Here is a 144179-nt window from a genome sequence, read left to right as displayed (position 1 = left end):
CTTCATACCGTCTTTTACTATTATCCACTTTACTACTAGTAATCTGACTTGTCTATACTACTACCTACTATGCTACTATGCATTGAAAACTTTATTAACAGATTGCAGAATGGGTACAATACAGTACAGCTCAATACTAACAATTGCTAAGAGAGACCAGAAAAATACTTTTGTCTTGTTTACATCAGGGTCCTGAGGAGGGATAACTGTCATGACAGCACTTAATTATGTTAATGCTATTCAGGTGAGGGTGTTGCCGGAGGGTTTTTGTTGATGCCCAGCTCAAACTCTCTGAAGTGTGAAAATCTGGAAAATGAAAATGCAGACATCTGGCACAAACCGCTGTGCGGGGACACATATGTGAATAGAATAGAAGTACTTAACCCAGCAATGAACTAGAACAGGCATGGTTTAGACGTTGTAGGTCGGACAGAAGACGGCATGAGCTGATCCATGACCTCAATGGTGCACATAACCAATGTGGCGGTAGAACAGTCACTGCAATCTTGGCCATCACCCCGAGACATCCACCACCTTGACCAACACTACGAGACAACCACTCAGAGAGATGGGGACAGGGGTTAGAGAGTTCCTGTGTTTGTAGTGGGTGGAATTGGAGCAATAAATACATTTAACAAGCATAGATATATATACATGATGACAATAGAATAAATGTATAAGAAAATAGTGAGATTAAGTAGTAAATAGAACTAAGAACTACTGCAAAAGTTGGTATACAGGATGAAATACAAGACGATGGCTCAGGGCCATTTGCCCCAGGGGGCAGGAGAACCACTCAGAATAGGTCGAGGCAGAGCAGGTATGGTTCAGACTTATTGGATCATGGACGTACATCAGAATGGTGAGTAACTTGTGAACAGGGAACAGCGATGCTGGCAGTGATCCAGTGCCCGACGATGGCGGGCCTCAAGTGAGACATACTTCAAAGGCAGCCTTGAGGCTAGGGGGGATGTTTAAAGAGATAATGGGAATTCTGAACAACAACGCAATCTCAGACCAGGATGGAATACGAGTCTGAACTGCATTTTGAGGCCAAAGACGCTTTTAAAAACTGGGTTTTTATCACGAAAAGCTAGGCATGGCCCAGAGTGTGAACACAAGAAACACGCAAATGCTTGATTTTTTCAAACATGCTGTATGCTTTATTAAAAGGGATGAGCAGGTCATGAGGCCAACACGCTTCAGCAGAATAATGATGCCTATGAATTCTGGAAAGAAGCTATGGTTATAAATAACAGTAAGATTCCCTTGCCATCCAGTACTGATGGGATTACCGGGTCTGAAGATATTGCTGAACTGTGTAGAAAACATCATAGGGATATTTCTAACTGTATTAAGAGTGCTTAATCTAATGATGGTGATGTTTCTAACGGCAATGGTGTGGTTATTAGACCTGATGAAGTGTGCTATGCCATTGAGAAATTTACAGTGAACAAAGTATGTGGCCATGACCAGATAACAGCAGAATATCTGAAATATGCTAGCCATAGGATCTGTGGTGTTTTTCTGGATTGTTAATGCATGGCAGACTACCTGACTCTATGTTGTCTGTTTTATTAGTGCCAGTTATATTATACAAAACTAGTCAAATATCTAGCATAGACAAGTATAGACCAATTGCCCTGGCTAGCATACTTTTAGTATGACTTCAAGAATTCATGTAGTGTAGAACGGGGGACGTTGCCACACGGGTAGGTTGTCACATTCATTATATTTCACGACCAGAGGGTCCTGTCTCCCATACTTTGGTATTTAAATGTCCAGAATTGGGGTCAGAGTTCACCTACATTGTCATCTTTGGAGTGAAACAGCTGAATTTGAGGTGAGAGGACTTTTTGTGTTTTTCATGTCCATTTGTAAATATCTTTCTTCTAGGCTTTTACACAATTGGTTTATAATGAAACAATTATTACCCTTAAAAAGTGTGAATGGATAGCTATAGTTTAGATTGTTGTTAGCTAGCTAACTAGTTGTTAGATGGCTGTTAGCCTTGATGCTATCAAGACATTCCAGTTGGGGTTGGTCGTCACATATTCTTTGGGGTTGGTTGTCACATGTTGTGTAGGCTATTATTGTTAGGCCGATTTATTGTGTTCTTATTTTGTTATATAGGATGGCCTAAATATGTGTTTCCTGTTTATGTTCATGTTAAGATGCATTAAGTTATGTATTTGTCAACTTGTCAATGCAATTAAACTTTCAAATTTAGTTCTGCCTTCTTGTCTTCTTTTTAAGATGTTCCCATTAAAACACATGGTGACAACCAACCAACCCCATAGTGTGTGACAACCATCCCCATGATAGGGTTGGTTGTCACAATGTGTCAGAGTGTCTTTGATAGGGGATTAACTATTTGTTACAATACGTTGGAAAATGAAAGGGATACACATTTCAAGCCAACATCTTAAGCTTTAATTTAATGTAGGAATGACTATTGAAAGATGTTTTAATGATGAGCAATTCATACTAGAGTAAAAAGTGTGACAACTATCCCCGTTCTCCCCTAATAACCACTGTGACGTACATGGGTTGGTCATTATCATTATTATCGTATTTGTAACCATCAGGTTAGTATAGGTAAGTAATTCTGGTAATTGTTATTTGTATTGTATATGGTGTGTGACACCTTTATATTTATGCAATTTCTTTCTCCCTTTGCCAGGTGCCGCCCGTCTCTCTGATTGTGCTGATTGCCTGAGGAGTGGCACCTGCGGGCTATAGGCTTCGGTAGACGGGTGGTTAAAGCCTGGCATGCGACACACATCTGGGCGCCTCACTGAGTCATTGCCACTGACCAGAGTGGAGTGTGGAGGTTGCCCGTTGTTTGCCACTGTGTGTGGATGCGATACTGTACTGTGCCTTTGTTGTATTTTCCACTGTGTGTGGAGTTATATATATTGTATTGGTCTTTGATGCCAATTGCCACTGTGTGTGGAACGATATCCTGTGTTGGCCTTATTGCCACTATTTGTGTGCACTACCTACTATATGTTATTGCTGGGTGGTTCCCAGACAAACACTGATATTTGTGTTTGTATTATTATTACCCTGTTTGTTCTCCCCTACCTTTTTCCCTGATTGTGTTGTTGTGGGTTTCATTCCCCATTGTAATAAATATAATTTTACTTTTGAAAAACGCCTTGTCTATTTCCTGCCGGGACCTGTGCTTAGAAGCACTCACTGGACGGGCTGGCTTCACAACAGCCCGGTCGAGGTATAATTTGTTTGGTCATCAGACCTTTGGTTGTGACCAGTGATGCCACAGATTACTTGTAAAAGTAATCCGATTACTGATTACTGATTACTCCTTTAAAAAGTAATCCAAGTTACTTTACTGATTACTTGATTATCAGAGTAACTTAGTTACTTTGAAAGTAACTAGGTTACGAAGTCGTCGTCGTTCCCCCAACAGTTTTTTTTAAACGCTTTATTGAAAGTGCATAAATTGTTTTTAACTTGTTTCTCTGCACATAACGTAAATTGTTAAACTAGTGCTTCAGCTTCTGTACCATCAAGTATGGTAAAGCAACAGTCTATGATGCTCACAGCATTAGAGCAGCCAGCCAGTGGTTTTACAAAACCAGTGTATCCATTCACATCTAACAAATGCAGGCTGAACTATTCAATTATATCAACTGTAACTATTAAATTGTTTTTATAAATGTCTCTCTATAAACATACAATCAGTCTCTCTTTAACATGTAAATTAACTGTAAATCTGGCAAATAAGAGCTTTTGCTCTGCCACCATCAAATATACATTAATCAATAGGGAAAGAAACAATCTCTCTCTTTTGCTGTTTGGCTGGCCTCCGAGTCCTCCTGTACCTAGTCGAAGCGTCGGCTAGTGTTGTGATTCCAGATGCTTTCAATGCAATTGGATGTGCTGTTTTTAGCGGTAGACAGTAACTGAGGCTACGTTTAGACGAGCGTTTTGGGGTGGAAGTCTGAACAGAAACCGCAAAAGTCTTCTTGCGGTTTCACTTCGTTTAGACAAGCGTTTTGGGGTGGAATTCTCAGACGAATGCAGACGAGGCTGTAACAACGGAGCCCTGCTGTCACACGATTGGCGCATATGTCACATGACGTGCTGTGAAGACCCGCCCTACTCTGCCTCTGATTCGCAGACTGTGGATGGGGAATGTGATTGGGCCAAAGCAGAGTCACTCACAGACAGAGAGTCCAGTCACGCCGCGGGACACATTCTTGTGTAACCCTTTCACTGCCACACCACGTCACTCCCAAATAAGAAAAACAGCTCAAAATGTATTTTTGACTGTCGAAAACGAAATAAAATACTGCATTCCGCCTGCATTATGAATTTATGATGAGATAGTAACGAAATAGTAACGCACAGCCACTTGGACAAGTAACTGCAATCAGATTACTGGCTTTTAAAGATTAACGCGTTAGATTACTATTTTCGGGGAAAAGTACTCAGATTACCATAACGCGTTACTTAGTAACGCGTTACCGGCATCACTGGTTGTGACACCACTCAATTTGGTTTAAAAAATAAACACGGCACATATTTGTGTATATATACACTGAAGGAAGTTGTTAGTAAGTATGGAAGACATAACACTACCATATGTATGTGTTTTCTTGATGCATCCAAAGCATTTGACCATATTAATTATTGTTTAATTAATTGTGAACTGCCATGGCTCTATTATTCTCATTTCTCTTTTTATTTACTGAGGACCTGGTGTCTGAAATAAAAGTTACGTATATCAACAATAGTGATACTACCTCACGTCACACAGTAATACAACAAACATATTTGTCACTTCTGGTTTACAATGCATTTTTCCAAATAGTCATTGGATATGGGATAATATGGTTTGTGTTACGGACGGTGTCCTTATGTATATGTATAGAGGGTGTAACTGAGGGGTACAATTCCCTGACTGTATTGATAAGTATGGTATCATTAAACCACTACCGCTTGATGTACTTTAACTTCTGGCCATCCAGTACACGATATCTAAGTATGATGAACACTTTCCCACATATGAAACCAGGTCCACACAAATATAACAGTCGAAGGTTTAATATAGCAAAAGGTATATACAACATTCACTTAATTACATTTATGATTTGAATGCACTTGTAAGGCAAATGAGTATTCGTAGGCAAATCAACACTGAATGTCCAATCTCTGGTTATGCAGGAAGCAAGTATACAACCTGGTTCTTTAGGGAAACTATAGCGATGGTACTTAAGGATTATAGCGGGATACTAAAGGGGTCCTGCTGGTTGTAAGTCAGTAAGGGGGGGGGGGGGGGGGGTTGGAGAGCCGTCAGCTGCATCCCATCTGGCCAACGATTCCTGGGGAGAATTCAGGTACAGAAAACAGTGCCCGCAGGATCTTGATCCACAGATGAATACACTTGGGCCCTCTTGTAGACGGTAGCTGTAGGTCCACAACGAAGGAGAAGCGAGGCGGCCTCGGTCTGGGTTGAGCGCCGTCTCACCTGGGCTCCTCTCGGGGGTAATTCCAACACTCACTGGCGTTGGCTGTTATCCGCTCCACAAATCAAAGCACCCAAAGCAAATAGATATTCCATGCCGTATAGGCTCAGCAGTCGTCCGGGTAGGTAATCCAATGTGCAGGTCCACTCGTCCTCGCCCAGAACTCCTCGGATGAAAGCACCACGCGTGGTCTGCCCAGCCTGGTTAAGACTCTAGATAACGCGAGGAAACGATGGGGGTGCTGCTCACTTTAGAACTTTAACCGAACGATGCACCATACATAATAGACTATTATTAACTTAATAGAAATACGTCCCACTCGACGGTACAGTGCCAAACTATGACAATTCAGCTATGAATTTACACGAGGTCTCAATGCCTATTCTGGGGCCAAAAATAGGCCATACTGCACCACACGTGGGTCGTGGGTGAGGCTTCACGTCTGTTACTAGGTTGGAGGGTAAAGGACTAATGGACTAAAAGAAAGTTCTACTTTACTTGCGCCCTATTTATATTCACGGTGAACCGGGGCTAGTTGGGACATGTTCGTCGGCACTATTGAACTTGACTCAAGGGGCCTGTCTGCTGGTGCCAGGTTCTTGTCCAATGAGAGAATGAACTATTATGGGCTGTAGTAGACTAAAGGGATATTCAGTGTATATGTACAAAGAATATACAAGGGATATCAAACGATATACAAATACTATTAAATATATATCCATAAATAAATATATATATTCGGTTTAATCTGATCCTTCACAACAGCCGCCCCCTAATTAGTCCCACCTAATTAGCTAAGCAGAGACAGATTAACCGCACTGTCTACCACTCAAGGTCCGCTGTAAGGGTCAGTCAACTCACAAAGTCATGGGGTCATGGTCGTCATCGATAGTGTCTGGGAGTCTTGGCAGTTCTATTAGCCTCGCCACGGGTCGTGTGTAAGTTCGCCCTTGGACGAGCACTTCAGCTGCTCGGACCTTGCCATCGGCACCGGTGATCACTTTGCTTACGCGGCCAGCCGGCCACATAGCTCTGGGTAGTGACTGGTCGATAATCATGACGACTGTTCCTTCTGTCAAATTGTCTCTCTCTTTTACCCACTTCTGGCGGGTCTGTAGAGACGGTAGATAGTGGAGTAGGAAGCTATTCCAAAACTTGTCAGCCAGTACTTGACTGTACCTCCACATTCTTCGGCCGTTCGCTTCTTCAGGCCTGTACATTGTCTGGGGTAGCGCGGGGTCCAGCCGTCCCATCAAGAGTGTGTTGGGGGTGACTGGGTCGACATCTGCTACATCACTTGAGACGTAACCGAGGGGCTTGGAGTTCAATACTCCCTCGATCTCCGTGAGGACTGTCATTAGGACTTCTTCCGCCACAGTCTGGGCCCCAAGCACGGCGTACAGGGCTGTCTTTATAGAACGTACTTCTCGTTCCCAGGTTCCACCGAAGTGGGGTGCATCCGGGGGATTAAACTGGAAGTCAATCTGGGATGGAGCGAGGTGGGTCTTAAGTTCTGGGCCCATAGCTTGGAAGCTCTCTCTCAGCTCTCTTTCTCCGCCTTTGAAGTTTGTCCCGTGATCAGACAACAATGTAGACGGTTTTCCTTTCCGCGATGTGAATCTTCGGAAGGCCATAAGGAATGAGTCTGTGCTCATGGTTGGAAAGAGTTCGATATGTATCGCTCTGGTGGTCATGCATTTGAATACAATACCCCACCGCTTCTCGGTTCCTCTTCCTTTCTTTATATACAACGGGCCAAAACAGTCCATGCCTGTGGAGTGAAAGGGCTTGTCGCCGAGTCGGAGGCGACAGGGAGGTAGGTCAGCCATCCGGGGTATGCTGGGCTGCGCGCGCCACTTTCGGCAGTCTAGACAGGTTCGCTGGAAGCGTCGCACTGCTTCTCTCCCTTGAAGTATCCAATAGCGACGTCTGATCTCCGCGAAGACTCTCTCTGCTCCTGCGTGGTGCACATCCTCGTCGTATTTCTTTATGATCAGTTCTGTGACCTTGTGTCGGCTGTTCAAGACTATCGGGTACTTAACGTCATCCGGTAGGTCGGGGGCTCTCCGCAGACGACCACCCACTCTGATGAGATTATGGGCGTCACTCTCGGGTGCCAGGTGGAGCAGTCTGCTGTCTGATGGGACGGGCTTTCCTCCCTGTAGACAGTCTAGCTCATCTGGGAACGAGTCTCTCTGGGCTCGTTGTAGTAGAAGAAGTCCTGCTTCTTCGTAGTCAGCTGCTGAAATGTCAGTGGTGGGCTGAATCTCTGGGTGGTGCCACAGGAATGTCTTTATCTGCGCACTCTGTGGGGTGAGGCAATCATCTATGTTGGGAGCTGTGGAGGCGACTGTGCTCAATCCACAGAACATAGGTTTCTTGTTTTCAGCCTCCTCTTTACTCGTTTCCCGTGGGGTGGGCGTAGGCCACTCTTCTTCCGGGAGCTTGAGGAACTCTGGTCCGTCACTGTAGATGTTGTGACGGGTGAGGTCATCTAGGGACATTCCCCGGGTGATGACGTCAGCTGGGTTGTGTTTGGTGTCCACATACCGCCAGCTCGCTACTTCTGTTAACTCTTGCATCTCTGTGACTCTGACTCCCACGAAGACCTTGTATCTGCATGAATCAGACTTGATCCATGTGAGTACTGTCGTAGAGTCTGACCACAAGATTGTTCTTTGCACCGGGATGGTGAGTTCACGTTGGATTAACGTGGCTAGATGCGCTCCTGCTAGGGCTGCGCAGAGCTCTAGACGCGGGATAGATTGTTGCTTTCGTGGGGCTATTCTTGAGCGAGCCAGGATGAAAGCGGTGTGTATCTCTCCTCCCTTCTCTTGGGCACGCAAGTAGGCCACAGATCCATAGGCTACTTCGGAGGCGTCGCTGAAGACGTGTAGATCCATCTTGCATGTCTCTGGCCTCACTGTGGGTGGGAAGTAGCTGCGGCGTATGTTGACGCCTGGGAGTGAGCGGAGTTCCGTCTCCCACTCTCTCCATGTGGAGGCAAGGTGTGCGGGTATTGGGTCGTCCCAGCCCTGGTCCTTGTCCCATAGTGCTCGTACAATCATCTTTGCCCTGGTGGTGTAAGGTAGAATACATCCCAACGGGTCATATTGTCTGGCGAGTGTTCTGTACACACTCCGTCTGGTGGTCGGTATCGCCGTCGACCTTCCCTGCTCCGTGGTCAGGGGTTTGTGTCTATAGTGGAGCGAATCTGTTTTGAAGCGCCAGACTAGTCCTAGTGTCATTTCTTGGGCTTCTCCTTGGATGGTCGCCATCCAGGTCTCGCTACTGGCTGCCTTGTCCGCGGGGGAGAGGCTGCGCAATACTTGCGGGTCGCTGCTGGCCCACTGCCTGAGATCAAAGCCGCCTTTGATCAGGGAGGCGCGTAGCTTGAGTAGGAGAGCCTCGGCTTCTTCTTGGGTCGAAACGCTTTGTAAACAGTTGTCCACGTAGAAACTGTTCTTCACACTGTGTCGGACCTCTTCATCTGCTGCTGGGTCCTCTGCGACGTGTTTCTGCAGTGCAAATGTAGCACAGCACGGGCTGCATGTGGTTCCGAAGGGGAGGACTTCCCATTGGTAGATGGCTGGGTGCTCATCTCCGATCCTCTCTCTCCATAGGAACCGCAGTAGGGGCTTATCCTCCTCCACTAGTCTCACCTGCAGGAACATCCCTTTGATATCCCCGCTGATAGCCACCTTGTCCTGGCGGAAGCGTAGTAGCACGCCTAGTAGAGAGGGGCCGAGTGTGGGGCCGGGCAAGAGCTCTTTATTCAGATTCTGGGATCCGATCTGGTAGCTGCAGTTAAACACAATGCGATCCTTGCCGTTGTGGTGGACCTTGTGGTGCGGCACGTACCATGATTCGGTCGTCTGATCGGCCTCTTTAATGTCAATCTTCATTACGTGTCTCGCTGTGATTAGCTTCTCAATCTCAGCGCGGTACACACTCTCTTGAGCGGGGTCTTTGGCTAGGCGCCGCTCTGTGTTCAATAGATACCGCTCCGTAGCTTCTTTCGTGGCGTGAAAGGTGGGCATTCCCTCTCGCCTCAGGAGTGGAGTTGCGTATCTCATCACTCCGCCGACTGTGACTCTCTTTGTCCCTTGCTCGAGGAGGTTTATGGCGTAAATGTCTTCTTTAGAACGAATGTCTTTCTTTTCGTTCTTAAAGGGCATTGTCTCTAGTGTCCATAGCCTCTCGACATGCTGCAGGAGAGTGGTGTCTTCTTCTGTCACTCTGGAGTGGAGGCAGCTAGTGGCTGCTGTTCGGTTGAGAGATTTAGCGAGGGGGCCTTGTAGTGTCCATCCTAGGCGGGTCTCGACTGCTGCAGGACAGCCTCTGGGTCCTGTATGGACCCGGTCTATCGGGACTATGAGGTCTGCATGGTCGGAGCCTATCAGCAGGGTCGGGGTGGCGCCGTCTATCACATTTACATTACATTTAGATTTAGTCATTTAGCTGACGCTTTTATCCAAAGCGACTTACAAGTTCTGTACGACAAGCCATCAGGAAGGGCACAACTCTATCAGCTGAGCAACAATGTTCATCAAAGTGTTGAGTGCTACAGTGTAGGTTAGTTTATTAGGACAAGTGCATGACAGTACGGTTAGTTAGGGTTAGAATTTTTTTTTTTTTTTGTAGTTTTTTTTTTTTAATTCAGATAATGGTTGAAGAAGTGCGTCTTTAGTCGACGGCGAAAGATTGGACGTGATTCGGCTGTCCTAACTGGGGTGGGTAGTTCATTCCACCATTGTGGGGCAAGGACTGAGAATAGGCGACTTCTCTTTGATGACCCTCCCGGAGCTTGGATAGGAGTAGGTCTGAGGCGGCCAGAAGATGCAGAGCGTAGGGGTCTTGAGGGTGTGTAGTTAGAGACCATTGACCGGAGGTAGGCGGGAGCGGTTCCCTTTGCCGCCCGGTATGCTAGGTCGAGGGCCTTGAAGCGGATTCGTGCAGCAATGGGGAGCCAGTGCAGGTCCCTAAGAAGTGGGGTGACATGGGCCGACTTCGGTAGGTTTGAGATCAGGCGGGCCGCTGCGTTCTGAATGAGTTGAAGAGGCTTAGTGGCAGTGGCCGGGAGGCCAGCGAGCAGTGCATCGCAGTAGTCGAGGCGGGAGATGACTGTTGATTGGACGAGGAGTTGGGTGGCTTCTTTTGTCAGGAAGGGGCGGATCCTTCTGACGTTGCTCAGGAGGAATCGGCAGGTTCTGGTCGTCGCTGCGATGTGAGCAGAGAAGTTCAACTGGTCGTCGAGGACAACACCAAGGTTCTTGGCGGTCGGGGACGCAGTCACAGCTGCATTCTCGACTGTGATTGAAAGGTCGGTTAGGGGGGAGGATTTGGCCGGCAGGTGGAGCAATTCTGTTTTGCTTAGGTTCAGTTTGAGGTGGTTGGACGTCATCCAGGCGGAGATGTCGGACAGACAGGCCGAGATCCGCTCAGAGACGTGGATATCTGAGGGAGGGAAGGAGAGGAAGAGTTGAGTATCGTCGGCATAACAATGGTAGGAGAAGCCATGAGACGTGATAATGTTACCCAGTGATTTAGTGTAGAGGGAGAAGAGAAGGGGTCCTAAAACCGAGCCCTGGGGGACACCCGTCCGCAGGGGGCGGGTGGCCGACAGGGTCCCTCTCCATGACACTTGGTAGGAGCGGTCATTGAGGTATGATGACAGCCATGTCAGCGCAGAGCCAGCCACTCCCATTCCTGCGAGGGCCGCAAGGAGGATCTGGTGGTTGACTGTGTCGAAGGCTGCAGATAGATCGAGCGGGATAGGTAGTTGACGCAGGTGCACATATTTATCAATCAGCTTGGCGATGGGGTAGGTGTACTGTGATAGTCCTATTTCTTGGCTGGTGAAAGCATTTGTAATCCTATACCGTCTCTCTGGCTGCCCGCTTGCTGCGATAGTGAAGGAGACATTCTCGCCTTTTATCGTCTTTAAATCTCTTCTTATTGTCCGAATCGTCATCTGGTTCTCGCTCCCCCGCAGTCCCAGCTGGGCCGCAGCGGATGCGAGGAGAAGGGTCTTCTCTGACCCGTCATCAAGGACGGCGTAAGTGTCCATGACTTTATCTTGGTGGCTCAATGTTACACGGACTACCTTTAAGAGCACCTGGGCGCCGCTGCTGCTGGCGGGGTCAATGTACATGACACTTGCCTTTGTGCTGCTCGATGGTACAGGTGCAGGCTTTCTTCTGTTACTGTCGTGTAGGACATCTAGGTGGGCTCCGTCACACCGACTGCACCTCTTCTTTAGGCGGCACTCGGCTGCCATGTGACTGCGCGCACATCGGTAACAGCGCCTGTTGGACTTTATCCATTGACTCACTTCTTCTGCATTCATCTTCTTGAACAGGTCACATTGTGACAGCCAGTGTTCCTTCTCGCAGTACGGGCACACCATCTTCCACTTCTCTTTTCTCGAGGGGGTACTGTGGTTCTTACTGCTCGGTACTGATTCTGATTGGTGCATGACAGTCACTGATCTTCTTCCATCGTTTACTCTCCTAGGTCCCTCTCTGGAGCTTGGTGTGCTCCGCACGAATGTATCCAAGCGTAGGCTGCTGACTTCTCTCGCCAGGAAGTCGGCTAGGTCTAGGAGGGATGGCTCGGGACCGTTAGGATCACGGTGGTCTCTTTGCCGCCTGAAGCGCTCCTGTCGGGCGGGCGGCAGCTTCTCTAAAATCCTCTCGACGTTAGAGTTGGCGTATAGCTCGTGCATACCCTTTTCTCGTTGCGCTCCCAGCATCCCTACCAGGGACTGCACTTTTATAGACAGGTCGTCTAGTGAGCGATTGTCTGTTGCTGGGGGTAGGCGGTCAATATGCCTTATCTCTTGGATTACGTAATCCCATATACGTCCATATCTCTGGTCCAGCGCTGCTAGAGCCGCGGTGTATGGGGTCGTAGAGGTGGCATAGGCTAGCGCTATATTGTGCGCTCGGGGTACTTTCAGGTGCTTCAGTAATATTGCATACTTGTGGCGTTCGTCAACGACATCCACCATCATTGTCTCTAAGCACATCCGGAGCTCCGTGTACTGTGCTCGATTCTCATGGGTGAAGTCTGGAAACGTCGGTGTGCCAATGTATGACGCCGTGGATGGCTGGCACATCGGTGAGCGTTGGGAGAGAGGCCTCCTAGGCGAGTCTCCTCTTGCGCCTCTCTGTGGGCTGGTACCGGCAGGGTACCATGGCCCGCTGGTCCAGGTGCTGTTCCTCGGGGCTGGTCGTGCGTCATGCTCACCCGTGAAAAGAGTCGGGGGTCTGTAGCGCAGCGCCGCGGGGGTATAGCCTGGGCTGTACTGGACCTCCTGGTCCGGTGGAGTACTGTGCTGTCGTCGGGCTTGGTTCTCCTCCTCTCCCTCTTCTTCTTCTGTCAGGTCCTCTAGATCCTGTAGTCGTTTATTTAGCCTCTCCGCAGTGTATGCTGCTCCTTCCTTGTAGCTGGGTCTCGCTTGGACCGGTCGGGGAAGGGGGTCTGCGGGGGGTATAGGCTCTCTCTGGTGGTCAAGTTCAGGGTCGCTTGGTCGGTTAGGGGATGCTGCCCTTGACTGTTGTCTCGACGAGGCCCTTGAACCCCTGGCGGAGGGAGAGGGTGTTGCCCTGGTGATCAGCTGCTCCATTAGCTGCGCTTGTAGTCTGTCGCGCTCGGCTTCGCGCTGAATGAGAGCGATGTCGCGCTCTGCTTCTCTTTGGGCACCGTCAGCGGCGCGCTGGGTGTCGGACCGGTCTCTTGCCATATTCTCTTCCGTCTGAAGGCGTCTCATCTCCAGGCGTATGTGCTCTTCTTCGCTCCGCTGCTGTGTTTGGAGTCGATCGCGTTCACCCTGAAGTCGATCGCGTTCACCCTGGAGTCGATCGCTTTCGGTAGAGGCTGTCAGGCTGACGGGGAACGCCTGTGACAGCATCCTCTCCGCCTCGCTGGGGGAAGACGCTTGTAGAGGTGAGCCGCTCCTGGCTGTCCTCGTTGGGGAGTCCTGGAGCTCTATCTCCTCGGCGCTCTCCTCATCTTGTTCCGTGCAGGGTTCCACCTCTGGAGGGTTGTCTTCCTCCCGGAGCTGGTCGGGGACTACTTCTTCGGTATTGGCGGGGGGTAAAGGCATGTCTGTTCCCTCCTGGTCCCCACCGTGAGCTTGGTCAGTTACATTAGAACCCACTAGGGCCTCTGTGGTCGGGGTAACCTGGTCGTTAAGGTCAGACATAATTTTACTTTCTACTTTTACCGCGTTTACCGTCTGTAGAAGGCTAGGTAGTTGACTGACAGCGTAATCCTCTAAGTACTGAGGTGTCTGTCGTCTGCGCCGCGGGCGTTCTACGTTAGGAGGACCGTTTCGTGGAGTGTTCATCATAGGCCATTTCAATATTAATAACACTATATTAATATTACACTAGTTACCCTCCGGCTCGAAGGACCAATTGTAACTGAGGGGTACAATTCCCTGACTGTATTGATAAGTATGGTATCATTAAACCACTACCGCTTGATGTACTTTAACTTCTGGCCATCCAGTACACGATATCTAAGTATGATGAACACTTTCCCACATATGAAACCAGGTCCACACAAATATAACAGTCGAAGGTTTAATATAGCAAAAGGTATATACAACATTCACTTAATTACATTTATGATTTGAATGCACTTGTAAGGCAAATGAGTATTCGTAGGCAAATCAACACTGAATGTCCAATCTCTGGTTACGCAGGAAGCAAGTATACAACCTGGTTCTTTAGGGAAACTATAGCGATGGTACTTAAGGATTATAGCGGGATACTAAAGGGGTCCTGCTGGTTGTAAGTCAGTAAGGGGGGGGGGGGTTTGGAGAGCCGTCAGCTGCATCCCATCTGGCCAACGATTCCTGGGGAGAATTCAGGTACAGAAAACTGCCCGCAGGATCTTGATCCACAGATGAATACACTTGGGCCCTCTTGTAGACGGTAGCTGTAGGTCCACAACGAAGGAGAAGCGAGGCGGCCTCGGTCTGGGTTGAGCGCCGTCTCACCTGGGCTCCTCTCGGGGGTAATTCCAACACTCACTGGCGTTGGCTGTTATCCGCTCCACAAATCAAAGCACCCAAAGCAAATAGATATTCCATGCCGTATAGGCTCAGCAGTCGTCCGAGTAGGTAATCCAATGTGCAGGTCCACTCGTCCTCGCCCAGAACTCCTCGGATGAAAGCACCACGCGTGGTCTGCCCAGCCTGGTTAAGACTCTAGATAACGCGAGGAAACGATGGGGGTGCTGCTCACTTTAGAACTTTAACCGAACGATGCACCATACATAATAGACTATTATTAACTTAATAGAAATACGTCCCACTCGACGGTACAGTGCCAAACTATGACAATTCAGCTATGAATTTACACGAGGTCTCAATGCCTATTCTGGGGCCAAAAATAGGCCATACTGCACCACACGTGGGTCGTGGGTGAGGCTTCACGTCTGTTACTAGGTTGGAGGGTAAAGGACTAATGGACTAAAAGAAAGTTCTACTTTACTTGCGCCCTATTTATATTCACGGTGAACAAATAGTACCATTCGTATTTCGGTAGCCGTATTCCTACGCGGAACCGGGGCTAGTTGGGACATGTTCGTCGGCACTATTGAACTTGACTCAAGGGGCCTGTCTGCTGGCGCCAGGTTCTTGTCCAATGAGAGAATGAACTATTATGGGCTGTAGTAGACTAAAGGGATATTCAGTGTATATGTACAAAGAATATACAAGGGATATCAAACGATATACAAATACTATTAAATATATATCCATAAATAAATATATATATTCGGTTTAATCTGATCCTTCACAACAGAGGGAGTAATGTATAATATCTGTTGTGTGTATATATAGGCATGTTTTGTTTGTTGTTGTCTTGTCTCCCTCTTGTGTCTACATATCCCCATTCTCAGGTGTCTCAGGCCATGTCCACACGTATCTGGACATTTTACAAAACTGATATTTTTAGGCTCTGTTTAAAAAATATCCTCGTCCACATGACAGGGTTAAAAAAAATTAAAAATCCATCCAGGCGCAAATACATAAACACATATAAATTGCTCCAACAAGCAAGCCGGGCCAGTAGGTGGCGATAAGCGATATCTCAAATACCATAGCGGTACAGAGAGTACAGGACGATTGAGAAACATGTGTTTCTCTATAGGTCATTCAAACTGTATCCTTTTATATATGACTGTGACGGCACCACACATGTGAACAGTAACAATGCAATTGTTGTAATTATTATACCTAATGTAGTGAGTCTTCTTGAAGCGGATTCAGCTTTTTTTGCTCCGATATGACATCAGTTTAAAACCCATTGTGCGCTGTAGAATTGGCAAAGAGTAAGTGCTTTTGCCCCTTTTCATTTGTAACTTCATACTTCATCTTTCAATATCTTATTTAACATTACTGTATGATACAAGTGTGTAAAGACGGAGCTCTTAATGCGTATGAATGTCTGTCTAACTCACATATTCAAATTATCCTGTAATTCCTGTACAGTAACTATTCAACTAATAATGTTAGTTATTAGGTCATCCTGGGACCACGCGTGAGGCCGACATCCTCAACTATCCGCAACATCAGAGCGCATCAGGTGCAGATCTCTTTCTGTCTATTAACTAAATTTAGAATGCAATTTGGCTTTTAACTGAAGCCGGGCGCAACACTAGACATGTTTAGCAAAACATTAAATATCTTTGGAACAGTTTGTGATAAGGACTCGCCTTATTTTGGAATCGGGATATTGTGATCTCAACATTGACATTGTACTCTCCACGAGAAATAAGCGGGACAACGAAAAAAACGTCACTCGCCACTTAAATTAATCAAAAGCGTGTATTTAACAACCTCAAAAACTTTAGAAACACGGTTTATATTAACTTAATAAATAAACAAAAACGAAAAATCTACTTATGTCAACGAAAATGTCCAGTAGGCCTAACTAAATAACAGATACATCTCCGTTACACACAAGCAGTGTCTGATGGCCGAATCTGTCAGACAGCACTGGAGTAGATATATACAGTACTGTTACATCCAGACATTTATGATACAATATATACAAATATACAGTACTGAGTAAGAGGCAGATATCAATAAAAGAAAATATATACATTCGAGGGGGAAGAAACTGTACATGCTATTTCTGTCTGCCATTTCAGCACCAGGCGCTGTCCATCATTATAACCTGCATGCGCTTCAAGGCTACGGGCGCCTATTGCCATAAAACAGTCTGAGCATGCGTAGTGAGCTGTGATATCATCGTTTATCTAGACTATGCGTTTACAGTGGCTACACGGATCCACTAAACCGATATTTTGGAAAATCTTCACTTTAAAATGTGGTTTAGAAAATCTCGGTTTATGTTTCTGAAAACACCGTTTATGTGTGGATGAAAGGCCCAAACGTGGAAGAAAATTTGCGTTTTGCAAAAGATATGGATTTGTGTGGACATGGCCTCAGTTCCAGCAGCAGCTGGTTAGTCACCATCTCACTCCAGCAACAGCAACAGCAGCAGCAGCAGCAGCAGCTGAGGCTTGTCAGCAATCAAGCTCCACACCCCTCATATGTCCCAGTCTTTGTGTCAGTTCCTTCGCTCTGTCGTTTGCTATAGAGCCGTGGCTCTTTGGGGTATGTTTTTAGAGCTGGTGAAGGCTCTGGTCTTTTGTAGAGCTGGTGAAGGCTCTGGCACTTTGTGCTGTTAGTTTGTAGGAAATAGCTTTAGTGTTGTTCTTTATTGTAAAGCTGTTTCTTTAGCTGTGGCCTTTTAGGCATTCGGTTGGTGTAGAGCTGGTATCTAAAGCTCTGGTTATTTGTGCTGTTGTTTAGTGGAATCCTTTGGTGTTTGTAGTACATTTCTGTTTAAGTCAAGTCAAGTCAAGAGTTTTAATTGTCACGGCATACAGGTATACAATGAAATGCGGGTGGTCTTGCCCGCAACGATGTGCAATACAGTGGTACATATAATAGAATCAAAAGAAGAAACAACATTGTGCAGTAACAGATAGCAGGTAACATGGAGTGACATCTCGGTATCTGTACATAGTTATTTACAGCGCATGTGTGACATGCTAGTTAGCTTTGGTAGTGCAATACACTGTTCCTGTTATTCTAATTTAAAGTGACCTTTCCTTTGGCCATAAGTGTGCGTGTGTGCGACATGAGTGTGTGCCCGCTCATGTTAAAGTGTTAAGTGGCTGCTCGTGTGTGAGCGTGCACAGTGTGCGTGTCGTGTGTGTGTTCATGTGTGCTTGTGTGTGGACAGTTCAATGTTCTGAGCACTCAATGTACATTGTTCATGGCTCTGATGGCCTGGGGGAAGAAGCTGAGCCTAAACCGCTCTGTCCTAGTAGCTGAGATTTGCAGGCGTCTGCCTGACCTCAGCAGCTGAAACAGGCTGTTATTGGGGTGGTGAGGGTCTTTCATTATCCTGCAGGCTCTGGATTTGCACCTCTTGTTGTATAGAACCTGCAGGGGGGGTAGTGCAATACCCGTGGTACGCTCGGCTGAGCGCACCACTTTCTGTAGGGCCTTCTTGTTTAACCCTAACCCTGTGTATATTTATTCCCTGGTCACCCAGCCTATGGTGATTCCTTTTTTCTTGTGTATTAATCTTTTGTTTCGCACACAGGGACATTGAGGACAGGAAGATACCCTGGGTCTACATTTTGCATCACGTAGGTGACCTGATGTTAAAGACACCAGCTTTAGAGTGAGCACCACCACCTGTACTTTTGGGCGCCAGCGCCTATAAGGGGGGGTGGGTTTTCATTTCCTTTTGTTAGGGATGTCCGATATTATCGGCCTACCGATATTATCGGCCGATATTGGCAAATGTGATATCGGAAAATATCGGTATCGGTTTTCATACATACCTTTATTTAACCAGGCAAGTAAGAACAAATTCTGATTTCATTTATTGTCAAAAGTATGCGTAATGTTGTGTTAATTCCACAACAAGAGATATGTAATGTTAATTACCTGAAATTATTTAGTTTTTGGGGGGGGGGGAAACCCTGCATATATCGGTATCGGTTGATATCGGTATCGGAAATTAAGAGTTGGACAATATCGGTATATCTGTATCGGTAAAAAAGCCAATATCGAGCATCCCTACTTTTGGTATTTCATTTGGTGCCACTAGGTAGTCCTCCTTGCTTTAAGTACCTGGGGGTCCACATCTCAGAGGATCTGACATGGTCAACACACATAGACACAGTCGTAAAAAAGGCGAAGCAGCGCCTCTACAACCTGAGACAGTTAAGGAAGTTCAGAGTATCTGGGAAGATACTCCAGTCCTTCTACTCCGGAGCTGTAGAGAGCATCTTGATTGGAAACATCACTGCCTGGTATGGAAACAGCACGGCACAGGACAAGAAGCCGAGCGTACCACGGGTATTGCACTACCTCCCCTGCAGGTTCTATACAACAAGAGGTGCAAATCCAGAGCCTGCAGAATAATGAAAGACCCTCACCACCCCAATAACAGCCTGTTCCAGCTGCTGAGGTCAGGCAGACGCCTGCGAACCCCAGCTACTAGGACAGAGAGGCTTCGGCTCAGCTTCTTCCCCCAGGCCATCAGAGCCTTGAACACTGAACACTGAGTGCCACAGAACACTGAACTCTCCACACACAAGCACACATGAGCACACACACGACACGCACGCTGTACACACTCGCATACTAGCAGCCACTTTAACATGAGCAAGCACACACTCATGCTGCACACGCCCACACGTATGGCCACAAAGGAAAGGGCACTTTAAAAATAGTATAGCAACAGTAACAGTGTATTGCACTACCAAAGGACCTAGCATGTCCTCCATGCTCTGTAAATAACTTATGTACAAATACCGAGATGCCCCACTATGTTACCTGTTTATTGCACAATGTTGTTTTATTGGATTCTATTATATGTTGTACTACTGTATTGCACATCGTTGCGGGCAAGACCACCCGCATTTCATTGTATACTTGTATGCCGTGACAAATAAAACTCTTGACTCTTGACTTTACTTGACTCTTGCTCTCTGTGTTGCTGAGTTTCTTTTGTGTTTGTAAAAATAATTACTATTATTTTGCTAATTGTTTCCTTGGTTTTGTGTCACTGCACCCTCACCTACCCTGTCTGTGACCTTGTGTTGCATCTCCTTACTGGGGTATGTAACAGTTTGGCTTATCAACTACTGTATTTAAATAATACATATTGATACTAGCAGTAAGATAAGGAACAACACATTTCAAATGTCACCGTAATCAGACACGCTGTTGAGTTCATGTTTTATGGTTTTGTTAGAATAGCATCACCATGCGGCCAAATGACTCAAACCTCATAGGCCTCCTTGCTACTGTATAGTAGGACAATCTTATCAAGTTTGATGCAAATTGGACGTGTTTACGAGTAACACCGCTGCCTGTGTACCATGCATTTATCTTACATTTGATTGGATGGTTTGGCCTATCAACTATGTAACAAATACATTTTAAAAGGTTGTTCCCTAGATGCAAGTCTGCTAGATGCACACAGCAAGTTTCATGAGTATCAGGTGAATGTTCCAGGAGGAAATCCAATATAGTGGACTTGATTCGATCCTTACAGTAAGTTGTCCACGAGGACCCTTTTTGTGACTGTATGACTAATAGGTTAGATGAAAATTCAAGTTTGGCCTGATGGTGGCGATATATAAAAATGTATAGGTTTCTTCCTTGGGGTCATGAATGTGCACAGCAAATTGTATAGCATTCCAGCCATTACTTTTTGAGATATCATGTTCACAAACAAACGGGCGGACAGACCGACAGACAGACAGGGGTAAAAACTATTTTGCACTCATAATTGGTTACACTTTCTCTTTGGTGGGCAGAGCTGAGAGCTGAGCAGCATGTCGGCCATTCATGGATCATATATTGTGATGACAGTACTGCTAAAAAAAACATTACAGTCCCTACTGCCTATAAACAGTGTTGCAGTAATCACCTCTCTAATGGTTTTAAGCCAGTGAAGTAGGTGTTCTGTTGTGTGGAGCAGCTAATGGCTGCTTTTCCAAGCCTCTGACTTTTCAACTCACTGCCAACAACATGCCACACAGTTCTCTTCTAAATCTGCTGAGTGCGCCAAACTTTGTAATGAGTATTTTCGTAGAGAGCTACAGTAGGCACTACAAGTGTGATATGTACCAGTATGTTGGGCTGCTCCACCGAGAAGCCTCTGTCCAGACTAGAGTGGAATTGGCTTGTGGCCATGTCATCTGTTCTGCCTTAGTGCTGGTGTCGAGACAATTACACAGAACTGTCAGTCTCAAAATCAGAACACTAAGGTTTGCACAGAGGTTTAGTGGGTTAGTCCTTGTACTTTCAAACCAATAAACAACAAAACATCCTTCTGGACAATTTTTTCTAACAATGTGTGAAGACTGCAGAACAATGTAGAAAAGAAAAACAACAATTAGAGTTTGAGCCATCAACACCAAGCTCAAAATTAAAAATGTAAATGTGATTGTTTACTGTAACACCTGTAGGCTAAAATTGAATATGAGACTCTTATCATCGCGCTCCTCCTCTGCCAGGTGTTAATGTGCGGTACAGCTGGCTCTGCAGCTGCGCCTCTGTGCTCGTAATGAGGGGAGACAACACCCTCTATGCATCCTCTGGTGTTCAATACACTACAATGTCAACCGAACACCATTTGCAACTGCAAATATGTTCACGGTGAGGGGAGATGAGTTTCCAGGGGGTAAATTTTTTTTCTTTTTTTTTTAAACATCCATAGAATGTGGCTGATCGTGTAATGAAAGTGTTTCACATAATGTAGTTACTACCGGTACACAAGATATGATGTAATTCTCCCTTGTTCCATAGAGTGGGTATACACACGCGGGAAGCCTGAGCACTTAAGGTAACTAACTTGCTGAAGCGTTTCTCTGATTGGCCAGGTAATTTCTGGTCATGTGACATGTATGCCCAATCGTGGGACGTGACACGCCCCGCGGCGACGCGGCAGCGGCAGAGCGGCAGAGCGGCAGCGGCGCATAGGTTGCCGCGGCATTATGCATACGCAATCCCCCCTGTTTTAACATCGATGGATAGCTCAACTTGTTCCTCAGCTTGCTGTTGAGCCTGCGGTCAGTTGGTGACAAGTTTGAATCACTTCCATTTTTTTTTTTTTTTTTTTTTTACATTTAATTCATTAGCGTCTGTCTTTCTTTTGCCGGTTAAGTTTAGGCATTCTTTCGGAGTTGGTTATGGTTAGGGTTAAGTTTAGGCATTCTTTCGGAGTTGGTTAAGGTTAGAGTTTGTCTTAGAGCATGGCAATATAATGCCTGTCTTTCTTTCGCCGGTTAAATTTAGGCATTCTTTCGGAGTTGGTTAAGGTTAGGGTTAAGTTTAGGCATTCTTTCGTAGTTGGTTAAGGTTAGGGTTAAGTTTAGGCATTCTTTCGGAGTTGGTTAAGGTTAGAGTTTGTCGCAGAGCATGGCAATAGAATGCCTGTCGTTAGGCGTGTTCGAGATGGGATAGGCGGACGCAGATCTGCGCAGGTTTTACTACGGCCTTGCCAAGCGCGTTCCATGGCGGTTAGAATGTTGTCCGACTTGCTCTGAAAATCTGACGAGACGAGGCGCGGAACTCTCGCGGGAGCGAGCCACGCACAGCCTTCAGAGCGAGGCGCCACAGTACCTCTCACCCGGCTGCTCCCGGCTGGGAAGCGACTTGCTACGGTCGCGCAAAGCGCCTATTGGCTCAGAAAAGTTGTCAGTCACCAGCCACGTGACAGCCAGGGAGTTATGAGACGTTTGATTGATTGATTGATTGAAAACTTTATTATGTTATGCGTTATCATCATATCATCATGATAAACTTCAAGCTGTCAGACACACACACACACACACACACATACACACATGCGTCGTCTGTTTTGCCTCAATACTGTATATATAATTCTGTTTTGCCTCAATATACACAGTATACATATATATATTGATGCAAAACAGAATTATTCAGCAGTGTGTTGTGTGTGCGTGCGGCCAGGAGCATGCAACAAGATGGTATATGAATAGTATATTCCACTATAGCAGTATATGGTGTGCTGTACATTTGAATCTGATCTAATTTTGCACACGGCCATCGCATTATAATGAGCTGGACAGGTGTGTAATGTGTGCGTGGTGACGTGAAAGCATATCTGCCATGCGAGACTAGGCGAGAGGCTCTCGTGAAATCGCAAGTGTCCGCCTTTTTAACTCCTCCCCCGGCTTCACTCGGCTACTCTCGTCTACTTTCGAGGCGAACCGAAATCCATCTCGAACACGCCTTTTCTTTTGCCGGAGCAGCAGCCTATTTCCGCTCTGCCACTCTGCCGCGGTCACATGGGCGTCGTGGCCAATCAGAGAAAAGCTTAACGCAAGTAAGTTACCTTAAGTGTTCACGCTCCCGGGAATTCAATAAATGTATAGATGTAGCAGTACTGTCTATCTGTATGTCATGTATGTCATATATGTTATGATGAATTGAAAATGGGGGACCCTGATGTAAACAAGACGAAAGTCTTTCTCTGGTCTGCATCCCCTTAACAATTGTATGTATTGAGATGTACTGTACTGTACCCATTCTGCAATCTGTTAATAAACTTTTCAATCAATCAATCAATCAAAACCTAAGAGCACAACATATTTTTCTATTTACTATTATAATACAGTTAACCACTCTCTCCTGTAAGGGCCTTTCTTTTTCTTTGTTTTATCCCTCTCTCCTCCACCCTCTCTTTCTTCCACTGTCCATCTTGACATCAACGTTAATTGACTTTCGCTCTACTGTATCTCTCCCGAGTCCCTCACTACCTTGCTCATTGCCTGGCTGTTATTCTGCATCTGAGTGCCGTCTGCCATTCCATTCGCCGCCTCCGCTGTCAATCAGTTGTATCGCCTGGTCCCGCCTCCACCAATCACAAGCGGCAGCACGGCTCCATTGTGTGTGTCTGATCCGCGTGAGAGAGAGAGAGTCAGATAGTTCTCCAACTCTGTCGCAGACAGTGAAATCCTGGTTGTTCCCCACCCATCTAGGTTATCTAACTATCGCGCTGCGACGCCGCCACAACTAGAAACAATGGCATGACAAAAATAAATAAAAAATTTATAATATTTTATTTTTATTTTTTTATATAATTTTTTTTTTTTTATCTGTGCAGGCCAGGCCACGGGAAAACTCCCGGTGCTCCCGATGGCCAGTCCGGGCCTGGTCACGGCGGCCTACAACCACTCTACCAACAACACTGCTGTAACACCCAGGGGTGTAGCTCCAGATTCTGGGCCCCATGAAAGAATGTATTTGTAGGCCCCCATTGATTTTTTTTGTTGCCATTTTTTTATTGATGAAAACGCATAATATGGTTTTCACCTATACATTCGGATCAGCAGTTCAGCACCTGCACTGTTGGTGGGTGAGCCTAGTAAAGGATGTCGCATTGCGTTCATCTTCAATGAATGGACCAATGAAATAGTCTACCAAAGCCCCCCCCCTCTCTCTATATATCTCACACACACACACACACACACACTTCAGAAAGAAACATAGTATCAATGAGAGCATCAATAATACACCTGAGTGATGTCTTGTAAAAAAAAAAAAAAAAAAAAAAAAAAAAAAAATGTGCCCCCCCCCCCCCCCCCCCCCCCCCAGTGCTGGGCCCTTGGAATCATCCTAAGCTACCCCCCCCCCCCCCAGCTACGCCCCTGGCAACACCTACAGTACATGCCAAAAAGTACAGGCAGTGTTGGGAAAGTTCACTTTCTACATTAACTAGTTCAGCTCATATAGTTCATAATAAAACATGTTGAACTAAAATGAAATGTTTAAAAAATGAACTAGTTTATAGTTCTTTTTTTCAATACGTTGCTGCAAGCTATTATTTGTCAAAATGATTGCCACACAACCCATATAGAACCACAGACCGCAATCAGAATACTGGCATTTCCATCACACTGATTATTTATCAGTGTTTCCCCTACCATTGCCTTGAAGGGGCGGCCCGCGTCGCGTCTAATGGAGTCTCTCTCTCCGCACGCAACACGCACACACCGAAACCTTTTGGTGTGTGTGTGTGCGCCTGCACCCATGCCAAATCGGGCACACTTTTGAACAAAGTTATACTGTGATAGTGCGCAGAGAATGAACACGTTCACAATTATGTTCATCTAGCGGAAATACAGTACGTTCAGTTCACGTTCGCCCAAAATATGAACGAGTTCATGTAGATCACTGAGTACAGGTACAATATTCCGTCCTATATTTCCAGCATTGCCAACATCAGCAGAGCCATAGAGTATGTCTATTACAGTTGTGAGGTTAATCGATTGAATGAAATTAAGCTGGACTTTGAAGACGTTTTTATTTGTAGCACATTGCTACATCATCATGGAGCGTACACACACATGTGAGATAGGCGACACGTGCATTTTTTTGGTCGTCGTTGAAATGTCCTCTCTGTGCTTGATCCATCCAAGCTTCCATGCATTAGTTTCAACACCGACGTGTTCGGTATGACCCGCAATTCATTATAGTTAATTGTAAAATAGCGACATTAGTGTAATTATTGTCAAACCCTATAAATAGCATTTGGAATAGGTCTTTTCGAATGAATGCAGCATGGTTTATCGTTGCATTTGGCTGATAAGTCGTGGCCGGGAGGAACGCACGACTCAGGCCTAATAGGGAGGTGTAGTCTGACGTCACTTTGCCCGTTTCGAGATTCATCATTGGGAAAATGGATTATCAGCTATTGTAACAATTCTGCCTCATGAACATTGGCAAGCTTTCCATTTTCTGCAAAGAATTAGTTACCTTTGTCACTCTTTAGACTCGGATACGTGAAAGTTGTAATAAGATATTTAAAGATAAAAGAGATGAAACACTTTTGACGGTATTTATTATAAAAAGTGAATAAGCAAGGTATAAAAAGTGAATAAGCAAGGTACAATTGAAATCTAGTTGGTACAACCGGCCAGTCGTGTAGAAAAGAAAAAGCAGTCAAGTCCGTGTCCCGTCAGTCCAGTCAGTCCGTCCAGTCAGTGAAGCAGTGTCCAGTCCAAGTCAAAGCAGAGAAGAAGGCAGACCCCCCCCCTTCCCTGTGAGGGTGCTCTTTATTAGTCCCATAGTCCAGTGTGTGTATGTGGTCTCTGTCCTGCGTGCATGTTGTGTGTCTTGTGTATTGGTCAGCCAGTATGTCTGCCGTGCATGAGTGCGTGGTATGCACATTTACGTGCACATATGTATGTGTGTGTGTCTGTCTGTCTTTATCGATAACGATCTGTGATTGATAGAGAGTGTGATATGTTAACCAGTACCTGACCGGGATTTTTATAATCCTTTGGGCGGTCGTATATTAGTGACTTGTGGCATTTTGTGACAATGAGTTGAATTATTTGATCTGGGCTAATCTGGTGAGATCCCTCACCAAAGGTTCTAATGGACTTAAGTGGATACACTGATTGTGATCTGGTCTGGAGGTTTGCCTAGGGTGACCAAACGTCCCTATTTGTGCGGGACAGTCCCGCATTTCAGCCCTCTGTCCCGCATGCCGCAAGAGAAGAACAATGTCCCGCATTAGCGGTTAGGTGGCCGAGCGGAGATTGCGTTCGTCACCAGCCCCGGAGCTGTGAGCTGGATTCGCCTGTTCGAATCCAGCTCACAGCTCCGGGGTTGTCACCAGCTTGGCTGGCCGTCTGCACTAATACAATTGGCTGTATTAGAGGGTGGGAGAAGCTGGCGGGGTGGGTCCGGGTCGTTGTAAACAGCGACTCCTACAGTTCGGTCGGGGCGCCTGCTAAGCGCGGATAGGCCTCGAGGGTGATAGTGTGGTCCTCCCACACGCTACGCCCTCTCGATGAGAATCCGCGCTGCCAGGTGAAAAGAAGCGGTGATTGGCTGGACGTGTGTCGGAGGAAGCACGTGGTAGCCTCCACTCTCCCAGATGATCTGACTGTGGGGGGTAAGTGCGCAGCGACCAGGAAGGGACTGGGAATTGGCATACGACTAACATTGGGATGGGAGAAAATCGGAGGAAAATGGAGGGGGAAAAAGACCAAAAAAAAATAAAAAACAATGTCCCGCATTTCAATAAGTGTCCTGCAATTCAATAAACAATTATTATTATTATTATTATTATTATTATTATTATTATTATTATTATTATTATTATTATTATTATTATTATTATTATTATTATTATTATTATTATTATTATTATTTTTTTTTTTTTTATTGGTCTTTTCCCCCCTCCATTTTCCTCCGATTTTCTCCCATCCCAATGTTAGTCGTATGCCAATTCCCAGTCCCTTCCTGGTCGCTGCGCACTTACCCCCCACAGTCAGATCATCTGGGAGAGTGGAGGCTACCACGTGCTTCCTCCGACACACATCCAGCCAATCACCGCTTCTTTTCACCTGGCAGCGCGGATTCTCATTGAGAGGGCGTAGCGTGTGGGAGGACCACACTATCCCCCTCACGTCCAATCCGCGCTTAGCAGGCGCCCCGACCGAACTGTAGGAGTCGCTGTTTACAACGACCCGGACCCACCCCGCCAGCTTCTCCCACCCTCTGATACAGCCAATTGTATCAGTGCAGACGGCCAGCCAAGCTGGTGACAACCCCGGAGCTGTGAGCTGGATTCGAACAGGCGAATCGAGCTCACAGCTCCGGGGCTGGTGACGAACGCAATATCCGCTCGGCCACCTAACCGCCTGTATTATTATTATTATTATTATTATTATTATTATTATTATTATTATTATTATTATTATTATTATTATTATTATTATTATTATTATTATTATTATTAATAATAATTTTTGTTTTTGTCCTCTCATTAATCCCCAAAACATGCACTAATGCACGCACTGCAAGTACTACATACGTAACGTTATGTAACATAGCCTATAGTCTAACCAACACAAGCGCATTATATATACCTGGCGTGAGCTGTTTATTTCCGGTCGCTCAAGTTGCGCGGCAATAAACAGCTCGCGCCAGGTAGGATTCCTTCTTTGGAACAGAGGCCAGTGTCCTTCTCCGCCACTTCCCAGATGCGAGAGCGACAAAGACAAGAGCAGACTTCACATCGTTCTACAGGTCTGCCATCGTCTACCTCGAGAAGTGGTTCGATTTCTCCAATGAGAATTATCTGAAGGCTCTTTCTGTCATGTCTCTAAAGAGAAACGTCAGCTTCACTGACCTGTGCGCTACAGCTAAAGCCCTTAAGATCAACGGCATGTTAGACATGGATGCGCTCTATGAGTGGTGGAGATGGGATGGAGGCGACTGTTGGAGTGAAGTGGGGGCTGCTGTTGAAGGACATCCAGACCCCCAACCTGATCCAGCTGGCTTCATTCTTCCTGAGCATCCCGGTCACGAATGCGTTCGTAGAGAGGTTGTTCTCCCTCATGACCAGCGCGTGGACGGACCAGAGAAATAGATGCAGTGTGGAGCTCGTGAAGAGAGAAATACAAGTCAAAACTAATTTCTCTCTCACATGTTCAGCTTTTTATAAATATGCTCTTGGTCAGAAGGCTCTACTGGAAGCTGCACGGTCCAGTAATAAATATAAATTCCTCAAGCACTAACGGCACTATGGTGCTCTCCATGGTGCTGAAACTTTCAGAGGCACATTTCTATGTTCGAGACGCAAATCGCACAATGTGAAGGGCATAGTTAGAGCCATTTGCTTAGCCTAACCTATTGTTCCCCATAGGATATATTTTGTATATATAGTTGTTTCCTGTTGTTCACTGCTGTTTTCATTTGTATATATATGTATTTCACTTAGAGGATAACACTCTAAGCCATAACACAGGCCTACTAATGCTCATGTTATTATATTCATCCTGTATATACCCATTTACATTTAACCTGTTCATTAAAGTTAAAAAATCTTTAATGTATATGATAAAAAAAGGTATTAAAAGTATTATCATTTTAATAATAGTACAATTTTGTCAGATTATCATTGAATGAAAAATGAAATGTTTGTAGTGTTCTGCACAGGTTTAGAATCAAGGAAGCCACTACCAGTGTATACAATGTAATACATGTATGCACTTCAGTATCACATTACAAGAGAGATCACAGGGTTCATGTATCTTAACTCTATAGCCATATAACCTGGCAGCAATAAGCCTTTGTAGCAAGCAGATTAGCTGGGCTAGCTAGCTAACATGAGCTGAACTGACATTAGCTTGATAGCTAACTAGCGAATAGCATCAGCTAGCTAACATTAGCTAACGTTCTTTGACACTATTATTACACCAACACCATGGAACTAATGACCAATTTGACAACATTCTCTCTCAGAATAGTCAGTAATTTTATATAGTGCTAGCTAACGTTTCAACATACTTGTCTTGTTGCCCATCAGCACTGGCAAATTCACTATTACTAAACTAGTTACTTTAATAATGCAGGACCTCTTTAGAGTGTCTTTATTCGGCATGCAACAACATGGGACATGCAATGGGCGGCACACACACAGGAATACACACACATGCATTGTCTTTTTCTCAGGGTCGCCGATGCGATTGAGCTCTGCGCTTAACCCATCCCGTCGTCCTTCCCCCCAAGGGCAGCCGGGAGCAGACAGGGCGTCAGCGAGGTACCGCGCCCGGGGACCAATCCAAGTGCTCCTGCCCATCTTCGTCAAGGACGCGACAGCGTCAGCAATCTGTTGTGTATGTTTTTCCATTGGGTTTTATCTTATCGGGGGGGGGGGAACCCTTGCGAGCACGGGGAGAACATGCAAACTCCACACAGAAAGGCCTGGGAGATACCCCACCTGTGTTACAAACGGGTAAGTGACTTCCAAGTTGTCGAGAAGAAGAACGAGACGGAGAATGTTTACTCTTCCAAAACAGCTGTACAGTTTATTATCAGGGGAAAGCGTATTATATAATTACAGGGAGAAAGACAATATGTCTGTGCTTGTTCCAGCTGTAGGTTTGTCCGTAGGTTTAGGTGAAGCTCTAGCAAAGGACAAAGGATAGAGCAAACGTTAAATAGGTCACATACTAACATTCCACGCTGTCAATGAGTGACAGCAGTCTGTCAACCAATGACAGCACCCAGGTGTGACAGACAATTAGTGATGACAGCAATCAGTGGTGACATACAAGGTGAACCCATAACAACAGGTGACCCAGGTAGACAGTGGGATACAATCCTAAGGAGGATAGTCTCCCGAACGTTACAGTATCCCCCCCGACGAACAGCACCTGACGTTCACCTAGGGGCCTCGGGATGCAGCCGCCGGAAATCATCGATCAGGCGGGGGTCTAACAAGTCCCGTTGAAGCACCCAAGAACGCTCTTCTACCCCGTACCCCTCCCAATCCACCAAGAACTGAAACCCCCTACCCCTCCGCCTACAACTCAGGATTCTCCGCACCATATAGACAGGCTGACCGTCAATAATGCGGGGCGGAGGAACCGCAGGGTGTGGCAGGGACAAGGGTGATGAGAGGAACGGCTTCAACAAGGACACATGAAACGTCGGATGGACCCTCATAGAGGCCGGAAGGCGTCGCCTGTAAGTCATAGGATTCACCCGACGCACCACTTTAAAGGGGCCTACAAAGCGAGGAGCCAGCTTCCGGGACTCCACCCGGAGAGGGAGATCACGAGTGGAAAGCCAAACCCGCTGTCCCGGACGGAAAACCGGAGCCGGACGACGCTTGCGGTTAGCTTGCCGCTGAGCCTTAACGAGGCCTTCTGCAGCGCCGTCCGCACTCTGTTCCACGTCCTGCGACAACGAGCCACATGTGCCTGGGCCGACGGCACCCCCACCTCCTGCTCCTGTTCGGGAAACAGAGGAGGTTGAAAACCATATTGACACTGAAAGGGAGACATACCAGTAGAGGAGGAGAGGAGGGTATTATGCGCATACTCAGCCCAGGCCAACCTCCTACTCCACGTCGCCGGACACCCAGCAACGTAGCACCTCAGAACACCCTCCAGATCCTGGTTGACACGCTCCGTCTGCCCGTTCGTCTGCGGATGGAACCCAGACGACAGGCTGACTGATGCGCCTAGACCGGCGGCGAACGCCTTCCAGAACCTGGAGGTGAACTGAGGACCCCGGTCGGACACAATATCCACTGGAAGCCCATGAACCCGAAAGACGTGCTGCACCACAAGGTCAGCCGTCTCCCGAGCCGAGGGGAGCTTGGGGAGGGGAATGAATTGGGCCGCCTTGGAGAACCGGTCCACCACCACCATGATGGCAGTGAACCCATCCGATAGGGGAAGGCCGGAAATAAAATCCAGGGATATGTGCGACCAGGGACGCTTGGGAATAGGAAGCGGTCGGAGGAGACCCGCCGGCGCACGGCGAGAGGTCTTACTGCGCGCGCACACCGGACAGGCCGCCACAAAGGAGCGTGAATCCCCCCCCTCTGTTGGCCACCAAAACCTCCTATGGATAAACTCCAGGGTTCTGGTGGCCCCAGGGTGGCCGGTGAGAGAGGATGTATGCGCCCACTGTAGCAGGCGCGAGCGTGCCGCCTTGGGCACATACATCCGACCCGGAGGACCCCCACCGGGATCGGGCTCCCGTGCCTGAGCCGACCTCACCACCCTATCTATGCCCCATGACACGGGTGCCAAAATCAAGGCCTGTGGAATAATAGGGTGGGGCTTCTCCTCTCGACCCGGAAGATCAAACTGACGTGACAGGGCGTCAGGCTTGACGTTCTTGGAACCGGGTCGATAGGAGATGGAAAATCGAAATCGAGTGAAGAATAACGCCCACCTGGCCTGGCGAGCGTTAAGGCGTTTAGCCCCTTGGATGTAAGCCAAGTTCTTATGGTCAGTCCAAACAATGAAAGGATGTGCCGCCCCCTCCAACCAATGTCTCCATTCCTCTAATGCCAATTTGATTGCCAACAACTCCCGATTACCCACGTCGTAGTTACGCTCGGCCGGAGACAGCCGGCGCGAAAAGAAGGCACAAGGATGCACCTTACCATCCTTTAAACATCTCTGCGAGATTACCCCTCCCACCGCGGTGTCAGAGGCATCCACCTCCACAATGAACGGAGCCTCTGTGTCGTGACGGATCAGTACAGGGGCGGAGGTAAATCGACGTTTGAGGTCGCAGAAGGCCGACTCTGCCCTAGGCGACCATTCAAAGCCAGGGAGAGAGGACTTAGTGAGAGCTGTTAATGGATTGACTAAGGCGCTAAAATTGCGAAATAAAGCGCCTGTAAAAATGTGCAAAGCCCAAAAACCGGTGTAACCCCTTGAGCGACGAAGGCCGTGGCCAATCCAAGACTACACTCACCTTGGCTGGATCCATGCGAAGATCGCCCTTCGTCAACACAAAGCCCAGGAAGGAAATGGTGTCAGTGTGAAACACACACTTCTCTGCCTTAACAAACAGTTGATGCTTAAAGGGGAACTCCACTTTTTTTGGAAATTAGCTTATTTAACATCTTCCCTGGAGTTAGACAAGAAGATGCATACCTTTTTTGTCTCTGTGCGTGCATTTTAGCTTTGGGAATAGACGCTCCGTTAGCATAGCTTAGCTTCATCACTGGAAATGAGGCAGGACAGTAGCCTTACAGTGCCTTACAGTGTATTGCAAGGTCTGACATTGACCAAACTTGATATGCATGACCTTGGTGGGCTCTAGGTCAACTCCTGAAAAGGGGGTCAATGTCAGACTTTGCAATCAAAAGTTAGGGGGCTAATAACCCTTGCCATAATTTCAGTGCGCCCCCTAACTTTTTATTGCAAGGTCTGACATTGACCCCCTTTTCAGGAGTTGACCTAGAGCCCACCAAGGTCATGCATATCAAGTTTGGTCAATGTCAGACCTTGCAATACACTGTAAGGCACTGTAAGGCTACTGTCCTGCCTCACTTCCAGTGATGAAGCTAAGCTATGCTAACGGAGCGTCTATTCCCAAAGCTAAAATGCACGCACAGAGACAAAAAAGGTATGCATCTTCTTGTCTAACTCCAGGGAAGATGTTAAATAAGCTAATTTCCAAAAAAAGTGGAGTTCCCCTTTAAGGAGACGTTGAAGCACCTCACGAACGTGCAGTTGGTGTTGCACCATATCGCGAGAAAAGATAAGGATGTCATCCAAATAAACAAACACTGACACCCCAATTAGATCCCACAGCACGTCGTTGACCAGGGCTTGGAAAACTGCTGGAGCATTAGCTAAACCAAAAGGCATGACTAAATACTCATAATGCCCATTAGGAGTATTAAATGCAGTTTTCCACTCGTCCCCTTCTCTAATCCTGACCAGATTGTATGCATTACGTAAGTCATGTTTAGAAAAGACCTGTGCCCCCTGTAAGCACTCAAAGGCAGTGTCCATGAGAGGTAAATGATATCGGTTCTTGATGGAAACGTCATTCAATCCCCTATAATCAATGCACGGACGCTGACCCCCATCTTTCTTACCAACAAAAAAGAAGCCAGCGCCGGCAGGGGATGTGGAAGGACGTATGTGCCCCGCAAGCAATGCCTCCTCAATGTAGGTGTTCATGGCCAAGGTCTCGGGGCGTGAGAGAGAGAACATTCGCCCGTGAGGCGGGGAGGTACCGGGTAGGAGATTAATGGGACAGTCGTATGATCTATGAGGCGGTAGTGCTTTAGCACGCGTCTTGCTAAAAACGTCCGCTAGGTCCCAATAGATCTCAGGAACCCCTATCAAATCGGGATTAGAGGGTAGAACAGAATCTGCGACGCTCCCCACCATCCTGGAGAGAGAAGAAGGAGACAAAAGAGAAGAGGGGGGGAGGAAAAGGGAATGGACAAGCTCTTGCAGACGACCGACTTCACGTCGACCTCCGTTGAAAGCTTGCCCGTGCTCCAATTAATATGACGTATACACGAAGACAACCAGGGATGACCCAACACCACAATAGAATAGGGGGAGACAATAACAAATAATTGAACCCACTCCCACCCCCCACCCGCCACCCGGATGTGTACAGGAACAGTGCGCTGAGTGACGCTCCCACTGCCCAGGGGCTGACCGTCCAGGGCGTAGATGGGAATAGGAACCCCCAACTCCTCAACCGGGATTCCCCATTCCCTCACCAACCCCAAGTGAATAAAATTGCCCGCCGCCCCTGAGTCAATGAGAGCCTTAGTTCCCCTAATGTCACCCCCACAGTTAACCGCCACCTCCAAAAATGTGTGTCTGATGGTAGTGCTGGGGTGAGCCCACCTGCTGGCGCCCTCTCGAGGCCCGGCGGAGCACCTCCCCTTCCCGACTGGCGCCGAGTTTAGCCGGCCTGGTCCTGACAGCTGCCGAATCGATGACCGGTGCGACCGCACCGGAAACAGCGTCGCTCCTCGATGAAGCGCCGCCGCTCGTCGTCTGAGAGCGACAGCGCCCCAAGCTGCATGGATTCATCACCCAGTGGCCCACTCGTGTAATGCAGAAGAGTATCAACACCGGGAGGAGAAGGGACACGTACCTGGGTAGTAGTTTCACGCTCCCTCTCTCTCTCCCGATGTCGGTTGTCCATCCGTATGGCGGTGTTGATGAGCTGCTCCGGGATCTCACGCACGGCGAGCTCGTCCCTTATCCGTGCGGAGAGCCCCTTGACGAACAAGACCACACAGGGAATTTCCGGCCAAGCTGCCTCCCGAGCCACGATCCGAAATTCGATGGCGTAATCTGAGACTGTGCGGAGGCCCTGCCGGCAGGCGAGGAGCCGCCCACCGGCCTCGAAGATCGAGAGTACTCGGGAAGTATCGAAGACTCTTCTCAACTCCCCGGTAAAGGCGTCCACACTGTCGCAGATTGACGCCCCGCTCTCCAATTCGACCGTAGCCCAGGAGAGTGCTCGACCGGTGAGGAGAGTGATGATATATGCGACCTGGGATCTGGGAGAGGGGAATGAACGTGGCTGCAGCTGGAACACGAGTGAGCACTGGGTGATGAACTCTCTGCATCCCTCCGGTGCTCCTGCGTAGCAGCCTGGTGGGGGTAGCCGTAGCTCCTGGGTCCGCTCCTGGTGCCCAAAAGCTCCCCGACTCTCCTCAGTGTTGAACGCCACCTCTCCTGACGCCGTCTCTCCCACCGTCGTCCTTACCCCGGCCACCTCGACTTGTGCCTGCTGGGCTGAGTAGCGCCAAATGCGCCGTCTCCTGCGACGAGCTGACGAGCCCGCCCAGCCGAACCAACTTGGCGATGACAAGCTGCTGGTGTCCCTCCATTCGCTCCTGCGCACTCCCCTGTACCCGGAGCATCTCCATGATTGCCTCCATGGAACTCTGATGGTCAGGTCTTCTGTCAGGATGGAGGTAGGTGAGTTCCAATTGTGGTAGGCAATCACAGAGACGGAGATGGTATACTCTTGAACAGGTTTGACTTTAATAGTAAAGAACACAAGAGTAATACTAGGATACTATGCCGAGGGGCAAGAGGAAGAGGGAATAAGTTAAAGGAGCTTAGTGGTGGTCCAGAACTGGAACCGCCCGCGTTATCTCCGAACGCCTATAGTGAAGACCTGATGAATAACAAGCAGAAGGAAGGAAGGTTAAATAGACACCAAATACCAACATTCCACACACACCCCTGTGACAGCCAATCAGGAACCAAACCCCTAAGTGACAGCACTAAATGACAGGAAAGACAAGTGACAGTAGCCAGGTGACAGATGACAGAATGGTGGGTGGTTCCCGACCGTAGTCAGTAACCAGAACGTAACATATTGACTGAAAGAACCACGATGCCACCGAAGAAATCAAACGATCCAAAGAGAGATGACGTTTCAACTGATATGGAGTACCTTGCTAAGCTAATAGAAGGGCTAACGCAATCCCAGCTTAAGATGGAGAAGACCATAACGGAAGATTTATGCTCCCTATCCAACAAGGTTGACGCTACCAAAGAATCTATCAAATCCAAAATCGGGAAGCTATGGGAAACGGTTGGTGCACAGACCGAACGTATAGAAGTAGTGGAAGCCTGCTTGAATAATTGCACTGATAGATTTGCGGATATAGAAGGAACCAACGATAAGCTAAAGTCTAAGATGATCGACCTCGAATACCGACTCCGCAGAACTAACATTTGCATAGTAGGTCTGGATGAATACGTGAGCTGCGAACAACCCAATATCTCGTTTGCAGAAGTGTTAGTTGCAATTCTGGGATCGGAGACCCTCTCTACGACACCTGAAGTGGATCAATGTTACAGAATTGGTGCTCCAAACAACAACAAACCTAGAGTAGTGATTGCTAGCTTACGTCAAATTGGAATAAAAGACAGAATTATTCGAGAGCCACGGAATAAGAATGGTAATCTGACATACAGAGGGCAAACAGTCTATTTCTATGAGGATTACTGCCCCGAAGTTGTGGAACAATGGTCCCGTTACAAGACCGTGATGTCCCTACTCTACAGGCAAGGTTTCAGACCTACCCTACGATACCCTGCAAGGCTGTCCATCGTCAAAAAAGACAGAGTGAGGAAGTATTTTTCCTCGCCTGATGAAGCTGAAACCTTCGTGAAGAACCAGGAGGACACCTCGTCTAAATAGGCTATAGTATACTGTTTTTTTCTGAACACTTCGTTATGGCTTAAACACCAAACGGCATCATATACATTTTGATAACCTTGGTTCATAAATAGGTTAACTATGTGACGCTGGATATCGTCTAGATACTTTATTTTAATGGTTCGCTACATCTGATATAAGGGGGGTTTGGTCCGTTGTAATTGTTTTGATAAACTATTGAATGTCCACCAAGGATGGGGAGATTAACATTAGCTCTGTTTAATGGTCTATGATTTTTATGCAAGTCATTGTGTTGGGCCATGACTGGGCAACCTCCGGAGGTTCTTTTTTATTATTATTTTGATGTTTTCCCTGTGTGTGTACATTTGTATTGGACTTCGAGATCTATTGACATTTCGAGCACGTTCCTGTTGTTGACATATTGGAGGCTTCGGTCAGACATAATGGAACATTACAGAAGATGCTAGAATATCAGACGAGCTGCTGCACAGCTCCCGCTCCTGATACGATGGACTAATGGCACTTTTATTAAAATGAAATAGAATATTCTAGAACTTTAACATGTGTTCTGTGACTACACACACTGCCTAGGTCACCTTCGGAGGAAACAACAGTCTTCACAGCGGAACATCGCCCACCCCTGGCCTGGTGCATGTACTGCATATACGTATTTAAACCTCCTTCTTTTTTTTTGCAATAGCTCCAATGCCTTTCTTTTCTATTTCTATGGTGTGTTTAAACTTAGCCAAGTTCGTATAAGGTTTACTCTACTCTTTGAGACATCTTTTATTTTTTTTATCTCCTTTTTTATTTAATGGGAGAGTGGCCAAGCCACTGAGAATAATCTACTAATGGTAGAATTGATAGTTTTAGACCCTATGGCAAATTGCATAGGGGTGTTATGGTTGAATTGCTCGATATGGGGATACTGGTTGTGTATTTTAAAGGGTGGGAGGGGGATGGGAATAGGGGATTATATGTATGTTTATTTTATATGTTTGTTTTTATGCTCAAGCTCGGCTCTCAACAGGACCTTAACAGTTGGATATATATCTATTATGAATTGCTACTCCAGACGAATTACACACAGGAATACTGCAACCTGTTTAGACTATGGCTAATTTAAATATCTTGATTTTGAATACAGGGGGTCTTAACACTTTAATCGCCGGAGACGCCGAAACTCGTCTTACCCCGTCATGCTCATTCTGCCGAAGACGCGTAACACGTCTTTGATATCAATATTTCAAAAATCTGTGATCGAAATCATATTTCTCCCCCGGGGACCTGAGATATACTGCTGAGCTCCACTCAACTCTCTAACGGTTCAAGAGCGCCATCTGGTGGCCGATCGGGGGATCGCCCAGGGGAGAAACAGGATGTAGAAGCTGGTGCTCATTTCAATTCGGTCCGATCACTCGCTATAGGTCCCGGGACTCGAGCTCGACACAATACATAGCGATCCGTTGCCAATAACTCGATAAACAACATGATTTGGACGTATATACTATTATACAACCTGGAAATGGATCGGGTATTTCTCCATCCCATAATAGAAAAAATTCTGTTCCACACTCATCTCCCAACGGCGCGAGGAAGCTACGGTGAGTTTCAGCGTTATTTTCTAATGTCCTCTATACTAACTGCTCTAATGATCATATCACCCACACTAGATGAATGATATAACGTTGCCCACGGAATTATAAACGACCCCCCGCCCATCCGGTCAACATCAGATCATACGTAGTAACTTCTAGAACTACGTGCAGTTGACATTTTTTATCTGGCACCGATCGCTATCAAACTGTATTTGATCATCAATATAATGCATTTAGGGCTATAAATCAAGTTCTGGAGAAAGCTGCAGAAAACGATAAAAACATACTTATACTTTAGACCGTATTTTAGTATGAATATGTGAATGAAAAAGTATAACGTTGCTACACCCTGAACAATAGATATAGGACATTGAATGGGCCATAATAATGTCAATTTAGCAATACAATTTAAAAAGTTATAGCCCTGCAAAGAAGGGGAACTTCTCCATAGACAAATAGAGCTGGCTAGGGATGGTAAATTATGAATTTAAGTCAAGTCAAGAGTTTTAATTGTCACGGCATACAAGTATACAATGAAATGCGGGTGGTCTTGCCCGCGACGATGTGCAATACAGTGGTACAACATATAATAGAATCCAATAAAAAAACAGTGGTACAACATATAATAGAATCCAATAAAAAAACAACATTGTGCAATAAACAGGTAACAGGTAACATGGTGTGACATCTCGGTATCTGTACATAGTATTTACAGAGCATATAGGACATGCTAGGTAGCTTTAGTAGTGCAATACACTGTTCCTGTTGTTATACTAATTTAAAGTGGCCTTTCCTCTTGGCCATAAGTGTGCGTGTGTGCGGCGTGAGTGTGTGCCCGCTCGTGTTAAAGTGGCTGCTAGTGTGTGAGCGTGCACAGCGTGCGTGTCGTGTGTGTGCTCGTGTGTGCTTGTGTGTGGATAGTTCAGTGTTCTGTGGCACTCAATGTTCATTGTTCAAGGCTCTGATGGCCTGGGGGAAGAAGCTGAGCCTAAGCCTCTCTGTCCTAGTAGCTGGGGTTCGCAGGCGTCTGCCTGACCTCAGCAGCTGGAACAGGCTGTTATTGGGGTGGTGGGGGTCTTTCATTATTCTGCAGGCTCTGGATTTGCACCTCTTGTTGTATAGAACCTGCAGGGGAGGTAGCGCAATACCCGCGGTACGCTCGACTGAGCGCACCACTCTCTGTAGGGCCTTCTTGTCCTGTGCCGTGCTGTTTCCATACCAGGCAGTGATGTTTCCGCTCAAGATGCTCTCTACAGCTCCTGAGTAGAAGGACTGGAGTATCTTCCCCGATACTCTGAACTTCCTTAACTGTCTCAGGTGGTAGAGGCGCTGCTTCGCTTTCTTTACTACTGTGTCTATGTGTGTTGACCATGTCAGATCCTCTGAGATGTGGACCCCCAGGTACTTAAAGCTGCTCACCCTGTCCACGGTAGCCCCGTTAATCATCAGTGGTGTGTGTGTCTCCTGCTGTCCTCTCATATAATCCACGATCAGCTCCTTGGTTTTACCAATGTTCAGGAGCAGGCTGTTGTCCTGGCACCAGCGTTCCAGTACCTCAACCTCCTCCCGGTAGGCCTTCTCGTCGTTGTCCGAGATCAGCCCCACCACCACCGTGTCGTCTGCGAACTTCACTATGGAGTTGGAGCTGAACTTGGCCACACAGTCGTGTGTGTAGAGTGAGTATAGCAGGGGGCTTAGAACACAGCCCTGGGGGGACCCGATGCTCAGGGTGATGGTGTTGGAGGTCTGACCCCCCACCCTGACCGCCTGGGGTCTTTCACTCAGAAAGTCCAGTACCCAGGCGCTCAGGGCGGAGCTCAGACCCAGCTCGATCAGCTTGTCCACCAGTCTGGTGGGGACTATGGTGTTGAACGCTGAGCTGTAGTCAATGAACAATAGTCTCACATAGCCCCCCTTCTGACGGTCAAGGTGGGAGAGAGTGCTGTGCAGTACCTGGGAGACCGCGTCGTCAGTGGACCTGTTTGTCCTGTATGCAAATTGCATAGGGTCCATATCACTGGGGAGGGAGGCACAAATGTGGTCCTTGACCAGCCTCTCGAAACATTTCATGACCACAGAGGTGAGTGCCACCGGTCTGTAGTCATTTGGACATGTTGGGGAGGGTTTCTTCGGTACAGGGATGATGGTAGACATCTTGAAGCAGGCAGGGACCACTGACTCCGCCAGGGATTGATTAAATATGGCGGTGAACACCGGGGCAAGCTGGTTGGCACAGGACTTAAGTATGCGTCCTGTTATACCATCTGGGCCAGCAGCCTTCCTGGTGTTCACCTGCATAAATGCTCTTCTCACACTGTGTTCCGACAACGAGAGAGCACCCCCGCCCCCCCGCGGTTGCCCCCCCCCCCCTCCACAACAGCCGGCGCGCCAGTGACGTCACTAGCCAGAGGGCTAGCGGCGACACTGACTACACCGAACCGAGCGTAGAAGGAGTTGAGTTTGTCCGCGAGAGAGGCGTCGTCGCTCCCCATTGAGGGGGCGCTGACTTTGTAGTCAGTTATTGTCTTCAGTCCCCGCCACAAGCCTCTTGTGTCGTTTTGTGCCATTCGTGTCTCCAGTTTATCAGCATATGTCCTCTTAGCAAGTGTAGACTGAAGCCTTGTACTCTTCCATATTTCCTGACTCTCTGCCCAGGTTATAAGCCGTGGTGCGAGAGTTCAGAGCTGCTCTGATAGTACTGTCCACCCAAGGTTTCTGGTTTGGGAACACCCGCACCATTTTCGTGAGGACAATACTGTCAGCTACTGTTGTTATGTAGCTCACAGCGGTATCAGCGTACTCGCTGACGTCACTGGCGCTTCCTTGAAACATGTCCCAGTCTGTGTCTGTGAGCGCCTCCTGGAGCGTGGCCTCTGAGACTTTTTTGTCTCACGTGACACGACGGCGTCACGTGATCTTTGTTTGTATGCAGGGATTAAAAAAATGGAGTCGTGATCGCTCGCGCTTACAGCACCCATCAATGGCGATCAAAATGTTAATATACAACATAAACGCAAAAGCGTGCTTACATGGATGAAAAGACAACAGGTTGATGTGGCTCTTTTAAGTGAAACGCACCTATTATTGGCTGATAATGTAAAGCTGGCGGATAAAATATATCAAAACATAAGCTACTCATCTTTTGGCACTAAATCCTGTGGTGTAGCTATAGTAGTGAAACGGAAGTTGAATATTAAATTGTTGGACGTATGGTCTGATGCAGATGGCCGAGATAGATAGATAGATTACTGTAACAGGAAAATCGCTTTGGTAGCGGCTTACGCCCCTAATCTTTACGACGCTAACTTCTACGCTTCACTCACTAGAGCGATGTTAGATCTCCCTGGGTATTCATTTATAATTGGTGCGGATTTTAATGCCATCTGGGATCCCACGATTGATAAATCTAGTCTCACCACATCCTATGACTAGAAACAGGCCTCTACGGCACTACAGGCCTGGGCCAAGGATACAGGAGTAAATGATTTGTGGCGATCGCTCAACCCAACGGCGCGAGAGTACTCCTTTTTCTCAGCAAGACACAGGACATTTTCTAGAATAGATTATGTTTTTGCATTCCCTAGACTATTTGATAGCTTTGATGTAGAATTGGGGCCCATTGCACTGTCAGATCACAACTATTTACTCCTAAAGGGCTCATTCAGTAGAATGACATCCCGAGCCCCAAGATGGCGCTTTAACTCGACACTGTTGAAAAACAATGAATTCAATCTACAATTCAAAAATAAACTCAGTGAATTCCTGCAGATTAATGCGTGTTCGGCACAAGACCCCAGAACGTTATGGAGATCGGTAAAGGGTTTTATCAAGGAAAACACTACTGTCTTTGCCTCAAACCTCCGCAAGAAACGTCAATCCAAATTGGTAGAGCTGGAAGTGCTTCACTCTTCGTTGTTCTCCTCTTTACAACGCAACTACTCGTGTCAACTGGAGTCTCAAATTAAAGTGTTGAAAAAGGAGATTAACTCCATCTTAAGACAACAATCTGAATTTCAAATACGCAGAACAAGACAACATTATTACTTTCATGGTTCTAAACCTAGTCACCTACTATCTATGAAGATACGATCCAGTGAACAATTTGCTGATATCCCTGCCATTAAGGACCAACAGGGACCTGTTATTACAGACCCCAAAAAAATCAACGAGACTTTCCGTACGTTTTACTCCAACCTGTACAAGTCAGAAGTGATCTTCGATCATAATAAACTGGATACATTTCTTGATCAAATTAACTTACCTAAACTTTCAAAGGAAGACGCTAAACGGTTAGATGCACCTATTACACTAGAGGAACTTAGGGAGGCTATATCTGAATTGCAAAGTGGTAAAGCCCCTGGCTTGGATGGCATTCCACCCGAACTGTACCTCTCATGTTGGGATGTAATTGGACCACTATTACTTGATATGATTTTATACTCAGTCAAAGAGGGGAACTTCTCCAGGGATGTCAATATGGCACTCATATCTATCCTACTTAAAAAAGATAAAGACCCCACCGAATGCGGTAGTTATAGACCGTTAAGCCTCCTCGGAACCAATCTCAAGCTGTACGCTAAGGTACTAGCCATCCAACTTCAAAACATATGACATCTTTAGTTCACCCTAATCAGACAGGCTTCATAAGAGGCCGCCTGATCACGGATAATATTAGACGGTTACTGCATGTGATAGATTCCAACAAGGATGCCGCGCCTCCTACAGCTGTACTATCCTTGGATGCGATAAAGGCCTTTGACAGGTTGGAATGGTCTTATTTATGGGCAGTACTTGGAAGGATGGGGTTAGGAGAGGGGTTAATTAATATGATCAAAGTACTATATAAAGATCCATCGGCCATGATTTTAACAGGTAAATTCTGCTCCCGTCACTTTCCTGTGTCGCGCTCATCTAGACAGGGTTGTCCTCTTACTCCCAGACTATTTGCTCTATCCCTAGAGCCTTTGGCACAGTACATAAGACAATCCCAGTCCATAGCGCCGATCTCAATTAAGGGAACTCAGCATCACATTAGCTTATATGTGGACGATGTATTAATGTTCATGCAAAACCCTACCACCTCCCTACCTCATCTTCTCAAAGTAATAGATGATTTTGGCAGTCTATTGGGATTTAGGATAAACTGGCCAAAATCGGCCTTCCTTCCACTCAATGTGACTGCGAAGGCTACCATCCTCCCAGCAAATATACCCATGGTAGAACACTTTAGATGTCTTGGAATTGAAATATTCCCCACTATATGCCAAACGGTGAAGTATAATATTCCGGATTCCTAGATAGGATCACAAATGACTTCGGCAGGTGGTCAAAATTAAAAAACTCATTACAGGCCACAATGGCGTCGGGTAGTAGGACTTTGGGTCCAGCCGGCATTGTAAACATGGTTCATGTTTGTGGTGTTATGGAGATCTTGACTCAGTCGCAAGCTATAACTGCGGGGAGGATTAGGATGCTATTGTCGTATATATATCTAAATAAAACCTGTAAATTAAACAATAGAAATTATGCACATATATGAAATAGCAAAGAACTAGGTTATTTTCTCTTAGAAAAATAGAGACTCACAGCCATGCCAAATCGCCTATTAGGTTAACCATACATTTGAGTCAACAAGAAGGCTGTTAACTGGCCTCAGTCTAAATGGTGACAGATGGCCAAAAGCTACCTTGAGATGTACGGAGGGGAAACACTGAATACAGGTCAGGGAAGGACAAATGTGGATAGCCTTCAAATAAGCTGAGACCAGCAGAAAAACGTGTTTGTGTAAGGTTTAGAAGAGATTTTATGACTACACAGTCCCACAGTTCAAAGGAAGGGTGATCGTTTCATACAGATGTACTGAGACCACAGGATGAAACCTCTTTCCCCACACAACAAAGTGGGATGGAGGGCCCAATACTTAACTTTAAGTCAGGCCTGAAGGCCAGCACCCGAGTTCTGTTTACTTTAGCTAAGCAGACCAAACAGGCCATTCTGGGATACCCACTGTTAGGTTGAGTGGGTACTATATTTCCATCTGTATGAGGGTCGCATTCAGGGACACTTGGGTAAATCATTCTAAAAGGAAACTAGTTCATATCCCCTCTGTAAAGTCACCTTGTAACGCTGTTTCGCAAGACCCATATGACTGTCACTTAGAGGGGAGACCTTCTAGCCAATAGAAAAGCAGGCTCTCTGGGGTGACGGCACTGGATGGCGAAAGGGGGGGGGGGGATTCTCTCTTCTCTATAAAACCTGCAGGTTGAATGATGGAGGGGAGACAGAGACACGGAGACACCGAGACGCAGAGAGACAAGCAGAGAGAACGGAGAAGCAGAGACGGAGAATCCACCCCACCAGTTCGAGAATAAGAGACGCCACTAAGAAGCCCTCCGGGAAAAGCTGATTAGAGATAGAAAATAATTGATGCTGTGAACCAGATAATTTAAGCTGTTGGATATTCCAATAAAGCAACGGTCAGACCGTTTTCACCCGCAGCGCTGTCTCCGCCTCCACGTGATTTCCAAAGGACCACATTTGAATGAACTGTTACTTTAACGGGTAATACAACGAGCAGAGTAAGCAGCTATCCCACTATACAACTGAAAACGATTAGATAGCTATACATAGAATCATTGAGAATATACATTAAGCTGGCGCCGTGGCTGCCGGTCTGTACATCCGAACGGAACCCAGGACAAGGACACAACAGAACTTCAAAAACTCTCAGAGCAGAGCAACGACGCCTGACTACACCATCCTCGAGCAACAACAACCAGCAGAGGTCAAACGGTGAGTTGAAGATGTGTCTGTATTGTCGGGGTTTGTTTGGGCAGATTTCGAACAGGGGTAGGGAATGGTTGCATTGGCGCGATCGAGTTAAACGATTGAGCGCACAGCCGTATCGGCACTAATGAAATGAAGGGAATTGGCGAGATCGGGTTGGACAATAATATAGTTCAGGTCGCGCACTGCTGAGGGGCTGGAGGATTGCGCCAGGTTAGGCGACAGAGACTCTTGTTTAGAATCGTAGGTTCAAATGCAATGACAATAACTAGAGACGTCTGGTTTGTACGTTGCTAAAGACAAATCGACGTCGTACGAATCCATTTAATTCTTACGGAACAAGAGATCTGGAGCGCGTAAGGTAGTCCTCTTAAACCTCGGAAAAATTAGCACTTGTGCACTGGGGGGTTGGAAAGAACTGCGCTTATGTTCGAACTAAAAAACTGCACTTAGAAGCGATGGGGCATTATATAAGGACTTGGTATGGTATGTAACAATGTTGTTGTTTAGATGAAATAGGATGGCACATGCATGGTATCATAGCTATGATCATACGTACGTCATCATAACGCTAAACGTTGCGGATTACTATATTGCTGCAGTATACGGAATGAAGCCGTTTTATACCCGGGAAGCTACTGCTATACAAAGCAGGGCTAATACATGCTAAGCTACGTTGCAAGCTAACGGGGAATGCTTGGGGCTAATAATGTTTGGTACGACTGATGTGTTGAGATGACGGAACTTATAGCTTCATCCATGGTGGCTGAAAGGCTACCAAATGGTGCTACATGATGTATAAGGTTAACCAGTGCTAAGAATGATTATGTTGCTGAATGGAAGTATGAGTGTAACTGTGCGGATGAGAGAGAATGTGTGTGAATGAGTCTGCTAGAGGTTATGACTTATGAAGTGGATGCCAGTATTTTTTGTATCATTATGATAACTCTAGGGACGGAAAACGGCCGCGGGGACACCATAACACTGTCCGCGAGAACGTCGTACATACCGTATGGACGCTGCGTTGCGATATCGAATGAATTGAGTGAATGGCGAGTGAGATGGAACCAAAAGGATGTGTCACGTTCTTTGAAATTTTTTGAATCAGTGGTAATGAGGTCGTGGTTTAATGTGGTAAAGATCAATGAAAGCAGGGTTCTTCTTCTGCTTCGATGGATAAATGGCAGATCGCGGCCACCACTGATGACGTCACTAGGAGCGTCTGCTTGGTGGGGGCCTAGAGGGGGTGCGTTAGATTTGAAATACGGGGCTGGATCGGGAGCGTTAGATTTAAAATACGGACGGGCGGGCAAACTAGAGAATGTTACTGTAGGATTTATAAACGAATGCTTAATAAAGTTAAAATTATGTTATAGAGTATGACTGGGTTGTGCAAAACGTCGCGATGTGTTGTGCCGCTCAAATCAACAGGATAGTGGGCCGTGTAGGAAACGCTATTGTAAGGGGCTAGGCTAAGCTAACTAGCCGTGCTAGGCTAATCGAGCGATAGCAACATTGAGCTAAGCTAATTGGGCTAACAGTATTAAGCTAATGGTGTTAGCAGTGGACAGCTAACTATGCTAAAAATGCTAAGCTAACTATGCTAACATGCTAAAGCTATCTGTGCTAACAATGTTGCATGCTGGGAGTCTCTGGGAATATCGCGTGATGCTATTTTTGCTGACAGCGGGACCTTGTGTGTGTAAACGTGACGTAAGCCTGTGGCGACGTCTCGCGGGAAGCCATTCTTAATGGCGGACTACGATTCGGTACAGGGAATTCTGGGAATTGGGGTTCATGTTGTGTGAGCACGTCCGCTGACGTCATGGGAGGTGTGGCTGCGTGATGACGCACTTGTTATTAGGAGGGTGGGGGCGCCTTCTGCAGGACGTTGGGAGTACTGTGGGGCAATGGGGTTGATGTGCGAATAGAGACAGCAGGGGGCGGTGTTGTCTTTGAAATGGATACACCTCTGCTGTTGCTTGGCCCTCTCTCCCTAGGTCTCTCTCTCTCTCTCCCTCCCTCCTTCTCCTCTCCTCTCTCTCTCTCCCTCCCTCACCTCCTTTTCTTCCTCCATCCCTCCCTCCCATTTACACTCCCCCCCTCCTTTTTTCCCCTAAAATGGTACAGTATATGAGAGGATACTAGAAGTTTCATCAGGGCCCCCCTCCCCACTGTAGCCTTCCCTATGGGATGTGCCTCCTCCTGCACTATTATAATGGGTGCCATCCTGCACTATTATAATGGGTGCCGTCCTGCATTATCATAGTGTGTGCCCCCTTCCCCTCCCCCCTTCCATCCATCCTGCACTATCATAGTGGGTACCACATTCCGTTCCATCCTTCCATTTATTATATGGTGTGAGCTCCCTATGGTACAGCTCCTTCCCTGGAATACTTCCTTTCTTTCATAGTCTCTCCCTTCATAGCTTCTATGGTGTGTGTGCCCCCCCCCCCCCCCCCCGCCCCACTGTGGAGATGAGATATCATCTCCCTCTATACCATAGTGTGTGCCCCCCCATGCAGATATAGTACTCATTCCCTCCCTCCCTCCCTCTCTCCCTCCCTCCCTCCCTCTCCCTCCCTCCCTCCCTCCCTCCCTCTCCTCTCTTTCCCTCCCTCCGTCCCTCTCTCCCTCCCTCCCTGCCACCCTCTCTCCCTCCCTTTCTCCCTCCCTCCCTCTCTCCCGTTCCTGTGTGCGTATGAGTCACGTGTCCGTTCTGATGTTTGCAAGCAGTGCACCTTTAGGTGTAGTTGTGATGCGCTCTGCTCACGAGGACAAGTTTGTAACATGAGACGCACATGAGGTCTTGTTTCGCATTTAATTTAACCAGATGTGTGGAGGCTTATTTCCTGATATGGGTTCGAAGATAACTTCACAGTTATTGGCAATTTGTTTCCTTATATCGCTTCCTCCAGGGTTCCAACTTGTGTTGACAGACGGCAACCCTGCTCAAATACGGAGCGTCAGCGCTCTCGCTGGACTAGAAGGGTGCACTCAGTAGAGCACAGATGTCCGCCAGGACGGCAGCCACACATGATAGTGATAATAATGGATTGGATTTGTGATGCGCTTTTTGTTCGATGGGATCCCAGAGTGCTACGCTACAGGTTTAAAACAGTTATAGGGGAGGAATAGAACTTGGTTAATTAGAAACATAGAATAAACGAAGGATTTAAAAAACGAGGGGGATAAAGTTAAAATAGGAGGCTGACAGTCGAAGGCCTTTTTGGACAGGTGGGGTTTCGGCCTGCCTTCTCCCTCCCCCGTCCCCCCCTCCTCCCTTCGTCTCGCCATCTCTCTTTTTCTTTCCCTCTCTCCCCCTCTCCCTCCCTCCCTCCTTCTCTCCCCCTCTCCCTCCCTCCCTCCCTCTCTCCCTGCATCCCTCCCTCCCCCATTCCCTTCTCCCTCCCTCCGTCCCTTGGGGTATAGTGGTGGCTTTTAGGAACTCCATGCAAAGGCCATAGGTTGAATAAGAACGAGGCAGGAATGCACAAGCGAAGCTCATAGTGCTCGGGAAAATAGAGGTATTAATAAGTTAAAATGGGAAAAAGGACTGATTGGAATAAAAATAGAATAAAAAAAAAATATATATATAGAAGCGTTGGTACATTAGGTTATGAGTGGAAGCGACTAAGATGGATGTGCAACTAACAGGGAGAGATGAAATGACTGACAGATGCATGAGCCAATCGTACTAACAGTTAATTAATAGACCAATCATGGGTTTTCCTTTTTGCTACAGTGTGTCTGATCAACTCTTGCTGTGGCAGTGAGGAAAACGTAAGGGAGAATGGTATGGTGGACGATTTTTGGTATCTCCCACCTGTGCAGCCTGGCCCGGCTGCACAGATTGGAGAGAGAGAGAAAAATGGTCACCGCAATGGCTCTTGTGGTCATGTGAACTCTGAACCAGACGGTGTCAGAGAAGGGTTAAACAGTTGATATTAGACATAATATTAAACAGAGTTAATAACAAAGGACTATTTTAGTAGTGATTATACATACTTGATCCAAGGGGGGTCAAGGAGACGTAAAAAAAATTAAAATTAAAATTAAAATTAAAAATTAAAATTTAATTTCTTTACTTAATTTCTTTTTAATTTTTATTTCTTAGTGATTATGCAGGGGTATTTATGCCTCTAGCTGATAGTTTAATTCTGTTGATGGGTGTGTTGCATGAAGGCACTCACGAATTTTTGTTTATGTTTGTTTGCAATTTTCTTTGTTTTTGTTTGACACTCTATTTTTTTTTAGGAACTGACTGGCTGGGAGGGATCTCTCGCCGGTCAGGGATAGCAGGTGGTGGTGACACAGCGGGACTGGTAGGAATGTCTAATATAATGGGCTGGAAACTAAGGGTGGACGAGAGCTGGTTCATGGTTTTGTTTTCCGCTCATTGAGAGTCCAGGAGTAGATTCTGGGGAGTTGTGTCACGTTTTTGGGTTTGGTAAGTGTTGGGCGAACGTGTTTCTCTGTTTATAGGTAAGCTCTGTAGGTTTTGGTCGCCATTGGCCAAATAGTTTTCAAGTAGGGTGCAGACATGTGAAATTGATAATTGGCTTATGGGAGACTCTGCACCGGCTTGTTGAAGGCTGGCGGAGTGTGTGGGATGTGTGTTTAAAGGGACTGTGGTTTGTTACCATGCACATAGGTTCTGTTGGTGGTTGGCCTCGTCTAGAGCTGGCTGTCCGGACCGAGGAGGCTGTCTGGAAACAAGGTATTGATAGTGTAATAAATGGTTATTCCACTTTCAAGGGTGGAAGTGGTGATTGTGTTGAACTTGAGATATTTGATCTAGTAAAATAGTACAGCACAAAAATGAATGAGACAAAGGTGATTTGATTGAATATTAACAATTGAAGCTGTGGAATATATAGATAACAAATTTGGAAAAAGAGTGTTGTCAAATACAGAACAGTAAAGATGTATCTGTGCGAAAAAGAGAACTTCCAATCCATTGTGTGTTTGTAAATAACAATCCAAAATGCAAAAAAGGACGGAGGGAAAATCGTTTCCGTCTGTGGAAAATCGGAGCAGTACCAAAAACTGCATACAACAAAGAAGAGGCTGTGGTTAGCACAAAATACAACAAGAAGAAAACAGTCAAAACGAGGTAGCCGTAAAGACCTCAGGAGGTTTAAACAGGGATAACTGACAGGGATGAAAGCGAAGAATAATTGAGGCCTCAGTGGTCTTTTCAAGGAGAAGAGATGATTTATGTTTGCTTGTTTGAATCTCCCTCGATGTTTAGAGTGTTAATCTTTTGGGTAGGATGTATTAATCTTTTCTTGCAGAGTCAATTACACAAAACAGACACATTGAAGCTAAGTAAACATGGATAAAATAGTCTAAACAAAAAAGCTGTTATTGAAAGAGTGTTTCCTTGTAAAAACAGGAACAGCTTTCTTAGTCTAAAGTCATAGTAATAACTGATATTGTGTGTGATTGGGGAAGAAGCCAACGGAAAGAGTGAATGATGATTTTGTAACGGTACAGACGGAAATGGGTTTGGTAGTTCGATTTGTGTAAATTTTGGATTTTTTGAATTTTTTGAAAAATATTAGCAAAAATGATAATTATGGTTTAACATGTTTAATTTAGAACATATTGGTGCTATATAGTGGGTTATGAAACCCACTAAGGGTGGATTGTCGTATATTTATCTAAATAAAACCTGTAAATTAAACAATAGAAATTATGCACATATATGAAATAGCAAAGAACTAGGTTATTTTCTCTTAGAAAAATAGAGACTCACAGCCATGCCAAATCGCCTGTTAGGTTAACCATACATTTGAGTCAACAAGAAGGCTGTTAACTGGCCTCAGTCTAAATGGTGACAGATGGCCAAAAGCTACCTTGAGATGTACGGAGGGGAAACACTGAATACAGGTCAGGGAAGGACAAATGTGGATAGCCTTCAAATAAGCTGAGACCAGCAGAAAAACGTGTTTGTGTAAGGTTTAGAAGAGATTTTATGACTACACAGTCCCACAGTTCAAAGGAAGGGTGATCGTTTCATACAGATGTACTGAGACCACAGGATGAAACCTCTTTCCCCACACAACAAAGTGGGATGGAGGGCCCAATACTTAACTTTAAGTCAGGCCTGAAGGCCAGCACCCGAGTTCTGTTTACTTTAGCTAAGCAGACCAAACAGGCCAGAGAGAACGGAGAAGCAGAGACGGAGAATCCACCCCACCAGTTCGAGAATAAGAGACGCCACTAAGAAGCCCTCCGGGAAAAGCTGATTAGAGATAGAAAATAATTGATGCTGTGAACCAGATAATTTAAGCTGTTGGATATTCCAATAAAGCAACGGTCAGACCGTTTTCACCCGCAGCGCTGTCTCCGCCTCCACGTGATTTCCAAAGGACCACATTTGAATGAACTGTTACTTTAACGGGTAATACAACGAGCAGAGTAAGCAGCTATCCCACTATACAACTGAAAACGATTAGATAGCTATACATAGAATCATTGAGAATATACATTAATCTGGCGCCGTGGCTGCCGGTCTGTACATCCGAACGGAACCCAGGACAAGGACACAACAGAACTTCAAAAACTCTCAGAGCAGAGCAACGACGCCTGACTACACCATCCTCGAGCAACAACAACCAGCAGAGGTCAAACGGTGAGTTGAAGATGTGTCTGTATTGTCGGGGTTTGTTTGGGCAGATTTCGAACAGGGGTAGGGAATGGTTGCATTGGCGCGATCGAGTTAAACGATTGAGCGCACAGCCGTATCGGCACTAATGAAATGAAGGGAATTGGCGAGATCGGGTTGGACAATAATATAGTTCAGGTCGCACACTGCTGAGGGGCTGGAGGATTGCGCCAGGTTAGGCGACAGAGACTCTTGTTTAGAATCGTAGGTTCAAATGCAATGACAATAACTAGAGACGTCTGGTTTGTACGTTGCTAAAGACAAATCGACGTCGTACGAATCCATTTAATTCTTACGGAACAAGAGATCTGGAGCGCGTAAGGTAGTCCTCTTAAACCTCGGAAAAATTAGCACTTGTGCACTGGGGGGTTGGAAAGAACTGCGCTTATGTTCGAACTAAAAAACTGCACTTAGAAGCGATGGTGCATTATATAAGGACTTGGTATGGTATGTAACAATGTTGTTGTTTAGATGAAATAGGATGGCACATGCATGGTATCATAGCTATGATCATACGTACGTCATCATAACGCTAAACGTTGCGGATTACTATATTGCTGCAGTATACGGAATGAAGCCGTTTTATACCCGGGAAGCTACTGCTATACAAAGCAGGGCTAATACATGCTAAGCTACGTTGCAAGCTAACGGGGAATGCTTGGGGCTAATAATGTTTGGTACGACTGATGTGTTGAGATGACAGAACTTATAGCTTCATCCATGGTGGCTGAAAGGCTACCAAATGGTGCTACATGATGTATAAGGTTAACCAGTGCTAAGAATGATTATGTTGCTGAATGGAAGTATGAGTGTAACTGTGCGGATGAGAGAGAATGTGTGTGAATGAGTCTGCTAGAGGTTATGACTTATGAAGTGGATGCCAGTATTTTTTGTATCATTATGATAACTCTAGGGACAGAAAACGGCCGCGGGGACACCATAACACTGTCCGCGAGAACGTCGTACATACCGTATGGACGCTGCGTTGCGATATCGAATGAATTGAGTGAATGGCGAGTGAGATGGAACCAAAAGGATGTGTCACGTTCTTTGAAATTTTTTGAATCAGTGGTAATGAGGTCGTGGTTTAATGTGGTAAAGATCAATGAAAGCAGGGTTCTTCTTCTGCTTCGATGGATAAATGGCAGATCGCGGCCACCACTGATGACGTCACTAGGAGCGTCTGCTTGGTGGGGGCCTAGAGGGGGTGCGTTAGATTTGAAATACGGGGCTGGATCGGGAGCGTTAGATTTAAAATACGGACGGGCGGGCAAACTAGAGAATGTTACTGTAGGATTTATAAACGAATGCTTAATAAAGTTAAAATTATGTTATAGAGTATGACTGGGTTGTGCAAAACGTTGCGATGTGTTGTGCCGCTCAAATCAACAGGATAGTGGGCCGTGTAGGAAACGCTATTGTAAGGGGCTAGGCTAAGCTAACTAGCCGTGCTAGGCTAATCGAGCGATAGCAACATTGAGCTAAGCTAATTGGGCTAACAGTATTAAGCTAATGGTGTTAGCAGTGGACAGCTAACTATGCTAAAAATGCTAAGCTAACTATGCTAACATGCTAAAGCTACCTGTGCTAACAATGTTGCATGCTGGGAGTCTCGGGGAATATCGCGTGATGCTATTTTTGCTGACAGCGGGACCTTGTGTGTGTAAACGTGACGTAAGCCTGTGGCGACGTCTCGCGGGAAGCCATTCTTAATGGCGGACTACGATTCGGTACAGGGAATTCTGGGAATTGGGGTTCATGTTGTGTGAGCACGTCGGCTGACGTCATGGGAGGTGTGGCTGCGTGATGACGCACTTGTTATTAGGAGGGTGGCGGCGCCTTCTGCAGGACGTTGGGAGTACTGTGGGGCAATGGGGTTGATGTGCGAATAGAGACAGCAGGGGGCGGTGTTGTCTTTGAAATGGATACACCTCTGCTGTTGCTTGGCCCTCTCTCCCTAGGTCTCTCTCTCTCTCTCTCCCTCCCTCCTTCTCCTCTCCTCTCTCTCTCTCCCTCCCTCACCTCCTTTTCTTCCTCCATCCCTCCCTCCCATTTACACTCCCCCCCTCCTTTTTTCCCCTAAAATGGTACAGTATATGAGAGGATACTAGAAGTTTCATCAGGGCCCCCCTCCCCACTGTAGCCTTCCCTATGGGATGTGCCTCCTCCTGCACTATTATAATGGGTGCCATCCTGCACTATTATAATGGGTGCCGTCCTGCATTATCATAGTGTGTGCCCCCTTCCCCTCCCCCCTTCCATCCATCCTGCACTATCATAGTGGGTACCACATTCCGTTCCATCCTTCCATTTATTATATGGTGTGAGCTCCCTATGGTACAGCTCCTTCCCTGGAATACTTCCTTTCTTTCATAGTCTCTCCCTTCATAGCTTCTATGGTGTGTGTGCCCCCCCCCCCGCCCCACTGTGGAGATGAGATATCATCTCTCTCTATACCATAGTGTGTGCCCCCCCATGCAGATATAGTACTCATTCCCTCCCTCCCTCTCTCCCTCCCTCCCTCCCTCCCTCTCCCTCCCTCCCTCCCTCCCTCCCTCCCTCTCCTCTCTTTCCCTCCCTCCGTCCCTCTCTCCCTCCCTCCCTGCCACCCTCTCTCCCTCCCTTTCTCCCTCCCTCCCTCTCTCCCGTTCCTGTGTGCGTATGAGTCACGTGTCCGTTCTGATGTTTGCAAGCAGTGCACCTTTAGGTGTAGTTGTGATGCGCTCTGCTCACGAGGACAAGTTTGTAACATGAGACGCACATGAGGTCTTGTTTCGCATTTAATTTAACCAGATGTGTGGAGGCTTATTTCCTGATACGGGTTCGAAGATAACTTCACAGTTATTGGCAATTTGTTTCCTTATATCGCTTCCTCCAGGGTTCCAACTTGTGTTGACAGACGGCAACCCTGCTCAAATACGGAGCGTCAGCGCTCTCGCTGGACTAGAAGGGTGCACTCAGTAGAGCACAGATGTCCGCCAGGACGGCAGCCACACATGATAGTGATAATAATGGATTGGATTTGTGATGCGCTTTTTGTTCGATGGGATCCCAGAGTGCTACGCTACAGGTTTAAAACAGTTATAGGGGAGGAATAGAACTTGGTTAATTAGAAACATAGAATAAACGAAGGATTTAAAAAACGAGGGCGATAAAGTTAAAATAGGAGGCTGACAGTCGAAGGCCTTTTTGGACAGGTGGGGTTTCGGCCTGCCTTCTCCCTCCCCCGTCCCCCCCTCCTCCCTTCGTCTCGCCGTCTCTCTTTTTCTTTCCCTCTCTCCCCCTCTCCCTCCCTCCCTCCTTCTCTCCCCCTCTCCCTCCCTCCCTCCCTCTCTCCCTGCATCCCTCCCTCCCCCATTCCCTTCTCCCTCCCTCCGTCCCTTGGGGTATAGTGGTGGCTTTTAGGAACTCCATGCAAAGGCCATAGGTTGAATAAGAACGAGGCAGGAATGCACAAGCGAAGCTCATAGTGCTCGGGAAAATAGAGGTATTAATAAGTTAAAATGGGAAAAAGGACTGATTGGAATAAAAATAGAATAAAAAAAAAATATATATATAGAAGCGTTGGTACATTAGGTTATGAGTGGAAGCGACTAAGATGGATGTGCAACTAACAGGGAGAGATGAAATGACTGACAGATGCATGAGCCAATCGTACTAACAGTTAATTAATAGACCAATCATGGGTTTTCCTTTTTGCTACAGTGTGTCTGATCAACTCTTGCTGTGGCAGTGAGGAAAACGTAAGGGAGAATGGTATGGTGGACGATTTTTGGTATCTCCCACCTGTGCAGCCTGGCCCGGCTGCACAGATTGGAGAGAGAGAGAAAAATGGTCACCGCAATGGCTCTTGTGGTCATGTGAACTCTGAACCAGACGGTGTCAGAGAAGGGTTAAACAGTTGATATTAGACATAATATTAAACAGAGTTAATAACAAAGGACTATTTTAGTAGTGATTATACATACTTGATCCAAGGGGGGTCAAGGAGACGTAAAAAAAATTAAAATTAAAATTAAAATTAAAAATTAAAATTTAATTTCTTTACTTAATTTCTTTTTAATTTTTATTTCTTAGTGATTATGCGGGGGTATTTATGCCTCTAGCTGATAGTTTAATTCTGTTGATGGGTGTGTTGCATGAAGGCACTCACGAATTTTTGTTTATGTTTGTTTGCAATTTTCTTTGTTTTTGTTTGACACTCTATTTTTTTTTAGGAACTGACTGGCTGGGAGGGATCTCTCGCCGGTCAGGGATAGCAGGTGGTGGTGACACAGCGGGACTGGTAGGAATGTCTAATATAATGGGCTGGAAACTAAGGGTGGACGAGAGCTGGTTCATGGTTTTGTTTTCCGCTCATTGAGAGTCCAGGAGTAGATTCTGGGGAGTTGTGTCACGTTTTTGGGTTTGGTAAGTGTTGGGCGAACGTGTTTCTCTGTTTATAGGTAAGCTCTGTAGGTTTTGGTCGCCATTGGCCAAATAGTTTTCAAGTAGGGTGCAGACATGTGAAATTGATAATTGGCTTATGGGAGACTCTGCACCGGCTTGTTGAAGGCTGGCGGAGTGTGTGGGATGTGTGTTTAAAGGGACTGTGGTTTGTTACCATGCACATAGGTTCTGTTGGTGGTTGGCCTCGTCTAGAGCTGGCTGTCCGGACCGAGGAGGCTGTCTGGAAACAAGGTATTGATAGTGTAATAAATGGTTATTCCACTTTCAAGGGTGGAAGTGGTGATTGTGTTGAACTTGAGATATTTGATCTAGTAAAATAGTACAGCACAAAAATGAATGAGACAAAGGTGATTTGATTGAATATTAACAATTGAAGCTGTGGAATATATAGATAACAAATTTGGAAAAAAAGAGTGTTGTCAAATACAGAACAGTAAAGATGTATCTGTGCGAAAAAGAGAACTTCCAATCCATTGTGTGTTTGTAAATAACAATCCAAAATGCAAAAAAGGACGGAGGGAAAATCGTTTCCGTCTGTGGAAAATCGGAGCAGTACCAAAAACTGCATACAACAAAGAAGAGGCTGTGGTTAGCACAAAATACAACAAGAAGAAAACAGTCAAAACGAGGTAGCCGTAAAGACCTCAGGAGGTTTAAACAGGGATAACTGACAGGGATGAAAGCGAAGAATAATTGAGGCCTCAGTGGTCTTTTCAAGGAGAAGAGATGATTTATGTTTGCTTGTTTGAATCTCCCTCGATGTTTAGAGTGTTAATCTTTTGGGTAGGATGTATTAATCTTTTCTTGCAGAGTCAATTACACAAAACAGACACATTGAAGCTAAGTAAACATGGATAAAATAGTCTAAACAAAAAAGCTGTTATTGAAAGAGTGTTTCCTTGTAAAAACAGGAACAGCTTTCTTAGTCTAAAGTCATAGTAATAACTGATATTGTGTGTGATTGGGGAAGAAGCCAACGGAAAGAGTGAATGATGATTTTGTAACGGTACAGACGGAAATGGGTTTGGTAGTTCGATTTGTGTAGATTTTTTGAATTTTTTGAAAAATATTAGCAAAAATGATAATTATGGTTTAACATGTTTAATTTAGAACATATTGGTGCTATATAGTGGGTTATGAAACCCACTAAGGGTGGATTGTCGTATATTTATCTAAATAAAACCTGTAAATTAAACAATAGAAATTATGCACATATATGAAATAGCAAAGAACTAGGTTATTTTCTCTTAGAAAAATAGAGACTCACAGCCATGCCAAATCGCCTGTTAGGTTAACCATACATTTGAGTCAACAAGAAGGCTGTTAACTGGCCTCAGTCTAAATGGTGACAGATGGCCAAAAGCTACCTTGAGATGTACGGAGGGGAAACACTGAATACAGGTCAGGGAAGGACAAATGTGGATAGCCTTCAAATAAGCTGAGACCAGCAGAAAAACGTGTTTGTGTAAGGTTTAGAAGAGATTTTATGACTACACAGTCCCACAGTTCAAAGGAAGGGTGATCGTTTCATACAGATGTACTGAGACCACAGGATGAAACCTCTTTCCCCACACAACAAAGTGGGATGGAGGGCCCAATACTTAACTTTAAGTCAGGCCCTAAGGCCAGCACCCGAGTTCTGTTTACTTAAGCTAAGCAGACCAAACAGGCCATTCTGGGATACCCACTGTTAGGTTGAGTGGGTACTATATTTCCATCTGTATGAGGGTCGCATTCAGGGACACTTGGGTAAATCATTCTAAAAGGAAACTAGTTCATATCCCCTCTGTAAAGTCACCTTGTAACGCTGTTTCGCAAGACCCATATGACTGTCACTTAGAGGGGAGACCTTCTAGCCAATAGAAAAGCAGGCTCTCTGGGGTGACGGCACTGGATGGCGAAAGGGGGGGGGGATTCTCTCTTCTCTATAAAACCTGCAGGTTGAATGATGGAGGGGAGACAGAGACACGGAGACACCGAGACGCAGAGAGACAAGCAGAGAGAACGGAGAAGCAGAGACGGAGAATCCACCCCACCAGTTCGAGAATAAGAGACGCCACTAAGAAGCCCTCCGGGAAAAGCTGATTAGAGATAGAAAATAATTGATGCTGTGAACCAGATAATTTAAGCTGTTGGATATTCCAATAAAGCAACTGTCAGACCGTTTTCACCCGCAGCGCTGTCTCCGCCTCCACGTGATTTCCAAAGGACCACATTTGAATGAACTGTTACTTTAACGGGTAATACAACGAGCAGAGTAAGCAGCTATCCCACTATACAACTGAAAACGATTAGATAGCTATACATAGAATCATTGAGAATATACATTACTATCAACTTTGATTGTTAGGCATGTTTGGTTGGAGCAATCTCCTCTTGGGGAAGAGGATAGGTTTTCTCTCCTCACGACTCCTTTTTCCACAGATAGTCTTTTTGGGCGTTCTGTGGAGGCGCAGGCGGTTGTTGATCTGGGTCCTACACGCCTCACGCTGTGCAGCCAGAGGTGGGAGCACGGTCTCGTCAACGACTGTGGCGAGATCCTCGACAGGCGGCCATGTTTCCCCCGCCAGTGGTGCCCTGCTTGGAGAGTCAACAGGGTACCGCGAGACCGACAGCCTTGGCGGCCGAGGATCGGTCATTTTGGGTGAATTCGAGTTTGGTAAAACAAGCCGTTGTCATTTTGCCGCGAGCAGCCCGCTCCCCGTTCAATCCTCTCTCTGTTACTCACGGAAGCGGGGCTCTGATCATTCTCCTTTGGCTGCGGGCCGCGAACCTTCATTGAAGCGTATGCGGCCCCATTCTTCACTTCTCATGGGGACAGGGGCTGACACCCAGTTGATGGCTGAGCCTGGATCTGTCCGTGAGAATGTTCCGTCACGTGGTTCCTACACCACAGGTTGTGGGTGGGAGGAACCTGGTGTTACAGCTGCCACTAGCTACAGTGGTCAGCTGGGGGACTCCTTGCCTCTTCTGTTGAATCTACAGCAAGGGTTACCCCGGCTTCGCCTTCGCCAGGCGGGGTATCGTGCTGTTCCTCCCACTCCCGTCACAGCGGCAGTGGTCTGCAAAGGAGAGGCGAGCGTGATTTGGGTGGTAGCAATATCACTGCAGGGCTTCGGCGTGTAGGAGCCCATGGGGTCCTCATGCCTTGCGTGTCTAGCTGCGGAACAACTCCTCAGCATGCGCTAGAGGGGTGTTCAGGGGGGGGGGGTGTGTGTCAACAAGTTTGATGACAGCTTCTCCCGTATCAAACCGGCCCTTTCTGTCGGGGTCCCCCCTTGGGTGCGTCGCACAGCGGGAGGGACCGGGCCAACTATCTACTGTTCCTTGCGGCCCAGCGTCAGTTGACCGCGGGTGCGCTGTGGGATTATGTTCACATATGGCGACAGGAATGCCGTCTGAATTGGTGGATGGAGAGAACATTGGAGGGGGGGCTTGTTTTGCAGATCGCACAACCCCATCCTCCGTTCTCAGGTTTGGTGTCGACCCTATTGTTAGGGTCAGACGCAGTGACAGCCCTGGCCGACGAGATCCAATCTCTGTTGGCGAAGCAGGCCGTCGTTGTGGTCCCGAGAGAGGACGCAATGTCAGGCGTCTACTCCCGTTATTTTCTGGTACCCAAGAAAACAGGGGGGGTCAGACCTATACTGGATCTGTCCGCGTTCAATCGGTTGATTGTAGCGAGACCATTCAAAATGTTGAACTCGTCAAACTCCTTCTACTTGCTGTTAGGAGGGGAGACTGGTTCACCTCCATAGACCTGAAGGATGCGTATTTTCACATCCCCATTTACCCTCCTCACAGGAAATTCCTACGGTTCCTGTTTCAGGGCGTAACGTACGAGTACCAGAGGATGCCGTTCGGTTATTCTCTGGCTCCCCGCACATTCACCAAGTGCGTGGCGACTGCTCTGGAGCCCTTACGTCGTCGGGGGGTACGAGTTCTATTCTATCTCGACGACATTCTACTCCTCAGTCGTTCGGAGGAGGTTGCCAGGTCTCATACTCGGCTGGTGGTGGAATTCCTCACCGGCCTGGGTTTTGCTGTGAATTGGAAGAAGAGTACCCCTCTTCCCAGTCAACAGGTGGAGTACTTGGGCTTGACATTGAGGTCGAGGCCCATGATTGTGTAACCGATGGTTTAGCTTGCGTTGTGTTCTGGTGTACTGTCAATAATCAGGCAGGACTGGATCTCAGGTTGTTTATTCACCCTGTGAAAACCCAAATAACACAGGAATTAATGTCTTGCCTTATCCTTTTTGGCCACAAGATGGCACCTTGGTTCTTAGATTCTCTTAACAACAAGAGAGAAACTCCATTTTAATTCACATTAAAATGGCACATGGAGTAAATACAACTCAATACCAAAAATAATACAATATGGGTCACTCATCCATCTGTTAAAACAGATACAAAATAATACAATATGCCAATAATAAGATTGACTCATTACCTATTAAACAAATACATTAAAATAATAAACAAAACCACTGATAAGATTCAATCTTTACCTGTGAAAACCCAAATAACACAGGAATTAATGTCTTGCCTTATCCTTTTTGGCCACAAGATGGCGCCTTGGTTCTTAGATTCTAATGGGAAGACATGCAACAGTGTCAGGGTTGAAGCCTACTCAATGTGTTACACAGAAAAGATCGTCACTTCTAAATAACTCCACAGAAAGTGCACAAAAGTTACTCTTCACCATAGGTAGTTAATGTATATAATCTGGTTCATTGCCCAGCAACTTATCCATACATTTACACCACAATAATGCTCTTTTAACCCAAAGATATGTCTAGAACCACAGAGCAGTCCTTACCTCTTAACAACAAGAGAGAAACTGGCGCGAGAGGGAAGCACGCTCAGAAATGAGAGACGCGAGGGGAAATACGTCACTTCGGCAGGAAGTGACGATGTTTCAAAACAAAATACTTTTGATAATAAAATAATAATAATAAACAAAACAATGAAAAAAGGGTGTTTTGGCGAAATTCACAAGAGGGACATATTAACCTGTTACATTCACCCCCCCCCCCCCCGAATTTCCCCAAAATCACCTAGCACCAAAGCTGCACTTCAACACTAAGGACGCGCATAAGACACCGCTCAATTCTACCCCTCTGGATCAGTCAACACAAAGATCTAATCTCTGAGTTCAGTTGAAAAAAACTATCCGTAAAACAGATTAAAAGGCGTTACAGGTTGGCCAAACCCCCAACCCTTCAAGAACATAGAGGTGCAGTCTACACCCCATTACACCCGATCCCCAGGCACTCATATGCGACAGCGTCCTATCGGTCCCATTTATAAATAAGTCAGACAGGACCCACGATGATGTCCGCTCCCTAGAAGACTCGTCGTCCAAGCCACTGAGATCACCAGCATCGGATGAGATGTCTGAATACTGATCCTCCAGTCGATCCCGAACAGGGAGGAAACTGACATCCAACAGCAGGTTCCTGTGGACGACCTTCTGCCGGCCCGAGACATCACAGATTTTGTAGATATGAAGCTTGGGGTTTTTCTCGACAACAGTGTACACCACAGGCTCCCACTTATCAGCTAGCTTCCTCTTGCCCCGTTCTCCCTTGTTGGCCAGCAGCACACGATCCCCAACTTGTAGACTGACGCCCTTGACCTTCTTATTGTACTGACCAGCCTGGTGCGCTTGCTCTTTGGCGGTGTGCTGTTGAGCGATTCTGGCAGCCTCAGACAGGTAAGTCTGGAGGGTCCTAGAGTAGCTGCTAAAATCCACCACAACGGGATCATGCAGGGCAGACCTGAATACAACGTCCACCGGAAGCCTCGGCACACGCCCAAACATCAGGTGGAACGGCGCATAGCCAGTGGTCTCATGGACGGTCGCGTTGTAGGCAAAGGTCAGCGTCTGGATCTGTTGAGGCCATTCTTGCTTGGCTCTGAGAGGGAGTGCTCGCAACATATTTCCCAGGGTGCGATTGAACCGCTCTGTGCCCCCGTTGCCCATGGGGTGATAGGCGGTGGTATGAGACTTGGCCACACCAGACAACTGCAGCAGCTCGGACACCAGTTCACTCTCAAAGTTGGCACCCTGGTCTGAGTGAATGCGCTCAGGGAACCCGTAGGTACAGAAAACACCGTCCCACAGCTTCCTGGCAATCTGTTTGGCCGTCTGGTTTCTGCATGGGAAGGCATGTGCCATTTTCGTGAAGTGATCAGTTATCACAAGCACGTCAACAGAGTTCTTGTTCTTGTCTTCCGCTGACCAGAAGTCGATGCAGACGAGTTCCATGGGAGCTGAGGTCTTTATGCTCTCCAACGGGGCTCGCGCTGCAGGTTCTGGAGTCTTAGCAAGCACACACCTCTCACAGCACCGAACGTACTCCTTCACATCCCTCTCCATGTTAGGCCAGAAGAAACGCTGCCTTGCCAGATGGAGGGTTCTGGCCCGACCTTGGTGTCCTGCCAAATCATGCACTCCCTCCAACGCCTTGTCCATCAGACTTGCCGGCAGCACCAACTGAAGCCTCTTTATCTTGCTTACTGGGTCTCTTGTCTCCCTGTACAAGACACTGTCTCGGACCTTGAGCTTCTCCCAATGTTTCAGCACAGCTAGTGATCTTGCATCTATACCATTTCTCTCCCGTCTGGAAGGACGTCGCTTGCGGACAACGAATGGCAGCACACCGGCGATGGCAGAATCTTGAAGCTGGTGATCCTCCAGCTCATGTAAGGTGAATGAAGGCAAGGTATCTTGACCAGCAGGTTGCAGCTGCTGTACCTGGTAAACGAGGCAAGTAGCCCTGTTCTCTGCAGTAGCCGTCCAGTCACTGTGATGCAGCAGGGCAGCCCTTACTTCAGAGGAGCCGCAGGAACCAGCCATGTCCGGTGCGGACTCAGATCCCTGGACCACCTGAACATGCTGGATGCTAAGCCTGAAAGCATCCTGCACTCTGCCAGCTTCTTCACCCTCTGCTTCATGCACCAAGCTACTGTAGGGTTCCTGAATGAGACGCCTGCTGATGGGAGAAGTGAAGGGGTCACGGCTGAGTGCGTCTGCAACAACATTCTTTGGACCTGGGATGTATTTCAAGTCGAAGTTGTAGGCCGACAACTTGTCCACCCATCGCTGTTCATAGGCGTCAAGCTTGGGCTTCGTCAGTATGTGGGTGAGTGGGTTGTTGTCAGTCCACACCGTGAAGCCGTGCCCTTTCAGCCAGTGACTGAACTTGTCCGTAACGCTCCACTTCAAAGCCAAGAATTCAAGACGATAGGCGGGATATCTCTGCTGCGACTTGCTGAGGCTTTTGCTGGCAAAGGCGATGGGGCGTGCCTTATCCTCTCCAGCGGGTAGCTGTGACAAGACTGCCCGTCCAGAGATGCATCGACAGACAGGATGAAGGGCCTCGAAAAGTCTGGATGAGCCAGCACAGCACAGCTGAGGAGCTCCCTCTTGAGCCTATGAAAGGCTTCCTCACATGCAGGACTCCAGTCTGCTGTGGTCAACTTCCTAAACATGCCGGCACTCCTTCCACCACGGCCCTTCCTCTTCTGGCCCCCTGTCAGGGCAAACAGAGGCTTGGCGATGGCGGAGCATCCAGGGATGAAGCTCTGGTAGAAAAATACCATGCCCAAGAAGGACCTAAGCCTCTTCACGGAGGGAGTGCAGCCATCCTCCTCCATTACGGCCTCCCTTGGCATGTTAGAAATCACATCCACCTTTGTTGGGTCCACAGCAACACCACTCCGGTCGATTACGTGACCAAGGAACTTGACTGACTCCCGCAGAAGATGACATTTCTTCGGACTCAGCTTGAGATTACTGCCCCTCAGCTTCTGGAAGACCACTCGCAGCCTGCTAAGGGCTTCCTCTTCGGTGGGGCCAAATACAAGGAGGTCATCCAGGTAGCAGAGCAAACTGGTGAAGTTGAGACTGCCAAAGATATCCAACATCATCCGCATAAAGGAAGCTGGACTGTTGCAGAGTCCCTGTGGCATTCTGTTGTATTCGTACAGGCCAATCGGTGTCGTGAAGGCAGTGTACTTTTTGTCTTCCTCGCACATGGGGACGTTGTAAAACCCGGAGGTTAGGTCCATTGTGCTGAAGAAGGCATTGCCTCCGAGAGCTGCCAGACAGTCGGCTTGGTGAGGAAGCGGATGGGCATCCTTCAGAGTCCGAGCATTCAGCCATCTGAAATCTGTACAAATCCTCAGCCCACCATCCTTCTTCCAGACCATGACGAGGGGAGATGCATATTCGCTGATGGATTTGCGGATGATGTCCATCTCCTCCATCCCTGTGAGCACCTGCCGGAGATGTTCATAGTGGGCAGGGGGCACTCTCCTGTATGGCATGCGGAACGGCCGGTCATCTGTCAGGCGGATGCGATGCACAAACCCCTCTGCTTTGCCGCAGTCAAGTGAGTGCCTGGAGAATATATCCTGGTACTCTTCGACAAGCTCAACAAGCTCCTTCTTAGAATGGAAGCTGGCGTGGCACGAGTCGATGTCGAGGGCACTCAATCCGAGGGTGGAGAGCCTGTCCCTGAGGTCGGTATCTGTGGCAGCCGGCCTGATACCCTGTCCTGGCCTTCCTGCCTCCATCGTGCAGGAGCCCTGCTGGATGTCTAGGTCTTCCACCGCAAGGCAAGGTGAGACATCTGCGACCTTGGAGTTGCGTTTCAGGGTGATTGGTCTGGGTGAGAGGTTGGTCATCTTCACAGGCACCCACCGATCTCCCCACATTGGCGTGATAACCCGCCCAACAAGCACGTCTCTCGGTCTGGCCTTAGAGGTGCAAGGCTCCACGATGACCGTACTTCCTGGAGACACTGGCACATTGCTGGGCAGCCTGCCCCACACCAGGTATTCGCGTTGAGGGAGCAGCGTGATGGCATGGGGTAACTTCACAGTGCCGATCCTGTCAGGGGCCTCGTCTCCCCTCCATCTGGTGGTACATGACATCATATCCAAGAACTGCTCATGATCAGGCGGCGAATGCTTGCCTGCCGCAGATATGAGTTTCCAGTAGGTGTCACTACCTTTCATGACACTCATTAGGTGCTTGAGAACGTTTGATCCGATGATGAGGTCATCGCGCTGACCTGGGACCACTAGAACAGGGACGAAGCATTTCACTCCGTAGATGGTCAGTGTTAAGTCATATATGTATTTGGGGTGGGTCTGTTTTCCTCCACAGCCAACCAGCATAATCCTTCCTGCTGACTGAGGTTCTCCCACTAGGGCCCCAGCTTCTCTGAGCTTACATTCTGCCTCCTCATTCAGAGTGCAAGCCATGGATCCTGAATCAATCATGCCCTTCAGTCCAACTCTGTCATTCACTGTGACCTGAGTGTAGAACAATTCACTGAAAGCTGGCACCTCTGCTGATCTTTGAACCATGACTTCGCATTCTGGCATGGCTGAACAGGTGTTAACATAGAGAAGCTCCAGACTTGACTCATCTTCACTGAGGGTCTGCTGTCCACCCCCCACACTGCCCCTCTCTGAGTGTGGGTGTTCTAGTTTCCCGAAGGCTGATCCTGACTGGGGTCGCCCTGACCTGACTGCCTCTGTCCACGCCTGTTGCAGTCTCTCTTCCAATGACCTGGAGTGAAGCATGAGAGGCACAGATTCTCTCTCCTGCAGTGCATGAGCGTGGAGTGGCCGGTATCACCGCAGACCCGGCAGTTCCTCGTCTGAAAAGGACCCGGAGCAAACTGTCTTAGCGGGGCCGGTGCCGGTGCATGGGCTGCCACCTGCACATTCTGCTGTGTCATCATGCGACCCAAGAGGCTGAATAGAGCATGCATGCCTTCTACGTCGGCCTCTGCAGTGAGGCCCGGAGCCGGCTGGCGATGACCTGGCTCAAAACCAGGTTGAGCAGTGGCCACTGGTACCGGGTGAGGGGCGATTAGCACCTGGGGAAGTTGTGGAGTGAGAGCGGCTGTTGGAGCCGGAATGAACTGGGCTGCTGTGGGCGAAAGCTGTGGGGTTAGTGCTGAGACCGATGCCACATCGTATGCTGCCGCAGTTGAGACAGCTGAGAGATGTGAAGCTGTGCTGACATGCACTGGCGGTGGTCTCTCCATGTGCTGTGGTATGGCCGTCTGGGTGTGGCTCAGTACATGTGTCTGCGGGGCTTGAGAACGTCCTTGCGATGACCTGAGCTCACGCTGGTGGCTGTCGATGCGCTCCTGAACCTCGCTGGTCGACCATTCTTCAGCCGCTCTGATGCTGAGCCTGTTAAAAAGGACCGGGTCTGGACAGTACTTGATGAACATCATCGACACTTCACGTCCTGGATCCTCCACACTACGCCCCTGCCTCTTTAGACACTCGTCTGCAATATCAATGGCATTGTTCAGTCTCACCCAGTACTCCATCACTCCCTCCCGCTGCAGTGGCTTGATATTATAAAAGTCAGCCATGGGCATGGATGAGTAGGATAGCTCACCGAAGTGCTGCTTCAGAATGTCAAAGATCAGGTCGGGAGTCTTAATGGGGTCGAGTGTGGGGTTGTGTCGTAGTGTAATTCTCACTACATCTTTCGCCCCCCCCCATTAGCTTAGACAGTATCTCTTGTGACTGTTGGTGTTTCGGTGTGTTTTTTTTTATAAGATAAACCCCCATTACTTCCACCCACTCACGAACGGAGTACTTATCACTGCCATCGCCCCTGAAAATTGGTGGCTCCTTAACATCGGACTGCATGACGAGCTTTACACCTGACAAATTCAACTCAGGGGCTCTCTGCTCCGATTTAGGGCTCTCTGCTGACATGGACCTATTAACACCCCTGTCACCCTGTAACTGGGTCGCAATCGACTGACCAATCTGACTGGCCAACTCTGAGATGAGAGCACTCAACTCTACGTGAGAAGCTGTTTGTGGGCTTGGTAATTCATACCGGGGGACCTGGTCACCAGTGGAACAAAACCGTGGGGTTTGCAACCCACCCACCCTAGGCGTTTGGCCTTCATCACCCAAAAACCAACCTCTCCCAAAGCCCACCCCAGATAAACTCTCTCCTTCAGAGACCCCAGCCCCTTCTGAGTTAGCTGCTGGTTCCATGCCAATTGAGAAATTCAAAGAACTATACAAAAATAAAAATCATACGTACATAAGTACATATATATATAGTCACACAATATCCAATAATCCAATGTTCCTATTTGACACTTTAAAGTAATTATTCTCCCTTTTTTTTCAGCCTTTTCTCCTTTTCTCCTTTTTTTTTTTTTTTTTATAAAACCTTATCTAACAAAGTATTTGCTTTATTCTATTCGACACTTTGAAGTAATTATTCCCCTTTCCTCAGTTGTCAATCTTTTCTCCTTTTCTCCTTTTTTTTTTTTTTTAAACCTTATTCAAAATGCCCCACACGGCCAAGAGTGACCAACTTGAAACGAAGGCGATCTTCAGCTTCCCTCGGCGATCGAGACGACATCGATGGCAGATGAATCCGAAGGTCGACGGCACCAATGTAACCGATGGTTTAGCTTGCGTTGTGTTCTGGTGTACTGTCAATAATCAGGCAGGACTGGATCTCAGGTTGTTTATTCACCCTGTGAAAACCCAAATAACACAGGAATTAATGTCTTGCCTTATCCTTTTTGGCCACAAGATGGCGCCTTGGTTCTTAGATTCTCTTAACAACAAGAGAGAAACTCCATTTTAATTCACATTAAAATGGCACATGGAGTACAACTCAATACCAAAAATAATACAATATGGGTCACTCATCCATCTGTTAAAACAGATACAAAATAATACAATATGCCAATAATAAGATTGACTCATTACCTATTAAACAAATACATTAAAATAATAAACAAAACCACTGATAAGATTCAATCTTTACCTGTGAAAACCCAAATAACACAGGAATTAATGTCTTGCCTTATCCTTTTTGGCCACAAGATGGCGCCTTGGTTCTTAGATTCTAATGGGAAGACATGCAACAGTGTCAGGGTGAAAGCCTACTCAATGTGTTACACAGAAAAGATCGTCACTTCTAAATAACTCCACAGAAAGTGCACAAAAGTTACTCTTCACCATAGGTAGTTAATGTATATAATCTGGTTCATTGCCCAGCAACTTATCCATACATTTACACCACAATAATGCTCTTTTAACCCAAAGATATGTCTAGAACCACAGAGCAGTCCTTACCTCTTAACAACAAAAGAGAAACTGGCGCGAGAGGGAAGCACGCTCAGAAATGAGAGACACGAGGGGAAATACGTCACTTCGGCAGGAAGTGACGATGTTTCAAAACAAAAGACTTTTGATAATAAAATAATAATAATAAACAAAACAATGAAAAAAGGGTGTTTTGGCGAAATTCACAAGAGGGACATATTAACCTGTTACAATTGCAACCCTCTCGGAGCAGCGTGGGGGGGTTCTCCGTCACGCGCTCGGGGGTTTCCGTCTGGGAGGGACGGTTACGGCGCTGCAAGTGATGCGTCTGCTGGGCATTATGTCATCTGCTCACACGGTGGTTCCTCTTGGCCTCCTCTTCATGAGGAGGATACAGAGGTGGTTTCTCTCTTTGAGAATAGATCCGGTGAGGGACAAATGGAAACGGTTGACGGTTCCTTTGTCGATATGGGGAGATCTCGCCCACTGGAGGAGGCTGGGTATCCTCACCATTGGGGTCCCCATAGGCAGCAGGGGCTCACACGTCACGGTCTTCACCGACGCCTCTCTCACGGGTTGGGGAGGGAAGTGTCGGACCCATGCAGTGGGGGGCAGCTGGACAGGTCATGCTGGCCCGGCTACCCTGCATATCAATGTGTTGGAGTTGAAGGCGGTCCTCCTGGTCCTCAAACGGTTCGACCACCTGGTGGTAGGCGAAGACGTTTTGGTCAGGACGGACAGTATGACGGCGGCGGCGTATATCAACAGGCAGGGTGGGACTCGTTCCACCCACCTGCTCCGGGCGGCGGTCGAACTGTTGCTATGTGCATCCCGCAGGCTGCGCAGTCTGAGGGCGCTCCACATTCCTGGTACAGAGAATATGGCGGCGGATATGATGTCTCGGGGCGGTCCTCGTTACGACGAGTGGGAACTCCGCCCCGACATAGTCAGACAGATCTGGGATCGGTTCGGGGAGGCCTCGGTAGATCTGTTTGCGTGCCGACGCTCTCACAAGTGCCCCTTGTGGTTCTCGCTCAGTCGAGCAGATCATCCCCCCTTGGGGGTGGATGCCTTCTCGACCTTTCCATGGCCGCCCGGTCTTCTGTACGCCTTTCCTCCTGTACAGCTGTTGAGTCAGCGGATACGGAGGGAGCGCAGGACGGTGATCCTGGTCGCGCCGGACCGGGGCACGGCAGTGTGGTTCCCGGTCTTGATCCAGCTTCTGGTCGCTCCTCCTTGGGTCATTCCGTGGTCAGCGACGGCCCTCTCACAGCACGACGGGTCACTGTTCCAGTTTCCGGTGTTGGGCCAACGCCCGTTGGTGTGGCTGGTGGGAGGGTGAGTCTGGAGAGGATGGACCCCTCGGTGGTTGATACCATCCGGTGTGCGCATGCTCCCTCCACTGTCGCGGTTTACGCAGGCAGATGGCGTGCGTTCCAAGAGTGGTGTAAGGGGGGGGGCTGGGACCCAGTCTCCTGCCCCCTGGATGCTGTCCTGAGTTATCTCCAGTCTCTTCTTGATAGACTGTCGGCTTCGACGGTGAGGGTATATGCGGCAGCTATATCCTCCTATCATGAGGGTATTGAGGGGACTGTTTTGTTCAGCCACCCTCTTGTGAAGCGTTTCCTGCTTGGCGCTCGACGCGTTAAGCCGGTGCAACGCTCCTTGGCTCCGACTTGGGATCTTCAATTGGTCCTCGGTCGGTTGTCCTTGGCCCAGTTTGAGCCGCTCGAGCAGGCGCCGTTGGGACAGCTGTCTTTCAAGACCGCGTTCCTACTGGCTGTCACTTCCGCTAAACGCGTAGGTGAGCTCTGTGCTCTCTTGGTACGTCCAGAGTGCCTGTCTTTTCGGGCCGATTGCGGTGCCACTCTGCGACCTAATCCTGCTTTCGTGCCTAAAAATATCCGGAGTTCCTTCCGCTCCCGGGATATTGTGGTTCAGGCGTTTCGTCATCCTCCTCACGCCAGTGAGTTGGATGCGGCCCTTCACCTGTCATGTCCAGTCCGTGCTTTGGGAATTTACCTCAGCCGTACTCAGGACCTCAGGGTTACCAATCAGCTTTTTGTCTGTTACGGTGGGTCTCGTGCTGGTAAGGCACTGTCGAAACAGCGCCTGTCCCATTGGTTGTGCGAGGGCATTGCCCTCTGCTACACGTTGGCTGGGCAGGATCCCCCTAGGGGCGTCAGGGCGCACTCCACTCGTGGGGTGGCTGCCTCTGCCGCTCTCCTGGGTGGGGCCTCGGTGGAGGACATCTGTGCTGCAGCTTCATGGTCCTCCCTGGGCCCCTTTGTAAGGTTTTACCTCATGGACATGACCGGGGGTTCTGTCTCCCAGGCGGTTCTGGGGTCTGTGGCCTTTCCTGCTTCCCGTCCCTTGGTAGGGTAGCAGGAGTGTGTGGGTATGGGCCACAGTGTGTTGAGTCACACGTGGTTCCGCCTGTGCGGTGTGTTCAAGGGGTTCTAGTTCCCTCTTGTTCGCATTCAGGTGGAGTTGACTGCGCCCCCCCTTCATTAGGAAGGATGGGGTGACAGGGCTCCCCGCACCCCTTGATGTGGGCTTACGGGTCCTCAGGGGGTACATCCAGGGCCGCCTCAGGGGGTGTGCGAGCAGTGCGGTCGCACAGGGCCTCGCGGGAAGGGGGGCCTCGCAAAATAAAAAATAAAAAAAAAATTAAATATTTTTTTTTTTTTTTTTTGCGAGGCCCCCCTTCCCGCGAGGCCCTTTTTCATCACAGACCTAAAATCTAGTTTTGCTTATATGCTTATATATTTCACATTAGACACGTTTGTAGAATGTGTCTGACTTGTTCCTGCCTCTGCGGCTCTGCAGACTGCAGTGTTCCGGTTTCTGCGGCTCTGCTGCTCTACAGATTTTAGAATAGTGTTTCCGGGCTCTTCCCGGACCCACGAGGTACAGGGATCTATTCAGCGCTATTCAGAGGAGCGAGTGGATGTCTTTTCAAAAGCAGCATGGATCAGAAGAAATTACACCGTGGGCCATAAGCTTGTTATCAATACCAAGTATGATGGTTATGCCAACTTTGCCAAGACGAAGAGGATGTTCGGCAGATGGACTGAAGATGAAAGTTGTTGCATGTTAGAAGAACCTTCAGTCAGGCTATAGCTATGTCGGCTAGTACTAGTAGCAATTTGCTAAGGGCAGGGACACGTAACTAGCATTAGCTAATGCTAGCTAGCGTTAGCTAACACTAGCTAGCGTTAGCTAGCGCTAGTTACGCGTCCCTGCCTTTAGTTAATTGCTACGTTATCGAGTGCTAACGTGTTGCAGATAAACTAGGACTCCCAAGGACTGGTACTTTTCATCTCCACGGAAAGTCTCCTTCCAACTTTACCATTGATACTGCATTATGGTGAGTTCATGCAACCTATTCTATTCCCGCCGTGGATCTCTCTCTCTCTCTCTCTCTCTCTCTCTCTCTGGAGCCAAACTGGCCGACTAGCTGTTGTAGTACTAGTAGCTAACGGTGTGTGGCCTGGTGTCAGCACCTGTATTGCTTTTCTCATGTTGTACAGTTTTTCAGTGGTAGCCGCATAGCTTGCTTCTGCGTTAGCTAATGGTTAGCGATAGCCGGGTTGAGCTAACTGTTAGCCAGTTAGCTGTTTAGTTACGACGTTAGCTGCCGGCTGCGCACGTTAGTTTGATGCTATCAGTTAGCCTAGAGTTAGCTGTTAGCTTGTGCTACGACCATTGACATTAGCCGTGAGAATAGCAGGGGGTTCTGGCACTCTGACTACGACATCATCTTTGACAGAAGATGTAGTCGGGCCTGCACCATGACAAGGCTCCGGCCATAGCTTCTTTTTGTCCCGCCAGCGAGAGGCCTTTCGTCAACGTGGAGACCTGTGTTGCGGCCTTTCACCCTGCGTTCCTTGGTGCAGGTAAGATGAATGAAAATGTAATGACATTACCCCACTCTTCCTTCCTTCCCCTCCCGAATGTTTTGTTAATAACGATGTTTTTTTCCAGGCAAAACATATGTTACTTCACAACATTTGGAGATACGACATGTGCTGTGTGTGAATTGTCTTGGTCGTTTGTGTAGCTTGGGTAGCGTTGGGCCGTTGGCCAAAGCTGTGTGTGGCCTAGTGTCAGTACCTGGCTAGCCTATTTAGCTGATGTCGGCCATTGGCTCCTTGCTGCTTTGTTTTCTCTGGTATAGACCCTCTTCTCTTTGGATTTAAGTGTTGATCTTTGTCCTTTTGGATCTCTCATACATGCTCTCTCTCTAACACACACACACACATGCTCTCTCTCTCTCTCTTTCTAACACACACAGTCTGCCTATGGCGGCCTTTCTCGATGGCTAGGCTGTGCTCGCTGAGTCTGTACCTAGTCAAGGATCTTCAGTCACAGTGCTCAGGTATTCTGCCACTGTGTACTCTCTGTTTAGGGCCAAATAGCATTTCAATTTCTTTCCAATGTCTCTCTCTCTCTCTCTCTCTCTCTCTCTCTCTCTCTCTCTCTCTCTCTCTCTCTCTCTCTCTGTACACTGTATATTGACTGTAGAACGGGAGCTCTCTCTCGCTCTCTCTCTTGCTATATGTTGACTGTATCATGCCCAGCCTCGGGCAGCGCTATTATTTAAGAATATGTTGACTGTATGAAAAAAAATAATAATTATATATAATTTTTATTTAATTTTTTTACCTTTTGGGGGGGGGGCCTCACGTTTAAATCTCGCACAGGGCCTCGCATTTCTCCCAGGCGGCCCTGGGTACATCTGCCGGGTCTCGCGTCCTCTCTAACCCATATCTCATAAGGCTCGAGCGGGACGCGATGGCCATATACGAGATATAACGATAGGTTATGTATATAACCTAGTTATATTAGTATTGGCTGAGCGTCCCGCTCTACGTGGCCCTGAGTTCCCTTTTGAGGGATCTTTTGCTGGAACGAGATTTGGCGAGGAAGAGTGTTTGGTGACCATAGTCATGGTTATATAGGCTACGCCTCCATAGGGGCGGGGCCCGATCAGGTATGGGTGCATTAAGTTGTTCGTATTGGTGTACAGTAGGTACTAGGAGATAAGGGGTATCTCATAAGGCTAGAGCGGGACGCTCAGCCAATACTAATATAACTAGGTTATATACATAACCTATCGTTAAATGTTGTGAAATGCTGGTTAATTTGTACAGTGCACTTCAACTGCTTGGTTATAATGGTCAAACAGATTAATGTATTCATTGTACTTGTATTTATCAGAAACATCTCTATTACAAAGACACCATTTATTTTGTATAATAATTTATCATTCAGTTTAAATATACATGACTATTCAACCAGACTTGCTATAGGAGAAAACTACATTACGAAAAGCAAGAACAAACTCAATCAAGCGGTTATGTACCAAGCTATGCATGAATGTGTGAGAATGGGTTTTAAGCAGAGCCCAATCGCTGAACACAGGAGAAGAGAGAATGGAGCGTTTCAGGATATTTAATAGTATTCCCCAAGCAGACAAGAGTTACATCCAGAAATGTACAGCAGACAGGAATTGGGAATGTTCTTGGGGCAATGAGAGCAGGTGCACTCCAGTGCTACTGCGGACGGAAGACACAGGTCCGTGTCGAGAGAGTGAGCAGGAACTCCTTAGTAAAGCTCCAGGGCCCTCATTCATCAACATGTTCTACGCACAGATTTGTGCTTACCCTGTGCGTACGATCATTTCTAAGCAAAGAGTGGGATTCATCAATTTCAACTTGAACTTGACTCCGTGCTTACGTCTACGCACAGGTCAGACCATGCGTACCTGGCGCCCAGTGGTAGAATATATTATTACAACAAGGAAATGAGCTTCTGTGCATAATAACACTGGCATGTTCTGTACGAACCGTAGTTCATTATAGTTCATTGTAAAATAGCAACAGTAGTGTAATTATGGTCAAAACCCTATAAATAGCATTTGGAATAATAGATCTTTCTCTCAGAATGAATGCAGCATGCTTTATATAGCGTTATCGGAATATACGGGGTGTAGGCTACTGACTGACTGCGCTCCGCGTAGCTTGATTGATTGATTGATTGAAAAGTTTATTAACAGATTGCAGAATGGGTACAGTACAGTACAGCTCAGTACATACAATTGTTAATTGGGGATGCAGACCAGAGAAAGACTTTCGTCTTGTTTACATCAGGGTCCCCCATTTTCAATTCATCATAAATCATAAAGCTCAACTCGTTATTATTTTGCGCAGACCGCAGAAACACGGGAACGTTTTGATTATATTTAAAAGGCTTTACGTTAAACGAAACAAGTGGAATTTCGAAGCTGTAAGCAGAATACAAGTCATATGAATATAGTGTTCTTCCCCCTTTTTACTGTATAAGAAAGAATAGAAAACGCATTGCAATGACACCAGATAGTGGACAGACTATGTATATGATGGGATTCAAGTTCGCGTTTTTGTTGATCATAGGCATGCTGTCAGAGTATGATATCTTAATCAAACATTCTAGAACATTTGTCGTCACAGATCATGTCCTAATAGAACATAGGTGTTACGACCCCTGTGTGTCTAAGGGTAAAGGGCTGTAACATAACAGTTGGTTGACAGAAAAGATGGACCACATTTGTAAACAACAATGATATTTATTGGTAAATGCAAAGGAAGCACATGTAGCTCAGGGGTGAGCCCAGGCCAAAACAACAAACAAACACCACTATACTCCAAATAAACACAATCTAATCTATGGTAAAAGAGATTACAGTACCTAAACTACTCTTACCTAACCAAAACAGGAGAAAACAATGTCCAAAGGAAATGGCAGCCCACCCCATCTGTGCTTCCTGAGAAAGGAGGAGAAAAACACATTAATGATACATACAACAAAATGGAAACATAACAAAACAATCTATAGGTAACAATGCTCTCTCTGCGGCCATACAATCACAAAGGCACTTTCACTATTACAAAGGCCTATAAACAAAAAGGGATATTATCAAAGTACAATGCCACAAAATAACACTAGGCCTAGCCTCATGCCAGAGAGAGAGAAAGACTGAAGGGAGAAAGCCATGTTTTAACAGGTGTGGGGTGATCCATGATTGGGGGGTGTGGATTGAGTGTTGGAGTCTGGAAAGCCAACCACCAATCACTGCTGTGTTGCAATAATGGAAGGATTGGCCTGGCAGGGACCAATGGGGAAGGGAACAATGGCTGGAGGGAGGAAACAAAATGGAGAACACACACACATGGAGACACACACTGGGGAATATATACATTGGGATGTAACACCCCCATACATAAGACAAAAAACATGCCTACATAAACTACCAACTAAACATGTTTTTTTTTTCTTCTTTAACAACGAGATAACATCCCCGAGATAACATGCACTCCAAAACAAAGAGCTATGAAAAAAACTAGCAGCAACATAAAACGAGTCCACAGCAACATAGACCGAGTAGACAGAAAAAATAGATCAAGTCGACAGCAATATACAGTAGAACGAGTCGACAGCAAAATAGAACAAGTCGACAGCAACAGACAACGAGTCGACAGCAACAGAGATTTCAACTACGAGACAGAGCATCCGCCAACACATTATCAGACCCCTTCTTATGCTTTATGCTGAGGTTATAATTTTGCACTATGAGCGCCCAACGCATGAGGCGCTGATTGTGGTTGTACATCCGCGACAGAAAAACCAATGGGTTGTGGTCGGTGTATACTACCACCGGTAATACGCTCGAACCGACATACACCTCAAAATGTTGCAACGCATACAACATAGCCAAAGTCTCCTTTTCAATAGTGGAATAGTTTAGTTGATGTTTGTTAAATTTCCGGGAGAAATAACAAACCGGGTGACTGACACCATCGTGATCTTCCTGTAATAACACCCCTCCAGCTCCCACCCCGCTGGCATCCACCTCCAGCTGGAACGGCAGGGAGAAATCTGGAGCAGAGAGAACAGGGGAACTGCATAAGAGAGCTTTAACACTATCAAATGCATTTTGACAATCAGCTGTCCAAATGAATGGTTTGGACGGGCTACACAGGCTAGTGAGAGAAGTGACGACAGAAGAAAAGTTCCGGCAAAAACCACGGTAATACCCAGCCATCCCAAGGAATCTACGCAATTCCCGCCTAGTAGTTGTGAAACCGGAAAAGTTGTGATTGCAGATATTTTTGCATCCACCGGACGCACTTGGCCTTGTCCTACCTGCTTACCAAGATAGGTAACCGTAGCCTTGCCGAACTCACACTTGGCAAGGTTAAGGGTCAGGGAGGCTCCAGCTAAGCGGTCAAAGACAGTTTGCAAGGTTGTCATGTGGTCACGCCAGTTGGTTGAATAGACAACCAGGTCATCGAGATAGGCATTACAATTTGGAACACCAGCCAGGACTAGGGTCACCAGTCGCTGGAAAGTGGCCGGGGCATTACGCATTCCAAAAGGCATTACAGTATATTGCAAAAAATTGTCAGGAGTAACAAACGCAGAGATTTCCGAGGCACGGGGGGTCAAAGGGACCTGCCAGTAACCCTTTAACAAATCTAGTTTGCTAACATAGGTGGCAGATCCAAGGTTGTCAATACAATCTTCCATGCGGGGCAGTGGGAAGGAATCAGGCACGGTGACAGCATTTACCTTTCGGAAATCAGTACAAAATCTAGGAGTTCCATCCGATTTGGGAGCTAACAAGCAAGGTGAACTCCAGGGACTGCAACTTGGCTTGGCTAAACCATGTTTTAACAAATAGTCAACCTCCTGTTGCATCATGGCCCTCTTGGTGATGTTAACACGGTATGCATGTTGCTTGATAGGCACAGCATTGTTAACTTTGATATCATGGGCCAATACAGAAGTACAGGAGGGAACATCACCAAACAGAGCCATGTAGGCCTGAATCAAATTTGTGATGTCCTCTCGCTGCTCCTCAGGTAAGTGTGCTAAGTGAGTGGGCAGGTTCAATAACATCTCAGTGTTGGACAATCTAGCACCCTGATGGGCTGCATTGCGCAACTCCAAGCCATCTACGTCCTCACCACTAACGTCAGGAGAGTCCGGAACTATTGGAGTTGAGGCAACAGCAGAGACGGCCAGTCCGGCTGTCTGGTCTGAGGTCTTTACCTGCACACTATCTCTGGAAAAATATGGTTTAAGCATATTGATGTGGCAAACACGAGAGTGACGTTTACGATCAGGGGTGCGAACCACATAGTCTGTATCACTTATCTTCTTGTCTATTGCATACGGTCCGGAAAAACGAGCGGAAAGAGCAGAACCAAGGATAGGTAACAGGACTAGAACCTTATCACCTGACTGGAAAGATCGAGAAACAGCTTTCTCGTCATAGTGCCGTTTCATAGTTCTCTGGGAAGAAGAGAGCGCTTCTTTTGCGAGAGAGCACGCCTGATGCAGTCGCTCTCGAAACTGGCTAACAAAATCTAGCACATTAGTGGGTGTGCTGGCACCCTTTGACATGAACCGTTCTTTAAGAACTTTCAGAGGCCCTCTAACAGTGTGCCCAAAAACGAGCTCAGCAGGACTGAAACCAAGAGACTCCTGTATGGTCTCTCGCGCAGCAAATAGAACAAGGGGGACACCCTCATCCCAATCTTTCTCTGTGTCTAAGCAATATTTACGCAGCATGGACTTTAAGGTCTGATGCCAACGTTCTAGAGCCCCCTGAGTTTCAGGGTGGTAGGCACTGGACACTATATGTCTGATACCCAGGGACTGTAACACTTGCTCAAATAACCTAGACAGGAAGTTGGTGCCTTGGTCCGTTTGTACTACCTTAGGCAGTCCAAACATGGAGAAGAACTTCGTCAAAGCCTTAATTATTACAGGCGCTGTAATTCTGCGAAGAGGGATAGCCTCAGGGAAACGGGTGGCGGTACACATTATTGTCAACAAAAACTGATTGCCGGCTTTGGTCCTTGGCAACGGACCAACACAGTCAACTATGACATGTTCAAATGGCTCACCGACCGCTGGTATAGGACAGAGGGGAGCAGGTGGAATTACCTGGTTTGGCTTTCCGGTGATCTGACAAGTGCTACAGGTACGACAGTACTGTGCTACATCGGACTTCAAACCGGGCCAAAAGAAATGTTGAAGTATTCTGTTGTACGTTTTAGTGACTCCCAAGTGTCCAGACCAAGGGTGGTCATGGGCCAAGAACAGTACATGCTGACGATAAACTGCAGGGACAACAATCTGATAAACAGTGCTCCAGTCTGGTACCTGATCTGGTAGCCCTATCTTTGATTGTGCATGCTCTGCCAGTCTAGTACCATGGGACCTCCATGTACGCATCAAAACTCCTTCATCCACAAAATAAGAATGCAACTCTCTCCTCTGTTCTGTGTCAAGAGAAGAGAAACATTTTGCAAGAGAAGGGTCAGCCTTCTGGGCAGTAATTAGCATTTCACGAGTAACGGGTAACTTCAATGCGTCGGAACTAGTTACAGTTGTCTGTGGGGGTACCTTACTATGAGTCGGTGGTTTGTCAGCGGTATCAGAAGTTGGAGCCAGCAACTCCTCCCTGACAAAGGCTGAAGCAAAAACAGAGTCAGACAAATTAATTTCATCACCTCTCTTTTTCAATTGAGCCCGAGTGACAACACTTGCAGAAAAAACTTCAGGGAAGTTCTGTGACAAGTCATCAGGCAGCGAATCTGTGTCTGGGTGATCCAACACTTCCAGCACAGCGTTCACCTGTCCTCCAGCTAAATCATTTCCCATGATAAAGGAAATGCCTTTAACTGGCAAAGAAGGTCTCACCCCTATTTTAAAGAAACCAGTGACCAAATCAGATTGTACATGAATACAGTGTAACGGGGCTGGCACGAAACCCATCTCAATACCTTGAACCAGGACACTAGAACCACAGGAAGATTTCTCAGACAGAGGTAGTACATCAGAGAGGATAAAGGATTGTGAGGCTCCAGTATCTCGTAAGATCTGAACTGTACACTGATCTTTTGGATCCCCTGTCAAGGAAACTAAACCCTTGGAAGTAAATGGCCTGAAACAAGGATCGAGAACATCCTGATCATTGTGCATCTGTTGATCGGAATCAGGTGCCATTTTAATCAGACCAACCCCTTTGGGTTGCCTAAAGTTCTGAGAGGACGGTTGCTGCTTACGTTTCAATGTTAAACAGTCAGAAATAACATGACCAGATTTATGACAGTAGTAACATGTCCGCTCCTCTTTTGAGCGTGGAGGTGACATTCTTGGTCGGGGGTGTGTGAATTCTGAATGGTTGGGGACAGAAGGTCTCTGAGAGAAATCATGGGGGAGAAACGAGTCACGCCTATCTACAAACACAGTTTTATGGGTTAGCGCAAACTCATCAGCTAATACAGCAGCTTGCTGCAGAGTGGACACTTTCTGCTCACTCAGGTAAATTACAATACGCTCTGGCAAACGATTTTTAAACTCTTCTAATAGAATGAGTTCTCTGATAGAGTTAAGATCTGAGGCCTTGCTTGCTGCACACCATTTATCAAAGAGAGTTCCCTTCTCTCTAGCAAACTCTACAAAAGTCTGGTTGACAGCTCTCTTGTGACTGCGAAACCTCTGCCTATAAGCTTCGGGCACAAGCTCATATGCACGAAGGATGGCAGCCTTCACAGTATCATACAATAGACTATCTTCTAGGGAAAGTGTTGAACAAACCTCTTGGGCTTTACCAGTCAATTTGCATTGAAGCAACAAAGGCCAGACCTCTCTTGGCCAGCGCAATGAAGCAGCAATACGCTCAAACACATTAAAATAAGTATCAACTTCTGTCTCTCGGAACGGAGGCACCAAAGCAATGTGTTTACTTATATCAAAAGTGTGTGATGAATAAGCTGTGGAGGAGGACATACCCGGGCCTTGTGGAGGAGTCGGTGTAGCAGAGTTGGATTCACTCCTTAGGACTTCCAGCTCCAACCTCCGCAGTCTGAGCTCTTTTTCCACTTCATGCTCAAGCTCCAACCTACGAATGTTAACAGCCCTTTCATTTTCTGCCTCAAGCTCCATTTTACGAAGCCGATACTCCGCCTCACGTGCTTGTGCCTTCTCCTGAGCCTCCATCTGGAGACGTGCTATTCTAACCTTGACCTGGGCCCCTTCTCGAGACCCAGTTGACACAGGAGAGGTCAAGTGAAAATGTGGCAATGTGACGTTCACACCTGCCTTTTCAGCACCATGGGCTTGCTCCTCAGAAGGCGGTGCTTCTGTAGGTTCACCAGGAGGACTTGCATGTTCATCAGAGACCGCAGGTAAAACAAGCGTCCCCTGCTCCAACAGCTTATCTACCACAAGACACCTGATATCCTGCTTAAGATGCTTTTGTTGAACCGAGAGTTGAAAATGTGTGGCAATCTCCACTAAGTCTGCTTTGCGGCAGCTATCTAGCGCTTCCCAAGTAGGATTGCTCAAGAATTTCCCCAGATCAAAAGTACTAACTGCCATTATTTTTTCTTACACAAATGCCATTTTTACACAAAGTAATTAATAACTATACAAGTGTAAACAAACACAGTTCACCAAATCCATCAACCAACAATTGAACACGGGTTATAAAATCCCGGACGAGCCCCCATTTATGTTACGACCCCTGTGTGTCTAAGGGTAAAGGGCTGTAACATAACAGTTGGTTGACAGAAAAGATGGACCACATTTGTAAACAACAATGATATTTATTGGTAAATGCAAAGGAAGCACATGTAGCTCAGGGGTGAGCCCAGGCCAAAACAACAAACAAACACCACTATACTCCAAATAAACACAATCTAATCTATGGTAAAAGAGATTACAGTACCTAAACTACTCTTACCTAACCAAAACAGGAGAAAACAATGTCCAAAGGAAATGGCAGCCCACCCCATCTGTGCTTCCTGAGAAAGGAGGAGAAAAACACATTAATGATACATACAACAAAATGGAAACATAACAAAACAATCTATAGGTAACAATGCTCTCTCTGCGGCCATACAATCACAAAGGCACTTTCACTATTACAAAGGCCTATAAACAAAAAGGGATATTATCAAAGTACAATGCCACAAAATAACACTAGGCCTAGCCTCATGCCAGAGAGAGAGAAAGACTGAAGGGAGAAAGCCATGTTTTAACAGGTGTGGGGTGATCCATGATTGGGGGGTGTGGATTGAGTGTTGGAGTCTGGAAAGCCAACCACCAATCACTGCTGTGTTGCAATAATGGAAGGATTGGCCTGGCAGGGACCAATGGGGAAGGGAACAATGGCTGGAGGGAGGAAACAAAATGGAGAACACACACACATGGAGACACACACTGGGGAATATATACATTGGGATGTAACAATAGGCTATGGCATGGATCGTGATATTGTGTGGACTGTTATTATTACTGTACCGGGCGGTACCACCCATTGTGACAACAGCCTTGTGAGTCCCGCACACAAACATGATGGAATTCAAGTTCATGTATTGAAAGGCAGGCTACATCATACATGCAGTGAGATTCATTGTTCTTGTATATGCTCTCGTATTATTGTTTATATAGGCTACCCAATACTGACATCAAAATAGATTGTAGTATGCCTCTAGAAATCATATGCAGCAGGTAGAAAATTGACGGGAGATCCATCGCGATTTGGAATAAAATTGAGGAGAACTTTAATCCCTGGGTATTAATCAAACAACACGGGAAAAGGCAGTCATAATCCAGCGCGGTCTTTATTAGCCGACAACAAAATAGATGCCTCTAAAAATCATATAGCCAATCGAACACAACTAATAAAGGGATTCATATTACAGCGCGGTTATAATGACACACAACCAACGCCAAACAGTGGTCAACGAACGGTCTTTATTAGTATTTTGAGCTGTCCAGGCAGAATTGCAGCAATGGTCTTCGGGAGCCGTTGATATCTGACATCACCGTTTACAAGTCCGCCTTTTATTTATCCCATAATACGCGATAGTGTCTTCTTGGTTCGACAGCAGTGAACAATAATCTCCGTGGAGTTTCTCAGAGTTCCGCTCGGGTCAGTCCATTATTTCACATCCCATGGGGGGTGTTTCCTCACTTTCATGACCATATATGGATAATCATGCACGAGCATTGACGGTAGAACAAAGTGGTATTCATCAACACGGAGGAGCATAGAGCCTGCGTACGCACGTGTGATGAATCCCGACTTCCCTGTGCGTACACTGGTTCTACATTCCGTGCTTACGTGTGGAAATAGAACATGTTCTATGCACACATTGATGAATGAGGGCCCAGGGGTCCAGACAGGGGCTCGCTGGAACGGAGGTCCTGGGCACAGGAGAAGGAATGTTAGAACAGTGAATAATCACACAAGAGTGTCTAGCAGGTCTTCGGACTGAGGCGTCGTACCTAGGTAATGATAATAACACCATGACGACTTCTGGTCAGCATCCTCCGGTAGAAGTAGGGTCTTGGTGATCAGGGAATGGGATACAGCTGTGAAGAGTGAGGTGCCTGGCAGCGTGTGAATCAGAAGATGAGGTGCAGCTGGCAGGGGGTGAAGGAGTGCTGACCATATATGGGCGTGAGGCTTCCGTGGTGGATGGAAGGGAGGATGAAGAGGAGTGAGGAAGGTGTGTGGTGAATGTGAAGGGGGGATAAGGAGGAGTGAAGAATGCTCATGCTGTGATTATGACAGAATGGAATTCACTCCCTAGACATATTACACAAGAAAACGGTAAAATATGATTTTGAATTGTATTAGAACAGCATCTTTTGGAGGGATATTTGAACAGATGTAGAAACTATTGAAATGTATGAAAAGTAATCCAAACGTGACATGCCACCAGCTCAACCAGACATGGAGGCAGGTTAACTTATAGGCAATTAGCTGAGTTTGAACAAAATGCAAGAGTTTTATTGTTGTTGTTGTTTGTTGTGTCTTGTGGCAATGGAGGGTCTGTCTGTGTTTGTGGTCGAGGATACTGGAGTGAAACAGACCGTATATGAATACTATGGAGCACTCACTGCATTGGAGAGAGAGAGAGGTAGAGAGAGGAGACTCGGCGTGAGTCTCGGAGCGTACTGTGTGTGTCAGAGCATCGGCGAAACCACAAGCGTATGAATATTTTAATAGGTACAGTACAACTATCACCATCAATCAATATATGATCAGTCAATGCAGCCAGGTTTCCACAAACACAAACACGCATCTCTCTCTCTCTCTCTCTCTCTCTCTCTCTCTCTCTCTCTCTCTCTCTCTCTCTCTCTCTCTCTCTCTCTCTCTCTCTTCTCTCTCTGTCTCTGTCTCTCTCTCTCTCTCTCTCTCTCTCTCTCTCTCTCTCTCTCTCTCTCTCTCTCTCTCTCTCTCTCTCTCTCTCGCTCTCTCTCCAGAGGAAGCTGGTGGACTTTTTCTGGTCCGGACGCGTGTAGCTTAATCCCAGCGGAAGAGTCGCAAAACGCTTCCGCATTCTTCGCCGCACGCCAGTACGGTAATGCGCATTTCCTTTTCCTTCGCCCAGGCGAATGAGATCCCCGCTTGGTTCGCCGCTTTGGTTCATATTAACGGTGCTGCTGTTGCAGCGTCACTACAGACCCCGGCTCTCTCTGCTGCGCTGCGGCGGGGACACAGCTGACTGACACCCGGCAACACAAACACCATTTCAGGGTCTGCTCTGCTTGTTGTATCTCCGCTGTAAGCAGCAGCAGCGCGACACTGTTCGACAGACCTTTCAAAGCCCCTTTCCCTCATTCGGTCACTAAACTTTCTGTACACTTCAGTGTTCTTGTGCGCCGTGTTCTCCAGCATCTGACGAATGTGATCGTCTGCCCAAATATCAACGAGGCAGTGTACCTCATCGCTGCTCCACGTTGACCCACGACTCATTATTATTATTATTATTGTGTCGGTTTGTTAAACTGGGATTAAGCTACACGCCACCTGGAGAGGGTGGTCTCGGCGCACTTCCAAATGAACCCGACGCGACTTGTACGCTGTGAGAATGCAATCGATTTAACAAACCGACACAATAATAATAATAATAATAATAATAATAATAATCATAATAATAATAATAATAATAATAATAATAATAATAATAATAATAATAATAATAATAATAATAATAATAATAATAATAATAATAATAATAATAATAATAATAATGAGTCGTGGGTCAACGTGGAGCAGCGATGAGGTACACTCGTTGATATTTGGGCAGACGATCACATTCGTCAGATGCTGGAGAACACGGCGCCCAAGAACACTGAAGTGTACAGAAAGTTTAGTGACCGAATGAGGGAAAGGGGCTTTGAAAGGTCTGTCGAACAGTGTCGCGCTGCTGCTGCTTACAGCGGAGATACAACAAGCAGAGCAGACCCTGAAATGGTGTTTGTGTTGCCGGGTGTCAGTCAGCTGTGTCCCCGCCGCAGCACAGCAGAGAGAGCCGGGGTCTGTAGTGACGCTGCAACAGCAGCACCGTTAATATGAACCAAAGCGGCGAACCAAGCGGGGATCTCATTCGCCTGGGCGAAGGAAAAGGAAATGCGCATTACCATACTGGCGTGCGGCGAAGAATGCGGAAGCGTTCTGCGACTCTTCCGCTGGGATTAAGCTACACGCGGTCCGGACATCACTGGCTGAGGGCCGCAGTCCTTTATTTGCCGATTCAGGAAGGAGGACAAGGCCTTATCGACCTAGAGAGCAGGATGAATGCTTTCAGGCTCCAGGCAGCACAGAAGCTGCAATACAGTACAGGAATATGCTGGAGGGGGCCAGCGTGTGCACTGCTGCGGAAGGCTGGTGGTTTAGGGCTGGACCTGCAGTTGTTCCTGATGGAACTGGAGGAGTTGAACACTGTGGGGGTCTCGGATTTCTACCTGTCGGTGCTGAGGGCTTGGCGGCTGCTGAGAAAGACTCGGGTGGAGGATGAGGACCGTGGGTATGGGAGGAGCCTCTTTTCTATAACACTTTGTTCCCCCTAGAGGCGGTGCGTTCTGTCACCCTGAGACAGCGGCTCATGAGAGGGGGCATCAGAAAACGTTCACATTTACTGTCGCCAGAGAGAGGGGAGTGGAAGACCCCTCAGGAGCTTTCGCTTCAGACTGGAATAACATCTCTGAGACTGCTGGAAGGGTTTATCAGAGAAGTGCTGGGGGTCCTGCCGGACTATGTCAGAGACCGCACAGTGATGCCACAGGGAGGGCAGCTGCTGGAGTTCCCTGCATTGCAGGTATCGGCAGAGAATGGGGTCTGGCAGGAGGGGGGAGGGTTACTGTCCTTTTCCACCCCCAGCTTGGGGCAGTTTAGCCTGGCATGTGGCAAGGCTCTACATAACATGCATGAAGGTCAGAAACATCAGGTCCCTGCAGGACGTCAGGCAGCATCAGTGGCAGGGGGTGCTGGGTGATGGCAGCACTGCTAGCTTTAGGTGGAGGGTTTTTTACAAACAGCCACTGCCTAAGAGGTCAGGGGACCTACAGTGGAGGATAGCGCATGGGGTGTTGGCAACGAATCGGTTCCTGGCTCGGGTGGATCCAGGGGTGGGTGATGGGTGCCCCTTTTGCGGAGTATCTGAGACTGTAACTCATGTTTTCCTAAAATGTCAAAGGATTAATAGGGTGTTGTGGTTCCTAAAAGGGTTGTGTGTGAAGCTGGGGGTGATGTTCTGTGTGGAGAGTTTCATCCTTGGCTAAACATATTCATTACGTAACAAGGTTGTGAGCGTGTTACTGAACTTTGTTTACGGGCAGGCTAAGTTAGCCATTTGGCTGACCCGTAGGAATATGATCAAGGGCGTTGGTCCTACGGAATCGGTGCCTATGTTGAGGGGTATGATTTCTGCACGCCTTAGATTAGAGTTCATGTATTTCTCACTGAGACATAATGTTGATGCGTTCGTGAATGCTTGGGGATTGGGGAATGCAATGTGTACTGTGGGGGAGGAGGGGCTGAACATATGCATTTGAAGGTCAAGTGGTTTTTATGTGCTGAATGAAGTTTTTGGGGGGGGTGTGCGTGTGTGCATGTGTGTGTGTGTGTGTGTGTGTGTGTGTGTGTGTGTGTGTGTGTGTGTGTGTGTGTGTGTGTGTGTGTGTGTGTGTGTGTGTGTGCGGGTGAGTGTGTGGGTGTGTGTGTTGTTTTTATAAAGATGCCGTGAGATTTTTGTGTCTCTACTGACTGTTTTTAGTTGACATGTTTTAATAAAGAACATCAAAAGTCTCTCTCTCTCTCTCTCTCTCTCTCTCTCTCTCTCTCTCTCTCTCTCTCTCTCGCTCTCTCAGTGCATGCTGGGAATGAGATTGGAGAGATTGGAGGTTGGAGGTTGGAGGTGTAGTGAGTTTTTTTCTATCTTTATCTGTCTATTTTGTTAATTTGATGATGGGATATTGTATTATAGTGTAGTGTTGGGTTGCTGTGTGTTTTGGTGTATATAGGGTTAAGTGGGAGTGTTTTGTTTGTTTGGCAGTCGGCCAGGCTGTTTTGCTGGCTGACGTCAGACGCCAGTATGGAGTTTGCCAAAATGAGCAGGAAGCATGGTGTAAAGATTAATGCTTCTAATGTGTCCGTAGGGGATTGCAGCTTGGCAATAGGTAAGGTCGTTGGACATAAAAGTGTGAAATCAGCCGCGAGGATGAACGGTGGAGTTGTCATTTTCCTAGACTGTCTTGAGAAGGTGCACTCGGTTGTTGAATCAGGAATCAATATCGAGGATGTGTTTATTAAAGTGGAGCCTCTCTCCACACCAGGCAGAAGGATTAATATAAATAACATCCCGCCGTTCATAAGTGACGAAATACTGATAAATCAACTTGCACGATATGGGAGGATAATTTCCCCGATAAGAAAACTGTCATCTGGATGCAAATCTCCGCTGTTAAAACATGTTGTGTCACATAGACGCCAAGTTTTAATGATTCTCGAGAACAACAGAGAAGAGATTGATTTGGTTTTAAAATTAAGAGTTGATGATTTTGATTATGTCGTTTTTGTGAACTCTGGAAACTCAAAGTGTTTCAAATGCAGGGAAGAGGGACATCTAGTCCAAGATTGTGTGAGGGAAGAGGGGAGAGGCGCACAATCTCAGCCTGCGCGCAGTGCAGCAGGGACAGTGATCCCTCTGCAGGCCGTCAGTAGTGCAGCCGAAGCTGCGCGTAGTGCAGGTGTAGAGAAGGGAGCGGTGGGAGCTGTTCCCCCCTCAGAGGAGCCTCAGCCCCAAGAGGAGCAAGGCACTGCACGCAGCGCAGGTGTAGAGAAGGGAGCGGTGGGAGCTGTTCCCCCCTCAGAGGAGCCTCAGCCCCAAGAGGAGCAAGGCACTGCGCGCAGCGCAGGTGTAGAGAAGGGAGGAGTGTGGCAGAGCAGAGCTGCGAGCAGTGTCAACAGTGTCCCTATGCAGACCGTCAGCAGTGTAAACAGTGTCCCTTTGCAGACCGTCAGTAGTGCAGCAGATAGTATCCAGATGCAGGGCCACAGAGTCGGTGCAGCAGGTACGGAGCATAGCATTGGTACAGAGGAGGGAGGAGTGAGGGACGCTGTCCCCCCTCAACCAGTGGCGACTGTGGGGTAACAGGGGGTGGTGCAGGTGGTGCAGGTACAGAGGAGGGAGGGGTGGGAGACGCTGTTCCCCCCTCAATCAGTGGTTGTGTAGGTACGGAGGTGGGAATCAGAGATGCTGCCCCCCCTTCAACAAGTGGCGAGGTAACAGGGGAGAGCAGAGTTTTTTTTGTCCCCCCAAGCCCAACACCGCGTCAGGGTAAAAAAAGGAATAAAAAAAATATGACAAGTGAAGTAATAGGGGAAAAGCTGAATGTGGTGGACAATGTAAACAGTCAGACAGTGGATGGCGTGGTGGGAAGTGATGGAGGGGTGGGCGCGTCTCTACAAATCGTAGCTCCAGTTCTGCAGACCCCTCTCTGATTGGTTGAGCTCCATTTCTGCAGCCCCCTCTTTGATTGGTTGAGCAAAGCCCCTCTCTGATTGGTTTAGCTTGTCATGCGGTAAAAGGCGGATGTAATGTTATCATCTCAAGAAGATAAAAATAAATGTACTACCAGATTCGCGTTTATAACGTTATTTCGCGTGACTTCGCAGTATTTCACAACACAGCCAGCTGTCAGAAACTGTACATTGTAACGTTATAGGTTTATTCACAAAAACGTTATTTCACGTGACACGTTCAACTTGTTTACACTCCCCACTTACTGAAACTGTACCATGACGCACTCCCCACTTAACGCAGTTAATGCCTTAACTAGACAGTTACAATGTAACATTTAGATTAACACAGTTAATGCCTAACTAGACAGTTACAATATAACATTTAGATTAACACAGTTAATGCCTAACTAGACAGTTAACAATATAACATTTAGATTAATTAACCCAGTTAATGCCTTAAGAGAGAGAGGCTGGTGGTCAAGTCAAGAGTTTTATTTGTCACAAGTTGTTTATTTGCATACAAGTTTACAATGAAATGCGGGTGGTCTTGCCCACAACGATGTGCATAATACAATAGTAATAACATATAATAGAATCCAATAGAACGACATTGTGCAATAAAACAAGTAAACAGAGTAGGGCATATCGGTATATGTACATAAGTTATTTACAGAGCATGGTAGGACATGCTAGGTACTGTGATAGTGCAATACACTGTTAGCTCCGGATGAGGCACTGGGTCTTTATGTACATGCTATATTGGTGGTCAATGTCACTTCGGATTGCTACGACACATCTCTACTGCTTGTGACAGGCTGTGGTGCGTTCCAGACTTTACTCCTGTTGGGAAACTATAGCGATGGTCTGTGCTCACCACACTTTTCTTCTGACTCCCCGCAGCGAGCCAACATAACATAACATTATATTTGCGGCATTACATTTGCGACATCTTTTTCTTTTCTTGGCGAGAGCACCTCGATAACCTTACGCGCACCTCCCTCGCGTACCTTAGAGAGGGGCTTCGCTCAACCAATCAGAGAGGGGCTTCGCTCAACCAATCAGAGAGGGGGCTGCAGAAATGGAGCTCAACCAATCAGAGAGGGGTCTGCAGAACTGGAGCTACGATTTGTAGAGACGCGGGGTGGGCTCTCAGGATAAGGAAGGAGTGACAAGTTTGGTCAAAGAGAGTCAGGAGGGTGTAGAAGACACAGGTTCCTCACAGTCCAGCATGGACGAGGATGAGGTTGAAAGACAATGGGGGGATGACATCTCAAGTGTTGAGGAAGATGAGTTCCCAAATGCTTCTCAAGTGTCTGATTCACAACGGAAAAAATTTTATGCAGTCAGGCAGATACAGAAGTTCCTGCACACAACAAAAAATTTGAGAAGTGTCAAAGTGGAAGATTTTTTTGAAGATTTAGAGATGTTTATTTTTTCAGCAAGGACTCAAATGAGGTTGAAGAACAATGGGGGGTACACTTCCCAGGAAGTTTTTAGACTGAGGCCCCGTTTAGACGGAAACGCTAGCAGGTGAATCCGCAAAAATATTTTTTCGGATGTGCCTTTCGTTTATACGGAAACGGCGTTTTTACGGGGTGAAACCGTAAAAAAGTGAGACCACCTTCCAGGGTGGAATTCCTAGAAACGCTAAACCTTTGCGCTCTCGTCTAAACTGTCAAACCGCATAAAACGATGACGAAAGGGTTGTCAAGGCTCTCGTCGCGTGTACTGCTTACATCACAGGCATGCGCCAGTAGCCTAGAAGCGTAAATAAAGCATGTCTGATTCTATCCATGGCGATCACCTGAAGGCTACATTGGCAGTACTTTTAAATACACAAGAATCTGTCCCGCGGCGTGACTGGACCCACTGTCTGTGAGTGACTCTGCTTTGGTCCAATCACATTCCCCACCCACAGTCTGCGAATCAGAGGCAGAGTAGGGCGGGTCTTCATAGCACGTCATGTGACATATGCACCAATCGTGTGACAGCGGGGCTCCGTTGTCTCGAGTTGTTACAGCCTCGTCTGCACGGAGAATTCCATCCCAAAACGCTTGTCTAAACGCAAAATTAAAAGTGAAACCGTAAGACGACTTTTGCGGTTTCTGTTCAGACTCTCTCCGTCTAAACGTAGCCTGAGAAAAATTGTGCAGAAGCTCAGAAAATTGGATAATATAATGTTACCATGATAATGGAGCTTCTGATGTGTGGAGCCTGGCTGGACATTCAGGAAGGGAGTAGACCTGGGCTTGGACAGTGTCTGCAAGCAGTTGGGACAATGACACTGAAAGATGTTGTGAATGTAGCCAGGTCAGAGGAAGTGGCTTCTTTATTGGGGCTGAGGACGGCCTGTCACAACAGGGTCTGTCTGGACGATTGGACTGAAGCGCGGAGTGTCAGGGAACAATACCTGTTGCAGGATTATTTCGGTGGAACGGAAGGTCCTGATGAAGGGGATTTTTTTTCATGCGCTGGATATAAAAACTGACACAAATGGACTGACGGGACCCTTTTGGGTTGCTCATATGTTGTTCTTGATGATATATTATGTGTTGAATGGAAGTATGGATACTTTTTTTGTTTGGGTGGAGCTTCAATGTTTTTTTGTTGTGTTGCAGAAGGACAGGTGTATTTTAGCATTTTTTTTATTGTGAGATCTCATGTGGTTTTAAGTGTGATGGGGACACATGTTGCCCGATATAATGTGTAGTTAGTTATTTAATTGTATTGACATACACATTGTACATTGTAATGAGAATTATGTAAATAAATGTTTTTCTAAAATCAAAAAAATAATCTCTCTTGCTCTCTCAAACACAGCATTAAATACGTCACGTGCAGGGGCGGACCTAGCACATTTGGCGCCCTAGGCGAGATTCACCACTGTTTGTGTAATTTCTTTTTTTTTTTTTTTTTTTTTTTGGCTTTTGCCTCTTCATAGTTCTCTAACGTTAGTCTTTCTTTCCTCAACGCTCAATTCTATAAACACTTGACCGATACCCATCAATGCACAGCGCTCTAGCATGTTCTGACTGTGAACACCTAAAGCTGAGGCTCAGACCGACCGACCGTTTTAGATTTTTGGCTCATTTTCCCTTATGTTAGAATTTTTTTTATGTAAAAATAATGGTTGCCGATATAGAGTGGTGCGCCAAAACTGGACAGAGAAAAAAAATAAAAAAAAATAAAAAAAATAATTTTTTTTTTTTTCTTTTTTTGGCGCCCCCCTCTGGGTGGCGCTCTAGGCGACCGCCTATATCGCCTGTAGGAAGGTCCGCCCCTGGTCACGTGGAATCCCAAGCAGATCAGACCTAGTATACCAGTGGTGGCCAACCAGTCAGAGACTAAGAGCCACAAAATTACTGTGATACCACAAAGAGCCACACCATATATACCAGCGTTTCTCAACCTTTTTTTCAGTCACGGCACCCTTCATGTGTTTATACTGTAGGTCCCACGCCCTGGCCTCTGATGTTGCTAATGTCTTTTTTATTTGGGCCTCACAGGGTTAACCTCTTAAGCCCAAGCGGTCCGGTCCTGGACCGCAAATGACATCAGGCCATAAATCCATCTCTACAGAATGTATGAATTAATGTTGCATTTTCTTTTCAAATGTAGCCAAGAGTAAAGACCCTAACCCTGTCAAAACAGCAGTAAAAGTGTATATTTTCAGCATTACATGTGTTTACCAATGATTGTAACTGTTATTAGTGAAATATATGATTATAGAAATCTCAGGGCATTGAGTCGGAAACCGGCGCATATTGACGGGAGGAAGTGGCGCAGCCAAAAGTGAGTGTAGTATTTTGAAGGAAGAGACTTTGATGGACTTTCGAATTTCAAAAACTACCCTACCCAGCTCACCCAGCCCCTGTCAATCATCTGACTTCTGGATTAACTTTTTTATTTCTCTTATTTTTTGGAATGATCTCCCACAAACCTGAACGTTATTGCCATAATACAGACAAATTTTGGAGAAATTTATATTATAAAAAACGAACTGTACTTGTGAATCACGCCTGGTGATACTAAATCCAGATTGAATTCTGCCATTGGAAAAGGGAGATTTGGCCCGATCCATAGATGTGCGATCTACAAAACCTTCTGTTTAATCATCTTCCCATTATTAATTTGCTTAGATTTTTCAGGTCTGGTCAATTTTAGCATGGTGTTATTCACAGTCAAAGATAAAAAAAAAAATATATATATATATATATAATTGAATTAATATTCTCCTTTGGTTCACAATTTACTCAATCCTAGTAACATACACAATATTTCTGACACTGGGAATACATTCCCTGAGATCCATAGATGTCCCTAGAATCAGATACCAAGAACATGCAAATGAACCATTTAAAAAAAAAGTCTGTAAATGTTTATTCTACATTTTATGGAATATTATGGATTATAATAAATAAAATAAAAATAATAATTGGCGGGCAAGGTGAATAGAAGCGGTGGGCTAGCTACACATGTGTCGGAGGAAGCATGTGATAGTCTCTGCCCTCCCAGACCGACGGTAGGGGGTAGAGTGTGCAACGACCAGGAAGGGGATTGGGAATTGGCATAATGACTAACATTGGGATGGGAGAAAAACGGAAAAAAAAGAAAGGGGAAAAAAAGAGAATTAAAATAAAATAAAAAAAGAGCCAAGGCTGGCTTGCGTAAATTAAACATATGACTTACCATCAGAAGAGTTGAAGGACAGAAGGGGGCGAGACATTCAGCGGTCCACAAGCCTTAATCCAAAAAATAAATAAAAAGGTGTTTACTCCAGTAACAGTCCATGGGCATGTTGTATCTGTCCCCGTCGTTTTAAAAAGCAGGCATGGAAAGCAAAATACGGCATTTACATGACTGCATAGCCATATAGCTTCTTGTTGTAGCCAAGTCCAACACTTCTTACCGAACCAGCTAAACGACAGAGTATAGCCTTAACCCTTCGAGAAGCTTTGTGGTCCGAGCTTGAACTTTCCATAAAAGTGTCCATATAAATCAGTATCTTGTGATTATTATCAATTTCCGACAACAAACTACTAGCATATGTATGGTATTTCCTGGTAGACCCTCGAGGTGATTCGGGATGTGATGTCACGTGCCACATTCAGCCAATAGAGTGACAATAGAGTGACTACTTTGAGCGCTAGAGAAAAGCGCCCTCAGATATCGTATTTGACGATGCTGATTGGATTAAAGTTAGTTGCATGTTGCCCTGTGAGTTGCGCACTGACGCTGGCGCTGATGTCTAGCGCCCAAGAAAAGAAAGGGGAGGGGGCCGGAGGATTAATAGGACGCACAAACAATTCTTTCTTCTTATTCTTTCCACCAGGGGGGGGCGGCGCCCTAGCGCCCTCTATGGACCAGCCGCCACTGGCTCCTTGGATCTCATATTCTCCCGACTTGTTGTACTGAACCTGTAAGTCACTTTGGATAAAAGCGTCAGCTAAATGTAAATGAGTGGCGCAGACATTTTCTCTGTTTGTCTTTGTTTATTTGTTCAGCAAACTGAAATAATCGATCTGCTTCAACAAGTTAATTCAACGTTGATGCCATTGTCAGTGCAGCAGTGCTCAATGCTTACTCAAATGCTCAAAGTTTGCAACATATATTAGTCAATATAGTTAGTAAACATTTGTATATTTCTTCTTCATAGACAGCAATAAATACGTTGTAATGCTGTTGATGGAAAGTAAAAGTACTATATTCTGATCAAGATTCTCATTCATGAGTAGTCCGAAGAATGCAAGGAGCCGGGGGGGTATTACCGAAAAATCTAAATCATACAAATGTTTATAAAACTCAATGGCCAATAAAATATGTTGTTATTGTTTATGATCCTATATTCCAGATGTGTCCTTCCTCCAACCCAATTGTATTGGTGGCCTTTTCCTTAAAAATTTAATTTAATTTAATTGTATTGTATTTAATTGTATTTAATTAAATTGTATTTAATTTAATTTAATTTAATTTTCATTATTGGTTGAGAACAGAAATGATGAGAAACATTAGGGAAATTATCACTACGACATGAAGTATATTTCCCTTAGGGAATAATAAGTAATACAGTATATCTAGGTATGGCCTGGTGTATGAGCCCAGCGCATCTGCATGCGTAACTGGACACATAACTGGCATATAATTAAGGACCAAGGATATGGCAACCTTCCCCGTAAGTGTGTATGCTTGAGATGATGTGAGACTTCTGAAAGTCAAACAGCTACTTATGACGTGAAGGTGCATGCTGGCTGACATGAAAAAGCTGGTGTGTTGGCCTAAGGGCAGCAAAGGATGTTGAGGCTGGAGGATTCAAATTATTCCCTGAAGTGTGACTTAGACGTCCACAATGACCTCTGAACAATGGTTGCGCATTAGGACAGCCTCGCAGATGCTGAGTGATAGGAATGCAGAGAAGAGAATATGGAAGAGGGATAATGAACTAGCTTAACAAGAAAAGAAAATCTAAAGTCATTCACACCCAGTCACTCGTTCTAATTCACCCTAGCCTAACCTCTAGCCTTAGCATCAAGAATTAGCACTGATTAAATGCTTATAGGAGTATCTTATGAAGAGGCCCTTTGTGTTGCCAAGTTACACTGGAACGGGTTTATCTACACTACATCCTTTATCTGTGAAGATAGTTGCAGGAGCACATCAGCGTTTATCTGCTTTTCCTCCATTTTATCATTTAGTTTTCTTATATTATAGTATATGACTATCTTTCCACCATTTACATGTAAAAAAAAATTTAAGTCAAGGGTTCGAGAGAAACCAAGTACAGAATTGTGCTTACAGCTGTAATAATAGTTGTCTGACCACTAGAGGGCAGGAAGGACACATACACAAATAATAGAAATAGAATAGAATAGAAATACTTTAATCATACCGAGGGAAATTTGGCACTACAAATCGCTCACAGTAAACAGTAAACATTTAGGCATAGACAAGAATTAAAATAAGCCTAAGAATAAAATACGGTCCGTGATATACATTTCCTATGTTACATTCTAATATAAAATATACAGAACTATACAGTAAGTGTAAAATTGTACTATGTTCGGTTTAAAAGTAAAAGTCCAGGAAGATAGTACTGTCACCCTGTGCTCATTGATGCAGTGAGGCATAGTGATGCATCCTTGTACAGACGTTGAAGAATCTCAGCCCTCTGAGGAAGTAGAGTCGGCTCTGGCCCTTCTTGTAGAGTGCCTCTGCGTGTTTTGACCCGTTAAATTTATTGTCGATGTGTACACCGAGCTATTTGTAATCGTAATCCTAAAGCGCCTCCCTCTCCTAAAACGAGACTCATTATAAATACATCACATATAAACAAAACACCACCTTGCTAGCGCAATCTTGTTCTAATGCAAAGATTACTAGATTCATACATTTTCAAAAATTACAATTAAAATGAAGTGATTCTCAGAATATTTTTTTACAGCTTTGTCAACTCCGAGGATGCTTTCATAGAATGTTAGAAAAATAAAGCACAATCCGGGTTTTTTGTCAACAAAGAAAATAAATGATGGAATTAACAACAGACTGGCAACTGGTGGCGCAGGGTCGTTTGAGTAGAACACCATGGCTCAATGAGACCTAGCAGGTGGCCACAAGAAGTTTTGAAGCGGCCAGAAAACAATTATTGTAGCTTTAAGTACAGTTCTGAAGTATTTGTATTTTAATTTTAAGAGAACTTAATACGTTGACTGTACGGAAAAGGGAATAATGAATTAATCTGAACCTTGCACATTTCAAAGTTCAAGCCTGACAACTTCATGAGATAGATAGATAAATCACAGCAACCTTAAGGCAAAAAAAACCTGCATTGCAGAAGGGAAAAGTGTAATGTAAATACACATTTTAAAAAGAAAGTGCAAATATCTACACACACAAACTACAACTACAAACACACACAAACACTGACAGCTCTCCTTATAGTTGAATGCATGAACAGAAAACAGGAAATTAATGACAGACGTAAGTGGCAATGTACCCAGGTGTGGGCAGCACCAATGAGTTAATTATAGACCATGTAAATGAATCACACTAATAAAGGCTGGTGCAGAATGTACAGAGTATACAGATACAGATCATTAGAATGTGCTGATAGTAGTGCAGGTCGCAGTACAAAACAGAACTATAGTGTACTGTGTACAGAATGTGCTATTGCATTTTTCTCCCCAGGATATCCAGGTTCCTAGTGGAAATAACATGGAGAATGAAGCAATAATCAGAGCCACCATAACAGGATCACCAACCAATTTAACATAACCATTTACAGACCAATGCACTGAGGTTTGAATGCTCCCATGCACTGAAATAGATACTTTTACTTTTAATATTTAGGCATTAACTTGAATCTCTCCATGTCCCCACTGTTGATAAAGGGGAAAGAAAGTCAAAGATAGATTTAGTTGTCATAACATTTGTTCTGATGTGATGATGTGGTGTGACAACTTCTTCTTTAGACCAGTACCTTTGATTAGATTAGATTCAAATTCATTGTGATTATACAGCACAAGTACAGTACAACGTGTTGTGAAAAGCATTTCTAACTGTCAGACCAAACCAGCCAATCCTCATGAGCTCATGAACACCTTGCTTTTCCATGTGATTCCCACAAATTACGATGAGATCACATGGTGAATATCAGCATTTTACTTTGAAGTAGTGCTGCTTACCCCATGGCTCCAATTGACGCAATTACAGTTGAAAAATTGTAACAAAACCATCAGCAAGATGTTTCAGTTTATGTATGCATGGGTATTCCATCAATGCAACTTTCACTTTAGTGGGCTATTTGTGCTTACAGAGAAAATTACTCACATGGGGAGGTGGGACAATTTGTTAACAAGAGTGACAACATCATGATCATAGTCATCATCATGATGCCTTGTCTCCGGAGAGTGTTGATCTACAGTAAGACACTTGGTATCAGGGGCGTAGCAATCATTTCTGGGCCCCCTCCCCTCCCCAGCCATCGACACCTTTTTGTACAAAACGTTAAATTTAATCTTTTAGTCCAGACCCTCTGAGGGCCCTTTCCCAGCTCGGGGGCCCGGGGTACTCAGTTCCACCCCCCCCCCCCCCCCCCCCATCACTACCATTCACCAGGTCACACTTTCATCGGTTTTACTTTACAATGTTTGGCCACCATTGCCCTTTACACAGTGGCAAGTATTTCAGAAAGAATTTAGGAAAAAAAGAGAAATAATTCCAATAGTGGAAAAATCACAAATGTCCCACTAATCATGGTCTGATTAAGATCACAGTGTAATTACACAGCTATTATGGCTCCTGTCCTATCAGAAGCATGCACATTTACAAGAGAGGGTACATGAGGCTTGATTGAAATTACACACTGCATGATTTGACTGAGGAAATGTTACAAAGTGTAATGCTTTGTCCATTTCCCATCCGTCTGCATATAATTTATTCTAATCAATTTAATTCTGTTTGATTAAATTGGCTCATAAATTGGTGGCCTGTTCCCGTTCATATGTTCCCACTCTGTCTTTGTGGCGCGGCTGCACTGGGCAGCACAGGAAATGAACTGTGTTAACACAGATATAATTTGTTTGCAGTCAAGTATGGTCACAAACCTTGCGGTAGTTCATACGCCTCAGGCCTGGATTGAATTGGGAATTTCCACAGTAGCTAATTGTTTTGATTAAGATGTCTGCATGCAACTGATGAAAAGTAAGGACACTGTTATTTCAACATAGTGTAAATGTCAATTCCATTCCATTGTATCCAGTGATAGTAAAAATGGCCTTTTCCAGTAGCTCAGGAGGTAGAGCGGTTGCCTGGTGATCAAATGGTTCTCGGTTCGGTTCCTGGTTAGATTCCCGCTCCTCCTGGGCAGTGCGTCAAAGTGTCCTTTTACCCCTAATTGCTCCCAATAAGCAGGTTGGCACGTGCATGGTTGCCTCCGCCATCAGTGTGTGAATATGTGAGTGAATGGGTGAATGTGAGGAACAAAAATTGTAAAGCGCTATATAAATGCACCATTTACCATTTACATTATAGTTACACAATGAAGGGTTGTTGTCTCAACACTGAGAACATTTGAAATAGGTATTTAGGACAGTTTCTGCAATTCAGAACCCTCCCTAAAACAAATCTGGGGGTAACGTTAGCTTTAGCTCTCCTGTTTACTGACCTGTAGAATTATCTTAGCTCTACGTTTGTGGTGGTGGATGCTAGCTGCTAACATTACGTTAATAATAAAGAAGTAAATTTTTTTGAAATTATACAAAATATGCTGTGATGTATGAGGTTATAAGGCTACATATATTCCTAAAATATGATTGTTGACACCGAAAATAATGAGTCAATGTAGTTCCAAAGTTCCATCAACAAAATAAAAAAAATGTATACAGGTATACGTATTTCTTACACGTTAATCGCATGATAGGCTAATCAATCATGATTAAGGCAAATTTAAAGGAGGAGCTGTGGTCATTAACACTTTCAGTGCCAGAGGTCGCTGTGGGCCGTGTGGCAAGAATGCCAGCGCTTCAATGAATGCGGATACACGGCGGTGTTTGCAGGGCTAAAATAAAACTATATTAAATATCATAGCTATGGATATAAAACTATTGCCCATTTGACATCGAGTATCTATCGTTCAATTTGTGAAAAAAAAAAAAAAATGTCATCCATACATTCCCGTTTTATACCGTGGTGAATATGAGTATAGTTTTAGAGTAATTCTGTGTAATCCCAGGAAACGCCGCTATGCAGCGTTTAGTGCATTTCACTAGAAACCGTGGCATTCCTCGCCTGGATGGCGCCGCTACGTCCGGCTGCCTGTCTGTGCGCTCCGTCGAGACTGTGCATACTTTTGTTAATATTTATAGTTTTAAGAGTTTTGTCTGTACCAACAGTAGGTGCATTTAATGTGTATGACCGTCAGTCACTAATAGACATTGGATTACGGGAAACTTACCGACTGGATTACTCTCTGGATCAGCTCTCTGAACCGCAACAATGGCCCGTTGAGATCTTGAGGACATCAGGACCGGATCTCGCCCCCAGGGACAAAGGACCCAGACGGCGAGGAAAGAGAGCTGGAGTCCGTAACAGGCTGAGAACCAGGCGGCACAGGACACCACTACCCAGTATATTGCTAGCCAATGTACAATCAATAGACAATAAACTAGACGACATCCGAGCAAGGATTCAATTCCAGAGAGACGTTAAGGACTGTAACGTTCTCTGCTTCATCGAGACGTGGCTGGCGCCAGAAGTCCCAGACCACGCCATCCTACCGGCCGATCATTTCTTCATTCACCGCAAGGATAGAACAGCAGAATCCGGTAAACAACGTGGAGGAGGTATTGCCTTCATGTTGAACAAAAATTGGAGTGACCCAACTAATGTGAAGGAACTATCCAACCACTGCTCCCCAGAACTGGAATATATAACCATCAAGTGTCGTCCTTTCTTCCTCCCGAGGGAGTTAACGGCGATCGTCCTGGTCGGAGTGTATATTCCACCGCAAGCTGAAGCCAGCAACAAGGTTGCGCTCTCCAGACTACACGACGAGGTAAATAGAATCCAAGAGGCGAATGTTAACGCCGCCATTTTAGTTCTGGGAGATTTCAATAGCGCCAATCTGAGAAAGGTATTGCCCGACTTCTATCAGCATGTGACTTGCAACACCAGAGGCGGTAACATCCTAGATCACTGTTACACGCAATTTAAAGGTGGCTACAAGGCTCATTCTGATAGTGGCTTCGGTAAGTCAGATCACGCATCAATTTTTCTTACACCGAAGTACAGACAGAGAATTAAAAGTACTCCCGTAGTCTCGCGAGAGGTGCAGAAATGGGATGTGACGTCAGAGGATACGATCCGGTCAGTGTTTCACAACACAGACTGGAATGTGTTCCGCGACACAGATAACATTAATGCCTACACGGAGACAGTGCTGGACTATGTTTGTACTAGGGTGAAAGAAACAATCCCCACTACCAAAATGAAAGTTTACCCAAATCAAAAACCCTGGGTAGACAAATCCGTCCGTGAAGCTCTGAGAGAGCGCACCAAAGCATACAACGACGGCCTAGAGGCAGGCAACATGAATGACCACAAGGTGGCGCGATACAACGTAAGGAGGACTGTGTCAGAGGCCAAACGACGCTACAGGGATAAAATTGAACTCCAGTTTGAACAAGCTGACTCTAGAGCTATGTGGCAGGGGCTCAAAACGATGACAGACTACAAAGGCGCCTCCCTCAAACTGAACAGTGACATCTCCTTAGCAAATTACCTCAATACCTTCTATGCGAGGTTTGATGCTGGTAATAACAACACCAGCTCACAAGCCTCGGCAATGGGGGGGGGGGGGTCGGCTGCTGATGGAGGCGCAGTGTTCAGGGTAACAGAGCATGAGGTGAGGCGGACCTTTAAAAAAGTGAATATCAGGAAGGCAGCAGGTCCAGACGGCATCCCCGGCCGCGTCCTAAAAGTCTGTGCCGACCAACTGGCCCCAGTATTCACTGACATATTTAACCTGTCCTTAGAACAGGCTGTCATCCCCACCTGCCTGAAGAAGTCCACTATTATCCCTGTACCCAAAAAATCCAAGCCTGCTTGCCTCAACGACTACCGCCCTGTAGCTCTCACCTCCATAGCCATGAAGTGCTTCGAGAAGCTAGTAAAGGGCTACATCTGCTCCTCCCTCCCCATCAACATGGACCCCCTGCAATTTGCATACCGCCCCAACAGGTCCACGGAGGACGCCATATCCCATGTGCTGCACACAGCAGCATCACACCTGGACAAGAGGCAGGGGAACTATGTGAGAATGCTATTCATCGACTACAGCTCGGCATTCAATACCATAGTCCCCTCCATACTCATAGCCAAGCTCAGGGACCTGGGCTTGGGCTATGACCTCTGCCAGTGGGTCTTGGACTTCCTGACTGGCAGACCCCAGGTGGTGAGAGCAGGCAACTGCACCTCCTCATCCATCACCCTCAACATAGGGGCCCCCCAGGGCTGTGTTCTGAGTCCCCTCCTCTACTCCCTGTACACACACGACTGTGTGGCTCAGCGGAGTAGCAATACAATCGTCAAATTTGCTGACGACACAGTGGTGGTGGGCCTGATCTCTGCCAACGACGAGAGGGCCTACCTGGAAGAGGTCAAGGTCCTGGCGGGATGGTGCCAGGAAAACAGCCTCTCCCTGAACGTCAGCAAAACAAAGGAGATGATTGTGGACTTCAGGAGGTCGGGGGTCAAGGACTACAGCCCCCTCAGCATCGACGGGGCACCGGTTGAGAGAGTCAACAGCTTTAAGTACCTCGGAGCCTACATATCCGAGGACTTGACATGGACCACACACATTAACAGTGTTGTGAAGAAGGCACGACAACGCCTCTACTTCCTCAGGCGCCTAAGGAAGTTCCAAGTCAGCCAGAAGATCCTTAAGAACTTCTACTCATGTACAATAGAGAGCATCTTGACCGGCAACATCACCTCCTGGTTTGGGAATAGCACTGCACAAGACCAAAGCAGACTACAAAGAGTGACACGTTCAGCCGAACGCACAATTGGAGGGGGGCTCCCCACCCTCCAGAACATTTACTACAAGCGTTGCAAGGGCAAGGCTAAGAGAATCATTAAAGACTCCAGTCACCCGAACAACTGCCTCTTTGAACTGCTGCCGTCAGGCAAGCGATACAGGAGTCTCAAGGCGAGCACAGAAAGACTCAGAAGAAGCTTCTATCCCCAGGCCATCAGGCTGCTAAACGAACAATGAATGAACACTACACAACAACAACCACCAAACGCACATAGCACACACATCCACACGCACACACTCACTTTAAACAAACACACTGTAGCACCCACTCCACACACTTATAGCACACACCCACTTTAAACAAACACACTGTAGCACCCACTCCCCACACTTTATATTTATGGATGAAGGATTGCACTACAACTCGTACACCTTACTGTAAATTGTACCTAAAATTGTACCTCATCCCATTTCTGCTTTGCACTAGATAGTACTGTACATTAGTACACTGCATAGTACTGTGTATTGTATAATATATGGTAACTCAGAACATTGTACATATGTCTATACCGAACACTGTGACCTCATTTTCTTCTTCTAAATTCATGCTATATTATGTTATTATGTTATTTGATACTATCTTGTCTAGCACAGTCTCTGGAGCGTAACAGTAAGAAGCATTTTGTATGAACGTATTCTGTACTTCTGTATGACAACTATTAAAGAACTAGAACTAGGATCGACAATCAATCTGAAATCAACGCTATATTATCTGTATTATGTTTCATCATGTATGCATGGGGGGGGGGGGGGTTCTATGCTTCGATCGTCACCAACGGAATACGTTACACACACACATTACACACATACGTTAGGATCACAGGGAAGGGATTCTTCGATCAACGCAAGATTGATACCATATAGCCCTTACGTTGACTAGGATGTAGGCCTACTGCAAAAAGAATATTCCAATTATCTGATCGCCATTCCAAGTATTGATGTCGATTGTGTTGCCAACATAATCCACCAAAGAACATGAACCGGGCGTGCTTGATTATCGTCAATCCATGTGTTATAACCACTTGCCATGCCTGACTAGGAAAACCCAGAGCGGACTTTTTAGATCGACGTACAGCCCAAGCTAGAGAGTCTCCAAGGACGTGCAATACCGGCCGGCAGGCGGCGGTATTGGACGTTTGCGATCTCAGACCCATTCCCAATGATAACATCAGGCTTCCTCGATGGATTATGAATGGAGATAGCGAATAAAATTATCTGTCCATCCTCAGTAAATACTATCAAACTCCTCTGACCTCATCTGGTCTTTCCAAACACCAGAGATGGGACGTGAACGCACGCACGCACACACACACACAGAAAGGGAGAATGCTTAGCTTAGTTAGCATAAGCAGCTAACGTAATGTTAGTTTAAGTATTTAACGCGACGTGGGCATAAAGGAATGGCGAGGATGCAAAGCATGTTAGATGCATTTGACCCCTTAAAAAAAGCAGGGACTTATTTCGGGTCGCAAAATAGGCCCACTCTGTAACCCTCTGCTGTAACGTGTACACACACAGGCACACGAGACTCGCCACGGGATTTTCTAAATAAGAGTATCGATATGAACCGATCTTTTTACGTTGCATCGATCCTATTGGATCATTGATAATTAGATCTTATGTATCGGAGGTAGGACCGAGCCACTCCTGTTGTTGCACAGATTGACAGGCCTTTTTTAAGATTTTTTTTGAGCATTTATTGCTTTTTTCCTAATCAGACATGACCGACAGATGAGGAGAGGGTGAACGGGAGAAGAGGCAGGGAAGACATGTGACAAATGTCACCGGGAGCAGGAAGCGAACCCGGGACAGCCGCAGGAAGCGAACCCGGGACGGCCGCGTAGGTGTGCGATGCACTAACGTGGTGCGCCACGAGGGCGCCCCTGATTGACAGGCCTTTTGATTAATTAATATTTCTTACTGGACCGCACTGCTTAGAGCCTTCTGATGAAGAGCATGTTCATAAAACTCTTGGCATTTCAGAGAGATATTTGCTTTGACTGGCTCTGCACAAGCTCCACACTGTATTAATTTATTTGGTCCGTCCATGCACCGCCACGAGGGAGAACAGCCTCTCCTCAAAGCCATTAAGAAAAAAGGGGGACCAGCTGGATGTCCTTCAGCAGCATTCCCACTTCACTCCTACAGTCGCTCCCATCTCCACTTCCCTTTGACGTGGCAGGCTGATATACAACCTGCCATAGAGCGCATGGGCAGAGGTCAGTGAAATTGAAAGTGTCGGGCTGTAGTCTATTGAAACTGTGCTCAACAACACAACTCTCAGTAGCCAGCAGTGAGTCTCTCTGTCCCAGTGAGACAAGGCACTGGCATGTAGGGAGACGCTGGTGTAAAGGCTAGGCTACTTGCGGGCCATCGGCGCATGGTTGATGATTAATAACTAGACAAAACAATACAGATTTATATATTTAACATTTGATATGAGTATATTGAAATGTGGGAAATTCTCTTCTGTTTTGGTCACCATAAGTGTACTTAATACATGTTGCTTCGCTCGGAAAGACCACTCAACACTGCATAGTTTAGACAACTTGGTTTAATCAAAAAGTCAGTTATTAAACTATGTATAATGAAATAAGACTGTAACAGAGAAGACAGTTTTGTTCCCCGCTCCCCTCCCCCTACCCCACCCACGGCCACCCCCAGGTCAGTCAGGGTGCTGGTCAGGTCTGCAAACTCGGGGATAAACCAACTATAGCAGCCCACAAGCCCCTAGAACCTGACCTCTTTTTTGGACTTGGATCTCGGGCAGACTGCGATCGCTGCTCTCTTATCTACCTGTGGACGCACCTGTCCGCCCCCCAAGTGGTACCCAAGATACTGCACTTTCCTCCGTCCAAGCGCACACTTCCTCGGGTTGACGGTGAGCCCAGCCTGTCTCTGTGATTCGAGCGCGGCGACCACCTGCCGCATATGCTCCACCCAGCTGTTACTATGGATGATAACGTCATCCAAGTAGGCGGCAGCATATGCAGCATGTGGACGCAGCACCCGATTCATGAGTGGTTGGAAGGTGGCCAGGGCGTGTGTATCCTTTCCGCAACGGAATTCGGTTTCCGGGTTCCTCTGATTGGCCGCGACCCCCACGTGACCCGCCCCCCTATCCACCGCTTTGCTCTGCCGCTGCCGCGCGCGGCAGAACGAGCGGCCGCGGACGCGCTCGCTTCCTCAATTTATACGCATGGAAGTATTGACTGAATGAATGAATGAATGAATGAATGAATGAATGAATGAATGAATGAATGAATGAAAACTTTATTTAACAGATTGCAGAATGGGTACAATACAGTACGGCTCAATACACACAATTGTTAAGGGGATGCAGACCTGAGAAAGACGTTTGTCTTGTTTACATCAGGATCCCCCATTTTCAATTCATATAGAACATAGGTGTCAAACTCATGGCCCGCGGGCCAAATGTGGCCCGCCACGTCATTTGATGTGGCCCCCCAAGAGCTCTGGTAAAACATTTTTTTTTTTTTTTTTAAACATTAATCTTGGGTTAAAAAATAGCGGCGTTAAAAGAATTGTGGGTTAATGCGTTAATAAAGCTTTAACTTTGACAGCCTTAGTTATTACACATTCTTACACATACATGTATGTTGAACATCTGAGGTATTGATGAAGTAACAAAGGAAAAAAGCCAAAAGCACTTACTCCTCAGACATTCTTTGACAATTTTACAGCCCAAAATACAAAAAAGATCCAGGCGGAATAGGTAACAAAGGGTTGAAGAAATATTGTCTGAACTGTCAGATGCAAACTGGCTGTGTGACATAACCAAGCATCTCGCTCAATTGAATAAGAAGCTGCAGGACGCAAACAAGTCCCACCCAAAACTTGACCAATATAGTTGTGAACTGAGACAACCCTTATTTTGTTATTTTTGAGTACAGTTACAGTTGTGTGTTCATGCAGACACATAATAGCAATTTCATTACGAATTGAAAACGGGGGACCCTGATGTAAACAAGTCAAAAGTCTTTCTCTGGTTTGCATCCCCTTAACAATTGTGTGTATTGAGCTGTACTGTACTGTACCCATTCTGAAATCTGTTAATTAAAGTTAATTAAACTATCTTCCATTAGTTGGATGTATGGCCTCTGCAAGGTTGTGTGCAGCCATTTGTTTTTGTAACATCTGCTACATCTGTCCCACGTGTTCTTTGCAGCTCACAGTTGTTAGTTCTGCCCCTCTTGAGGTTTTGAACAAACTTAATGTCATAGCTTGTATTTGATGATATTCTTCTTTGTTATTTAATTGAATGGTTTGATCATTGATTGATGGAGTAATATGGGGTTCTGATAAACTAAAATAATTTGTTAAAATAACATAAGCTAACATATATCTATGCAAAATGTATAACTTGAATAAGTAATAAATACAGAAACAACATATTTAACAATATGTAAATGAGTAGCTACATTTATTTTACATTACATTAACATTTATATGGTCTTTGGCCCTTTGAGGGCAACCATAATGCTGATGTGGCCCTCTGTGAAAATGAGTTTGACACCCCTGATATAGAACGACTACGCCGTAAAAATCATTAAAAAAAGATACCGTTAACTGGAATATGTTGTGCCTTTACACATATGTTGGATTATGTAATTGGTTTGTCATGACAAACAAATAAAAAAATCGCGATTTACCCGCTGGCTACAACAACACTCAGAGCCAGAGCTCAGACAAAGACAAACGTCTTTCTCAGGTCTGCATCCCCTTAACAATTGTGTGTATTGAGCCGTACTGTATTGTACCCATTCTGCAATCTGTTAAATAAAGTTTTCATTCATTCATTCATTCATTCATTCATTCATTCATTCATTCATCCATTCATTCATTCATTCATTCATTCATTCATTCATTCATTCATTCATTCATTCATTCATTCAGTCAATACTTCCATGCGTATAAATTGAGGAAGCGAGCGAGTCCGCGGCCGCTCGTTCTGCCGCTCGCGGCAGCGGCAGAGCAGAGCGGTGGATAGGGGGGCGGGTCACGTGGGGGTCGCGGCCAATCAGAGGAACCCGGAAACCGAATTCCGTTGCGGAAAGGATACACGCGGCCAGGGGAAAAAACTTCTTTCTCCGCTCCGTATGGATTGTACCAATTTGTTACACTTGTGTTCAGGCTGCTTGGTGCCCTGGCCGCGTCTATGCTTTCTACAACGCAGTTGGGTTTCCGGGTTCCTCTGATTGGCCGAGCACGCGCATGCGCATGAGCCGCGACGCGCTCCTCAGCCGAGATGCATCCAGCTCAGCCAGGCAGGAATACTGCGCTCCGCTTAACACAATTTATACAAATGGAAGTATTGATTACGCTGTAATGAATCATTAAAAAAATATACCGTTAACTGGAATATGTTGTTTCTTTACACATATGTTGGATTGTGTAATTGGTTTGTCATGACAAACCAATAAAAAATCGCGCGACTCAGGCATCGCTGAGCTCATCAACGACCCTCCGTGCTCTCTCTCCCGCCACCAGCGCAGCCTCGCAGACCGGCATCGGCTCCAGTAGCTCCGGCAGCAGAGAGGATGGCTGCAGCCAAGACCGTGAGCGGCATCGCTGAGCATGCCATGGTGCAGTGGCGGCTCGCCACCGGGGGCGCTAGGGCGCCGACCCACCTGAGACCCATGAGAGAAGAAGAAAAAAAAATTTAGTTTTTTGTTTTATAGCCCTATAAATAATATAAACATGTTTAAAATGAATAATATTTACTCATTTTAAGTATGTTTGTGTTTCCAATGCACAATATAACGTTAATATCTAAAATAAAAAATACTCGTTTTCCTGAACAGGAAGTGACATTTTTTTATTTTTTTATTTTTTTTGTATTTCTCGGCCCGGGCTAGACGCAATTGCGCTCTGAGTGCGCGTCACTGGTTGATCGCTGTATCCGTCGCAGCCAATCAGTGCGTAACGCGTTGTGTGTTGAAATATGACTATTATGTTGGAATCCGGGCGCGATTTGAAGCGGTCTAGGCAGCAGCGTCAAGAATTTCTGTAGCCGCATTTCGCAGAGACGCTCTCTGATTGGCCGACGCCAGTATTTTTTTCCGTAGCAGCATTTCGCGGAGACGATCTATGATTGGCCGAATCCACTTTTTAATGTTCCAATTCTAGCTTATTCTAGGTTGGTGGTAGATAGTTGTTGTTGTTGTGAGATCCAGCTGTTTGTCTTAGAGCGTGACTGCAAGTTCTTTAGACGGTTAAGCTTAGGCACTCTTTCAAAGTTGGTTAAGGTTAGAGTTTGTCTTAGAGCATGGCGATAGAACGCCAAGTAGTTTGCAGTCTGTTCGACGCGGAAATGGACAAAGAAATGAAGTACTTGTGTTGTGTGGTGCTAATTGCTAACAGCTAACACTTGGCTAACAAGCTATATGGCGGATGCAGTCTGGACAGTGGTCTGGAATACATCAACAGTGGATTATACACTTTATCAAGCCCTCCTGCCCTGGACGTTTCAACTAAACAGTGAGTCTCTCTATCTCTCGCTCTCTCTCTCTCTCGCTCTCGCTACACAGCTGTCTCCGCGAAATGCGGCTACGGAAAAAAGTATTGACTGTGCTTGCTGAGACGATAATAGGCTAGCGATTCAAAACGCGCTGCTGTGTTGTGAACTATAACATTAATTTAGCTGCTGCTGATGCATAATGAATGAATGGTGAGTTGTTTAAAATGACAACATACATGTGTTCATTATTTTATTGGAATGATCCGAGAGACAGAGCGAGAGATTGCTCCAGAGCATCTCAGAGCATTACATTTTCAACTCGACCTAACGTGAACTGCGACCCACAAGGCTCCGCTACTGCCAGCCGCTACTGCCATGGTGTCCGCTGGACGAAGCCAGAGACGGTCTTATTATGGGGCTTATGTCGAGAAGCAGTAACACAACAGTGAACACATAGTTAAGTACGACTGACAGATGCATTGCAACTATCCGTCTCTGGCTTCGTCCAGCAGACACCATGATGAGCTCAGCGATGCCGCTCACGGTCTTGGCTGCAGCCATCCTCTCTGCTGCCGGAGCTACTGGAGCCGACGCCGGTCTGCGAGGCTGCGCTGGTGGCGGGAGAGAGAGCACAGAGGGTCGTTGATGAGCTCAGCGATGCCCAAGTCGCGGTATTTTTTATTGGTTTGTCATGACAAACCAATTACATAATCCAACATATGTGTAAAGAAACAACATATTCCAGTTAACGGTATCTTTTTTTAATGATTCGTTACGGCGTAATCAATACTTCCATTTGTATAAATTGGGTTAAGCGGAGCGCAGTATTCCTGCCTGGCTGAGCTGGATGCATCTCGGCTGAGGAGCGCGTCGCGGCTCATGCGCATGCGCGCGCTCGGCCAATCAGAGGAACCCGGAAACCCAACTGCGTTGTAGAAAGCATAGACGCGGCCAGGGCACCAAGCAGCCTGAACACAAGTGTAACAAATTGGTACAATCCATACGGAGCGGAGAAAGAAGTTTTTTCCCCAGGACTCTGGAGACAAGGAAATCTGACCTTGGTTAAATCCAGTGTCAAGATAGAATGGTCAGTGCCTAACTGATCCAGGAGTTCATCAATAGGCATCAAATTGTGTCACATCGCTCAGCTTGTGGTTTTCCACAGAACCGTTTAAATCCATCCTTCTTTACCAAAAGAACAATGGGGCTCTTCTATTACCCCCGTCTCCAACATGGCTTTGAATTCCTTCTGACTACTTTTCGTTTATGTTCTTGTAACCGGTAAGGTTGTGAACGCACCGTCATGCCTGGGCGAGCTTCGATGTGTGAGGTTTGTGAATCCTGGCAGGGGGGAGAACACGTCAGCAGAAGCTATTGCAAATTGACTAGATCTGTTTTCTGAGACAATGGAGTTGGTTATCACAAGGGAGCGAGGCGGGATGGGTGGAGTTTGGCACCTCAGGCCCCAACTCATCTCTCATTGCCATCACCAGAGAAACAGGCACCACCTCTCTCCATATTTTGAGGAGGTTGAGGTGGTAAATCTTCCCATGTCAGAACGCACAACGTAAATCTACATCGGCCACTTGTGTGACCACACAGGGGCCCTGTTTCTTGTACCTGGTTCAACTAAGTCGATCAAGATGTCATTATCCAGCTTCAGTTAACCCGATGTTCGAAGCCGGGATTTTCCTGTTCCTCGAAGGTGGATTCAGTCTCGTTAACTCAAGCCAGACTTGCGACTCAGGCTAAATGCGCGCGGCCGCTTCAGGCGAAAAGCCAGCACGTATCGATGGCAGAGATCCTGATTCTCTAACGGCATTGATTGATTAATTGATTTAAAACTTTATTGACAGATTGCAATACGGCTCAATCGCCTCGCCGACAAGTTAAATGCGTTATCTATAGGCTAATTTTAAGTCCCTCATTACCTCAATCAATCAGATTATATTTCTTTAAACTTGCCTGCTGGATTGAATAATCAAATGAGATCTTGCTAGCGAAAATAATTAGTTAAACTTATACAGAATTACGATACGGCTCTCTTACCCATTGATTGATGTATAGTCGATCTTTAACTTATCTCCAATGTGGTCTAACGGGTTGTTGTTTTGACTATCACGCAGACGACCGGGGTTCGAGACCCTAGTCTTTTCCTTCTTTTTGCAATATAGGAATAATTCAATTTGGTGCACGTTGAGAGCTATATAAAGAATGACATCCTCAATGCATGTAGATTTATAATATTTTAACTTAAAACCAGGCTACTTTGGCGTATAATCATTAATATTATATTCAAAAAAATCATATGGGAAACACCGGGTTTTGAACCCCGGTCACTGGGTTGGCAGGCTTGAGCACTACCGCTGCACCACTGTGCCAGATGGGATAAATTCATTGTTTATACATTAATGAACGAGAGACCCGTGTTTAGAATATCCTTTGTTTTGAATGAAGTTTATCTCTTTATCCTCATTCATTAATGTGACGTCAACGGCTCATTCAATTTCTCAAATCCGTCAAACAGCGCATCTCATCAGACATCTTAATCCCAGTTACAATTAAAATAACCACATAATGTGTACATCGCACGAGCGAGCGCCACGGTATATATAACGTGCATTATTTAGGACAAAGTGAATTTAGTATCAGCATTTTGGGTCTATTTTACATTTCAAAAGCCCCCTCTGGAAGAATGGAGCACAAAAACGTAATTCAGAATGGTATAATGCAGATCGTAGACTGTGGGAATAGTTTCAGGAAACGGGCTGTCACTTCTTTGCGGGGGCGTGGCGATGGTTCAGGCTAACTTGAACTTAAACTCTGCTTTCGACCAGGCTCAAACTTTTGGATCTGTTGTCATGGTGATTTGGAAAATCCACGTACGGGGAACCGGAAAGTCCGGCTAACTCAGTTATCCAGTTAAAGTTATCCGGCTAACTCAGTTATCCAGGTACAAGGAACGGGGCCAGGGTCTTTGTCACTTGGCGAGTAATTTTGAGCTGGAAGGGGGAAGCAATATGAACACTTTATCTGCCGGTGCAAATTGTCGTAGTCTAGCCCCTCTGTTGTACAGGCACTGTTGATGCTCCTGGGCCTTGAGCAAATTCTCCCATGATAACCGCCTGAGTGTGTTGAGTTCTGCTTCTAGTTCCAGGATGTACTGAATTTCATATTTACTCAGGCGTGGACCTTCCACCCAGTTTTCTGTAATCAGCCATGCTGTGAACTGGTGCCCGAGAGCTGATTACCGGAGTCTACCAGCCAATCCAGGACGTTAGATAACCCTAGATGAGGCAGAGCAGTGAACTTATGTAGTATCGCCCCTGTGCATTCAAAAGGTGTGACGTTTATCCTCAATATTGATTACAATGGACAATGGTGGAAATGAAAATAAAAATACTTGATACTTGATCAAATCGTTGACCGATTTGAAGAATATTGGAGAATTGGTCATTGGCCTGTTGCCAGCATATGTGCAAAGTTTCATCCCAATTGGATCAGAACTGTAGGAGTTATGGCTGATGAGGTCACATACACATACATACACACACACGCACAGACAGGAATGATTGCAATACCCCTCACCAGTGCTTTGAGCGCTTGGGTGAAATCATCCTTCACTCCTTGCTGCTGCGTGTGTGGATGTGGTGAGAGTGGACAGGGTTGTGTGCATGTGGTGGAGAGTGGACAGGGTGGGAACAGGCTCTTGTAGTATGACTTTAGCTTCCTCCCACAACATTTCCTCTGTCTTTTGACATGCCCATAACGTTTCTAGCCCACAAATTAATTAGCTGTGTCATCCTCACATTATTTTCAACTTAAGCCATGAGGTACCATCACTTCTGCATTCAGTACCTTGGTATTTTACAGCGCTTAAAATTATGCCATGAAGAACATATTTTAGGTGACTTTGCACTGGGAAATACCTATTGCTCAGTAAATAAGGAAAGTTAGAAATAACTAATTTGGATTAATTCATGAATACATTTGATTCCATTGAAATGTATTTCAAATATGCAACAACAACAAACAAACAACAAGTACAGATATAGCCTTAAGCCATTCAAATAATAAATGTATGAAATTAACACAAAAGTCAAATTCAAATTAGTTTTTGTCATTACATATTTTAAAAGGAGTGGGAAGAAGTATACACTTATTTAATCCCACCCCTTTTACTCATTATCAGATCATATTTTACTAATTCATACTTTACTAACTTGCTCTCTATATTGCCAGACTTATAAGGAAAAAATTTACTTAGTAATTTTTTATTTTTTTATAATTCCTTATAATTTGCAAAAACTGTAGGTTACCCTGTATAGTTCCTCTAGCCATTTTATATACATACAACTACATACCTACATATGCACATAGATACATACATATATGTATGTATTACATACACATACATACAGCCAGTTATCAAACCCCTTTTTCATCTCTGTACCTCTGGAAAACCATTTGACTATATTTGATTTTAAACTGTTTTATGTTTTTACATTGTTTCAACTCCACAATCAGACGTTCCATAATTGTACTCCCCCATCTTACACATTGAAATGTTTTTTTATATTTCCTGTGAGTTTTTATTTTCTGCTTTGTACATTATTTGTGCAGTTTGCTACATTACAATATCAGTACATTTGAATAATTTTGACTGTAAGAATAGTGAATGAGTATGGTCCAGATATCCAACCTTGAATGTGCACAGCTCTTTTCTGTAGGATGGTTCATTTGTAATTATTTCCCCAGACACACGGCTAGCATACTGGTTGACCATGATGCAGGGGGTTGGAAGGTGGGGAGGTGCTCATTCAATTGAATGCTAAAACTGTTACGTCTCGGGGTATTGAACCCAATATGCAGTACAGAGCAAAGATAGACAGGTCTTGTTCAAACCCAGTCTTGGGTATATTTAATAAATATAGAATGGTGGAGTATTCAGGCAGGGGTCGATACACGGGGGGAGCACTCGTACAGTCCAGACCAGGGCCCTCATTTATCAATGGTGCGTACGCACAGATATGTGCGTAACCCGTGCGTACCATAATTTCTAAGCAAAGTGTGGTAGAATATGGAGACTGCCCAGGGCCCACATTTATCAACAATGCTTAGAAAGTGTTCTATTTTCGTTCTTAACACATTCTCTGCCACGCTTATATCCATCGCTGTTTGATCTCTGCCAGCACTGTAAGTCTATGGAGATGTTCACCTTTTTTGCAACTTTTTAAATTGTATTGCTAAATTGACATTACTATGGCCCATTCAACATCGATTATCTATCGTTCAGGATGTAGGAACGTTTAACTTTTTCATTCACACATTCATACGAAAATACCGTCTAGAGTATAAATATGTTTTTATCGTTTTCTGCAGTATTTCCCAGAACGTGAGATATAGGCACAAATGCATATATTAGATCATCAAATGCAGTTTGATACCGATCGATGCTATATTAAAAATGGCAACTGTACATGGTCCTAAACGTTATGACTGATCATGCGCGGGTGAACGGAGGGGGGGGGGGGTCGTTTATAATTCCGTAATAGTCGTTAAATGCTTCATGTAGTATGGGTGATATATTGATCAGAGCAGTTTGTATCGATAATGATAAACACTCACGCTGAAACTCACGGCAAACAGATCCCAGTTATGTGATGGGGATCGAGGCTGTTATGGTTTGTAAACAACCCCGACAGCACGACACAGACAGGTAGTTCAGAGTTAGCCAAAAACGATGGCCGTATTTATTTCACAACAGAAATGGGCAACAATAAAGTAAATCCATCCGAGGAGAATCCTTTAGCCGAGTAGGGCTCTGCGGCTCTGCAGCTTGATAATCCGTTTAGCCGAGTAGGGCTCTGCGGCTCTGCAGCTGGATAATAATCCACTCGTGGAGAAAAAGAAAACTGAGAATGTCAGTAATAGAAATGTAGAAATCTACGAGGCAGAGTCCAGTAACAAGACACAGTCTGGTAACAAAACAAAGTGACAGTTCTTCAGTGTTAAGGAACACACAAAAACAGATGGAGGTATTGAGTCCAGGATAAAACGAGGATATTAGTTAATCAAAAATAAATATCCAAAAACTCACCAAGGGCAAAGCGTAAATACGAGGCACGGGTCCACGGAGGCAGAGAGAGGAAACAGCAGCAACGTCCAAGGGCGTACTAGAGAAAACACACAAGAGGCACAAGCAGTAGCTGGTGGTGACCAAAAACGACCCGACACTGAACGTACAGCAAACCGTGTATAAGAGGGCTCCCGTCGAGCTGATTGGTAACTCCTCTCAGGTGCGTGATGGTAATTGGCACCTGGAAGCGCGCAGTACTGGGCCAGCCCTCACAGAGGCGATCTATTTCCGGTTTGTATAATACGAATACACGCCCAAATCATGTTGTTTATTGAGTTATGGCAACGATCCATATCCACGGTGTGTGTATTGAGTCCCGCGACGATATACGAGTGGCCGGACGGAATAGGGAGACCCACCGGGATCACAAGAGATCCACTTCCGGTTGCAACTCGCCGATCAACCACCAGGTGGCAGTATTGAAGCGTTGCAGAGTTGTGCTGGCTCAGACAGCATCAGACCAGCCTCCGTGATGGAAATATGAATACCATGGCGAAAATATGAAATATGATCAGAATAACGTCGTACGCCGTGATCTGGCAGAATTCGCATGCACTTGAAACACGTCGTAAGCCGTTTCCGGCAGAGAAAGGGTTAAGCACAGAATTTAGAATGTCTCTACGCACAGAAAAATCTGGATTTATCACACATGCGTACATAGGTTGTACGCACACCTGCAAGTACTCCGTGTTGATAAATGCCACTTGTTCTACGCTCCGAGCTCGTGCACGATTTTAAGTATTTGCATATAGAACCGCCCGTAAGTAACCATATACGGTAATGAAACACCCCCATGAAATGTGGAAAAGTGGACTAAACCGAGCGAACGCGTGGGAGAAATACGTGACAGGCATGACTGACGTGTACACGGTGATGTCCGAAACAGTCGGATATGATATCTATTAACTTCCTAAAGACCATTGCTGCCTGGGCAGCCCAAACACTAATAAAGACCGTTAACCACTGTTTGGCATTGGTGTCATTAATAATAACCATGCTGGAATATGAATTCCCTTTTTCGTTTCGTTATTTTAAAGTTTGATTACCCAGGGATTAAAGTTCTCCGTCAATTTGATTCCAAATCGCGACGGATTTTCCGTAAATGTTCTACCTGCATGGTTTAATATGATTTGTAGAGGCATACAATCTATTTTGAATTCGGTATTAGGTATAGCCTATATAAATTATATATACATAGCCTACATTATGCAACAGTAATTTTCGCATAACGCAGCATGGCACAGACATGTCACACGGAGCCCCGCGCCTGCATACAGTAAACTAACTTGATCGTTAATATAACTGTTGTCCTTGTATCTTTACTCTTATGAAAACATTAAATAATATGTATAGGCTATAGGCCGTCGTTTTGCCTTAATAGCCTATATTCTCAAATGGCATTTAATGGCCATCTGCTGTGGCATTATATCATATCATATTCCTATGGCCATCTGCTGTGGGCATTATATCATATCATATTCCTATGTCTCCAAGGAATCGTGGGGCTCTGGGGAATAAAGGTTGGGAACCCCTGCTATAGCCTATCCTAGGCTATTTTATTTACAGTAGTCTATTTATGATTTGTTTCCATAGCCAGTCTCAGTTATGCTGTGGCTGAGATGGGTCGGGATTAATGAAGCTGATAGGAGACTGCTTCTCGGCTATACGAATTAAAGCCACAATTGAAAATAATGTACTTTCTTCTTGACAATAGCATATACTATAACAATAATACGAGAGTACAAGAACAATGAATCTCACTGCCATGTATCCTACGCCATGTATAGTCTGCATGTGATCAATAAAAACGCGAACTTGAATTCCATCATATTTATATGTTGTGTCTGTCCACTATGTTTGTTACTTTGTTATTTGTCGCCCCCCATTGTAAAGCGACCTTGGGTCTTTTGAAAGGCGGTATATAAAATGAAGCTATTATTATTATTATTATTATTATTATTATTATTATTATTATTATTATTATTATTATTATTATTATTATTATTATCACGTCTGTGCGGGAGCTCACAAATAGACTGTGTTAGTCTCAGTGAAGTTTCAATGGAGGTAATCTATTCTAACCAACAAATTGAAGTAGAAAGCAGTTCGTTGTGACCAATCTTATTTGGAAACATGACACAAAATAATAGTATTTCGCTTTTTATTTTAAACAATATTTAATCACGTTTGGAGGTGGGTGTTCTGCGTCTGCCCCCCGTGCCAAACAAGCAGGCCAACCTCTTGTTCGCGCGTGAGCCCGTTATAATTACACTACTGTCGCTATTTTACAATTAACTATAATGAATTACGGAACACACCAGTGTTAAAACGAATGCACGGAAGCTTATTTCCACGTTGTAGTCTTCATATTCTACCGCTGGGCGCCAGGTACGCATGCTCTGAGCTGTGCGTAGATATACGCACAAAGTCAAGCACACGTTCAAAATAATAAGTCCCACACTTTGCTTAGAAATGATCGTACGCACGGGTTACGCACATATCTGTGTGTACGCACCATTGATAAATGAGGGCCCAGGGGCGTGTGCGGGACAGGAGAGTCGGACAGGCAGGGGTTGATACACGGGAATGGAGTAGTCAGTCAGGCAGGGGTCAGAGCGGGTACAGGGGAGTTAGCCAGGCAGGGATCAAGACGGGTGCAGGTCCTCATACGTTCCGGGAAAGGCAAGGAGAGTTTGTCAGGCAGGCAGGGGTCAGAGCACGTCTTTGTCGGGAGCCAGAGAACAGGGTGAAGAGCCAGGTAGGACTGCAGGGAAGGATGAGAACAAGGGTTAGACGCGGTCGAAGAACAATGGGCTAGAGAACAATACGAGAGAGAGCAGAATAACACGACTAACTGGGAAATACGAAGTTACAATCTGGCAGCCTCATGACATCTGGGGCGGGGTTATATTACTGGCTATCTCAACATCAGTGGGTCTCATTCCAGAACGAATTTACGACAAGCAATACTGTACATTGGAATATTGACAAAACCATACTTGGTCATTTACTGTACATTGGAGGGGGTTGAAATAGCTATAAACCTGCATTCCTTCGAATATATCATTAATCAATTCAACTTATATTGAAATACACTATATAGCCTATACACCAACACTAAAATGACAGTGGATAAATAAATAAATAAATAAATAAGAACTAAAGCTAATCGCATGGAAATAGCAAGTCTTGTGTGCGCCAGTATGGCCTACGTGTCTAATGGACAATATAGGCTTAATATATTCTAGTTACTTGTTTCATTAGGATTTAGTAGATACTATATATGCTCTGCCTCTGCCCTACGTACAGTATAAGTACAGACTGTACCTATACTGTACATAGGGCAGAGCATATAGTATATACTAAATCCTAATGCAACAAGTCATTAATGGAATAATAAGACTATAGTGCGTTCATTCATTACGCCATAGGCATTAATGGAATAATAAGCCTATACTGCGTTCATTCATTACGCCGTAGGCTACAGTATACTGCGCACGCTGCTCGCGCTGAGGCAGTTGTACCACGAGCTGTACTATATATGATGACAATACATTAATCTAATCTCATTTCGATGGGTCTTGCAAGACTCGCAAGGCACTTCCGCATCCATTTCCACACAGCTGTGTCATTACTTTGCCTTATAAGGAGCTCTGGAGGCGTTGTTTTGTATGCAAATGACCTGAACGGGAACACGCTTTTGAGTTTAAGACATAATGCATTCTCCAAGAAGATATCAGATCATATCACTGGTGCGACCGTTTCAGCCCCTTAAGACATATTACCAGCACGTTCGGGACTCAGAGTGAACTTGTCATTGATTCTGTCTCAGTCGGTTCCAAGATAAGTCTTCCAAGAGAACTCTTTGAAAATGTTTGGAGAATGAGACCCAGTGTCCTCAGCTGGCCAGGATCGATGCACACTCACACCTTCCCTTTAACTGGTCTAGGAGCGCAACAGTGTGAGATCCATCTGGACCTGGTGTGAGTGGACAGTGGACCCTAAGATAGTGTGTGTGATGAAAGTTCCTTTCTGTTAATTACTGTGTTATTATTATCATCAACATCATTGTTGTTATTATCATTCTACTACTACTACTACTACTACTACTACTACTACTACTACTACTACTACTACTACTACTACTACTACTACTACTACTACTTGTATTGAATAATTGTATATGAATTCCTCTTGTTTCTTTGTTTACATACATTTCTTACAGCTTGTTATTATTTTCTTTTTTTTGTGGCCATCTTGGTCTATATAACTTATTGTCAATGTCAAGTATACTATTATATACTTATTGTTTATGTGTCTTGTAAGCCCATATGGGCTGGGCATACACCTGTATGTAAGACACGAAAATAAAAAACATCAAACTAGTAGTAGTACTACACTATGAATTGAAAATGGGGGACCCTGATGTAAACAAGACAAACGTCTTTCTCTGGTCTGCATCCCCTTAACAATTGTGTGTATTGAGCCGTACTGTATTGTACCCATTCTGCAATCTGTTAAATAAAATTGTCATTCATTCATTCATTCACTGCAAGGTCAGACTTATTTGCTGTTCCTCGTCTTGGGCAAAAATCGAACACGAGTAATAAATGATCAAACAGCCACTTTTCAACTATAAACTGCATGCCTAATTAAAAGTGATCAAATTAATTATCCCTTTCTGCCTAATTAAAATGTAGTATGTGTGCAGTGGAAGGCTAGAAGGAAGAGAAAAGTCACTGCCTTGACAGTGTAGAGCCCACTTGAAGAAAGGCACTCAGACTGAAGGTTATACATTGAATACATATGAATATATTTATATTAATATATATATATATATTTTTAAAGCTGCTAGAGGTCAAAAGTCCTACATTGTATGTGTAGTGTAGTGACGTTAAAATGTCCTACGATTAGCATGGTTCTGTAATGAGGCCCCTTCCTGCTGATATATCAGAGGAAAATCTGAGTGTAATTGAGCCAGCATTTGATGTACTTACCGTGCAGGACAGAAAGCCTGTTTGGAGATGGAAAGAATAACTCTCACAATGATCCAGCCACAATAGGCCCACCGCAGTCCCCCACCGTGACTCGGCAACAGTTGCTTAAGTTAGGAACCACACCCCCTTACAGTGGCGGCTCGTGAATTTTTCTCTTGGGGGGTCGATCATACCAAAAATGTACATGTACCAAGGCACAATGCCACACTGCACACAAACACGCGCGTGCACACGCATCGCAAAACCACACACTACTGTGTGCGTCAGAGAGCGTCGGTGAAACCAAAAGCATACGGATATTTAAGTAGGTACAGTTACAGTACAACTATCACCATTGCCATCAGCGAGAGAGAGAGAGAGAGAGAGAGAGAGCGAGAGAGAGAGCGAGAGAGAGCGAGAGAGAGAGAGAGAGAGAGAGAGAGAGAGAGAGAGAGAGAGAGAGAGAGACCGAATTAACTCACTGTTTACGTGGTCCACTGTTGTCCCCAGACTGTTGATGTATATCCAGTTATCCACTCTGTCCAGACTGCATCCAGATTAGCTTGTTAGCACAACACAACAGTACTGTGATGAATTCAATGAATGAGTGTCTTTGCCCATTTCCGCGTCGAACAGCCTGCAAACTACCTGGCGTTCTATCACCATGCTCTAAGACAAACTCTAACCTTAACCAACTTTGAAAGAGTGCCTAAGCTTAAAGGGGAACTCCAACATTTTGGGAAATTTGCTTATTTAACATCTTCCCTGGAGTTAGACAAGAAGATACATACCTTTTTTGTCTCTGTGCGTGCATTTTAGCTTTGGGAATAGACGCTCCGTTAGCATAGCTTAGCTTCATCACTGGAAGTGAGGCAGGACAGTAGCCTTACAGTGCCTTACAGTGTATTGCAAGGTCTGACATTGACCAAATTTGATATGCATGACCTTGGTGGGCTCTAGGTCAACTCCTGAAAAGGGGGTCAATGTCAGACCTTGCAATCAAAAGTTAGGGGGCGCACTGAAATTATGGCAAGGGTTATTAGCCCCCTAACTTTTGATTGCAAAGTCTGACATTGACCCCCTTTTCAGGAGTTGACCTAGAGCCCACCAAGGTCATGCATATCAAGTTTGGTCAATGTCAGACCTTGCAATACACTGTAAGGCACTGTAAGGCTACTGTCCTGCCTCACTTCCAGTGATGAAGCTAAGCTATGCTAACGGAGCGTCTATTCCCAAAGCTAAAATGCACGCACAGAGACAAAAAAGGTATGTATCTTCTTGTCTAACTCCAGGGAAGATGTTAAATAAGCTAATTTCCCAAAATGTTGGAGTTCCCCTTTAACCGTCGAAAGAACTTGCCGTCACGCTCTAAGACAAACTCTAACGTTACCTAAGTTGTCCTTAACCTACTTCGAACGAAGAGTCAAGAGTGCCTTAACCAGTGTAAAAACTGACGTTGGCCAATCAGAGAGCGTCTCCGCGAAATGCGGCTACGGAAAAAAAACTGACGTCGGCCAATCAGAGAGCGTCTTTGCGAAATGCGGCTACGGAAATAAAAAAAACTGCTAAGGCTGCTTGCCTAGACCGCTTCAAATCGCGCCCGGCTTCCAACATAATACATCATATTTCAACGCACAGCGCGTTACGCACTGATTGGCTGCGACGGATACAGCGATGAAACAGTGACGCGCACTCAGAGCGATATTGCGTCTAGCCCGGGCCGAGAGAAATACGGCTAGGAGAAATGCGGCAATGCGACAGTGAGTCACTTCCTGTTCAGGAAAACGATTATTTTTATTTGATATATTAACGTTATATTGTGCATTGGAAACACAAACATACTTAAAATGAGTAAATATTATTCATTTTAACACTTTAATCGCCATGGGTTAAATTCATAATTTACCATCCCTTGCCAGCTCTATTTGTCTATGGAGAAGTTCCCCTTCTTTGCAGGGCTATAACTTTTTAAATTCTATTGCTAAATTGCCATTATTATGGCCCATTCAATGTCCTATATGTATTGTTCAGGGTGTAGCAACGTTAAACTTTTTCATTCACATATTCATACTAAAATATGGTCTAAAGTATAAGTATGTTTTTATCGTTTTCTGCAGCTTTCTTCAGAACGTGATTTATAGCCCTAAATGCATTATATTGATAATCAAATACAGTTTGGTAGGAATCTGTGCGAGATAAAAAGTTTCAACTGGACGTGGTTCTAGAAGTTTCTACGCATCATCTGATGATGACCGGATGGGCGGGGGATCGTTTATAATTCCGTGGGCAGCGTTAGATGATTCATCCAGAGTGGGTCATATGTTCATCAGATCAGTTAGTATAGAAGACGTTAGAAAATAACGCTGAATCTTACCGTGGCTTCCTCGCGCCGCTGGCAGATGAGCGTGGAACAGATTTTTTTCTATTATGGGATGTAGAAATGCCCGATCCATTTCCAGGTTGTATAATAGTATATACGTCCAAATAACGTTGTTTATTGAGTTAGGGCGAGCGATCTATTATCCAATGTTTCAAGATGGAGTCGCGGGAGCTATAGCGAGTGGTCGGACCACATATGGATGAGCACTACCGGTTCAAAGGTTAATTTCCGGCTGGCGATCTGCCGATCGGCCACCAGATGGCGCTCTTGAACCGCTAGAGAGTTGAGAGGAGATCAGCAGTGTGTCTCAGGGCTCCGGAAAGGAAATATGATTTCGATGACAGATTTTTGAAATATTGACATCAAAGACGAGTTACGGCGTCTTCGGCAGAATGAGCATGGCTCGGAATGACGTGAAAACTCGTCCGCGGCGATCATAGTGTTAAACATGTTTATATTATTTATAGGGCTATAAAACAAAAAACAAAAAATAAATATTTCTTGTTCTTCTCTCTTTTAACAAGGGTTCACCAGGGGGGTCGGCGCCCGAGCGCCCCTAGTGGCCAGCCGCCACTGCCCCCTTAGCAGTTGGGCCCTTCTCGTGGGATAAATGGAGTGTTCATTTATTCTGCTTCCTTTAGGTCCACAGGGTTTATTGTGTCTGCGCTGTTAAACTCCCACTGTCTCAACTTTTTTTTTTATCTTCCAGGAGGTTATTACCAGCATTTGGTAAACCTTCCTCGCTAAATGCAGGGAATCCAGATGGGTCCTCTATAGGGGGTTCCATGTGGTGACCATCTCCCCTTTCTAATCCAATTAATGCATTTAGCTGAATCATGTGTCTGCCTCCCCTCCACACTAGGACGGCTACATATCTTGAATAGCTGTAGCCTGTTGTCAAAAATAATAGGCGATGCCATTGATATCTCCAATAACTCCAGGCCCAAATTATGATATATTAGATTATTAGATTATATTAGATTATTAAACTTCTAGATTATCCGATTGTGTTTACAGCTTGAAAGATACTGCTTACGTTGTTACACTGCAGCACCCACTTACACACTTTAGAACACCTAAACACACTTTATATTTATTGGCAAGAATTTGCACTACAACCCATACCTCAGTACACCTTACTGTAAATTGTACCTAAATTGTACCTCATCCCATTTCTGCTTTGCACTATATAGTATATTGTATATTAGTATATTGTATAGTATATTGTATGGTAACTCAGTTACTTCTACTTGCATTGAACATTGTACATTATGTACATATTGAACACTTAATGTCTACGTACGTGACTTCTATTTTATACTGCTATACTTATTTTATGTTATACTTATCTCTTTTGTCTAGCACAGTCTCTGGAGCGTACCAGAAAGAAGCATTTTGTATAAAAGTATTCTGTACTTCTGTATGACAACTAATAAAGAAACTTGAACTTGAAGTTGTAGTGATTACAATTTCACAGACAAAATAACACTAGGAGATTAACTACCCATAGTGTGTTTGAGTATTCTGATGGAGAGTTCACTCATTGTTCGGACTGCTATATGTATGATACAATTATTTCTTTCAGCGAATCCCTTAGTTACAACAGTATTGTGTCGGCGATGTACTGTGTTTATAAGTACAAGCCGATAGTTTGCTAAGCCTATTGAATGAAGAGAGAAGTGGCTCTCGGTCAGTGCTGATAGATATTGAGAACTGTGTGTGTGTCTCTTGTGCTGGAATATGAGAGGAGGAGAGGAACGGCTGCATCACTTCACATATATAACACTGGTTGCTTTCAAATTCATTTTACTACATAAATGTACATCATGTATTAATAGGCGGGATTAAACACTTACTGTTCAGTACATGGAGTGCAGTTCTGTATGAGCAACATACTACATACAACATACTTGGAGGCAAAGGGAGGAAAGTAAATAATTGCATTTACTCTTGTTACTGTAATTGAGTCGCTTTTTTGTGTAGTTGTACTTTTTCGTTTTTAAAATCAGTAATTTTACTTACTGATATTTAGTTTGAAGTAGTGTACTTAGTTACATTTGAAATAGTATCCATTACAAAGTAAAAATATTGTCTGGCTTTGTCAGTCTGAAAATGTATACTGCAGCTGGTCAACGAGGCCAATTACCAATGAGGAGGAGAACAGCTAATTGGCACCATAAAGCAAATCAGCAGAGCTAAATCCAACTGAATTCCCATCAACTGACATGAAGCTGAATATGGATTCTAAGAAATGAAGTGTTTCCCTGACCACATCAAGGGACCACTTCAGCTTCAAGTAGGCACTCAAAAGAATGAGCTATGGTTTGTGTTAGCCTGGTTGTCTTGCTAGCTCACTGAACTATAACAATGAGCTTGCTTTACCAGATAGTGAGCTTGAATAATGGGGCTAGGCATTTAAACTTTTTACCCCTCAGATCAAACTTGAATTTCAGAGTCAAATTAAATAGTGGAATGTAACCTGGTCTATGTTATGATGCCCCAACATAGACGATAAAGGCACTTGTGTACAATAACAACAGAGCTTCATGGAGCATAAACAATAATAGAAGTTCATAATGCAGTTGCATATTCAAGCATCCCATGCATGTACCGTGGCACAGTTACATACCTCCTTTTCATGTGGGCTCTCTACACTACACTATCTCATTATTCTGTTTTCAACCAGAACTTTTACTTGGGCTATAAGCTAACACACTAGCAATTCACTTGACTACATCTGCATTCTTATGTGTGCTAGTACTTGGAGTAAACGTTCCCTTATCAAGTGTGCTACAGGTGCACACCCGCCTCAAACCTCTTTATCTCAAGTAGCCACATACTCACAAGAGCTTTCAGATTGTCATTAACATGAATAGCCTATAAATCTACTGCTCATCCACAAATGTTGCAATTTTCTGTACAATTACACCCAATTTCAGAATTCAACAAAAGTACAACAATATTTGTGAAAAATGTATTGAAAACTCTCTCCCAAATCCTAAAACTAAAGTGCTAAAACTCAACCTTGTGATGTCACCAAGTATAAAGTACTCCAGTTTCCACGTTGGGAATGCAATCAGGGGGATTGGCTATGCAAGGAGGCAAGGAGGAAAGATCAGTTTTGAAAAGAAAGAAAAAAAGATTTTCTCTGACCTGAAACTGAAAATGGCACTGGAAATGACCTGGCGCAAAGAATTATGGGATTGAAATGAGCATGTAGCAATCATCCGCTCTATACTTCAAATGTTGGTGCTTTTGGTATGCATACAGATCTCTACCCCATGCATTATTTGCATACTAACAGATCACATGTAGTATATAGTATGTAGCATGGATCATTCTGAAGCAGTCTCCTTGTTAGATTGACAGACATCCATGTGTTTTTGAAAGTATACATTGGGTTTCGAGCGGGGTTCATGGTCATGGGGTTCATGGTCAATTGGGCTATGAAAACCTCCTCGCAAAATAGAGAACTATGTAAACATTCAATTCAGTTGAAAACACCAAAGTTGGAGATGCACCTTTTAGTCTCTTTTACAGAAGATACCATCACTCCCGGGCAATCTCATTCAGTGTATTTAACACGGTATCACTGTTTGGATGTCCCCAGGGTGTCCAGCCTCTGCCCTGGTACAGAGCTATAGCCTTCTTGATTAGACGGCTGAGCCTTCAGGCATCCTTTGTTTCTTATGTCAGCCTCCGAGCCCACAGCAGCAAAGAAGAACTGTGCCCTGTCGACCCCTCCCAAATGATCTCGTTCTAATAAAGACCATGCACCCGGTTAGAGATTATTTCATACGTTTTCACCATAGAAGGGGAAAAAAGTTTTGGATGCCCCCCCCCCCCCCCCCCCCGGCAGCAATATATAATGGTAAATGGTAAATATATAATGGAGTGAAGCATATCCATTGCCCATGAGGCACTTTGCCTCCCCCTGCACATCAAGGTAATGTATATCTCCGTCCTCCCTGATGTCGTTCACCTAGAGAGGTCAATAAGGCTGCTTCAGGATGGCGCAGCGATAATTACTATTTGACTATGACTTAGGGTCGGCTCTATTGTCGGCCTCTTTGGCACACATACTGAAATATTGGGGACTGGAGGATCAAAGCTCGTTGGTGAAAATTCTCCTTTGGCTACGCTCCTCAGTGTGCCTTTAGACTAACAAAGCCCAGGCCCAAGTGAGCATAGATCAGCGCGGTGAGAAATACCTATTCTTATCTTTTACTTGAGGTGCTTCATTTGTGGGACCATTTTCATTGCATGAAAGGGATATTTTCTCATTCAGTGCTTCTCCTCCATTTTAAGGTGATGAAAAAAAGTTGCAAAGTAAGGAGAATGATTTCACAGTATAATTCTCAGATCCAGATAATTTCACACATATTTTAATTGCGTTATAAATTGGACGAATATTACAATTAGTAAGTACACCTATCCCCACCAAGATATGGAGAAAATCCTATAGTAAGTGATTTTCTCTTAAAATGAGTTTTAGGAAATTAACCTATAAACCTGATATGCAGTTTAGTAATCCACATTCCTATTAATTTGCTTTCCCAAGTATTTCAGTTGAAAAGAACCGAGATGGTGCAGAGACTCTCCCTCTTTCCTTTGACACTGGCTATGGACTATTAGACGTTGATGTTCACGTAAAGTACTGTATGTCCTCAACTGGTCTGTTTGATGGCCACGTTTGGCCCAAGTATGTGAAACACAAGAACAAGCTTGACATGTAAATGCATGGTAAAAAGAAGAAGTGCTTTTGAAGAGTGTCTGCATCTACTGCTATGAACCTAGCAGTCTGTTGGTGAATCCATTTTGTGTGTAGCTATTATAATAATATGCCGATGGGCCATAATGAGACACTTTGTTTACACATCTTGTCAAGAGTTCACAAGAAATGCAGGTTACTGGCACACAAGGGCATTGCCAGAGATTGGGCCTTGCTCCTCTAGGGGGTTGTGGGGGCATGCTCCCCCCAGGAGAAATTATTTTAAAAACAGCCTCTAAATTCTGGTCTCCCATGAGTTTTGACAGGGGAATTTGCAAGTTAGGCTATTCTTTTACATGACACATTTAGTCATTTAGCTGATGCTTTTATCCAAAGCGACTGTACAACTTCTGTACAACAACACAGCAGGAAGAGTACAACTCTGGCAGCTAAAGGTAAGTAACATTGTTTGCAGACTTGAGTGTATAGTAGTAAAGACATATTAGCGTAGTAGGTAGTAATATATATACCGTAAATCCTCTAGTGGAGGGCATTCAAATAGAGGACGGGCCTCTTATAATGGACGGGGGGTTTGATACATGCAGACAAATACAGGCCGGCTTCCAATACAAGGTTGCAAAATAATTTTTCGTGCCGTGATATAGAATGAGATAAACTCTTGCCAATGCAAATTAAGTGCTGCCTCTCTCTACCGTTCCCGCTACACTCTGACTACATTAATGTTTCCCTACTCTCACTTCGTTGGCGTTAGCTAACGTTGTCATTGACTGATTGATTGAAAACTTTATTAACAGATTGCAGAATGGGTACAATACAGTACAGCTCAATACACACAATTGTTAAGGGGATCGAGTTCGTTGGTTGACTTTTTGTATTACATTGGATGCCATTTTGTCACAGGAAAGATTAGCCTCTAGGATGGAATCCAGGTAGGTAATTGCATCTTTCCTTGTGACAATAATGTCACCCACTGTAACTGAGAAGCCGTCGGTCTTGCTGAGTTTGTTATTTGAACCGAAAAGAATGGACTCTGTTTTGCCCATGTGTAATGATAGTTTGTTATCAGCGAGCCATATGCAGATTTTGCCTAGTTCCGAGCTGAGGGTTTTTTCAACCTGTAACTTGTTCTTGTCAGACACACATACACGATGATTCCATCGTCATAGCTAGATCTGTGGTGTCGGCTGGATGACGTTGGCTTTGTTTGCAAACGTTAGTTAACGTTTGCTATCTATATGGCGGTGGCAGGCGGGGCTGGCATTGTCCAGTTGACAATACAGATCATGATGGCTATGATAGAGTTAGCTAAAGCTATTGCCGCACTGCATGTTATCAACCCGATTCGACTCAGGTAGAGTCGAGAAGGTACCACACGCTAAATTGTCCGTGCGGACCCCGCAACCTATAGACAGTTCCAACTTCACTGTGTGAATTCCGTTAATCCACCACAGTTTCACAATTACTGTGTTGCACTCAATATTTAAATAATGTTAGTCTAAATAAATGTAGACAGACAATGTACGTATTTAAAAAATAGAATGAACAGAGCAACTCTTGCCAATGCTGGTTATGATAACACGGACGATATAGCATTAACACTTTGAGTGCCAGCAGGGGGCGCACAATTTAGCGCTTGAGTGCCAACGCTCTATTCAATGAGAGGGCGAGCACATTTGCGAACGCATAAACTATATCTTAAATTATGGCTATGTGTCTAATACGCCTGTCGCTTATCAATGACTTGCTTCCAGTCAACATTGTCGAAACGGATTGTTTTTTTATCTGTACATTGCCGTTTTATACCATTTTGAAAAACGCTCGTTTTTGAACATTTCCAGAAAAAAAAAGTGATTCTGCAGGAATCGCCCTTTACTGGAATACACAAAAAACGTTGTAATTTTTCGGCCTATTTATGAATCGTTTTCAAATAAACGCTAGATTATCGATAGTATATGTGTACTTATGCACGCTAGAGAAGTGGGCTGAAAAATCGATTATCTTATTTCCTGATCAGCACACACACACACACACACACATACACACACATATGGGACATGTTGTATATCTGTGAAAAAAGCTCTGATTATCCCAAGACTGGTAAAATAGATTCCTTACCTCAGATCAGATGTTCTCCAAAAAGATTATTCCAATTCCTGATCGCCATTCCAAATATCGATCGTGTTTATTGATCCAACGCTGGGTGCTCGAAAGACATATTCCACGCTGTTCTGAGGGACCACAAAGACTGCAATCGGCTCGGATTACATGCCTGACAAGTAAAATGTGGATTCCGGATTTTCTTTTCCCCATGCGTTTTCATTCAGTCCAATCCAAAGGGTGCATTACCATCCGGGAGATGATAGGGGGCGGTATTTTCCCTGTTCGAGCTCAGAGAGAGTCCCAATGATAACGTGAGGCTAGATTGATGAAAAGTTAATGGAAATCGCTATAATAAAAGAAATAACGATTAAATAACGAGGTTTCTCGTCATTGGCACTCAACGCATGGCATGAACTAACAAGATTTTCTCGTGGCTGGCACTCAAAGTGTTAAGGCCTGCCTCTTATATAAGCCTCTCTCTAATAAAGGCCTGGTGCTCTTTGCAGCTGAGGTAAATACAAGACCCATCCAATATTAGAGGAAATATGGTAGGCAAGGTAGATTTAGTCTTTCTTTGTTTTTAAGTGCATGAGTGAGTGAGTTAGAGTGTGTTGTAGTGTGTGTATGAGAGAGAGCGAGCAAGAGAGAGAGAGAGAGAGAGAGAGAGAGAGAGAGAGAGAGAGAGAGAGAGAGAGAGAGAGAGAGAGAGAAAGAGACAGAGAGAGAGAGAGACAGAGAGAGAGAGAGAGAGAGAGCATACGTCTGTGTGTTTCTAAGTGTGTGTGAGTGAGAAATTGGGCAGTTACTGTACTAAAGCACCACCACTTTTTATTATTATTGTTATTTGTGAACATGAACTATCTTCAGCGAGTGGGAAAGATACAAGGACTGTGAGAAAAATAAAACGTTTTCTAAAAGCTCACAAGGGGATGCGGCACGGTGGTGTAGTGGTTAACACTGTCGCCTCACAGCAAGAATGTCCAGGGTTCGATTCCCGCTTGGGGACCAGGTTTCCATGATGCCAGGTACTCAGGTGGGGTATCTCCCAGGCCTTTCTGTGTGGAGTTTGCATGTTCTCCCCGTGCTTGCAAGTGTTTCCTCCCGATAAGATAAACCCAATGGAAAAACATGCACAACAGATCGCTAACGCTGTGGCATCCTTGACGAAGACGGACAGGAGCACTTGGATTGGTCCCCGGGGCGCGGCTCACGTTGACGCCCTATCTGCTCCCGGCTGCCCATGGGGGGAAGGACAACGGGATGGGAAAAGTGCAGAGCGATATTTCATCGGCGACTCAGTGCATGTGTGTGTGTTCCTGTGGGGCGCACAATTTAGCGCTTGAGTGCCAACACTCTATTCAATGAGAGGGCGAGCACATTTGCGAACGCATAAACTATATCTTAAATTATAGCTATGTGTCTAATACTCCCATCGCTTATCAATGACTTGCTTCCAGTCAACATTGTCGAATCGGATTGTTTTTTAATTAGTACATTTCCGTTTTATACCATTTTGAAAAACGCTCATTTTGAAAATTTCCAGAAAAAAAAGTGATTCTGCAGGAATCGCCCTTTACTGGAATACACAAAAAACGTTGTAATTTTTCGGCCTATTTATGAATCGTTTTCAAATAAACGCTAGATTATCGATAGTATATGTGTACTTATGCACGCTAGAGAAGTGGGCTGAAAAATCTATTATCTTATTTCCTGATCAGCACACACACACACACACACACGTATGGGACATGTTGATATATCTGTGAAAAAAGCTCTGATTATCCCAAGACTGGTAAAATAGATTCCTTACCTCAGATCAGATGTTCTCCAAAAAGATTATTCAAATTCCTGATCGCTATTCCAAATATCGATCGCGTTTATTGATCCAACGCTGGGTGCTCGAAAGACATATTCCACGCTGTTCTGAGGGACCACAAAGACTGCAATCGGCTCGGATTCCATGCCTGACAAGTAAAATGTGGATTCCGGATTTTCTTTTCCACATGCGTTTTCATTCAGTCCAATCCAAAGGGTGCATTACCATCCGGGAGATGATAGGGGGCGGTATTTTCCCTGTTCGAGCTCAGAGAGAGTCCCAGTGGTAACGTGAGGCTAGATTGATGAAACATTTATGGAAATCGCTATAATAAAAGAAATAACGATTAAATAACGAGATTTCTCGTCATTGGCACTCAACGCATGGCATGAACTAACAAGATTTCTCGTGGCTGGCACTCAAAGTGTTAAAGCCTGCCTCTTATATAAGCCTCTCTCTAATAAAGGCCTGGTGCTCTTTGCAGCTGAGGTAAATACAAGACCCATCCAATATTAGAGGAAATATGGTAGGCAAGGTAGATTTAATCTTTCTTTGTTTTTAAGTGCATGAGTGAGTGAGTTAGAGTGTGTTGGAGTGTGTGTATGAGAGAGAGAGAGCGAGAGCGAGAGAGAGAGAGAGAGAGAGAGAGAGAGAGAGAGAGAGAGAGAGAGAGAGAGAGAGAGAGAGCGTCTGTGTGTTTCTAAGTGTGTGTGAGTGAGCAATTGGGCAGTTACTGTACTAAAGCACCACCACTTTTTATTATTATTGTTATTTGTGAACATGAACTATCTTCAGGGAGTGGGAAGGATACAAGGACTATGAGAAAATGTTTTCTAAAATGCAACAAAAGCTCACAAGGGGATGCGGCACGGTGGTGTAGTGGTTAACACTGTCGCCTCACAGCAAGAATGTCCAGGGTTCGATTCCCGCTTGGGGACCAGGTTTCCATGATGCCAGGTACAGGTGGGGTATCACCCAGGCCTTTCTGTGTGGAGTTTGCATGTTCTCCCCGTGCTCGCAAGGGTTTCCCCCCGATAAGATAAACCCAATGGCACAACAGATCGCTAGCGCTGTGGCGTCCTTGACGAAGACGGACAGGAGCACTTGGATTGGTCCCCGGGGCGCGGCTCACGTTGACGCCCTATCTGCTCCCGGCTGCCCATGGGGGGAAGGACAACGGGATGGGAAAAGTGCAGAGAGACATTTCATCTGCGACTCAGTACATGTGTCTGTGTGTTCCTGTGGGTCGCCCATCTCGCGTGTGTGTGTTAAAACTCCATGACAAATAAAGACTTCTAGTCTAACAATTAAATTATTATTATTAACCACTTAAGCCCCAAGACTGTTTCAAAGTGGTTCCAAGGTCAAGGTCAGCAGTAGGTGCCACATACAAGTGTCATACACCATGTAAAGCTGGGACCCTAAGGAGTCATTTCAGATGCAGCTCAACACTGTATGTAAATATTTTATGGATATTAATATGCAATAGAAATAATTATGGCTGTCAGTTTATCGTGTTAATTAGATTAATTAATTACACAGCAAATTAGCACGTTATGAAAATTAACTCAATATTAATTACAAAAAAAAATATATATCTTGGTTCTTGGTTCTTGGTTCTTGGTATCTGATTCTAGGGACATCATGGATCTCAGGGAATGTATTCCCAGTGTCAGAAATACTGTGTCTGTTACTAGGCTTGAGTAAATTGTAATGAACCAAATGAGAATATCAATTACATTTTTTTTTATCTTTGACTGTGAATAACACTATGCTCAAATTGATCAGACCTGAAAAATCTAAGCAAATTAATAGATGGAAGATGATTAAACAGAAGGTTTTGTAGATACAGTACTGAATTCTGCCATCCGGACACATGCAATTTGAAATATGATTATAGAATATAGAATATCAGGCATAAAATGGTTATGCGATTAAAATGTGATTAATTAGATTAATTAATTACAAATCCTGTAATTAATTAGATAAAAAAAATTAATCGCCTGACCGCACTAAAAATTATTTAATCTCGCCTATTCAAATTATTAAAATTGTGAGTGTATGGAAACATGAGACATTATATCTTTGCCTAATGATAGCCATTGCCATGCTCAATTACAGTATGTCTCATAAGTTTCAGCAATCTTTGGGTTGATACCATTGTGTATGCTCATGTGGTGCCAATTTTTTTTTTTTTTATAACTTTCTTTATTGGAAGATTTTTCTAAATTATGCAGACAGTTATACATATTATACATCTTCAATTTGTTTTCTTTCCCCCCCCCCATTTCCCTTTCCTATCCCCTAACCCCACCCCATCCCCCCCACGAAGAGCGACAACAAACATACATATAATACACGAAAATACAAAATAAAAATGTGACAGAAAAATGAAAAGAAAAACTATGATACTAATATAACTGGGTGTGAGGATAGGGGTTCTTGTGGAGCCCAATAGCGAACACAGGAGTAGAGAGAATGGACCGGTTTAGGGTGTTTTAATTGTTTCCCCCAAGCAGACAAGAATCACATGCAGGAATGTACAACAGATGGGGATGAATGTTCTTGGGGGGTAGCACAGGGGTACTCCTTGTGCAGTACGAGAGAATGGTCCTTGAGCAGGTGCACTCCTCGTGCAGTATGAGAGAATGTTCCTTGGGCAGGTGCACTCCTAGTGCAGTGCGGGAGGGAGGTAGACACCGGCTGTGTCGGGGTTGAGAACAGGAACTCCGTAGTCCAGCACCAGGGGTCCAGATGGGCACGCTGGAACGGAGGTCCTTGGGCACAAGAGAGGGAGGTTAGAACAGGGAATAACAACAAGAGCGGGTAGCAGGGCTTCAGGTCGAGACGTCATACCTGGGAAGGCAGTTTAACACTGCGACACCGGATGACAGGATCTGCCAGTTGATATAGGAGCCTCTTGATTAGGTAATCCCTTGCAGCCGCGCTGATTGCTCCTCATCTGGCAGGCTCGAGCCCCGATCGTGACACTGAGATAAAAAGACAAAACATTTTAAGAAATAAATAAAAATAGGGAAAAAACAGAGGGGGGGGGACTCAGTCGTCACAACCAGGCAGGGATGTCAAGGATTCTATGTGCTTTAAAAGGGGTCTCCAAGTCTTCTCAAAGGTATTCAGGGAGCCAATAGGGCCTTTGAGGGAGAATCTGAGCTTTTCAAGATTAATAGATAATAGTAGTTCCTAAACCCACCTATTGTGAGATGGAGGTTGAGTATGTTTCCACTTAAAAAGAATAAGTCGCCTGGCCAATAAAGTGGAGAAGGCAAGAACAGGATGTGATATTTTGGAGGGTAGAGGTTGCAGAGGAACACCGAACAAGGCCACGAGAGGATCAGGGGTGATAGTAAGGTTGTAGGCTGTGCCTAGTTTCAAACATTTCAGACCAGAATGTGGCACGGCTGGGGCAGGACCAGACCATGTGGGTGTGATCGGCAGGGGATTTTTTGCATCTATTACATGCATCAGAGATGTTGGGGTACATTCGAGAGAGTCTCGAGTTTGTATAGTGGACTTTGTGTATAACCTTGCACTGTGTGAGGCCGTGTCTCGCACAGATGGAAGATGAGTGGACAGAGTCAAATGCCCAACTCCAATACTCATCAGACAATTCAATTCCCAGCTCCCGCTCACACAAGTTCTTTGGGCCGGTTCCCTTATCACCTAGTATTTGCATAGCATAACAAAGAAAGAGAAGTGCGAGACCAAAATACAAGCCCTGTGGGGGGTTTGCTTGAGCTGGTCTGTGCACACGCGAGGGAACATGTACGCGCGTGCACGTGGCGTCCAGGCAGTTCTGATATTACAACTGCACCCCTGGTCGTAGAGATCATTAAAAGTAGTTATCCCTTTGTCAAACCAGACTTGAAAGGAAGAATCAGTGCAAGAGGGCAGGAATAAATGATTGTTAAAAGTGGGGGAGAGGTCAGAGGCCCTATGGAGGCAGAGGATTTTCCTGATTTGAATCCAAATTTTAGTGGAGTCAACCACCATTGGGTTTTCAGAGAGTCCAGTAACCGACATAGGGAGTTTGGAGCACAGCAGAGAGCAAAGAGAGTATCTAGAGCAGGGGTCAGCAACCTTTTTGACATGGAGTGCCTGTTTGAAATATAGTTGTAACTAGTGTGCCTCAACAATATTACATGCATCGTAATTTTTTTTTCTGATAATCAGGTATTTTTAATAATAATCTTTACATTATTACATCATTATTGTTATTGTTATTATTAACAATATTATTATGATGGTTATATCAACCCTAAATCTGAGTTTGGGGGGGGGGGGGAATGCAATGCAGACAAACAGCTGCATACAGTGCGACCATTTCACTCACATTTGCCCATTCATTTTTGGACACATCACACACCATCGGTGTGTGTACTGTACGTGTGCTGTCATAGCTCCACCTACAGGCCTAATGGAGAACACCAGGAGAACACCAGGATGTGAATGGAGGGTGAATGTGAGGTATATCGTGTAAATAAGTTTTGATTGATCGCAAGACTACACTGTAAAAAAAATTATAATAATAAGTTACCAGAACTTAAAAATATTGAGTTCAGTTACTGTGCATTAAGGTTTTCAGTTTTCAATCCATAATAAGTTAACAGAAAAATAAGTACACAACCACATTATTTCAACCTAATAAAGGAAGAGAGGAGAGAGTTCCATGTCGACCCACACCGGGCCTAAGTTGTGTGTCGTGCCCCTCATCCAATATAAAAGTTTGTGTATGTTACACGACCAGTAGTAGTGCTGGAAGTTAGGCAGTGCCAGTCCCCCTAGCTCTTTGGGGAGTTGTAGTATTGATCTCCTCATCCGTGGGATCTTATTGCCCGAGAGGAAGGAGCTTATTAATCGATCGAGTGTCTTAAAGAACAACTTCTTAATGAGGACTGGGATATGGGTGAAGAGATATAAAAACGTTGGTAGCACTACCATTTTGATTAAATAGACTCTGCCCACTACATTTACATTTACATTTAGTCATTTAGCTGACGCTTTTATCCAAAGCGACTTACAAGTTCTGTACGACAAGCCATCAGGAAGGGCACAACTCTATCAGCTGAGTAACAATGTTCATCAAAGTGTTGAGTGCTACAGTGTAGGTTAGTTTATTAGGACAAGTGCATGACAGTATGGTTAGTTAGGGTTCGATTTTTTTTCTTTTCTTTTTCTTTCTTTTTTTTAATTCAGATAATGGTTGAAGAAGTGCGTCTTTAGTCGACGGCGAAAGATTGGACGTGTTTCGGCTGTCCTAACTGGGGTGGGTAGTTCATTCCACTAGAGACAGTGGAAGACATGTCCACCTGTTGAAGTCTAGTTTGCACTTTTCAAGAAGAGGTGAGAAGTTTTTTCGAGAACATTGTTTGGATTGAGTTGGTGATGTTAACCCCTAGATATCTGAATCCATCTGTTGTATACTTAAAGGGGAAGAAAGTCTGGGGTATTTTTTTGGCTGAGGAGTTGATTGGAAAGAGTTCGCTTTTATGAAGGTTTAACTTATAGCCTGAGTAGGACCCGAACTTGTCCAGTATATTAAGAATTATAGGGAGAAAGGCGGTCGGGTTAGACATATAGAAGGAGGTTGTCTGCATATAGGGACAGTTTATGAACTTTTCCGACCCGTGTGATGCCTTCAAACCTCTCTTCCTGTCTTAACCAGATGGCCAGTGGTTCGATGGCTAGGGCAAACAGAAGGGGGGAAAGGGGGCAGCCCTGTCTGGTGCCTCGATGAAGGGGAAATGAGGCTGACTGAAGTCCGTTTGTATGGACTGAGGCGACTGGTGTATGTAAAGTAACTTAATCCAAGCAATAAAGTCAGGGGTAAAACCGAATTTCAGCATTATAAAGAAGAGGTAGCCCCACTCTACTCTGTCAAAGGCCTTCTCTGCATCCAGGGAGACAATTACTTCTGGTGACATAGAGTTAGGGGAATTGAGGATATTAAGAAGCCTTCTAGTGTTATGAAAGGAGTGTCTACCCAGCATGAATCCTGTTTGGTCGATTGAGATTAAACTTGGTAATACCTGTTGTTGTTTTTTTTTTTTTTTTTTTGGTCTTTTTCCCCCTCCATTTTTCCTCCGATTTTCTCCCATCCCAATGTTAGTCGTATGCCAATTCCCAGTCCCTTCCTGGTCGCTGCGCACCCCCCACAGTCAGATCATCTGGGAGAGTGGAGGCTACCACGTGCTTCCTCCGACACACGTCCAGCCAATCACCGCTTCTTTTCACCTGGCAGCGCGGATTCTCATTGAGAGGGCGTAGCGTGTGGGAGGACCACACTATCCCCCTCACGTCCAATCCGCGCTTAGCAGGCGCCCCGACCGAACTGTAGGAGTCGCTGTTTACAACGACCCGGACCCACCCCGCCAGCTTCTCCCACCCTCTGATACAGCCAATTGTATCAGTGCAGACGGCCAGCCAAGCTGGTGACAACCCCGGAGCTGTGAGCTGGATTCGAACAGCCAAATCCAGCTCAGCTCCGGGGCTGGTGACGAACGCAATCTCCGCTCGGCCACCTAACCGCCTTGGTAATACCTGTTGTAAACGTTGGGCTAGGATTTTGGATACAATTTTTAAGTCTACATTTAAAAGTGAAATGGGTCTATAGTTGCCACATAGAAGAGGGTCCTTGTCTTTCTTGAGCAGGAGAGAGATCGAGGCCTCAGACATAGTGGGGGGCATGCGACCCTTCAAAAAGGACTCATTGTACGTTTTCTGGAGAATTGGAGCGATGGATGTAGAAAATGACTTAAAAAATTCCATGGTGGACCCATCTGGGCCCGGTGTTTTACCATTGCCTGACCCCGCATATATGCCTTAAAGGTTTCCCATAAAGTGCACCTAGAGATTTCGGGAAAGTCATTGGTGTCTATAAATAAGGAGATCTGTACCTCAAGAAATTCCTTGAAAGGAGTTTGGGCCAACATTGATGAGTTGAGTCTCCATTGTCGGGAAAGGGGAACATAACTAGAAAAGGTAAGATCGACTGAGGTGGGGGCGAGGTCTGAGATCACAATACTGTGGTACTCACAGGAATGTACATCTGACAGGTAGCGGTTGTCCAAAAGGAAGAAGTCAATACGAGAATAAGAGTGGTGTACATGTGAGAAAAAAGAACAAGCTTTCTTTGAATGTGGTTTAGCTCTCTAGGGGTTGAATAAACCTAAACTATTTTTATATGTGTTCAGAACTTTAGCTGATTTGGATATGAAGTGGGGGTTTGAGGACGACCTATCTAAGGTGGGGTCCTGTACCAGATTAAAGTCACCACCGATAATTAAATAGTGGTCATCTACCTTGGGAAAGGAGGAGAAGAAATTGGATATGAATTTGTCATCATCCCAGTTAGGTGCATAGACCAGCAGCGGCCCGTACATTCTTCTCCATGGGGGGCGCTATACCAAACATTTTGCAAACATGTACTACGCATTGGCGAATATTTAATTGGGTACAACTGTCACCATTGCCATCAATCAATTATGATCACAGTCAGTCAAATGCAGCCAATATGCCCTACACAATCAGAGAGAGAGAGAGAGAGAGAGAGAGAGAGAGAGAGAGAGAGAGAGAGAGAGAGAGAGAGAGAGAGAGAGAGAGAGAGAGAGAGAGCGAGCGAGCGAGAGAGAGAGAGAGAGAGAGAGAGTGAGCGAGCGAGCGAGAGAGTGAGCGAGCGAGCGAGCGAGCGAGAGAGCGAGCGAGCGAGATCGCAACTCTACCTTGTTGTTGTTGTTAAGTTGAAACGCACAGTGGTCCAGCAGGCAGAAGGGCTTGATAAAGTATATCCACTCCACTCCACTGTCCAGACTGTGTTGATGTCCATGCATGTCCACACTGCAATCCATATATAGCTTCTTGTTAGCCAAGTTAGCCAACAAGTACTGTGTGAGTGACGAGCTGTGTCTTTGCCCATTTCCTTGTCAAACAGCCTGCAAACTACCTGACTTTCTATCGCCCTGCTCTAAGACAAACTCTAACCTTAACCAACTTTGAAAGAGTGCCTAAGCTTAACCGTCGAAAGAACTTGCCGTCACGCTCTAAGACAAATAGCTGCATCTCACAACAACACAAGTTACACAACAGAAACTGACGTCGGCCAATCAGAGAGCGTCTCCGCGAAATGCGGCTACGAAAAAAAAAACTACCGTCGGCCAATCACAGAGCGTCTCCGCGAAATGCGGCTACGGAAATTATAGAGGCTGCTGGCTTAGACCGCTTCAAATCGCGCCCGGCTTCCATCATAAACATCATATTTCAACGCACAGCGCGTTACGCACTGATTGGCTCAGAGCGCTATTGCGTCTAGCCCGAGACGAGAGAAATACGGCTAGGAGAAATGCGGCTACAGACAGTGAGTCACTTCCTGTTCAGGAAAACGATTATTTATATTTTGATATATTAACATTATATTGTGCATTGGAAACACAAACATACTTAAAATTAGTAAATATTATTCATTTTAAACATGTTTATATTATTTATAGGGCTATAAAACAAAAAACAAAACAAAAATATTTCTTGTTCTTCTCTCTTTTAACCAGGGTTAAGCAGGGGGGTCTGCGCCCGAGCGCCCCTAGTGGCCAGCCGCCACTGGCATAGACACATAATTACAGGTGTACCACATAGCCTACCTGAAATAATCGCAAATCGTCCATTAGGGTCTTCAATAGAATTTGATTGGAGTAAAAAAAAATATTAAAAAAAGGAAACAAGCAATAACAAGATATCCGCCCATGTCCATATCCCACCCCTGCAAATCCACCCGTACGAACCCACCCATGCGTCTACTTTCCCCCCCCTACATCCCCACCCACCTCCTCTCTATACTCCCAGCAGGATAGCTTTCCTACTTCTTTTTTTTTTATCTACTTTTTCTCCCCATTTTTCTATTTTTCTCCCTTCCCCAATTTCGTATTGTCCAATTCTACCCTCCCCTGTCTCGAGCGTTGTTAGGCCATGCCTCCCACAAGCCGGCTACAATGTGGACGAAGCCTTGCATCACGTGTCCCCTCCGGTACACGAGGAGGCAGCCGTTGCATCTTTTCACCTGCACAGCGCGATCTCTCAGCGGCGAGGGTCTGCATGGGAGGGACGCGTGATTTCGAAACCTAGCCGCATTTCTGGCAAGACGCTCTCTGATTGGCAGACGCCTGTTTCTACACTGGTTAAGCTTAGGCACTCTTTCGAAGTTGGTTAAGGTTAGAGTTTGTCTTAGAGCGTGACGGCAAGTTCTTTCGACGGTTAAGCTTAGGCACTCTTTCGAAGTTGGTTAAGGTTAGAGTTTGTCTTAGAGCATGGCGATAGAACGCCAGGTAGTTTGCAGGATGTTTGACGTGGAAATGGGCAAAGACACAGCTCGTCACGCAATTGGGCAAACGCGTCAGTGGCCAATCAGAGAGCGTCAGTCAGTGCCAATCAGAGAGCGTCTGCCAGAAATGCGGCTAGGTTTCGAAATCACGCGGGAGGGACACGCCGCCCCTGTCGCTTCCTGATTCTACTGCGCAGGTGCACCAACCGACCTGTAGGAGTTGCTGTCCACAACGTCCGATTCCCCACCCACCAGCTTCCAACCCCCTAATACTGCCAATTGTATTAGTATGAACGACCAGCCAAGCTGGTAGCAACGCCAAGAGCTGGGCTCGAACCCAGCATATCCTGCGTTGGTGGCGAGCGCCTTGCCCACTGCGCCACCTAGCCGCCCTAGCTTTCCTACTTCTATAACTTCTCCTATCCGGAGATTAAGCTGCATCCCACCTGGTGTGGGATGTGCATGAAGTGTGTCTCCCGAGTTTCGTGGTCTCTGTCCAGCAGAGAGATGTTTACAACTTTTTGAACTAAACCTAATTAAACTGAAGCTATGACATCAGACATGGCCACAAGTAAATATCTCACATTTAGCAGATGGACTTTATATGAAATAATAAATGCAATAAAGTGCATGTATTGCACGTGTGCCTGCGTTAATGCTGCACTTACACACATGTAAATGGGCTTTGAGTGAAATAATAATAAGTGTGTGTGTGCACCTGCTGCCCATGCATAAGAAAAAAAAGGCTTTAGATGAAATAGTAAATGCAGTATTCATACCAATGCAGTGAATGGGCTTTAAGCGAAATCATATTACATTTTTACATTTACATTTAGTCATTTAGCTGACGCTTTTATCCAAAGCGACTTACAAGTTCTGTACGACAGGTCATCAGGAAGGGTACAACTCTATCAGCTGAGTAACAATATTCATCAAGTGTTGCGTGTTACAGTGTAGGTTAGTTTATTAGGACAAGTGCATGACAGTAAGGTTATTAGGGTTAGATTTAAAAAAATATATATTATTTCAGATAATGGTTGAAGAAGTGCGTCTTTAGTCGACGACGAAAGATTGGATGGGATTTGGCTGTCCTAACTGGGGTGGGTAGTTAATTCCACCATTGTGGGGCATGGACTGAGAATAGGCGGCTTCTCTTTGATGACCCTCCCGGAGCTTGGATAAGAGTAGGTCTGAGGCGGCCAGAAGATGCAGAGCGTAGGGGTCTTGAAGGTGTGTAGTTATATTAAATGCATGCGTATACGTGCTGCACCTATCTGCGCAGTAAGTGGGCTTTTAGGAGAAATAATAATAAATGCATACATACATACTGTGTGTTCACACACACACACACACACACATGCCTGTCCACGAATGCATGTACACTCACACACATTCATGTAGCCATGTGCATGCAAGCAAGCCTACCAGTACCACACTAATTGTCAAAAATTCACATTCTTGGAGAGCTAATACCACAATGGCCACATGTAGCCTACAAGTATATGTCCACAGTAATCGAATAGGCTTTAGATTAAATAATAGGAAGTAGATATACATGTATTCACACACACACTCAGACACAAATAGGCTTTATAGGTGCAGTAATAAGTAGATATGCATGAATGCCCACAAACGCACACCCCTATACACACATACACACCTAAAAGAAAGAAAAAAAACATACCAACACAAGGTTCAATGCCAAAAGGTTTAGATTATCTCTCCCCTGAGTCTAACTCTATTTGAATGATAGATAATCTGCTGTCTGGTAGAGAGTGGCGAGAAAGAAAATAAAAGAGAAAAATGAATAATGTGTTAACCTTGTTATATTCGGCAGATTGTAGTATTAATCCCAATATAAATGGGTTATGGTCTGTGAGGCAAGGTCGTGAGCAACAGTCTGGGTTTATATGACAACGTTTTTAAATACCTATATAAGCCATGGATCTTTGCTAAATTAATATTATGAGTCTGTTAGGTCGTGTGTGTGGCCCATCCAGGGCTGATCGTCAGACCTCAGATGATAGAGCCGTGAAACTAAGAAGATTAGTGTGACAAACTGTTTTTACAATAATTCGTTTTGATTGACTATTGCGTGACTCACTTGATCACAGAGTTTGCATACTTTAATTAAGTGTCTCGAAAAAAACGAATAAAAAGCTGCAATAATAATAATAAAAAAGAGAACAGTAGTGAAGATGATCATGATAATGATAATAATAATGACAATAATAATAACACTAAACAAAACCTGCTACATTAAAGTATGGCAGGAGGATTGACAAGCGAAACTAAACCAATACAGCTGCACTGTATTAATCAACAAGCTACTGCAAAACATAACCAAATTGACTGCTCTAATTCAACACAGTAGATCATTAATTAAATATATTAATATAAATATTCAGTAGGCTCCTATGCAGTTCTTTAGTGATCGATTATCCTCCAATAATAGTAGGCATAGCCTATAGGTAAAAAAAAAAAAAGTAAATAGAAAAAACAGTTCAAATGTTCAGAGAAACATAACCAATTGACTGCTCTAATTCAACACTGTAGATCATTAATTAAATATAAATATTCAGTAGGCTATGCAGTTCTTTAGTGATAGATTATCCTCCAATAATAGTAGGCAAGGCATACAGCTAACCTATAGGTGGAAAAAAAATTAAGTAAAGAGATGTAACAGTTCAAATGTTCAGAGAACAGTCACTTATTTTGATCCGTTGGTTGTCACCTTAGTGTTCAACAGTTGCTGGGCCGCTTTTATTCGTTTTTTGATGAAGATTGTTATCTTTGAGAAATAAATCAGCGTCCTCCTTTGAATGACACGTTATTTGCTTCCCTTTGAAGTCGATCTGCAATGATGAGGGCCAGCGCATTCTATAGACAATGTCATTGTCTTGTAGGACGGTTTTGGCCTCGAGAAACATTTATTTTCTCATTTTCTGAATAGCCGGTGGAATGTCTTGGAAGATTTGGATTTTGGCATTTTCAAACGTGAGAGAGCGCTTTTCCCTGGCCAGCTGTTGAATTTTATTCTTCTCCTGTAGACGGAGAAAGCGAACCCAAAACATTACGAGGCGGGCGGCCTGCGGGTGCGGCTGGGCGCGTGTTTGGAGCGCGGTGCGCTGCTTGTAGTTCAATATGCCTCGGGAGGGGAGCGTCAGAGCCGAACAAGTTAGAATAGAAAGTCTCGAAAAAATTGAAAATTTTATCCACTTGTTTGGCAATTCTGTTTGAGACATCAGTCCCGTCTTTAATTGCCTTCATTAGGTCACCAAGATTGAATTCCGCTGAATCCAGGGGCGTATCTAGACCCAGCACTCTACTGGGGCACAGGGGGGCACAGAAGTATAGTAAAAAAGAAATTGCCGGTTTTGGCCGGTTTTTGGGCGAAAATGGGTGGATTTTGTAACTATTTTTTTTTTTACTTTATTTCGGTTTTAGGGTTAGGTTAGGGTTATGTTATTTAATTATTTTGGGGAGCCAGCCCCCCAAACCCCTAAAATACATAGAAATCTATGCATTTTGGAACAGTTAAATATAGTCAAGAAAGCATTTAGTCATACTTAAAGTTTAAAGTGCTTTACTTGCATTGAACATTGCATTGAACATTGAACATTGAGGAGACATCATTAGAAAGCACAATGTATGTTTCCATAGTTACGCAGATGACACACAATTGTACATCTCCGCTGAACCAAATGATCACACAGCTATAAACTCCATTTCCGTCTGTCTCTTAGCAATAAACAAATGGATGACGAACAACTTCCTAAAATTAAATGAGGGCAAAACTGAAATCCTACTAGTCGGTCCTATAACAAAAAGAGAAATGTTACAGAGCAATATGGGGCAACTTACTCCTTGGATCAAACCCGAAGTTACAAGTAAGTAACCTACACTGGCTTCCGGTAACATTTAGAATTGATTTCAAGGTCCTCCTCCTTATATACAAAGTATAAACATTGTGATCATCTACTACTGGTCTATTGAAGGTTCCAAGCCACAGTCTAAAGAAAATCGGGGATGCAGCCTTTGCTAACTATGTACCAAAGTTATGGAACACACTACCTATGGACATTAGGGAAGCTAGATCTCTTAATATTTTCAGAAATAAGCTAAAAACGTACCTCTTCACCATAGCCTTCTAATACACCCCGCTGTTGATTGTACTGTAGCACTATTTTACTCTGGCCATTCTATTGCATAATTTTACTATCTATTCTACTATTCTATTATTGCACTGTATTATTGGTGTGCAAACCAGTCAATTTACAAAAAAGAGTCTATTGGAGGATTTCAACAAGATAAATGCGACAACAGTGCAAAATATTTCACTATAATATTTCAAAGCGAAGTAAAAAATATTATAATAATTATTTGATCATGTTAAATGATCATTTGATCATGTTAAAAAAGGGAAAATAAAAAACATTTGTAAAAAAAAAAATAATAATAATTATCAGTGGGGCACAGATGATCATCAGTAGGGCACGTGCCCTACTGATAGTGGTCTAAATACGCCGATGGCTGAATCTGTCATGACTCTTGGCGTGTGACGTATCCTTCATCTTGGCTGTATATCTACTAGAGTTTCGGGAGGGCCTTTGCTTCGGAGTCCTTCACTCATTTAATAAATAACATTTATATTCAATATGACATTAAACGAAATGTCTAAGCAGGCAAGGCGGGTTCAGTGCAACAGTGACATTAGTCAATTCTTTAGGCAAGTATTAAGTTGGTATAATAAACTCGGCGTCGGGAGCACAGGGAGCGTGCGACTAACCTCTAGCACAGCATTCTGATTTGGTGCCCAATTTAACCATTTTTGACCACACAATAATTTATAAACATGGTCAAAAGTCCCTTCAAAATATACCAAATCCATGTTGGGAATTGGTTGAGATTTCTGCAAGAATTGCATTTTTTGGCAAGGGAATTTAAAGGGGGCACTGCAGGCACAGACTGTACCTTATAGGATCCCAAATAAACATTCCACAGCTTCACACATTCAATGCATTCTTGGTCGTGTAAGCCAATTCTTCATGTCCCAAGTTTATTTGGATTGTGTGTCAACCATCAGCTTTGTATGG

This window comes from Notolepis coatsorum, assembly GCF_963971535.1.
Source record: "Notolepis coatsorum genome assembly, chromosome: 16".
Lineage (NCBI taxonomy): Eukaryota > Metazoa > Chordata > Actinopteri > Aulopiformes > Paralepididae > Notolepis > Notolepis coatsorum.
This window is presented reverse-complemented; position numbering follows the sequence as displayed.